We start from the raw sequence: 116,222 nt of genomic DNA, 5'->3' as shown, positions 1-116,222 counted from the left end.
CTTTCAGGAACACAGTTTTCTGTATCAGTCAGGAGTCTCCTTTGTGATCCCTGTTTAGTGGTACAGGAACATACAGAAGCTGGAGATTTCCAGGGGAAATACAGGGCTTGGTGTTCCTCATGGTGGGTGCAGGGAACTGGGAGGAAGAAAGAAATACATGGTCCCAAAGATCTCCCAGAACAGGGAGCTACCCTGGTTCTCATGCTCCTCTAGAAGAAAGATCCCTGGATGCTACAGAGGGAAGATACATGGCAGCAAGATGGCTGCTGCAGCATCTGAATGCTCTCTGTAGAAACCACCCAGGCAGCCTTAGTGACAAAATAGTAACTAGTCTTTCCCTGTACCACTGCAGCACAGACATGTAATTTCCAGTTCTCTCAACACTCATCCTCCCACAGTCCTTTAGGTTATCATCACAGCAATCAATCCACATGGCTCTCATTCTCCAAGCCTGCATTAGGGGCCAGGGTGAGGGGAGTCACATATGCCAATCATGCTTCTACATTCATTTTGCACACAGCTCTACACAATATACAGACACTTTTATATACATATATCTTTATATGCTATATTAATTTGTATCTTTCTTTACAGCAATATTAGTTTAGAACTTTCATACATAGGTACAAAAAGTCACATGAGAATGGCACGTGAAGAGTGCTCAAGTTTCCTTATTGTCTTCATGCTGGGGCAATTCTGAGCAGGGATCCAGCAGGTGCATTCCTAGGAGGGGCAGTAACATCTTGCGTGAGTGCAGGAACATGGACTCCTTTGCTTCTTCCCCAGGAATTGCATATGAAGGCTCTCTAAACCACATGGCAGGGAGTTAGAGCTGCTCTGGGTTGGGTCAAAAAGTCTTTTCTCCCTTAATGCAAAGGCTCTGAACTGTAAAGAGTCAGGAAAAATTAAAGTGTTCACTAGTAATTTCCCTGGTCTGACTTGCCTCAGCACTTATGCAAAAGTGTGAAAGAAGTAGGCAGTAGGCCTTTCCTGTGGACAGAGGCATTAATTTGTATCAAAGGAGAAGGAAGGGGAAGGAGAAAGGATAGAACTATACACAAATGTTTTGAATAACAATTATTTTCCAAAGCCTGTTCCAAATGTGAGGGTCGGAAGGCCCTGTTGAAACAAAACTGGTGTTCTGTAATACTGACTCGGTTGTCACTGCTCCACCGAAAGGGGCGTGCAATGAGAGGGAGCCAACAGATAGAGACAGTCGCCTGGGCACCTCCAATCTCCCAGCTGCACATGCACAGCAGCATTGCCTGGGAGGCCAGGCAGGCAGCTAGTGACAGGACACACCAGCAAACAGCCAAGCTCACTGAAAGGTCAGCAGAATCCCACTGCTGATGCCCAGCATTCTTAACATGCAGATGGTGCAGTGCATCTCACCACTGATAAGCCATATGCTTGGTTTTCTCTTCGCTGCTTAATAAAGCTTATCACCAGAATGGAGGCTTCAGGCTCTGATTTAGAGGGGACCTCTCCAGATTTAATAGCAACAGCATGGGATGGGGTCCAGACCTCCACAGTGCTTTGGCTGCAGATATCGCTTCTCCACAAGACAGTGGCCACCAGGAGGTGCCTCAGACATACTGCTGTGTCATTGCGGTCCATCAACCACATCTTAATGCAATCACTTTGCATGCACACCGCACACAAAGTGTACCTTATGATAGGACAGACCAGGCAGACAATTGCCAATAACCCTGTCTGAATGCTGAGAAACATGCATGCTACTTGAGAGATGGGAGATGCCCTTCTAATTCTACCCCACGTATGAGGTACCTCTCCTTTGGAGCATCAAAACTTCACACAGACCATGAGGGACAGCATTGCAGTGGAGTCCCAGTGTAAACTGATGGAGGATTTGTCTGCATTCCATTATATTTACTGTTGTGAAATCATTCGCGCTAGTGGCACAGTAACCATCTCCCTACCTCCTGGGTTCAGTGAGCAGGAGGACCTCTTACATAAGAAAAAGGCAAAATGAAGGAGGATGTGGTCATGTTAGCAGAGGATTCACACACAGTGGTAACAGCAGCAAAACTGTCCAACCCACCAACATCAGAGCCTGGCTTTGGAAGATCAGGGTTCCATAGCCATACTGAGTGCAGTTCATTACACCAGAAATACAATGGACAGTTTAGACACAGTGGGTTCCTTTAATCAATAATTCTTGCAGAACAGGGCCAGTGCTCAAACAGGGGCCATTTTGCTCATTATGATTCCTGCTGGTATTCAGCAGGTTGTTCAAGTATAGAACTGCAGTTAACTAGACATGGCACATGTTAAAGCGGTGTTACCTTCCTCTGGGGCATCAGGAACCTGCCCTTGCCCAGGACAAGATCACAAACTAGACAAATGAAGCAGAATGACTGACCTCATGGACACAAGGAGACCAGCTTCAGACAAGTCAGGCTTTGCCATTGGCACTTTAAGACAACCTGAGGGAGCATGGAACAGTGAAAACACCTGGCAAAGCCTAACAGGTTGGGAAACGGGGGACTACCAGTGGCAGCAAGAGTGGGGCAATCAGCACCCAATCCTTACACCTCTTTTTCTCCCCTTTCCAATATAGGAGCAATGTGTGGAAGTGAGGAAAAGAAACTTGGGGGCCTGGTGTCCTGTCCAAAACAGGGTCCTTGCACCTCAAACCAATGGGAAGCAAAGGCACCAAGTTTGTGCTACACGTAAACAAAAGAAACCAAGTTTGTGCTACATGTAAACAAACCCAAACAGGCAAGGAAAATGACATCAATGGAGACAACAAAGTGCTTAAAAACAACTGTGTACATTTCCTGATGTCTCCTGGTACTGCCATTTCCTCTGAAAAAGAATATAACTGGCAACTTAATTTGCTCTCTCCCCGGTTTTGTTCTGAATTTCCAGTGTATGATCTTCAGTGGCCACAGTTCATGCCCTCAGTACCCCCATCCCCTCCTCCTGCTCAGGGAACAAAGTGCAATGACTCCAAGAAAAGCAAGGGGCATGAATTCAATGGGGAGATGCTAAAGAGGAAACCCCCATAGTGGCATGTGGAGACAGGAGAGGTGGCAAGGCAGCAGGGTGCTTCCAGCACAACCACCTCATCACGAGAACCAACAACTCCACCATGAGCTACACGCTAAAAACAGTACTCTGCTGCAGACACTTAATAGGCTGTGGTTATACATTAAAAGGTCTCCTTTCTAGGGTACACATCAGAATTGCAGTCACATGGGATTTACAGAGATTGGTATTTGGGTTTCAGGCTTGCCCACTGCCCTGATATGGTTTCCTACCATTTTACATTGCAGCAAAGCCCTTCCTCTAAAAATGGGATCTAAAACACTAATCAAATCAAATAGAAACTGGCATCCCATGGGATGACCCCAACATGTCACCCCCCGCTCCCCTTATTCAGGACAGTATGTGCCAGTGGTAGCTTGGTAACCTAAGGGCACCTCGTGGATGGAAAGGAAACATAACTAGCATGTATAAGACTCAGTTCCTAGAGAGATACTGTCTTAGGGCTTGGAGATGGAGTAAAAGAAAGATTGAAATAATCCATTTCCCCAAGCATGTCTCTCTGAGAGCAGCATTATTTAGTGACTTGAATACAGGCTTGGGAGCCAGGAATTCCCAGATCCTAATGTGGACTGACTCTGTGACCTTAGGCAAGCCTCAGCATCTTTCTTGCTTTCCTCATGTGTCAAATCCTTGCCTACCTCACAGCAGGACAGTTAAAGATCAGTCAGTCACCACTTGAGTGATGAAATATAACTTGTCTCCCAGGGGACAACACAGAAGGGAACCCAAGGTCAAGATGTGGTCCTTTTGTCAGTTGAGTTCCGCAGCTGACTACAACGACAGTCTTTATCTGGACATAAATAAGAGGATACAAACTGCTCCAGCTCAGAAAAGCAACGATGAGATTTTTAATTCCAGGACTGCTGCTGAAAAAGGACGTACTGAGCTTCTAGTACAGGCTAGGCATTCTCACCAAAGGAGAGAGGCCTGTGAAAACAGTAACTGGATTTTTAGCCTTTACATGGGCTTAAGGTGAGCTGTCCATGCTACAGTGAAAAAAACTGTGTTGTATCTGGTGGGGGGGAGGGGAGGGTTAAATAACTATATCCAATTTCCTTATTTAATGATGTATGTACCTTACTGTACTATTGCATACTGTCTAGCATGTTAGTAGTGTTTATAATACAAAGTCTATTTTGCTTTGGGTTTTTCTTCTATGCTAGACCCTCAGGCTTAATGCTCTTCATCCGTCTTTTATTATTTTAAAACTTTGCTCTTGTAACTCTTGTTGTTAATGCCTTATAGAAAAGGAGCTTATAGAAAACAGTTATTTATTTCCACTATCACTGAGAAGTGGGGGGTCACTGTCCCTCTACTCTCAAAACTTACAGAAGTTGAGTTTGAAAGGCAAGAGTCATCTGCTGAAAAAGCAGTGCTGACCATGGAGATGAACCCAAGCTTGCTGGGCTGCCCTACCATGCAGCAGCAAGGTCAGGATTTAGCTATAGTAGGCAGCAGTCAAAGTATACAAGGTGCTTATATGTATGATATGTGCTGAGGATGTGGAAATATCACAGGGTACTCTTATTTCGGGCCAACCCTCAGAGCTACATCAGATTTCTGTACTTGTTTGTGCTACACGTAAAACCTGCAGAGGAAATCAGGTACATTTTGCTTAGGCAGGGTGCATTTTGTTATTTCTGTTTTGTTAATGGAAGGGTGTGAAGCATGCATTAGTGATCTAGAAAGGAGGGCAAGCAACCGGGGGCAATGGAGGCAGGTGACAAAAAACCCCATATTTTTTGGTCAATCTAAACTAGGGAAGCCTGGAAAGCAATTTAAAGTGGATTTAACCAAGAATGACTGGAAAGGACTAACATCTTGTATCAAAGCAGCAAAGTAACAGTTTTCGATTATCTTGAAATTAGCTTGGATTACTGCAAACTAATAGGCATTACAAGGAATATTCTGAACCTCTCATACACCTTACTGGGCTCTAAATTAAGATGTAAAATTCAGGAGGGACACTGGTATTATTGCAGGTTATTCAATGAAGACCCCTGCTCAGTGCCCACTGGCAGTAAGAACAGCACACAAAACAGTAGACTGCATAAAGAATGGGACAGGGAAAGGTACTGACATTATGGAATAACATTTTATAAGTCAGTGGGATACTTTCCAGGAATCCGGCATGCATTCATAGTTACCCTAACTCCCAGGATAGAGTAAGAAATTAATGATGTGGCAGGAATGACCAGAGGCATGAAGACACTTCCACACTGAAAGATTTCAATTAAAAAAAAAAAAAAATCAGGCTGCTTCAGTTTAAACATAAGGCAAATCAGAAGGGGACATGACATACCAAACTGTTAAAAGCTAGGAGAAGGCATTCCTGTTCGTCCCTTGTAACAAGTATAAGATGTTCATTAACACCGTCAGAGTGAACAAATTTAGAAGAATATAAATAAAATCCTTTTTTTATACAACATTAATTTAGCCTGAAGAACTTCTTGCTACAAGGTATGACAGGGTCCAAGAACTTCACAGAATTCAAAAGAAGAATGGGCATTTACTTGAATGAGAACATTTGGAGTTCTATTAGATGACAGAAAAAGTCCAAAAGGAGCAATAAGAGAAAAAGCTCTATGTTTCAGGATGAGTCAGACCTGAGAGGAGGGGATAAGCAAGTAACCTCCCAATATGTCAGTAAATGTCTGCTCTAGTCTTTCTTGCACACTCCTCTGAAGCAATTGCAGCCATCCAGTGCCCACTCCCAGTGTCAGAGATGGGGCACTAGGCTAGATGGAGCACTGGTCTGGCAAGGTAATTTCTTTGTTCTTGTGTATATTTTCCTTTGAAGGAGGTACTGATTGAAGGAAGGAAATAAGCCAGGTTGCTTGTGGGGAAAAAAACCCCCACAGCAGCATCTATTTCACATTCATTTTTTCATGTTTAGTGGTTTCCCTTCTCTCTCATGCTCCTTTGGTTATTGGTTACAATGCACACTCCTCTGTTCTTTCTGGATTAATTAAATATTTGTATGTAATGTCTAATTGCAGATTGGGACCTTAGATGCTATTATAATACAAATTAATGCTACTAATAGCTGTTGGGCTTAGAAATGGAAGCCTGTGGAATACATCATCATTTGTATTTCTACCCTCAGGCATGCTTTTGCAATTTAAATCATCATCTGGGGAGAACATCATATCTGATACAACTACCATTCTCTTCCAAATAAAGTTACAAGAGAAGGAAAAAGGAGTTGTGAATTTAAATAGGGTCCAAATCAGGAGCAGGCAGAAGCAACGGCTTAAATGTCAAATACTCAGAGCCAATGTTGCAAAGTTCTGGGCATTGAAAGCAAGACTTTTCAGGATGGGAATCTAACAAGGGGAGAGGGTGGGCAAGAGGTGTAGGAGTTAGGAATCCCAGACAGAGGTCAGATGGGTGGGATGGAGTCAGCACCAGGCATATGGGATGGCCCAAGAATGTGGATTGGGGCACTGGCACCTCATGATGAGATAACTTAAGCTTCTGGAAAGCCAAGAAAGAAAAGGAAAGCAAAGAGTGGCAAGAGAAAGAGATGGTCCCAAACTGAAAGTGCAGCACCCCAGAGAAGGAGGGGAGATGTAAAACCTTGGGGTAGGGACTGTCTTTTGGTTCTATGTTTGTATAGTACATAACACAGGAGGGAACTGATCTGCAACTGGGACACAGACAGTACCTGCCAAAAACCAAAGAACTATCACATTAAAAAAGCTATCACATGCTAAAAAGACAAGCTGCTGTAAGGGCTTGATCTAAATGCATTACTATAAAGAGTCCTTCCACTGAGTGCAATGGGCTTGGGATCAGGCCTCCAGCACAGTCTAACATTTGTGTGCATATGCAAAAGCAAGAACAAGACCTCTCTGCCAGCGTTTTCTAAGGCAAAGCCAGACCTTCTTTCTGACTCGAAAGAATTGAGTTAAAGCTGTGTTTCTACAACAGCTTAAAGCTTCCTGCATTGTTCTCAGTTGTTCCAGAGGTTGCATTCCATTAGTTTGCTGAGGGTTTGAAGATAAAATGTAGTGTGTGACGTCTCATTATAATTCAGCTAACTAGAAGGTGTCAAACCAAGGGCATTGCTTTGTGGGACTCTTTGGCAAAGCTGGGCTGATGTACAGAGTTTCACATAATCTATTTTAAGGAGCATGAAACCCAGTCTCTGAGCTCCAGTATCTAGCTACCCTCCACTCAAATCCTTCATCAGAAGGACACTGCAGTACCAGTTGCCCCATCTGGGATGGAGGCATGGGTATGGCAATGAACTGATTGGCACTATGAACTGCTTAGCTGCTGTTCAGTGAGTCAGGTACATCAGATTGCACCTCCTGTACTGCCCCACTCACAGTGTGACACCCTGCTGAGATTTCACTGGAATTTCCAAATGTTGAAAGGCACAAGAGTGCTGCACAGGAGTTGAAGGATAAGAACCAGCAGCCAAGCAATTAAGGAACCTGAAAAAGCGACACATTTCTGAGACAACTGCACATTGTGGTGGAAAAAGGGCAGAGAAAGGAAACTGCAGCGTGACATACACGTGGAGGAGGTAGCCAAGGGCTTGGCATTACATTCTAAAACTGATTAATCAGATACATTCTTTTAAGGTGCAAAGAGAGGCTAGGTTTTGCAAGTGCTTCCTATAAAGCCTAAGATGATGGGGGTGAAGATAAGGAAACATTTAAGCTGTGCATGGGTATCGTTCATTCAGAGAGTGTGGGATTACTTTGGGAGGACCAATGACTGCAAATAATCCTGGTTTCTCAAGAGGGGACGAAGAAAATAGTTACTCCTACTGTAGTATGCAGCTTTACTAACTGGCCTCTTTCTTACCTCTATTCCCCTTCTCCAGTGGTCAGTGGCAACCCTGGATCATCAGATATTGCCTATTCCTATGCAACTTAGAAGAAGCCAGCAGTCATGGAGCACAAAATGGGAAGCAAAACTGTATTTGTCTCCCTTTCAGATACAACTCTAATGGCTCTGACAATGGAGACTGTCAAATACACACCCACACACTCACCAAAGGAAACCATGGATCAGTGCCCACAACAGAGCCAATTCCCTAGTGCAATGCTGTGACCTCTTAGCCAAAAATCAGGTCACTATGGAAATCATAACACAATAACAAGACTTTCACTGACAGATGGCCTTGTCACATGGACACTTAGCATGTGTTTTATTTAGATCGTAGTGAGCGTTACTGTGCCATACTAAACATTAAAACGTGTTCTGAGCTGTCACGTGGTAATGCTTACTACGCTCTGCCAGCTCGCATGCTTTATAGGGAGCTCTCGTGAACTGTTTCTGCCGCTGGCAGGAAGTGGAGGACAGCATAGAAAAATCAAGCCCAGGGGAGGGCACCACCTCAGCACTGGATCCTACCAGTGCCTCAGGACCAGAATCGGTTTGAGATTCCAGTGCGGTCCCAGAGTTGGGACCAACAATCAACGGATTGTTGGTCTCAGCCCCAGGACTACACCAGAACTGGTTGGAGAATCTGGTGTGGTCCCAGGGCTGGGACCCAGTCAGCAGGATGACATGCTACTTAATATGACCTGGAGATACTTCTACAAAAAGTCCTAACATGCCTACAATATGAATGCACTTGGCAAGTTTTACTGCTTTAACATGAGGTGGATCATGGTTTAAGCACAGTTAACATGTCCTAAGTATAACGTTCGACAAGGCCCAGAGCGGCAATCCAAACCCCTAATTTATGAGAGCCTGGCTCCTAATTTCATGTAATCTCCCCATCTAGGGCACAGGCTCCCCCTAACAACAGCAGATTGATTGAGACAAGCAACAGCCCTGTATCCTAACACTGATCTAGCCAGCAGGGACTGAGGCAATTCCTTCACTGAAATTTGTAAAGTGCTTTGAAAATATAAAGCGCTAGATAAGTGCTAAGTGTTATCACTGCCTGCCCACCACTGTCTGAGCAAGACAGGAATGGACTTTCTTTCTCTTCAAGCTAGCACACTGCTCCAGCAATGTATCAGGCCCTTTCCACAATACAGGCCCAGCAGTAGCCAGTCTGTAGGAGTAAGCTTAGCTTGCTACTTTCCCATATCCCTAAATCTTGCACACACCCGTCTCTATTCTAACACTACACTTTATTGTAATGCCCTCCTGATATTAAATCTCTTACTCATTTATCTCTACCCATTCATTCTCACTCTGTGTTTGCAATGGAGGATGATATTAACACAACCGATCTTGTCTGGGTTCCAGAACCGTTCATGCTGTCAGCATAATGCTGGCTAACAGCTGCCTCAGAGTCAGCAAAGGGAACACAACGCACTGCTCTTTTTTGGAGGGCCTATATAAAGAAAGCAACTTTTTGTTGCTCAGCAAGAAATAAACTATTAAAAAAGAAAGTCGCTTTGAATCCAGAGGACATTCTTCCCCCTGACCCTAATAATTTTAAGGTCACATTTTGGTCTCAACTACTGGGCCAGTTAAAAATGTTTAGTGTTAATAAGTTAAAACTCCTGCATTTCCAAAAGCTAACTACTTCACAGTAGAGAAAGGGGAATTCATCCTATACAAAGTTGTAAGACTAGACACAAGCCTCTGGGACATACACAATTCAGCATTACCATACACCTTCTGAAATCTTACATTAAAGAAGAGCAGGTGTAAAAAAAACTAGTGTTCTGATTTGATAGCATTTTACACCGTCTCTTTGCTCTGTGTTTGTACAGCACCCAGCACACAGGGCCCTGGCCCCTATTCTTCTTTTCTTCAATGGGGATGACATTCTGGGAAACGTGGATTTCTCCTCACAGTGTAGGAATTCCACAGCTAAGAGTCTGTAATATGGGGGCATTTTATAGCGGCATCAAACAGAAGTCTGTTTCTGGTTTTAAAAAAAAAAAGGGCAAAGACCTAGACAATAGACTGATTCTGCTGAGTTTGGATATGAAGGTATTTTGTAAGTTAAAAGACTCTTGTAGACCATAGTAGATTTTAACTTTCTAAGAAGAAGTTTCTCTCCCACTTCCATCATCAACAAATTCCTGCCATTAAACAGAGCCACCAGGCTATCCTGGGTTCTGGAGTTCTGCACAGCAGGACTGGTTGCTTAGACACAGTTTTATTAATGACATTTCGGGGCTTTTTAATGAGTTATCGTGCAGTAGGGTGAAGCTGATGAACCCTTGTGGGAAGCCAGGATGAAGGATGCATGCAGTTTCCCCTTGGGCTTAGATCAAAAGGTTTCTCCTATCACCCTGTTTCCTCTTTAAAACAGGGGGTTTTAAAAAAGCACTTTCTGCCCACCTCACTCTCCCCCCAGCCCCCAAATAGAGGGAATGGTCCCGGAAAGGGAGTACGAACGTTTTTGTTGCTCAGAGAGAGCTTCCCTGTTTGGTCAATAAATACCTTCCAAATAGCTTTAGAAGCTCTGTAAACATACATGAGATTTCAACACTTAGTTAAGGTTCATCTTTTCCCTGAACTCCAATGGCGGACTGGCACTGACCTATGATGACCATACCGGTTGTTTGAGGACTGAGAAGGCTCCCAGGCACCACAGGGACCTGGTGAATAATGCTGGGTTCTGGAAGCCTCTGAAATACTGAAAGCTGGATTAACCTGACCCATCCGTGCACTATTGAGATGAGATCCTGTGAGTCTTGTGATGGGGATGTTGCCAGTTCAGAATGGTTTGGGGAGCTGTGAAGAGGTGATGGAGGGTCCTCCTGCTGGTAAAAGAGGGAATGCAGCAAAGGCCTGATGCTCTCTAATACCACAGGTTTTCTTTCTTCTCAGAAGAAGCCGAGTAGTCACTGAACACAGAGGTAATCAGGGGAGCGAAAACACACAGTGCCAGACCGAGTCTCGCTGCACCCAGTCAGGGAAGGGGTGGCTGCATTCCCCTGGAATAACAGCCCCAATGGCTTTAAAACAGGAGAGAGGGTCTTACAAAAGATAAACACCACGAAAGGGCAATGAATTGGTGTTTGGGTCTGACATGACGTGTTAGTGCAATAGGGCCCAAAGTCACAATCCACGCACTGCTGAAACCACTGAAATGGTAACAGCAAAGTGATCCAACCCCCTTGTTTCTGATCCGCTAGCTCCCCAGCGAATCCATCCCCTAACTTCAGCAGACTCCCTGGAACAGGAAATCTGACTCCCATACCTCAGCAGGTACCCCCCCTGATTTAATCAGATGGACTGAGGTAGGGAAACCAAACATCTAACTTCAGTGAATGAGACCCTCTTAGTGTAGCAGGCTTTGCCAGGCAGCACATCTTCTCCCAAACGTAAACGCATGACCAAGGCGTGGACTCCATCCTCCTGACAGCAGAGTGCCACTGGCCTAGCACCCCAAAGGAATGTTTCCAGGTGTCTCCCCTGATCCTGAACTGCCCAACGACCAGCTCCTCCAAGTGTTATCCCAGCATTCAGTTGACGGGATTGGCTCTCAGAGCCTCCCCCTCCTCTCCTGCACTAGAGGGCTGAGATCATGAGGTCCTCCTGCTTGGTGGGGCTCATCATGTGACCAGATGGGGTGGAAGTCCGGATTTTGTCAGTGGCCAGGCATTCCTGGCTGCTCATGCCTGTGGGAGTAATGTCCATAAGTTCTCCAGATGAACTCAGAGGGAAGGAGGGTGAGACTGAGATGCCTGAAGAGGGATCAGTTGAGCCTGCGAACAACCTAGGGGGCTTGGGGACCAGGTTGGGCTCATACTGTGCTCTTAGCAGGATCTCCTGATCACTGACAGACTTAGGCATCTCTGCAAAGTCACTGGAGCTGTCCGATACCATCATGCAATAGATGTCCTGGAAGGAGCTGCTTTTGCTGTCCAGATTGAAGAGGCTGTCTATAAACTCAGCAAACTCCAGCACTTGCGGACTGGGCACATCAGGAAGACGTCCATTCTGGAGAGACAGCTCCTCTTGGCCTGTAAAGGAAATTCTGTCCCCTTCGCTACCAGCCCCTTCCTCACTGCAGCGTCGCTGGGGGGTAGTGCCACCACTGTTATGCAAGGTCTCAGGGGGCTGCGTCTCCTGTGAATGTTTGGAGAGGCTGTCAGCAGCAAGCAGCTCTGTCCTCGAGCTGAGGGAGGGGTTCTCCTCAGGGATAACAGGGTCTATATAAAAACAGTGCGTCTCATCCTTCTCCATGACAACATGGAGACTGGGGGAGCCACGGATGCTCCGGAAGCCTGAGGAGCGCCGTGAATCAAAGCTGTAGATGGACTCATTATCAGACAGACTCTCCATGGTGGCCAGAGGAGCACGGCGGTCCTGCAGCTCCACGGACAGGCGCTCCTTGGTATCTAGGAGCAGAAGCTCTACAGGGTCCTTCTGCACAGAAGAAAGGGGCTTGGTCTCATAAAACCCTTCCAAGCTGATTTCAGATTGTGACTTGCTCCTGCAAAGACAAAATACAAATATAACACTGCCATATCCCTCTAAAAAGCAGCAAATCCTGGGTAAGCAAAGGATCAGACACCATCTCTCAGCACTGACATCTCCAGGCTTACTGAGAGTACTTGTGCACCTCCTCTCAGCCCAATCCTATCACATACACTTGCAGTCAATTTGTCACTCTCTAGTCCTGCTTCCTTCCAATCTGAAACTGTTGGTTACAGCTGTCTGCCACAAGTTTAGCCCTTTTCTCTTTCCCTTGTCTCTTGACTGGTGTCTGCCCTTTGAATGGCATTTTTGACGGAGGTACCACTGATGACAGAACTCTGTAATGCCTTTCATGATGACCATAGGATAGTTTGCAACCTGTAAGTAATTAAATCTCATGCACTTGTTATCCTTCTTTTGGGAATGAGGAGACAGACAAACGGGGAGGCTAAGTGAGTTGTCCAAAGCCTCTCTCCCTCTCCCCACACTTATTACCTTCTCCTACCCTGAACTTTCCCCACATCCCCAGGCTCATCTGCTTCCTTCTCTATTGTGAATCCCCAGCTTATTACCAGGACTGCTAAAAAACTACATCACAAGATGGGATGGCTTTTTCAGGGTGGTGGGCTTACTCTGGTAGTGACTAATGATGATAGGGTCTGAGAAATGTAAAAAAGGGATTGCACAATTTAGCTAAAGGACAGACGGAGAGAAGTTTGGAGGAATTCCTAAGGGTTCTCTCTTACTACTTTGAACGACTCTACTGTGACCTCTCTGCCTATGTTGGGCAGACATGCATGTGGCTTCACCTCAAGTTCCTCTATCATCTGAAATCGCAAGAACAGAAGTGCTTCTTGTGGACATAAGCTACCCCTCAGACACAACTCCATATCTTCTGTCTCTATCCTTGATTCCCATTTACTCCTACTGCTTAGGATCCTAGTGGCATGCCTGACTTGGACCTGATCTTCTTCTCTCATATCTATTACACCTACAAACTTGCATGTCATCAGTACAACACCATCCACAGAAGCCAATCTCAATTATGTCTTTTGAAATCAATATACAAGTCTTCACTTACTCTCCCACTGTCTACTCCAAATTTTCCTCTCTGTGGCCTCCCCAGATGCCAGCTCTCCAAATTCTAGCATGGGCAATGTGCCCCCAGCCTTCATATAGGGAAAAAGAAATATAAGCATGTTCACCTCCTCTCCTCTAGTGGTTTCCTTAGCTCTCCATGCATTGCTGATTCCAAATGAAAATTACCTTTTTTCATAAGTCCCTATAAATTTAATTCAGCTGTCCTCACAATCACTGCCTACTTCAGTCCTCACTCCCTCTGCTCATCTAGCAGTAGCTCCTTCCCTGTGCCTCCAAACATCTGACCACCCTCAGAATCAGATCCCTATTCTCCACAATTCCTGACAGAGGAACTCATAGTAACCTGCAGATCTCATTGAAGAATATATCCCTTCTGCCTCCCTTCCTGGCATCCATACTTTTTCTGTCTCTCTCTCCTCCTGAGGCTTCTGCAATTGCAACAACCCTATTTATGCTGTAGTGTAAATCATTTAGGCAGACACTTTACACCAAGTGCTATAAAAATGAGGGCCTTGTCCTCACCAAGAGAGTCTCACACCCCTCTTATTACTAATAAACACTATCGCATTTACTGGGTACATGAATATGGAGATTTAGATTGCAAGTTTTGCCACACCACTGAATCCCAGTCTTGGGGGAGGAATGCACAATTAGTCACAGGCTGGAAACAGACATCACCATTGTACCGCCATAAAAACTGTATAGCACCTCTTCAAATGGGGGAACCCCAGGTTCCCCACTTACAAACCTGTGCCCAACCAATCCCCCATAATTTGTGGAGGCATGCTCTGAGTCAGGTCACAGAAGCCCCATATGTATGCCCAGGGAATCCCCTACTTGGGAATTTTTAGGGGACACATCTGCAAGCAGGGAACTTGGGGTTTAGCCTACTTGCAGCTGTCCCACCAGATCTGGCCCATGAAACCCTAGAAGCAGCAGAGGCCCAACCCTGTGAGACAAGGACAATGTCTGTGTCACCCAGTGAAGTAGATCAGCTGTGCCAGGACACAACCCAACATACCTAATCCACTTCATTTTGTGGCATCTGTTTATAGCCAGAGAGTAAGATGAGCAGACACTGTCCATGTTCCCCTCCACCTTAAACAAATCAAAAACACTCCTTTCTTAACATGGCAGAGTCCTTTTTATCTCTTGGATCAGGGATGTGAAACTCACCTGGTGCTGCAGGCCGGATGGGTGTTGCTGGACCAGTCTGCAGGCTAAAATGGCCTCACCATGGCCAGTATGCAGGTCTGTTCAACGGAGTGCCATGGGCAGTGTGCTCCTCAGGCTGGCCCCTTGTGCAGCACACATCGGCCCCCCCCAGGGGTTTGTGCTGCAGGTGGTGCGTGGGCTGGAACCTGTGCTGCGAGTGCTCCACATAATGCAGGGGAACAACACAGGGTGGTTGCTGCATGCTGTGACCTGCCAGATTGACCCCAGAGTGCTAGCTCTGGGGCTGGTCAGGATCAGGCTGTGCCAGCACCAGTGTGCACAACTGGTCCAGTGGAGTACAACATGCAACCTGTGCTGGCCCTGTACACCACCTGCAGTGCAAGCCCCAGAGCAGGGCTGCCATGATCTGCAAGTGGTGTGTATGGCTGGACTGGTCCCATGCACTGGCTTCAGCACAGCCCAATCCAGACCAGCCCTAAAACCAGCACTCCAGCTTGTTCAGCAGGGCACAGCATGTTGGTTCATGTTGGCTTTCCTAGGCCATGCACAGCACCTGTGGTGCCAGTTCCAATTTGCACATCAGATACTGCATGTGGGGTGCAGAACCAGTCTGAGTCCCACGTCCCAGACCATATGGCCTGTGGACCATATGCTTGACACCTCTGTCCTAGATAAACTTCCCACTTGAAGAGCCACTGAATCTATTACTCACACACAGCTTACTTGAAGCATTCAAAGAGCAACTAAATACCCAGCTGGAGGCAATAACCCCTGCAAAGGCTCAGAGCAGATCTTTCAAAAAAATTAAAAGGCACATCCTTACTTGATGCTGCTGTTCCTTCTGTCTGCTAATATGGCTCCAGTTCCAACCTGTACTGCAGGCCCGCTGGGCAAGGGCTGATTCTGGAAGATCAACTCTGGGTTGAGATCCACTTCTGTGGGACTCACCATTACCTTGGCTGCAGAAAGTAAGGCAGTCTTGCCCTTGTTGTAATTCTCCAGGACCTATTCAAAGTGAACAATGGAATAGTAATGCCTTCACAGAGAAATCAGCCTTGCTCTGCTGAGCTCCCACCAGTGACAGTCACCCACCCCCACCCCCTTGATTTGCTTCTTATCTATAGGCTTTGCCTAGAAAAACAGCTCAAAAACAAAACCTTATGATCACAAGCAATTGTTAAAGAATTACTGATATGAAAGCTGCACTGCCAGTATGCCCTACTAGGAAGCTAGTAAGGAAGAGGTAATCCACGCGGCTGGCATTCATCAACCCCAAACTAGAAGGGCCCATGAGAACTGTAATACACAGGTAAGTTGTTGTTGTTGTTTTTATTTTTGTTTTTGTTTTTTTTACAGTGAACCCATTCTGGAACACTTTTCTACATGCACTAGTATTCATAGAATCACAGAAAATTAGGGACAGACAGGACCTCAGGAAGTCATTTAGTCCAACCCCCTGCTGAAAGTAGGACCATCCCCAAATGGATCATCCCAACCAAGGTTATCTAGCTAGGTCTTAAAAATCTCCAAGGATGGAGATTCCACAACGTGTCTAGGTAATCTGTTTCCTCCTAATGAGAAACCTTTTCATCATATCTAACCTAAACTTCCCTTGCTGCAACCTGAGACCACTGCTCCTTGTTCTGTCATCTGCCACCACTGAGAAAAGTCTAGCTGTATCATCTTTGGGACCACCCTTCAGGTAGTTGAAGGCTTTATTAAATCCCACCTCAGTCTTCTCTTCTCCAGACTAAGTAATCCCAGCTTCCCCAGCCTCACCTTAGAAGTCATGTGCCCCAGCCCCCTCACCAATTTTGTTGCCCTCTGCTGAACTCTCTCCAATTTATCCACATCCTTTCTGTAGTGGGGGGCCCAAAACTGGACAATACACCAGATGGCCTCACCAGTGCCAAATAGAGGAGAATAATGAATTCAATCTCATTGGCTCAAGCAGGGGCTGCAAGTTGGGGCATATGACTTCTGAAACACTTATGGCTGCCTGACATGCCAAGATACCCAATAGTGCCCCCATAATATGGTGTCAGGTATTCTCCCGTGGTTCCATACTGCTAGCCAGTGCTTGACAGCCTCACATAGCTTCAAGTTATTTACTGCTGACCCACAAAAGTTGTGGCTGATTAGATTTCACCCTGAACACAGGAGATAGGGTCTGGCACAGCCAGGTCCTGAAGACAGAAACCCAGGAGTGGACAAGGCTGGAGTTGCATGGTGTTGGTTTGGAAACGCAGCACGGTTTGGTGGCCAAAGTGCTGGACTGGTTCACAGAAAAATCAAGTTCTGTTTCTAGCTCTGACATGAATAAAATTGGAGAACATCTCTATTTCTCCTCCTTTTCTGACTCATCATCTGCTTAGACTGGAAACTCTCAGGACAGGAACCATACCATGTCTTACCATGTGTAAGTACAAGGCTTATTACAACAGCACACTGAATTGCATTAGGCCTCTATGTGTTACTGTAATACATGCCCGTGAATAGTTAATGAAACCATATGCCAACAAGTGACTTCTGGCTTCTCCAACAAGCAAGCAGCTTTTGCGTGGAGCTGAGTGGGAGCTCTACTAGCTTAGACCCTTGTTTCTCCCTCGTTCTTGCTCTTCCACAAGCATGAAATTCACACTGTCAGCATCATCCTAAATCTTCTATATGTATCTCTCATTACTCCAAAAATCTTAGACTGGGCACCTGCACACATGTGCTGAGTTGAGTCTCACCCAGCTGCTCAACATTACCTTGTTGAGTCCCTCCATGACCACATAGGGAAGGTGCTCATGCAGCATTGCTGGAGAGATGATCACTTCATTAAATGCTTTATTGTCACCCCAAATGGCAAAATATGTAGGATCCTCCTGGTCACAGCAACTGCAAGAGGAGTAATTATCAAGACAGACAGAGAGACATGGGATAGCAGGTGAGGCAGAGCAGTGGCCAAAGGGAAATAATGACAGAGGGAGGCAGAAAAACAGAACTGAGGAGGGACCTGGGGCAGGAGTAGGCAATTACTTGGCTTAGAGGGCCACTTAAGGAGTTTTGGTGAACTGTTGAGGACCGGTGGGGAGAGAGGGGGGAAGAGGGGGATGCCATTTGATCCTACATGGCCTGCCAACTGCCCCTGGGAGCCTGAGAAGGAAGGGCTACACCTTGTGCCGCTCCACTCTTCCATAGTTGGGGCCAGGCTGGGCCACTGCTCCACTCTACCACATCTATCCCCACATCCCCCCACCCAGCTTCCTGTTGGTGCTGCACAGTGCTGGCAGCACGGCTGCTGGGCCCACATGGAATGGGGAGCAATGTAGTGTGGAACAGCCAACCTGCTCACTCACTGCAATGAGCTGCTGCTGCCATGCTGCACCAGGAAAGTTGGGGGCAGCTATCCTGGGCCAAGCCCTCCCTGCAGTCAGCATGGACTAGCCTCCTAGCAGCGCAGCAGTGACAAAAGCTCATTGCGGTGGGAGGGCAGGATAGCTACTTGACACACTGCACTGCACCCCATCCTATGCAGGCCTGGCTGCTGGTGACCATGATGCCAAGACTTTACAGCACTAACAGGAAGCCAGGTGGGGGCAGAGATGGATGTGGGGGGGAGAAGTATACAAGTCTGCATGCTGCGCTGCACAGCCCAGCCCAGCCCCAGCTGCAGCAGAGAGGGGTGGTGCAGGGCACAGCTCTCCCTCCTTAGGCTCCCAGCAGCTGCTGGCAGGCTCAATAAGATCAGCTGATGGGCCAGGTATGGCCCATGGGCTGTATTTTGCCTACCCCCTGGCTGAGATGAGATAGTAATGCCACATTTGCTGGTGTCACAACTCCAAAGATCCAAAACTAGACAATAACGAAGCAAGATCCTCCTTCCCTCCTTCACAGGATGAACATAATCACCACACAGTAGTGCCAAACAACAGTACCTTACAGACAAGCCAAGGAATGCTGCCACTTTCTTGAAGGTTGTCCCCTGGAATTGTTTTCCAAAACCAAAGGTGCCACCCCACCACCCACCTGACAGTGACTTACACTCAGGAGGTGATTCTGACTCTACTTACCAACACTGCTCAACAGGATGATTGTGCACCACATGGATGATGCGGCCGGGTGGGTAGAGTGGTGTACTGGCAGATAGGGCAATGGTTAGGTCGCTGGGGTGGGCCCAGAGACGGTTACTGGTCACTGAATTCCCTTCCATCTCTTCAGGGAGCTCTGACTTAGGTATACATTTCGTGGCACCCACAATTATTCGCCACTGTCCAAAAAGAGAAAAAGAAGGGGACTGAGAAATGCCAGTGTGTGACGTAGAAACAGAGAAAGGGAAAGCATGCGTTTTTCAGGATCATCCCACAGCACACCATTGGGCTTCTTTAAGCAGCATGCCCAGAACTTCAAAAATGATCTGCAAAAGAAAATGTGGGGCTTGAGCCTGTTTGCTATACCAGGATGCATAAAAAGGTGTCCTCCCCGCAACCTGTTTTAACCATAAAAAAAAAAAAAATCTTGTCTTCCCTGTTTCTGCTGAAAGTTTCCTTCAAGGGGCTACAGACCTGCAGTGGGAGTGTTATTAACCCTCAGCTGAAGTGAAAGCAGGCTGAATCTTTTAAAAAAAAATCTTGTTTTATAATTTCTTATTAGGCATTTAAGTTTAAGAGCTATTGGCAAAAAAGGAAGGAAAACAAAATGTTAAAGATTCTGTACAGAAGCCTCTCCTCCCTCTCAGCTGACCAAGTCTCACTTTCCTGGTCCTTGTGAAAGCATACACCTAGCAGTTCCAAGAACCCACTGGACGTTCTAAGACAAGATCCAGATTTCTAATATAAAAAAGCAGAAGTGTAATTGATGCAAACAAAAGTCTGAAAAATTTATTACACACCAAGAAAAAGAGAGAAACTCTGGGCCTGGACAGATGTTTCCAGTGCTATTTACAGTTGGTTTTGTACACCAATGTACATAATGTACTAGGCAGCACGGGACCAGGAAATAGCCCATTTGTTTGAAGCCAATGGCTATCCCAGAATCAGCTACAGACTCTGAAATACCTATAAAAGCATAACTTACACTTAAGTACTTTTACTCCCAATTTTTATGGGGGAATTTGATGCCAGATTTGAGTAAGTCACACGGATGTAAGCTGTGTCCACCTTCTCTCCACATCTACACCAGTGTAAATGTGGAGTGTGTCTAGGCTCTGCATTTTCACCCTTTGTAGGTCACCTTTAAAATTCTTGGCATCAAAACTAAGGCTTCTGGTTTACCTAAGGCTACTGGCATTTCCCAGACTGCTGGAAATGAATGCTATGTAGCTCCTCCATTTCCAAAAGGAGAACATAATTTACTTTTAACCCACAACTGCTCAAAGTGGGAAGACACCCTGGAGTTGCATGCTTAAAAATTCACACCTACTCCACTACTTAGTCCATTCTGGCTGTTGCTTGTTATGGAACAGGAAAAATTAGAATTGGAGTACGAACTCGTAAATAGACTCAGCTGAGGACACTGCTGATTCATCTACTCTAGATATCTGCATGAGAACACGTGTTGAGACTCTTAACACCACATGGATTTAAATCTCCATACCTTAGGCTTGGTACTTCTCTGGAGAACATCAAGAAGCTGCCGGCGAAATCCTTCTAGCTGAGAGAGACCAATCCTGGGAGGAGAGAAGGAAGAACAACAGGTATCACCTAAAACCATGTGGTGACCACTAAGATGTAAGCATTGTGTCAAGTATAAACCAAGGGAAAGGACAAACAAAGAGAGGATACAACACTATAAGAGATCGTACAGAGGATTAACAGATGTCTCAATACAGATGTGCCAAGAAACATCAAACAGGTGACAGATCATCAAATACACATGGTTACAGACCACAGATAAACTGATAAGATAGTACACAGACATGAGATGTGACAATACGGATGACCAGAGAGGTGGGCAGAGAGACAAGAGGGGATGACAAGTGGATGACATACGAGCGTCACCTTACAACACAAGGTGCCAGGAAAAGGGTTCAGATGAGATGCTGCAAGGGTGTGAGACACCACTACATAGATCGCCAGGGAGATGATGCATAAGTCAAAACTCTTATCATACCAGTTACCTTTAGCACTGCACAGTGCTTTTCCTCCATAGACCTCCAAGTGCTTTACAAAAGCAGTTTGGTATCATTTATCCCCTTCTGTAAGATGGGGAAATAGACATGGACATGCAAAGCCACTTGTCCAAGATCAGACACTGACCTGGCAGCAAAGCTGGACATAGAATTCAGCTCTTTTGGCTCCTACTCAGATGCCCTATCAGTTAGCACACATCTTCCAGGAGATAAGAGTGTGAGGTTTCCAAATTCACATAAGCAGGGAAAGGGCACACAGGTATGAGATGACACAGCACAGATAACCAGGAAGTCAGTAAACAGGTATGAAATGACACAGCACAACACACCAGGGCAAGACAGCACACAAGTGTGAGATGACATGGCACAAGTAACCAGGGATATGGCACAGCTATGTCAGATGCCACAGTGAACATTATTTCAGTCAGGATATTCACCTTTTTCATTCATACGGGCAACTGAGAGCTAGGGAAGGGTTATGCCAATACACACAGGTGTGGGATACACCAATATAGGTGTCCAGGTAAAAGATACAGCAATACAGGTAACTAGGAAGAGAGGGACAAGGAAGAAGCACATGAGGACAGGTAAATGAGGAAACTGGAGACAGATATGATCTGGAGGGTTTTCAGAAACAGAAACAAGTGCCTTTGGTACAGGACAAGCAGATACTGAAGTGAGGAATTCTGAGATTTCTCCACTTGCCTGGGGACTAGATCTTTGCCAAGCACCACTGCAGTCACAAACTCTTTCGAGTACTCCATGGCATCCTCACTGGAAGAGAAACATGATCCAAGAAGAAGCAAGTGGGATTTCACTAGGAGACAAGTGCACTCCATGGCCAATTTGTTTTCAGCCTCTGAAGGGTTTGATTTCCAAAAGGCTAAATTTGAGCTGTGGTGCTGTGCAAGCCATAAGTTCTGTTACTGAGGGCTACCAGACTGTGCTCTTGCAACACAAGGTTGAAATACATGACCCATGCCCACACCTTGGAGACCCAGTTCCTGCTTTGCCCTGCCCCCTGAATAAGGCCCTGCTGCTTAAGTTTAGGAATGGAAGTGTTCCAACACAGAGAGACAGGAGGGACAGCGCACCCTACAGGATAAACACTACAGGTTGTTGAAGGACAAAGAGTGTCACCTTCTGTGGGACACCCCCACATCCCTTTCCACAGGCCCAGGGGAACAGGGAGTAGTTCTTGAAGTACAGTCACACTTTCTTTACTTCACCCTGACTTTCAGACTGTATCATAACAGCCAGAGGCCAACATAATTACCAGGATTGTTGGATGCCCTTGCACATCTTGGACAGAACAATAATGATCAAAAACAGGGCACAGAGGGCCCCTCCCAGAACTCTGGAATGCTTCACAGGTTCACAGAAAAGCCTGACTGTGGCTACTGTGTACCACAATCTAAGGGACCTCTGCCAGGAATAGATCCTCATAGTTAAACAATGGAAGTCCCTCAGGGATCACCGTGGTGAGCAATGTTTCCAACTGGCACTGCAGAGGACCCAGTCCTCCAGCTACTTGAGGGCTGCTATCAAGTAACAGGTGTTGAAGGTCAATGTCCAGGGTAATTACTATGATGGGTATGGCTCCAGGACATTGGAAGGGCACCCCTTCCTTCACTGTAGTGATTGTTATAGGAGTTGATTTCCCCCAGTTTACTATAAAGCCCATTCATAGTAACTGTTGTGACTGCTGTGGGGATATCTTTCTTCTCCAGGGCTAAAGATGGTTGATATTCCTTAGATGTCATTTAAGTTACATGACCAGATCTAGTGTTTGCATTTTGATAGACTACTGAAAATGCATCTGAAATGGATGGCAGACAGTGTCCAGACATCATGTGACATTGTGCAGTGGAGGATATGGGAAGAGAAGCACATCCTCAGTGCTTTCAGTCTCTTGGCTGTGGCTCATACCTGCCAAAGTTAACAGGATGAGACTACAGGATTGGACAGGAGACTGATCTGCCATGTGACTTCACGGATACTATGAATGTTCAGGACAGCATTCACCTGCCATCATAATTAAGGCCCCAAACCAGGACAGACTGAGCAAGGCTGCTGGCATTAACCACCAGCAATGCCATCTTTTATAAACCTAACATTCTTTGTGGCTCTATGTTTTTTGGGGTGGGAACTATCACTTACTATTTACCAATACAGCATCAAGCAAAACAGGGCCCTGACACTGATGCACCCCAGGGCAACTAAGACATAATAATGATCAGATGTCTCAGTTCACAGGTATCTACAATTCCCCAATTGCCCATTTAGGTCTCATCTCCCAATACATACCTCAGCAGCCCACCTGGGGGAGAATACGCAAAGCACTTCAGTGATGGGTACTGGGGACGCAGAAGGAAGGACAGAATGGCAGCTGTGCCAGCCCCTAGGGAATGTCCCACCACAATCAGGCCGTAGTGCTTTGTTCCTCTGCCCTGCAAAGCAAAGACCTGCTGAGACATTCCTGAAGAACACGGCCATCTTTCTTAACTGTTTCCTCTGCTTAGCAAAAGCTTACTCATCTCCATGCCCACATGCTCCAGACCCCCTTGTCTTCTACAAATGGAAGATAATTATGATCTACTAAAATGCCCCTTTCTGAAGTGGGACTGGCATGCAGATTCTACATAAAGGAACATATAGACATCTCCACCAACTGCACTCAATTCCTGCCCCCAGAAGGACACTCATTTCTGGATGCCCTGAAATTCACTCCTACATCACCAACTTAGGGGGCCCAACTTTTCTTTGGAGGGGAGGGAAAGGATAATTTTGCTGTTACCCATGAACCTGTCTCATCACTGAAGGGAATCCATCAGTTATAAACACAATACTGGGGAGCTGCATGCATTCACAGGGGCATCTCAAAATATACACATTTGTTTGAAAAGGAGGGACAGTTCAAAAAACTCGCCTAGTAGGAAAAATGGATAGAAATAGGTGGGGGTGAGAAAAACTACAGGGGCGTGACTAATAGACTGAAGAGCTCAGAGTGGGTTGCTTGCTTTTCTGCTGCTTTTGGCCACACCTAAGTATAAAACAACTATAACGTTCAGGCCAAATGACTGAGTCAGATTCTGTGCCCTTCAGGAATGAGAATTAAACAGACAACTTCTTCACTTCATCTTTAGGAATGAGGAACTCCACAGATCAAACTGTTTACCTTTCTGGATCTTTCTTATTTCAGGCAGTGCCTATCCAGAATAAAAACTTCACATATTTGAGACTTATTTCCCTACACAACTAGATAGCAATGAAAACAGCCTTTAGGTTTTCTCAAGAAAAGGAGAGTCAAGCATCACATCTTTAGGACTCCAGGTTTAATAAGTCTTCTATCCCAGGGAAGGTCTGATAAAAGTTTATTAAAGAGGCCATCCTCTTTAATAAACTGGCTGATGCCAACTTCCTGAGGGATACCCAGCACGGGTTTGTTGCAGGTAGGTCTTGCTTGACCAATCTCATTTCATTCTACGACCAGGTGACCTATCACCTGGACAAGGGAGAAGATTTCATAGATTTCATAGACATTAGGGCTGGAAGGGACCTCGGGAGATCATCGAGTCCAGCCCCCTGCCCAAAGGGCAGGAAGTCAGCTGGGGTCATAGGATCCCAGCAAGATAAGCATCCAATTTACTCTTGAAGGTGTTCAATGTAGGTGCTTGAACCACCTCCAATGGCAGACTGTTCCAGACCTTGGGGGCTCGGACAGTAAACAAATTCTTCCTTATGTCCAGCCTGAAACGGTCTTGCAGGAGTTTGTGACCGTTCGACCTTGTCATCCCTTGGGGCGCTCTGGTGAACAGACGTTCCCCCAGATCCTGGTGGTCACCCCTGATAAACTTATAGGTGGCCATCAGATCACCCCTGAGCCTGCGCTTTTCCAGGCTAAAGAGTCCCATGGCTCTCAGCCTGTCATTGTAAGATCTGTTTTCCTGACCTCTGATCATGCGCGTGGCTCTCCTCTGGACTCTCTCAAGCTTCTCCACGTCCTTTTTGAATTGTGGAGCCCAAAACTGGACGCAGTACTCCAGCTGCGGCCTCACCAAGGCCGAGTACAAGGGGAGAATGACGTCCCGGGATTTGCTGGAGAAGCATCTATGGATGCACGCCAGCATTTTGGTCGCTTTACTAGCCGCAGCATCGCATTGGAGGCTCATGTTCATCTTGTGGTCAATCATGACCCCCAAGTCTTTTTCTTCTGTAGTGCTAACCAACGTAGCACTGCCGAGCCTATAAGGGTGCTGCAGGTTTTTCCTCCCAAGGTGGAGAACCTTGCATTTTTCCGTGTTAAACACCATCAGGTTCTCGTCCGCCCATTTGCTGAGCTTGTCCAGGTCAGCCTGGATCACCCGCCTATCTTCTGGCGTGGATGCTTTGCCCCAAAGTTTGGTGTCATCAGCGAACTTGGCCAGTCCACTCCTGACTCCAATGTCCACATCGTTAATGAAGATGTTGAACAGTATGGGTCCCAGGACAGAGCCTTGAGGGACCCCACTGGTCACAGGGCACCATGATGAGTGACTGCCATCAATCACAACCCTCTGGGTCCGACCACGAAGCCAATTTCCCAGCCAGCGGATCGTGGTGGAGCCAAGGCCACAACTGGGCAGTTTGGCCAAGAGGTGATCATGGGATACCAGATCAAAAGCTTTTTTGAAGTCAAGATATATGACATCAATCTCTTCTCCCTTGTCCAGGTGATAGGTCACCTGGTCATAGAAGGAAATGAGATTAGTCAAACAAGACCTACCCGCAACAAACCCGTGCTGGCTATCCCTTAGGATGTTAGCCTGGGCCAGTCCATCAAGGATGGCCTCCTTAATAAACTTTTCTAAGATCTTCCCCAGGATAGAAGTCAGGCTAATGGGCCTGTAGTTAGCCGGACCCACTCTCCTCCCTTTCTTGAAGATCGGCACCACATTGGCCTTCTTCCAGTCTTCGGGCACTACACCAGGTTGATGTCATATGTCTTGACTTCAAAAAAGCCTTCGATCTGGTATCCCGTGATCACCTCTTGGTGAAACTGACCAATTGTGGCCTTGGGCCCACCACGATCCGCTGGCTGGGAAATTGGCTCCGTGGTCAGGCCCAGAGGGTAGTAATTGACAGAAGTCAATCGTCATGATGCCAGTACCATGGTACCAGTGGGGTCCCCGAAGGCTCTGTCCTCGGACCCATAGTGCTTAACATCTTCATTAATGATGTGGACATTGGAGTCAGAAGCGGACTGGCCAAGTTCACTGATGACACAAAACTCTGGGGCAAATCATCCACACCAGAAGACAGGAGGGCAATCCAGGCTGACCTGGACAGCCTCAGCAAATGGGCGGACGAGAACCTGATGGTGTTTAACACCGAAAAATGCAAGGTTCTCCACCTCGGAAGGCAAAACCTGCAGCACCCTTATAGGCTCGGCAGCGCTACACTGGCTAGCACTACGGAAGAAAGAGACTTGGGCGTCATCACTGACCACAAGATGAACATGAGCCTGCAATGAGATGCTGTGGCTAGTAAAGTGAGCAAAACACTGGCTTGCATCCATAGACACTTCTCAAGCAAATCCCAGGACATCATTCGCCCCTTGTACTCTGCCTTGGTGAGGCTGCAGCTGGAGTACTGCGTCTAGTTTTGGGCTCCACAATTCAAAAAGGATGTGGAGAAGCTTGAGAGAGTCCAGAAAAGAGGCACACGCATGAACAGAGATCAGGAAAGCAGACCTTACAATGACAGGCTGAGAGCCATGGGACTCTTTAGCCTGGAAAAGCGCAGGCTCAGGGGTGATCTGATGGCCACCTACAAGTTTATCAGGGGTGACCACCAGGATCTGGGGGAACGTCTGTTCACCAGAGCGTCCCAAGGGATGATGAGGTCGAACCGTTATAAACTCCTGCAAGACCATTTCAGGCTGGACATAAGGAAGAATTTCTTTACTGTCCAAGCCCCCAAGGTCTGAAACAGCCTGCCGTCAGAGGTGGTTAAAGCACCTACATTGAACACCTTCAAGAGTAAATTGGATGCTTATCTCGCTGGGATCCTATGACCCCAGCTGACTTCCTGCCCTTAGAGCAGGGGGCTGGCCTCGATAATCTTCCAAGGTCCCTTCCAGCCATAATGTCTATGGAATCTATGAAAGTCAATGACCAAACTTTGCCTCTCTCTTAAAAAGAGAATTAGGATGTAAACTGGAACTGTAAGAAATCATGTCTACTATTTTGTAATTCTGCTTACAGATCCAGGTGGTCATGATGTGTCCTAAGATCAGTGAAATGAATACTTTGCCTATCAAATAATTATTTCTTCCTCATAAATTAAATTTTAAACAGCACTTGAATGCTTATGCATTTCTCTCTCCATCTCAGATTAACTAAGACATCATCCTTTCATCTACGGGCTAAGCCCTTTGTAGGCTACATCACTTTACACTTACTAAAACCTGGACATATCACATAGAGCCATTTATCAGGAGGAAGTCCAATGAAATGCCCTGATGTGAGGCAGCTGATCAAATTACTGGACAAAACTATGACAACTGCTTTGTGTATACCACATACAAGAGAAAACCCAGCTATCACACTAGAATATCCTTTCAAGTCCAAATCCTGATTAATATGGTCTGTAAGAGAAAAGGTGGAATTCCTTCTCTCATGAGTAAAAGCTCACTTAAAAGGTCAATTCTCACTTTCTGGGCAGAAAGGAATAAATATGATATACAGAAATCTGCAGGCTGGTGGTCTATACATCCTTCCATCTGTTTGCCAAACACTATAAGGTGGACATTATAAGCTAACTAGACACTGGACTGTTAGGTTCTACAGTTTACCACCCCTCTTTTCTTATATTTCCTTTCTCCTGCTCCTTCATTGTTTTCTAGGTTGCTTCCTACTTCCTTCCCAGTTCCCGAAGGACAATCATCTTGCAGCAGGGAATCGGGCATTTCAGAGAAACTCTCCTCTGGAAAAGGGTTAATTATGTTGTGTTGGAGTGTAGTTTACATTTCCTTTGGCAGTTATCCACATAGGGATCAGCTGGTATTAACGCATAAATCTGAACAGTCCACATGAGTGCTATGGGGCAGGGTGATCCAAAACACTTTCTACAGAAAGACCCTATACACATAAGAATTCAATCTTCAGTTTTTCCTAGGCTCCTCTTTTCTAGGTCACCTAGAAATGGGGTGCATTTTGACATAGTCAGCCTGACATTCTGTTTTTCATTTTTTCGCCGAAGTGCTAACTCAGGGGCTTTACATGACTGAGGTGAAGAACATTTCAGAAACAGCAGCATGGAAGGAATATGCAAGAAGTCATCCCCCTGGTACCTAGGAGCAGCAAGAATTGGGAGGAAGCTTTGAGCAACCAAGAGTCATTCTAGTACAGTGGTTTCAGCAAAGTGTAGCTGGAGACAGAATGCCAGTGGCATAAGGGAATCCTGCCACCTAAATATCATGTGCAGGACACAAGAAAGCAAATACTCACTAAATCACGCCCAAAGGCTTGAGAAAGAACCATCTCCTGCTCCAGTTTCTTCTTGATGTATTCCGCAGACAACACCATTCCCTGATGGGAGATGCCAAGAAACAGAAACCAAACTGTGAGCATTAGTACACCTACCCAAGCCACCTCAACACAAAGAAACTCCCACTCTACTGACTAGTACTCCAGAGGCTGTCTAAGCTTTGGACTCACCCAGTAGGCAATGAGGGACTGGACAGCCAAGTATTCACTCTGTGTGTCATTACATTTTAAAAGAATAAATAGGGTAGGAGTAGGTACACCTAGTTATCATGACTGTGAATGGTTCGGTAGCAGCAGTAAATAATTATTTTACAAGTAATATGCCCAGGCCTCACTGTATCACAGTAGTTGAACGTCCTCCAACATCTGAAACAAAATCATCCATCTACCTGTACTGTTTTAGTTCTGGCATCTTACCTACAAGACTGTGCATTCCCATTTCAATTTGTAATGATGGCAATGCTAACTCCTCCCAAGTGCTAACAGGGAAATAATGAGAACATTAAAATACCATTACAAACAAAGTGGCAGGACAGCCTAAAAGCCTTGATGAGAAAGGGCCACTAGTGACTGAGGAAGGAAGTAACAACTGAATGGAATCAACTTACATTAGACACTGAAGATACTGGAGGGGCTAGGTAGTTGTAATCCATTAGAATGGCTTTATTTGTCAGAACCTAAAGACTTCTAGAAGGCGGGCATGTTAGATATCGTGCCTCTATATAAAGCTAACCAACTCTCATCTTATTTGTCAGCTTTCTATCTGCATAGTGTACATTTGCTAAGTTGTTGTCCCCTGTATGTGGAAGGGGCTGATTCACGCTGCAAATGGACCCCAGATGTTTAGTGACCACCTAACATTAGCGTACGATTTTCCTGTAATTCAACATGCCTAAAATTGAATTAAATTATAGGAAAAAATGGGATGGATGCAGCAAACAACTATAACAAGTTTCAAATAAAGAACCTTATCAGGTTTTGTTAAATATTAAACTACAAGTAATCCATACTCCTCTCAAATAGAACAGAAGCCAGTATTTTTTCAAGTTCTTCAAATCAAATGAACCATTAAATAAAACTGATTGCCGAATGGCAAAAACAGAACATAGATGATTTTGCTGAACCTGCAAATGGGACATCTGTAATGCTGTCACCATAATCAAAAAGTAGATACCATGGTATTTTAAGTCTCTGTTCCAGAACGTCCAGCAGCTCATCAACTTCAGCCTCATTCAAGAAGCAGAGTCTCTGTTAATTTTCTGCCTTCCATGAAATGGCTGGGTGCTTCAGCACTTCTGAAAGATCTGGCCACTTATTTAGATACCTACACACATACATTTAGGCTCCCAGTTTGGAAACTCTTGAGCTAAATCCATTATAATGTTATTAATAGGCTGTATTAGCCAGGATTGTTAATATAATATTGATACTGATAATATTCCATAGTCAAATAGCAATTTTAATGCTTTGACATCATAGTCATGTTGGTCACAGTTTATCATTTTAATTAAAGTTGCATTTACCTAGTATAAAACCCTAAGAAATCCTTGTCTCTTGCATTCTGCTTTGTAAATCTGAAGGAATATAGCCAGGCCTAATCTAAAATAGCACACAAAATGGAGATTTTGGAAGATGCAATGGAATAGTAATTAATTTTTCAGAGTTTTAAGTAATTAAAAAATTACTTCTCTTTGAAATTTGGAGAGTTCAGTGTTACTTTGGTTCTCTATGGTTCAAAACCCCTTCAGACCTTCCATACTAGCAGATCTCTGAAAATCCATATATAGGCTCTATTTGAAAATAAATAGTTTGCAGTTAACTGATTATGGCTAGCAGCTGTTGTATATACCAGCTAAGGTAGAAAGCTCATTTGTCAGTCATGACTTTTTGGTTTTCTTCTTACTTGTCATGATCTCTGTTACACTCACTAATCTGCCACCAGAAAAGCCTCCGTGACATTGTTGCTATTTTATTCTTTTCTTAGAAATTTGGTTTTATATATGTTTAGAGGAGGTTCATTTTTAAACAGACATTATTGGGGGGGAAAAGAACATTTTTCTCAAAACAATATGGTTGTCTTTTGCAATTATTTTTCCCCAGGAACATGCAACCTTAACATATTTTTACCATGATGATCAGCTAACCTTAGTAGTTATGGCTATATAAGTCTGCACTGGGGGCTTGACTGTAGTTCCTAACCAACACAACTGTGGCATCAGAGGTAACTTGGCCAATCATTACAACTGCAGAAAAATGTGTGCGAATCAGTGGGGGTGCTACATAAGTTAGCACATATTTGTCAAGAATTTTCATTTGTAGATTGTATGATCTGCTCTATATCAAACAGAACATTGGGTTAGATCAGAGAGTAGAGGTGGGATATTCCTGTTTGTTGCATGCTCACTACATGAAAAAAAAAACTCATCATCACCAAAAAAATCAAGAACTTAGAGGAAGTGCCAAAATTGCCACATACTATTTTCCAAATACATGAAATATCAGCAAAACACTTCATTTGTTTTCATAACAACTGATTATTGGACATTAAAATTACATTAAGGAAGATGCATCAACATTCTATTATCTTTGTTCATCTCCCTGAGAAGCTGATAGTACTTCGTTATGTAAGGGTAAATATTACTATTTTAACACAAGCCTGTATTTGTGAATTTAATATTATTAGCTAAAAACGAAGATGTGTGAAAACATATTATAATATTTAGATATAATAATTATGTTTTTATCAAACAAAATAAATTAAAAATCCAGGAAACTAAACCAATTTTAGTTAAATCAAAGAATTGAAAGGAATCTATTAATAAAAAGGCCAAGCAAAAAGAATATAGGGAATGATTTAAAAAAATTTCACATACTGACAGACATAATAATAAAATATTTTTAAAAGACTAATTAAAATATCTTACATCTAACATCTATTCTTAATTTGTACAATAGCTAATAGACAGCTGTTTAACAGACTCAGCTTCTTAAATGTCATTTTCATTTGGTTTAATTTTGCCTTTTTTACTTCATATTGGTTGTTTACAAGTGCTGTTGTGCTAAGCAATTTTGAATTAAATAAATTCATTCAGAAGCAAGAGACATGAAAAATATGCACGCTTTAAGAAATGAATCAAGCAGCGTAGATGTTAAACTTCTGAATGTCAATTATACGATAAAAACATTACTTCATTTATCAATTTTTGCATGCTCTCACTCAGAAATTGTTACACCAATTAATCTATTGTTTCAGAAGTATAAAACAGACTTCATGTTTGTGAGAACAAGAACACTGCCTTGCTTTCAACAAAGTGGCACTCTGAAAAGCCCATCCACATACAAAACTATTCAGGTAGACCTTGTACACCAGTGTTATATCCAGACAAATAAGACCTCTGGCATGAGCAAGGCTTCCAGGATCAGGATTTTACCCAACTTTAAACAAGGGATTAGTCCCACTGACACTATGAAGCACATGCATTAGTGCTTTGCTGGAATGGGGCCTAAATTGTTATCTATACTAAGCCAATTTAGTGACACCAAGCCTAGATCTCTAATATACTGCATCAGTTTTGTTGCACTGGTGTAAGCTCTCTCAATATAGACAACATTTTAGCATATCCCCTTTGTTTCTCTTTTTTATTTAGTTTCTCAGAACTTTCTCTTACTGTGTTTTATTTTACACCTTACTTTTTATTATGGTTTGTTTTGTTTAAATATATTTCTTTTCTTTAATGCCACAGTGACCTTAACTGAAATAAAGTAAAGTACTTGCTTTTATAACACCACCACCACGTTGCAATCATATAGTGCATTTCATCCAAAAGCCTCTATTAAAGGAATCCTACAACATTTTGGGGGAAGGAGGCTGGGACTATGTTGAAAAGTTAGTAGGGTAGAATGAGAAGGCTTTTCTCCATACCTTGTGTCCCAGCCAGGTTCCATGATGACCCTCAACTGGAAGGCGTTCTGCATCCCCAGTTAAGTCAGTCAGGGCATCCTGGAAGAAGAGAATCCAGTATACTTTAGAGCATGAGACAGGAAGTGTGTATAAAAAAAGGTCTCAACTTGTCCCCAAAGAGGTTCCCCAGCATCTGGGGCAAACATGAATGCCAATAAGGGAATCCATCACATGGTATGCATACCTTTGGAGAGAGAGTTCCTCGGATACTGATGACCACTTTCTTCTTATCATGGTCCACAGCCACATAGAAGGGAGTTTCATAGACCTGGAGAAAACACACTGCTCTGTTAAAAAGTTCAGTGCCATAAAGTTGGGACTTTCCCTTTACCTCCTGTCTTATGGGTAAGTGAACTGTCAGTATGATAGATCACCCCTTTCAGGGCATCATCATCTGGACTGTCCCTGACCAAGATCTGCAGTAACAATTGGATAACACAGGTCCAGGAGCAACATATTGTTTCTGGGGAGAAGGCTCAGTACATTTACAGTATGTCCCCAAGCTATACTAAAGAGTGCCAGGCTTTCAGGAGGAAGTGTCTTGGGAACATGTCCTGAGAAACTGGGAGTTGAAAATCTCCTTACAGCGTCATGACAAGAGGTGTAGACAATATCCACAGAGGTCATGTTTTCATCCAGAAAGTGGCGACGGATGGCAATAGCATTGCACCCACAGCAGTTATCCTCCTCAATGGTGACACCAGGTGCATAGCGAGGCCGTGAGGGACAGAGACAGCAACATCTGCAGAAAGAGCAAGCAGCAATTAGGAAACATGGGCTATAGTAAAAGGGTTGGAAGCAAGGGAGCCACAGACCTAGGGAAGAAAAACAAAGGAAGATACTTTGCAAGACCAGGAGACTGGATATGACTTTCTGGCCTCATCTCAATTCATTATTTTTCCACACTGACACTATTACTAGGAGAAGTTGTAGCACCTACAAGACAGAAGTACTGTGTACATCTCATCAGGATACAAGCAGAGGCATAAGACCAAAACGTAAAAATGCCTGTGCCCTATCTGTCACAGCTTCCGCTATTGATGACCTGGGTGGAGCTGCCCCAGTGCAGTGACATGTTCAGATTTCTTTCCCCAGAACACAGGAGGAAGAGTTGAGGGGGTTTTTTTGTCTGTCTTTTTGGTTGTTGGTTTTTTTGTTTGGGTTTTTGGGGGGGGGGTGAGGGGGGTATTTTTTATTGGACCAACTTGCACAGACATCCCTCCAGGGATAGGGGGATGTAATTTTACTTGTGGACACCAGAGGGAGCCACAACACAACTAATCCCTGAAGAATCTTTGACCTGTCTACACCTCAGAACACCTGAAAGGATGTTATATTTATTACTACATGCCCAGATGGAACAGCTAGTCCTTATTCAAGCCCATGTCCATAAAGCTCATAGAGTAGTTCTGGAGGCAGCTAAGCACCAAAAAAGCAATTAAAAAAAAGTTTAACCACTTCAAATTTTACCCCCATCACTCCTCATATACATGTAGTTCAAAAGGGAACAGATTTTTACTAAAAAACTTTCCTAGAATCCAAAGAGCTTTTGGGCTGAGACTAAGCACTAGAAGTTCAGCCTCACAGGGAATTTACTGATGAAGTTTTAAGTCACTGAAAATAAGAACAATGTTTAAAATGAAAATTTCACCTCAATTTTAACTATACTGTTGATACCAGGAAAGAGACACTTCATATCCAGTGTATTTAAAAAAAACCAAACCAAACAAACAAATTAAATCAATCAGTCCCAGAAAGCCCAGAGGACAGATCCTGGCCAAGTCTCACTGATGCCTCAATAAATACCCAAATGTCAGCTCCCTATAGTCCTGTGATAAATCTGACTTCTGAGCTCCAAAATGGTGATTTTGACTCTGAACAAATTTAGCCTTATGCCAAATTTGTTCCTTGTACTACCTGTTCAAAGCATAAAGGACTGGCGAGGTCCTTAGCTTGCCAGAAAGGGTGAGAGACACACAGTCTGGTTTATGTAATAGGTAGGGTAGATGATGAGAAACAGTGAGAACAGGAGTCCGAAAAGAAAGAAACAGAAAAGGACAGAGAAAGAAAATGAGTGGAAAAGAGGGGAAGACAGCTGAGAGGTGACAAAGAAATGTGGAGGAAACAGAAAAAAGAATGGAAGAAAGCAGGAGACAAGAATAGAAAGGAAAGGAGAATGATAAAATAAAATGGAGGACAGAAGGGAAAAGTAAAAAAGTGAGAAAGGAGGAAAAATTGGGTGAGAAAAAGCAAAAGGAAGGGGCCAGTAGAGGATGGTTACTCACGAGCAGGATCTAGCTAGACGACAAAGTCCACAGGTGGGTTTCCTCATCAGGTACATGGGCCAGCCATAGGCAGCCAAGGCAAAGAGCATGTAGTAACACACCTCTTTGTACCGCTGCATCTCTTGCTGAAAGACACAAGAGACACACTAAATGCTTTTTGCATCCTCTTGATGGTGATCTCCTTGCTCAACTCCCTTCTCCAAACTTTTCCCCACCTGACCAAAGTAGAAAACATGCTGCCTTGCTTTTCTTTGGCCTAGGCAAATGTAAGCCTTTCTCCTCCACTGCCAACACAGCTGCAAGTCCCAGACTTTTCCTCCAGCTGCCTTGTGCAGGGCACACTGGTTGTTGCTGGCCAGATCCTCTGCTGCAGTAAATCAGCACAGTGGTGAAACAAAACTAAGTATCACCAGCTGAGGAGTTCACTCTTAATGTTTAATAAAGTTAAGAATCGGATTTCTTCTCCTCCTTTACACAAAATGACAGCCCATTGTGAAGGAAGCCTCCCCACAGTAGGCTTTGCTACATGGCAGTTTTGTGGAGATAGTCCAATTTCCACTCCCAATGTCCAAGGATGCCAAGTGCTCTACAATGCCCAAACCAAAGATAGAAGAAAGTTACTTCTCAGGAACAGGATATCCCAAAATATATAATTTCCAGCTAGCCACAGTGAGGCACAGAGATGGAGTGGTAAAACCTTCCACCTAGCCTGCCTGGGTCCACCTGCCTCAACATGTGTGCAATCAGTATTAAGCTGGTTAATAATAGGAGACATGCCGGCACACCCCCTCCCCTGACCCGGGTAGAATGACTTGCTTGTCTGATGGCAAGCAGAATGCCAGCATTAAACAGTACAGAAGAAGAGGCCCACAGGCAGGTTAATCACAGAATCACTTAATCAGAAGAGACTTGGATTGGGTCACCTAGCCTCTCTTGCATGATTTATCCCCAAATCCAGAGAGATGAACAAAATTTGCTCAGACAAGAGCTGCAGTGGCAGCATGCCAGGAGACAAAAGCCAAGCTTAATTTGCACATAATGAAACAGATTGCAGCTGCCTTCTTCTTCAGTACAGAACTGCAACTTGCAGAGACAACTGGTGCCAGGAAGCAATGCTCCCTCCTGATCTAGGTGGCTTGCTGCTCAAACTGAAATGGAACCCCACACGCTGGGATCCAAAAACTATGCTGGCAGCACCCGCAAAACAGAGTCGGTATTACAGTTGTATCACTGAGTCCACATCTTTAGCCCTGGATAAGTCCCTAATTTCTGGTATTGCCACTCAGCTGAGAAAGAGCACTGAATGCATGGAGGGTCATAGGGAGCCTTAAGGCAGCATTTCTCAACCTGTAGGTCATGACCCAGAAGTGGGTCACAGGAATATATGAAAGGGTTGCGGACATACTTTAAAAATGGATCAACAAACTTTAAAAATGGATTCTCCTTTAAAAGAGAAAAATGTGGAAAATCATGGCTTTTCCCTAGCAGGCCGGCAGAGTTCCAAGCCTGTAAGGGACAGCTTTGGGCCCCTCATGCTCCAGAAATACACCCCCCTGCCCCATCCCACAAACCTACCCCCTGGCCCACACACTGTAGGGTTGGGGCCTGGAGGTGGGGTGCCAATTGGTCAAGAGTGAGGGCAACTGGGTCGGGACTGGCCATTGATGTTTACAAATGGGTCCTGGTGAAAAAAAAAAGGTTGAGAACCACAGCCTTAGGAAATGTAGAAGATGGAAAAGCCCACAAGTGCAAGCACTTTTTATGATCATCTAATAAGTCTTTTAATTTTTTTGCGATTATGCGAGACAAAAAGAGAAAGAAAAGAGCAAAAATTTGCTGAAATGGAGAAAAGGGAACAGGGCTGTGTGGAGAAACAAGGTGGGCTTGCTGTACTCTTAAAAGCTGCAGACAGAACAGGTGAGATCACTAACTGATGACTTACTGCATTTTTCAGATCCAGGTACTTGGTGTTCCTTGTCACTGGCATCCCAGACAGAAAGGCCAGAATGTCATTGTTCGCCTGTAAATCACATACATGCATAAGCAAGAGTCCTCTCCGAGTCACCAAGAAACACTGGCTGTGCAGAAGGGCAAGTGTCCTATGTCAACACAATTCACAGGCAGCAAGATGTTTTCCTACCACCTGGCCAGCTTTCTGAACCCATCACTGCTCCAACTTCTGTCCACTCTGATCTCAGTTCCCCTGGTTCAGCACCTCTACTGCCAACAGCAACACAGCCCTGGAAATGGAAACCCTTGACCATTTCATGCCCATCACTTTTTTTGGTAGGAGTAAATCAAATTCCAGGTTCGGTAACTTCCTGAGAGCTCAATAATCCCCCAAAGATTCCCTTTGCTCTTTCATCCCAGTGCAGGGAAGATGGATGACTCAGAGTCATGGTCCAAGCCTGGAAGCTGGGAGGCTCAGGTTCAATTCCCAGCCCTGTCACTAACCCCCAACGTGACTGTGAGCAGGTCACCTGGTTTCCTTCTATAGGAGGCATGGCATGTTTGTCATAGGGTCCACCAGATTATTTGTAATCTGCAATTCCTAGAACACCATAAGCACCAAAACTACATTGGTATGATGGATGCAAAATGAATCCTGATGCAGAAGTCTACTTTACATTCCTCTAAAGGACTGACTGGTTATTTTGCTGTGCAATGTGAAGTAATCAGCCTATTCAACCCTCAAGGTGACAGCACTTCTGGGATGTGGGGCTAAATCTGTATGCATCACCCCCTACAAAAGGAAAGTGGCTGCAATTTTTCACTCGCTGTCCCTAAAGCCCATTAGAAATCTCAGGTAAACAAATATTTTTACTTCACAGAGCAGTGACTATGAGTGACCCATCGGGCTACAGAAACAAGGTGGGTATGTTACATGTACTGAGACGTCAGGGGAACAGGTAAAATCAGAAGACAGGTGGAAATAAGTTAGGTAGCCATATCCTCAGGGTCCCTTATAGGCACAACAGGACCTGAAGGCACACCTAGCACTCACCTCATCCAGCACTGCACTGCGTTTTGCCCTCTGTCGCTGCCGCAGGAGGACCAGGCCTGCAATGATGTCAGATGGGACTATGTCAAGGTCTCGGAAAAACTCAGCAAATAGGTAGGCAATTTCAGAGTAGGCATCCTGCAAAATCCAGAAAGGGACGGGTTAAGGAAGAGAAATTTGGGAAGGATGGGGAAGGAAAGGAGCTAAAAGGGAAAGCAAATTAATGGAAATCAGTACACAACAATGGCCTCATTCCAAACCATCCCCCAGGGGACCTCATGGGAGACAGATCCAGTCTAATAATTATTAATACTGCTCATTTATATTTACAGTAGCAGCACCCAGCAGCCTCCTCCAAAAACAGAGCCACCTGAGAGCTGGGTGCTATACATATAGATAGGAAGAATGTCCCTGTGATAGAGAAGACAAAGAGAGAAAGAAAGGATTCTTGACTTGTTTTGAGGGTGATAAACAGAGGCACAAAGGCAGCTTGGAACTGAACCAAGGCTCCAGTCAGTTCCTTAGCCTCGAGACCAGCCTCCTTCTTTAATAGTGATTTGATTTGAACAATTCATTTTAGGAAGAGAGATAGCTGAATTACTTCTAAGAATATTATGTGTACCTCTCCTAAATTGATTATCATCATGCTGTTTGCTACATGGTTTCAGAGTCACCTCAGTCCTGGGTGGTATTATACATCTGCAGGAATATAAGCAATGGGTTAAGCTAACAATTACCTAGTATTTAAGGGGACAATATTGTCCCTGGAAGAGGCCTAGACCCACCCTCCGCTGACATAAGCAAAATGGGTCTCACGGGGATATGTGGAGCAAAAGGACTCTGGAACTATCCAAAGCTGAACCCCCAATAAACAGAGGGAGAAACTATCTACAGAAAAAGATGACTGAACTGGAGGGGTGAAATGTAGAAGGGTTTCGCACAAGAGGAAGGACACCAAGCAAGACCCAAAGTGCTCTAAAAATCCTTGAATGCTGGAGTAGGCATGTGACAGGAGAGGCTGGTTTAGAGGATGCAATCTCACTTCTACTCTGACCACTCATTTGGAATTCTTCATTTCCGGAAATAAATGAATTCCATCTTTAGCAAACTAGGCAAGGCAAGCAAGCAAATCCCTTTTCTCTTTGCAGAGATGAGGGCAAGACGGGGCTCATATCACTCTGCCTCAGGAAGACTCCTGCAGGGCAAGATTATTTACTTCCATATCTGGCTGCCTATACTACAAAACTGAATCATCAGTAATTGAAAGCATGGGACTTCAAAAGCCAGTGATGCACAATGCCACACTTAAGTGTGCTCTTTTAAGTAGCATTTTGTTCAGCATTAATCTTAGCCCATTCTGAAACATTACCCCTTAGCAGAGCCAACCCTAGGGATGTCCAGGGCCCGGGACATATCAGTTTGCGCGGGACTTGTGTGGCTCTGCCTCCTGGTACCTTGTGACAGGTTCAGGTCCCAGGAGCAGCCATGACACTTCCTGCTGGCCACACAAATCCTATCCCACTTCTAACTCTAGAGGCCCTCACTTCCTTTACTCGCCCACCATGCCTTTGTTAGAGGGAGGCTGTTATTACTTATTAATAATACATTAATATACTTATTATTTATTAGGAGGAAGGCTGCCTGAGGGACCCAAAGCAAGTCTGCTATTGTTTCAGTGTCAGGCTTAGACTGTCTCGGCCTCCACCCTTTTTTTGCTACTGCTGAGCCCTCTAGCTATAGTCCAATGACTAGACCATGCTTCATGGTCCCCAGCTTCTTGTCTGCCTTCCAAGACCTTATCTCCAACCTTTTCAGGCTGCTGAACCTCCCAGGACTGTCTGGGTCTTGGGCCCTAGGCCTATCTGTTCCAAGGCCTTATATCTCTGCCCTCTCTCAGGTGGCTGAGCCACTCCAGGCTGTCTGAAATGACCCCTCTGGGAGTGCACAGCATACCCCTCTCAGGCACTATGGGATTGCTGTGCCCCCTGCTACAGGTGCTATGGGACCTTCAAGCCACCCTTCATAGTTCCCCCCAGCCCACTGAGATCTTCACTCCATATACTAAAACCAAACATCTAACACAAGCGCTTCTGGCTATAACAAAACTACTACCCCAACGTGGGTCTAAATCCTCTGCTAGCCCTAAGCTTCCCTAGCAGTCTCAAGGCCTAGCACACACAGTTTGATTCGCAGTCACAGGCACCCCTATAAAGATCTTCCTTGCTCAGCCTCCATGGCCAGACTGCTTGCCCTAGCTCTGGCCCTGCCATCTCTCTCCCAGGGCCCTGGCCCCTTCCAGTCAGCAGACTTCCCTGCATTGCTTGCAGGTGCCTGTTAATTAATCTCCTTAGCTGGTCTCTATAGCAATCCAGTCCCAGCTGCACCCTGCCTGTCTGGCAAGGCCCTTCCTGGGCTGCTTCCCACTTAAAGTGACAGAGCACCCAAGCTCTCTGTCACATATCTATACTCCAGTTTCTAGCACAGTTCCCTGAACCAGGGCATGCAGGAAATGTGAACAAATGTAGGTGAGAAAAAAAACTCCCAGAAGTCAAAGGCAACAAACAATCTTTCCCAGTGGAAAAACCAGGGGGAAAGGTTAACTGTTACTCCTTGCTCAGCAAGAAAGCTTTCAAAAAGTAACTGCAAGACCTCGGAGATGAAGGTCTTGGCAGCAGAGGGTATTTGAACATGTATGACATTTATACACGTGCACCGGGGTGGGAATGGCATAGAGTGGCCCCAAGAGCTGCTCTAATTAAAGCACCTGGAGCATCTCGTGCATCAGCATCCCAGCACTTCAAAATGGCAGTTAGGACACTTTACCTAAACCTCATTGAATGAGCTTTAGATAAAGCACCTGCCACCAGTTTGAAGCATGGGGGTGCTGATATATGAGACACAGGAGGCTGCTGGAGTGTGGCAATCGCTGCACTCCAGTTGACTTGATTAACTGAGTCAGCTCTGAGATGCTGGAATTACACAAGTGTCCCATTGTGGGGTACCAGGCAAATGCACACTAGCCTGTCTTACTGTGCATTAACTAAAGAGCATGAACTTTAAGTGCTGCTGAAAATGCAATTGCCTATATTAACGCACACTAATTAAATAGCAGAGCTGACCCTAGGGATGTCCAGGGCCCAGGACATATCAGTTTGTGCGGGACTTGTATGGCTCTGCCTCCTGGTACCTTGTGACAGGTTCAGGTCCCAGGAGCAGCCGTGACACTTTAATGTGCATTAAAATGTGCTAATGTGCATTAAAGCGTACGTGTAGCTGCACCCATAGAGAGCACAGCTGACACTTAGACTCACTGGGTGCATCTACAGGTATAATTAATGCAAAGCAATAAACTTTGGAGCTGTTTGAGCTGGAGTAAACTGCTCCCGGGCACAGTTTTTACATGTGAGCCCAGGACAGCAGCAATTTGAGCCAGGGCAGAGCAAGCCTCCAGCTGGCTGGGCTGTCCAGGTGCAACTGACTCCTACAATCAGTCTTTACACCTGCGTCTCAGTGCAGTATATTACTACAGAGTTCATTAGTTTACTGTGTCCTAATACCAGCAGAGGTGCAGACAGTGACACTTTACTGTGGAGCTAATTAGTCTACTCCACAGTAAAGCACACATGTAGATGCACCCCTTGTTGCCCAGATTACACCCCAAACCCACAGGGCATTTATACATATACTTTTTGGTCTTCCGACATGCTGGAGATCCACCACTTCGCAGCGAGCTGACCTGCACTACACTGTTCTGCATGCAGTTGTATATGCCACAAAATGTGCATCAGCACACAGAAAATGGTGGCAGCGCACTTTTGAACTAAAGCACCTTGTATATGTTTTAGTTCAAAAAAGTGCACCACCGCCATGTTCTCAGTGCTGACATGCATTTTGCAGCCTATACTACTGCAAGCATCACAGCACTGGACACTTTTCAAAGCACCCAGCACTATGGCACTTGCATGTATAAAAATGCCCATCTCTGCTCAGTAGCTCATAATGATGTCCATCAGGCAAAGGTCTGTTTGCAAGTCCAGGCAATGACTACACTGACAGAGCCAACTTTTCCTAGAAGCCTGGGATAAGCAGCAATGTCTATGAACTTCAGTATGAAGACAGCAACTTTTCTCCCTGCACTGTAGGAAGGTGCCCCAACACTGCAACTCCAGACCACAAAAATGAAAGTTCCTATCTCCAAGAAGGAGAAAACAGTAATTCCTCAGCAGACTGAAAAACAAAACCTCCATCTCACAGGAAGTGCTATTCATTTTGATATTCATTTATATGCTGAACGAGGACAAAAGGTCAAAATACCAAAACTTACTGCAGAATGAAATTTAAATAATAGTAATAATTACTCTGAAATACAAAACGTTTTAATTTTCCAAATCAAATAATTTTATTGCTGAACACACAAATTCACATCCCTCTCAGAACCCTAACTATTCACTTCTCTTATTTCTCCTGCCTTTGAGACTAGGAGGCTAGAACATGCTGCATTTGGGGAGCATTTTTCTGTACCATTCTCTATCCCCGCTTAATGAAGCCAAACTTTTTTTTTTTTTTGATTTTTGGCCACTGCTGTGCATTGACATCTTTGCTGAGCTGTCCTTGATAACTCCTAGGTCTTTTCCTGAGAGGTTATAACTAATTCAAAGACCATCAGTGTGCTCAAGTAATTTAATTATTTTCTTCCAATGTGCATTACCTTGTTCTTATCTACAATGACTTTCATCTACCATTGGTATCAATTCCCTGGTTCTGTCTGGTCCTTCAGGAGTTTCTCTCAAATGCTGCCGTTAACCTAAATATTACCGAGTCATCAGTAAAATTTGCCACCTTACTATTTACCACTCTAGCAGGTCATTTATAAATATACTGAATATTTGCTCTACAGCATGAATCTGCTCCCTCTGAAGTCAATGGCAAAATAGCAGCTGACTGCAGTGGGAGCAAGATAAAGAGCTTAGGTTAGACCTGTGAAGCCTGCTTCTGCAGTATGAAGCTTCCCACACTGAGAACTGGTCACTGACTCCTACACTGGTGTCCTGCCACAATCAGTTTGTAAGCCATGAAAAGACTTCTAAGGACATTATTAATTTGAGTCTATGCAGTCAGTAGCAGTTTCAGGAACTCCACCTGTCCATAAGAGTTCTCCTGACAATACTGGTGTTTTTGCATCTTCCCATTTTAAGACACGTCTCTGTCTCTTTGTCCACTCCCCCTGTTGTTTGTGTAAGAAAAGTAAGTGAGAAAAAGGAAACTATGAAACTGACCACATAAAGTGCTGTGGTTGTGCTCATCCTCATGTCCTGTGCCCTGTTCTGAAGAGGTCAAGACCAGGGCAGATGATGCCTAGTGTTTGCTTCCTAATAGGGAAACGCTCAGTTACTTACTGACTGGGAATCCTTTGTTCTTGTGCAGCATAGAAAAACTTTGAGGCGGCGTGTCCAGCTGCTGGCCTGTCCCTCCTCCAGGCGGTGCCTGTGCCACAGAAGTTGAGAGTGAATATGCATATGAGGAAAACAGGTAATAGGACAGCAAAGAGGATATGCACAGAGAAAGCGCCAAGAGCCAGTATACACACCATGCACATTGCTGTCAGTGATATCATGTACACATGGCCAACTTCTCTTTTATTACAAGGCCTCTTTACACTGTTCTGGCAGCACTAAAGGGTCTTAGTGTAAAGAAGATTCTGGCTCAAGCTCTGTATGCCTACGCATATGCAGGACAAGTAAAATGATTTAGAAGGCAGTGTTCTGTACATGATAAATATTGTTAAAAGTACAGAGAAGGTGAATTTTCATGAAAGCTCCGATCCATCTGGCAAGACCTAAACATCAGTGTCCACAGACTTAGTCCCATCCCTGAGAAGAAAAGCTGTAATGAGGCTACTGCTTTGCCATGGTCTGAGAGAGGCAAAATGTTTGAAAATGTCTGGCTCTTTGGAGTGTAGAAGGGTGCCTAGGAGTAGCTGTTTGCAGGTGATGTAACATTTTCTGGATTGACTGTACCACCCAACAGACTTTTTTACCTCTACAGAAGAACGCCTGGGCTGCTACAAATTGGACTTTACAAATAGAACAGGGCAACATTTTTCAGCAAATAGTTTATGCAATAAAAATACAATTCTGGAGGAACCAAAATGATTTTCAAATTTTATGAAAAATTTTTGCTGAAAACAATTCTAAACATTTCTTTTAAAAAGATGTTTCAGTTTTTACTTCATTTTCTTTGGAAAATTGCCCCCCACATTTTTTTTAAAGGTTAAAAATCCTAAAAGCAAAATGTTTTGTTCAACCCAACACACAACACTTTTCAATGTTTTGGTGCAACCACTGAACTGATACGATCAAATATTTGCAAAGTTCTGCTGACAATTCATTGCAAAGGAGCTCAAACAAAGCCAGAGTGCCACTGGACAGTAGGATCTACACTTTGTAAACTAGTCCTTCTCTATTTTTGATTGAGATGTGTACAAAACACAGATTATCAGATCTACCAAATACACTTGCCTTTAAAAGATGTGGGGAATGGTATCCAATTTCTTCTGAAAAGCTATTCTATAGAGATATTCCCAAAACAGATTTTAATGCTGGTAGCAGTAGAATGAAAGACAGCTTAGATTGTTCAGAAACAGATCACCTCAATTCTGTTCTCCGAGCACAGGATCCTGCTGGGAAACGCCCATGCATACAGTGGGCTGCTTCATAAAAGATCTGGTAATAGAAGGCACTCCAACATGGATGAGGGAACAAGTGAGAAGATCCATCTGATCATGCCTGACAGGGATCTTCAGAGTTTTTAAAAACAACCCAGAATCTGGTAGTAAGACTCCAAAAGAAGGGCAAGAATATTGCTGTTTTAAGAAGCTAGCAACAATCAGTAGCTCCAGAAAACAAGAAAGCCCAGATGGCCATGTCAACGACTTCACAACCTCAAGCTGGCAGGCTGAAGAGCCTGTGATGAGCTGGTATTTTCATTCCCTCCAAGTTTTCCCAAATAGGATTTTTTTAAGCTAAAATTTCCTGTTTACTTGGCCCAAAGAAATTTGCTAGAACATAATTAGCATAATTAGCAGAACTCTTCTTTAGTTCTGTAGGTCTGTTAAACACACACATGCATACACATATATCTGACTGCCATTTGTACAGCCAAAACCACAATGCAACTAAAATGAGTTAAAGAACTATAGCAAAATACCACAAAAAGGAAGCCACTAAAATCTAAGGATCCTAAATGTGACAAATAAACCAAAAAGAAGCCTGTCATCTTAACACGTTCTGTTATGAGGCAAGGAAAATACAGCTCAGATTTTCAAGTGGATTACAAAGATCACTTTCACACATACAAGTCAAAAGACTGTAAACTAAAGATTTTATCCTGAAAGGTTCAGAATGTCCTCAACTCCCATTGAACTCAATGGGAATGGGCAGAACCTTGGTACCTTACACGATTAAGCTCCCAGACCACAGGAGGGTATAAAAATAAGCCCTTTGGGCAGTATTGCTTTAATAATAAAAGCCATCAGCACATTTGAGGTTTCCATATCACAGTATAACTCACTCAATCTCAAAACTGTCGATTTAAACAGTCATCAACATTGAAATGTAGCTGCTTCTGGGCACAGCACGGCAAACAACAGGTGCACAGCACACTGCACAAAATACTACGGGATGGCAGGGAAATTAAGTTCAGCACTGGGCAAACCCCTATGCTTGTATATGCCTCTTTAATATCCCCATTAAGCAGAGAAGAGTTTATTTTTAACATATCAGGCTACATGGCACTCAGTTTCCCTTTTAGGAAGGTGAAGGGCTGAGCCACGCCTGCTAGGATTGCAGCATGTGGTCCTAGGCCCACATGCTACTCATCCTGAACTTTCTATACATCTGGATTTTAAATGCAGCACTCTTGCATCATGTAAGTTTGATTAATGAGGTACAATGAGTCCTGAACACTCCTGGGACTGATGCAAGGAACATAATGAAATAACAAAGAAGGGTCTTGCCCTAATGAAATAAAAATGCACATTCCTTTAAGGGTGTATGAAAAGGCCTGGAAAAGGTCCAAGGTCCTTTCCAATACATGAGCACCATCTAAACGCTCCTTCATTGTCTCAAATGGATCGAAGATTTGGAGCACTCTGCTCCACTGCAGTGGATATTCTTGAGATGAAGTACGTGACCTGCAGGCTCTTCTCCAAAAGTCTGTAATTTTGCACATTTAAAAGAAAATGCCCACAACCCTGCAAAGCCACATTCCTGACCAAGGGCTATGCGTGTGTCAAGACTGCACGTAAAAACAAAGCCTGTTTGTGTTGTCCCAGCATTATAAGAAGAAAAAAAAAAGTCTGAAAAATTCTTGTTGGTGAAAAAAAGCTTTCATATTCCCATTTGAGTAAGCTCACACAGGCACAAGAGGTTCTTAATTACAATGTCTAAACACCAACACAAAAAAATTGCTTCTGGACTTACGCCAAACACAGGGCATTTCAGGCCAAAGGGTAATATTTTGAAAAAGATAAAAAATAAAGGAATAAAGGAGCTAGGAATGAAGATGGTGTCTCACTCTTAACTGCAGGATAAGTGTTACATCAGTGTAACAGGGGAAAAATCATGCCCAGGGTGAAGAACACTAGAAATTACTGATCAGAGCTCATCAGGGGCAGCAAATCCACTGGCTTACATGGGGTCTAGTCAGACCTCCTGCAGTGTCCGATTTTCTCTGGACACATACATACACTGATCTACACATAGCACACACCATGAATATGCAGGAGCATCAGAACTACAGTCTTTCCAAATGACCTTTCACAAAGGAAGGAAGTAATGCCTGCATGTGAGAGCTCCCCACGGCAGGAAAGGGAGTGCGCCAAGAGCTGGAGAGATCAACATGTAGTTCCAGACCTCCTCTTCCTGGACAGCTGTTCCATGCTCCCTTACCGCAGGTTGTATGTCCTCAGGTTGCGCTGCCTTCTCTTTGTGGCCCGAAGCTTGACGAAGGTTCGCCCTGTCGGGTCAAAGACGCACAGGACAGTGATGCAGACACTCAGAATGACGACCCAGTTGCACACTACCATTCCTGCAGAGAGAGCAGAGAGGAAATCAGGGGCTCTATCCTTGGGCCACAGTAAGAGCTCCTCCACCCTAGTCTCCTGTGTGCACACCACGCTCACCTCTCCACTGCTGCAGAGAGCAGAGGGATGATGCAACCCTGCTCACTCTTGCAGCCAACTGTGGTGAAGGGAAATCCTCTGAGAGGGTTCTCCAGCCTTGAGATTCTTGCTCGGAGGTTACCCATGCAGAAGACACCTAAATATCTGTTCAATACCTCAGGGATTCCAGGGCTGGTATCAGGACCCTGGTAAGACTGGCTGAGATCCTGAAAGGAATTCTGCATAAACAGTAAAGTCTTCTATGAAACAAACTGAAGGGGACCTGAGCCTTTTACACTGGCCTATGATAGGGTCTTGGATTCCTGTCTCACTGCAGGCAGCTCAAGTGTATGTACACAGTACCTGCTCTGTGTGACTGCATATTCAGATAAGAAGTACTGTCTTCACAGCTACTGTTTTTCGATCAATTTCCAGGGGGGCCCTCCCCATGTATGAGAATGGATTATGGGGCACCCCACTATCTACAAAGGAGTGTGTAGGATATGCACTACCCAAGCACCACATTCAGGACACTCAAGGACACCAAATACATACCCAAGGTGACACTCTTGGCAGTGAGGTCATTGCACGAGGTGTAGTACTGGGTTAGCCAAACAATGCCCACTATAGCGTACACAAACTCGATCACCAGGATGGCTGAAACAACAGAAACAGAGCACACAATAGCAGCATCTTTCTAAAGGTTAGCACTACCTCCCCCTTCACACAGGAGACCAGAAAAACAGCAGCCCACCAGCCTAGTCTCTGGCAGGTCCACCTGTGCCTCCTATCAACAGCTCCCAGGCTGAGAGAAAAATCCTGAACACCACATGACCTTTAGCCACCGGCTTGCTAATTACCCTGTTGGGCTCAGTTCTGTATTCTGTTTTCTAGCAGGACAGCAGCACAGAATAGATTACTGGGGTTTTAGCTACAAGACTTTGAAAGGTAATCTTTAAGAATGTGATGCAGAAAGCCGTTAGACCCTGTATGCCCCCTATCCCTACATAACACACTAACTATACTCACACCACTGCAACCCCTGGAGTTGCATCACAGGCAAAAGTAGGACATAGAAGGCTCCTACAGATAGGCAATGAGGCTGCTCCAATTTGCTGTAAATCCAACACAATTAATCAAGTCTGCTGGAGTGCAAAATTAATACACTCCAGCAGCCTCCAATGTCACCTGTATCAGTATCCCTGCACTGAAAAATGGTGGTGGGGTGCTTTAAACTAAAGATCATTCAATGAGTTTTAGTTCAAAGCACCCTGCCACCATTTTTTTTCAGTGCGGGGACACTGATACATGTGATGCTTGGGCACTTTTAACTAGTGCAGCTAGCTAACTAAAGCACCGCCCCCCCCCATACCCCACTCCCACCCCCCCAGAGCACATCTATAAATGCCCAGAGATCTCCAACCTCTCCCTCTTCCCCAATGCAATGCACATAAGATTCCCTTATATAACATGGGCTGCTAGGTCTCACCATGTTAAATGGCCTCCCTAACTAAGGCAGCCAATTTAGAAGGGTGTCAATGTGGGATGAATCCAACTCTGTACAATCTTGGGAAATTTAGAAATATATCCAGACCCTCTTATTCTAGTACCCAATCCCTGGGGAACTGAAGTGCAGTGAGACTAAGTCCGCTGCCCAAAGTCACACATGAAATCTGTGGTGGAACAGATAATTGCCTCAGGGCCTCCCAGGTTCTGGACTGGTTTCTTAGCCTCCTTCTTCTGAAAGTATATGCATATGAGGGGAAGAAATCAGTTCCCAGGCTTGTCCAGCTCAGACAGTTAATCCCTCTTGCTTCTTGTAGGATCAGAAGGGGTAGATGGGGAGCCTTTAATGACTGTTGGTTCCAACAGATTCAAGAGGATGCATGTGTAACCTGGGGATCAGTCCTACCTACTTTTACAAATTTAAAAGAATGTGGAGCATTTAACTACCCTAACTCTGACAGACCTCAGGTCATGGCTATCCCCTACCTATGGTAGGCAATGGAATGCTCTAGCTGATTTCACTTGTGCTCCAGGCACCTACTGCCATTTCTCCAAAGCCAAAACCTTATTTTTATTAAGCACTTCAAGTACCGCTTCTCTCATTAGTTGGTATATCCCAGTCACTGGACCGGTTTCCCCTCAGTAAAAATACAGACACATGCCCAATCCACTGGTCTTGTGTGTCAGTGATTAACAGCAGACCTGCCAAGCACCAAAACTTCTGTTACTTCTAAGGCCCCATCTATGTTGGTAAGCACTACTTATGAATGGTTCAGCAAATACAATTTCTAAGACTCTTTAGCCAGCCAACAGGGTTGGGGACAAATGCTTTTAAAGAATGCTTAAAAACTAGACTTGCTCTTACGATACTGGCTGCACATTCAAAAAATTCCCACAGTTGCTAGCACGAGGTTAGCCCCACCTGATGGGAGCACTAGAGTAGCCAAGACTCCCCTGGATTCCGAGCTCATCTAGATCGCACATGCTTAAAAATCTGGAAGTCCCAAGGGCCTAAACTGCATGGTGACAATACTCCCACTGCCATCGTCACTGTGGTAACCACAGTGAGAAACATGGAGCAGAAAGGGACAACGCCCTCATGCAAAAATGGTTTTAAACAGGGTTGACATCTTGGGCAGGGAAAGAGACTGCATTTTCATTTTCATTTGCTCCCCTTTCTTGGACCCCTCCACTCAGTCTGATTTTAATACATTATTTCTCAAACTGGCAGCCTCTGCTCCCTTCTCTAGGGAGATTCAGTCTGTCTGCCAGAAAGAAAGGAAAATTAGTTTGCTTTCCTCATTAATGGTTTGCACTTAGTACTCACAAGCGGAAATATCTCCCATACAGAGAGAGCTCTCAAGAGAGAATTCTGGGTCATTACTGAATCCTAAATGGGATCAAACCAGGCAAACAAGAACTGGCAACAGGTTGCTCTGCCCACATGTTTAAAATGGATTTGGCCCCATCTGGCCAAGCTTTCCACCATGTTCTGATGAAAACATTTCTCCCTGGGATAGATGTCTGGAGGACTAGTACATTTCTGTATCTTAGAGGATAAACCAGAGACATGAGGAACCCTGAAGAAAAGGGCTGCTGCCCTTTTTGGTATGATTCCTGAAAAATTTGGAGGGTAGGCAGTGGGAGAAAGGTCTTAGGAGGAAAAGACTGGTTACCCATGCATCTCAGGAAGAGAGGAGGCCTGTGGGCATCCAGTACATATATTTACCTACACAGTAAATGTGCAAACTGCTGATTGGGTAGATACAATCACAAATGTGGGTCAAAAGCTGGTCCGTATGTGCATAAAGTAGCTGGCTAGAGTGTACACATGCATCAGAGAGGGGCAGGTGCACACATCACGGTGGGCATATACATGGTTTATAGAGGCATATGCTTGTATTATGGCAAGGCTTGTGGAAAGGTGGAGTGAAGAGATAAATGTTTGACCAGTTGGACATGCTTTTTATTGCATAAGGGAAAGCAAATCTGCTTGTTGTAGGGAAAGTGGTGTAGGCTGGTGTTCTGGTGAATGGGGATGAAGGAAAGGTGTGTCAGGGAAGTATGCTGGGTGATGGATCAAGATATGTAAGCAGGAGTAGGGCACTCCATTCCTGTTCCAGAGGGACCGTATATTCAGTCAGAGGAGTGACCATCTGGATGTCTTCTAGGAGCTATGAGTTTGTCAGTGTATGTGAAGGAAGAGTCTTCTGAGAGTAACAGATGGCAGTGAGGAGGCTGAGTAGTTAGAAGGCCCCAGGCCACTGCCTCTTACCCAGTCTGACATACAGCACATACTGCATCGAATCCCGGGGCTCTGTGTACAGGATGCTGCCTCTCATGCTGAGCCAGATGATTGCCACTTCTGCTATCATGCAGCTGAGAAGGATGCCCAGGTAGCCTCTGCCGTGGTCCACCAGGTTAAGGGAACAGGTCTCGTTGGGATTGTACACTAGCCCAAAGAGCACCACAGAAAGGATCACAAACCTGCCAAGCACAAGCCAAGCAGTTATCAGTGGCAACATGAAGCAAAGCATCTCCCCATCTAGCCATATCCCCCACTACTACCACCACCTCATAGATCCAGCCTTTCCATCCTTCAGAATCACAGAAGGATCCTAGGTGTCCCACACATTTCCTGCCAGTTCTTCCACTCATCTTGGTTAACTTGGTCCTGAACACACCCCTCCCCAACTATCATTCTGGAGACATGCTGCCCAGGTTTGACCAACTTGGTAACCTGGGACTCATCTACTTGGTGTCTCTGAGCTATCCTTTGGAATCTGCTAAACACACTACACTCTTATCCTTTTCCCTTGAGCCCCTATCAGGAAGAGCTTCCCCTCCCCCTGCTAAAATTCAACATGATGGTTATAGGCACCAGGCTTCTAAAATACATTTTCCATGAAAAAAAAGTCAGAACAGCAGCTTTGAATTCCACTGATGAATAGAATGGCAAGAAGAGGCACCAGACATTCAGAACAGTCTGGCACAAGCTTCCAGTAGAAGCTGTCTGTGCTACACCAAGGAGCATAGGGAGAATTCCAGACCCAAGAGACAGGAGTTGCAAAAGAAAGCCGTGACTGGGCTCAGGGCAGCCCTCTCCTGAGTCTATGCACTTCTTACTTACCAGGTAGTATGAAGGAGGAAAAGGAAAATGGCTGGCAAAACGAGGTCATCGCTGCCTACAGACCAGCGACGGCGAAACACCACAATCCCTGGCATGGCTAGCAGGTCTGAAGAGGCTCAGCAGACACAACACTCACCTCCTGAAACAGAAGCACAGGAATGAACAATGTAGGTCATCTCCAGCCACCTCAAAAAGAGAGGGCCTGTGCTAGCACCCCTTCCATCCACCGCACATTAAGGGCCTGCCTGAGAGTCTTCCCTGTCCTACACAAATGATAGTATCATAGTTTCCTCTGCCCATCACCAGGGGGCATCCCAGACTCCAGAAAAAAGAGAGGGTGAGGGAAGAAGAGGAGCAGTATAATGAGGGGGAAGTGTTAGTTGAAACAGGTGCACAACAACTCTCACTGACTACAATGAACACACACCTGACTCCAGCTTACAAGATTACCTGGAATTGTGTTACAGAGCACAGTGTTTGTAAGTGATCCCTACAGGATGCCCCCGACAGGTTTTACAGGCACAAAGCTCTGTACAACCTCCTATTACCATGCTCTTGCCTACACATATCTGCCACCAGGCTCTTCAGTCCCAAGCTTCCTGATGATGCCTTCTGCTCACTTGGCTAGATGCACCAAAGTATCCACTAAGAGTTGGCCCTCACACCACCATGACACCATCACTACATCTCTCACCCCACTAGGGAGCTGCCCATCATCCCACAGGGAAGCATACCTTCCCACCTTCCCTTGAACACCACAAAAGAAAAGTAGTACTAGTTGTTAATTGTGTAACAGTCCCCATATCTCACTTTGTCTCCTGCGTGCATTAAAATTACAATCATAATCAGTTGGGGGATTACTTTTCTCTGTCCCTCCCACTTTTTTCCTAACTTTTCAACCCAATGACCTTAGGAAAAAAAAAGTACTGCCAGCCACATCAAAGACTATAGGACTATCCAGCTTCTACTCTTGCCAGGGTTCAGCCAAGGAATTTCAGTCCTGCTTTGCTGCACCCTATTATACTCCAATCGAACCCAGCCCTGTATGCTAAGAGTTCTGCCAAAGTATCACAAGCCTGCCATGGATATTTTATTTTGGACCTGAAGGCCTCATAGAGCTCTGATGATCATTTGCCTCTGCAGTGATCTACCACACAAGCTCTGGCATTTGCTCATGGCTCACGGCTTCATGGAGATATTTCTATCCTAGCATGCTACAGATCATGCTACTCCACTTCTGGCTTCCAATGTGCTCTGCCACGATACATAAATGGTGACCTTATAACAACATCCCCTGCAGTACAAGGCTTCTTTACCCTCAGCTCTGCCACAGCACTTCCTCTGTGACCTAGAGCATCCTATGCTGTTTCAGAGCTTTGGCTACCAGACAGCTTGGCCGGTGCATCTCAATTCTGAATCATCACCTTCTGCTCTTCTAGTTCCAGGCCTTCACATAAATTTGTCAATGCATCTCAGTCCTAACCTGCAGCAACCACGCTTTCCACAGTTGTGTCTCTGAAACACTAAGTATTACTTGGGCCAAACTACATAATCCAGGCAAAAACAAGAACCATTCGATACTCATTGTGATATAATCAGGATCAACAACAAGATATCAAAGGCTACAAACCACCAAGCCTTGTTTCTAGCACAAAACAAACAGTTCAATATTCTAACATTAAGTCTCACATTTCAGTCCTGTTGTCATATGATGCGAATGATGTGATGAGTGAAGTGGTTGCTTGTCATCTAAGCAGAATCTTCAAACGACCAAGTACTTTGGGTTCCTGATAGTCCAGGCAACCTGCATCCCTACATGCCAAACTGCGTTATTAGAGAGTCTGATATTATCACGTCACAGAAACCCTCATCTTGTACCCTCATCTTGTACCCAGCACTCATGCTTCTGCTCTTTCTTCCACCTACTGGGCCTGAAGATCTCCTCCTGGACAAGAACAGGATGGCAGTTCTTCTCTTACATCTACTCCTAATGGGGCCCTGCTGCCAACCTGGTCCAGTTGAATTTGATCTCCAGCACATCTCAGTCACAGTCACGCACCTCAGTCATACAGCAATAAATGCCTTCACACATCTTTAACACTTTTCAGGAGATTCCACAAATTAATATGCTGACACACTTCCAGAGTGTTACTCACTTCAGTAAAGGAAACGCTGTATTCCAAGATCAGTAGAACAAAAAAAAATGTGAAACTACACACCATTTGGATTCACACTTCCCTAGCACATACTCATCAGTGCACTTGGTACATTACAGCCCTACCCTTCAAACTGCTCACTCCATTGGCCAGATGGTGATACTTTCAAGCCTTACCATGAATAACCCTACCACCTGTCATGGCACATGGTGGTACTTTCTACCTTTCCTTGAATATTGCTATCGCCTATTAAAACACACAGAGATATTTTTCAGCCTGTTCTTTCTTACTTACTGTTGCCCTGGCCTGGGCATGCACTGGTCTCTCCTAGTAGTTCCTTGTGTATTGCTGATCCTTAACAGTACAGGTACTTTCATCAATACTTAGCTTACAACTGCTCCCCCCACCACATCATTCTACTTTCCAGCAGCCCCCTACCAATGCAAGCAGCTGTACAGTGCCTTGTTTCCTACTGACTGCCACCTTCTATCATGTCAAGGAGTGCTACTTCATGGGGAAAGAAAACCTTTAGGTGGATTCCTGACCTATAGCAACAGTTGGAGAGGGAACAGCGTCCCTTGTCTTTCATTACTCAATATGAAAAAGACAGAGATTGATATTGCTAGTCTTTTCCTTCCTGAACTCCCTGAACACAGCAATGTGGGAAGCAGGGATAGAACAAGTTCAGTAAATACCTAAAGATTGCCTTTAAGAAATCTAAACCAGGAGGTCTGGGGCCCTTGCCCTCGTTTAGACAGGAAAAAAGGTGTGAGAGAAGGCCTCTTAGTACAACCCTGGAGTCACACTGCAAGAAATAAATAGCTCTTTCCTTCTATGGAGTCCTAGGACCTGAAGCCCTGGGTCGTGGCCAAAGAACTACATCTGAGAAAAGGAGTGGGGAGGAAAAGTGAGGGAATTGAGCAAAAGGAGCCTTGAGGTTCTTAGGTTAGAAGATAGGTCCAACTGATAGGAAGCAAAGTCTCCACACCCCACATCCACTTACAAAAGAGCTTCAGATACAGTATGAATCTGAACCAGTAATGCAAGAAGCCCTGGGATGCTGAACCCCAATCTGGGGGGAGCACAAGCATGCACAAGCCTTGAGAGAAGGAACCCCCAGACTGACAACACTCAGGTCAGCATAAGATCTATAGGAATCAGCAATGCTTACATGCCAGGTGGTCCAGCAGCAGCTCATTCTTCTCTTCCGTGAGGGTGTTTCAGGGAAAGTGCGTGTCCAGGGAGACAGAAATCACAAGTGAAGGAAGAAACAGCAAACTCTAATGCAGCCATTGAAAATCCCAGTCAGAAGAGAGAAGGATGGCTCAGAGACTGGTTGCCGAAAAAGCAAGGCATCATCTTCAGAAAAATTCCCTCCCTCCAAGATAGCAATCTCATTTATTCAACTGGGGCTGCTCAGAACGAATGAGCCGGGGGTCGTGACTTCCCCCCTTCCACACCCCCGAAACACTCCAGAAGGAAGTGACATCATCCCTGTTCTGAGGAGACCGTGTGTGAATTGTGGGAAGAAGGACTGAGAGTGAGAGCACGCGATGCTGTCAGAGTCATGGGGAGAGGCACACACAGATGGAGAGAGAAGAGAGCACTCAGCCAGCAAGTGCAGCAGCAACGAAACCTCCCCTCTTCTGCCACCAGGAAACCGGAGCGATCGAGCGTGCTGCAGCAATGATTCAGGAAGGTCCTGGAGTCTCGCTGTGTGGGGGAACCCCCCCTGCCCCTGCAGTGGATGGCATCAGAGACCGCGCTGCCGGAGCAAAGATCAAAAATGCTCTGAGCTGCTGGTCTGTCCTGTGGCATTCACTGAATGGGGGGAGGGGAATTGGACAGGACACAAAGGGGCACTGAGGAGGGGCCACCCTCCTGGCCAGAGAGGAGGGACTGTTCTAAAGCAGCAGCCTCTCCAAGGCCTTTTCAGCCGTTTTAATTCCCTGTGACATGTTCTCTAGGGGATGGCAGGATGTGGGGGAAGGGTACAACTAGCTGTCTGTAGGGTGAAGTCTTAGAGAAAAGAACGAGAGAGAGAGAGAGATGCTTCAGCAAGACAAGATTCCAGCTAAACAGAAAGATTTTGTTTAATCCCACATCCTAACAGAACGGACATAAACCTCAAAAAAGGTATAGAAGGAAATGCAAGAGCTTCGGGGAGCTGTAACTGCAGCCGCAAATGCAGCGACAGCCTGAGGACAAGGGCACTACATAGTGACTCCTTACACAAGGGACACTCCCAAACCCTACAGCCCCTAACAGACTCATCCTGACTCCACTGCTCCCATCAAGTCAAATCTACAAACAAAATGAGCTTGAACTCACATAACCATGCTACAGTTCAAGACACGCTGTATGGACCCCAACAGCCTGTGGCACGCCAGACTGCAGCGTTCCCTCATGCCCCCATAATTCACAGAGGCATTGGGGTCCTAATACCTATGCCACTGCAATCTAGTCTCCACTTTGCTTCCTGCAGGTTAGACTGCATGCGAAACTGAAGCCACGGAGCCAACACAGATGGTTAAATTCTGGATCCTATGCAGTACCTCAGCCAGCCTACTGGAGACTAGAAGAATTAGCAGAGATGTCTAAGGGGAGGCTCTGCTGTCTCAATATATTCACCATCTTCACCCAAAGCATCAGTCAAAAGACCTTCCACCTCACTCCAAAACCATCCTTTAACTCAGGGGTAGGCAACCCCTGGCACAGGTGCCAAAGCATGGCATAAGAAGGCGTTTTGTTTGGTACACGCACCTCAGGGTGGGTGGCAAGGAAGGGGATGGGGCTGCATTGCCACAACAAGGATCAGGCTCCTCATGGCTTCCCTGGCACACCAACATCACAAGTCAAGGGTGTGGGTTTTTTTGGCTGTGTCCAAAAAAACTGCCGAACCCTGCCTTAACTTATCTATACATTGCACCTGCAGCACCCTTGCTGTCAGTCCACAGCCCCCGTCTTAACTCCACAAAGCATTTAAAATGATAGTGTTTCAACAGAAAACCCAAATGAGAGAACTATTGTGCCTTAAACCCGTCACACAAGCCTTTTCCTCTGCTGTCTGAAGCTACTGAAGCAGCCTCCCTTGTGGTCTCCTAAAGCATCAGCCCTATAAACCACAGCACGTGTAACATGCTACTGCCATCTCCTTTGACACACATGGAAAATAGTGACCATAGTCAACCAAAAACAACTTCCCATTCATTTCAAGGGGAGTTTCAAAATTCCCTCCATGTATTCAAAATTCTCAATACATCCACAGAGGTAAGCTTTGACCCCAGAGACAGTTTGGCCCACACCAGCCACGTGCAGCAATAAGGGAGGGCAGAGCATTGCACTGTAGGATGCCTAGAGGACCAACCAGATCTGTGTTGTTTGGCTTACACACTAAACACAGAGCAGTTCAAAATTCAACAGATCAGAGGAGTGGCTTTCCAGGTACACTTTAACTGTTCCAGCCAGTTTATACCAGTTCAATGAGGGTATATGGCCTGACCACTTCCGATTCAAACCCTGTTTGAACTGGCTCATTGTTATGTGCATCCACACCCTTGATCTCTGCCTCCTTTCCTCATCTAGCACTTTACCCTGCCGGGCAACCTGGCGCTGTAGAAGTAAGAATCTTGTGCTCTGCAGCAATGTGTATGCAGAATACCCTCCTTCTCACATCACCAGATGGAATCACATTTTATCCTTTGCCTGTACACTTGTATCATCTGTACCAGTAGAATTATCTAACGGGTTTAAGCTATTGAAGTTACTTACATCATACAAATGAAGTTTTCATTGTACTGAAGTCTATTACAAGCACAGTAGATAACAGCCACGTATATCAGTTTCTGGTACCCTTCTCCATCAGCACACTTCGCCACACTATTACTGTGTGGAAGGGCCACTGGATTATAGCATACACCCGCCTTCCCCAGCAGCCGCCCCCATTACTGGACAGGCTTCCACCAGAGTTCTCTGTGTGCCTCCAAACCTCCCCCCTCCCTCTACCGCCTGGTCAGACATGGGACACTCACCATAATTCATAGGCCATGTCTTCACAAGTGCAGCATACAGAGGCCCTCCCTGTTCCTACAACTACGCCACACTATATACACTTACTGTACTCCACTTCAGTACAGTAAATCGACAATTAGAACTTTTATTAGAAGTCATCGATCTTGAGCCAGCTATATTTAAACCCCCTAAATGGAACTCTTTCTGCCTGGGTCCTCACAATCTAAGAATTGTTCTTCTACTGGGGGATGTGATTTCATCTTTAGGAAATGTCCCAGGGTTGGCTGGGATGGGTTTTCTTGCCTATGGCTCCACATACAAAAATATATCTCCTCCTCTTGAATCTTGCATGAGGCTCACAGTGTACACTGAAGGGATGCCAGGGTGAAATGACCAGCAAGGCTGCATTCCCAGGTCACTCTCCAGCACAATTTGCCCCTGTCAAACATTTGCAGTACATCCAACAAGGACTGATAAAGCAGTGTGGGAATGTAACCCAGACCCAGGGAAAACAGAATTCTCCTCTTTCCCCAGGATGGAAGAGTTTCTCCATCATACAGAACCTAAGGTTGAAAACAGATCTCAGACTTCTCCCAGGACAAAGCCTTTTTTCCGGGGTTCCTACAGAGGGACAAGTTGCTCCACATTAAGTACCTGGAAGTATTTGAACTCTCCCTGGGACAACAGTGACTAATTCAATTTAAATGCTATCAAGATGCGTGTGTAAAGGACTGCCCCTGCCTGTTTTGCAGAATCACAGCCCTGACCACTCAGCCCCACCAATGTCTGTTTTTAGCCTAAGAAAACAATGTAAGAAAAAATCTCATGTTTAAATTAGCAGGAAGAATGAGGGCAGAAACAGACATTACCAAATGGAAGCAGATCACCTTTATTGGGCAGTGTGCTCCCTTTGCCTGGAGATTACTTGCATCCCTCACTGCCCTTCACCTCCTTGCAGGGAGGACCTATGCATCACAAAGAGGCATGAGTTGGCATGAGAGCCAGGGAATTCCTGGCATCTCATGTTTCTATGTTGGGATATGCACCAGGTCCTGCACTGACCTGTGCTCCAGGTAAAGGCACAGATTAGCACAGGTCATGGGTTGGAGTGGATGGAGTACTGTGGATTCTCTAGCTCTGCACCTCCACAGCAGCCAGCATCAGGCTCCACGCTGACCCCTGCCTTCAAGTGAAACATGTCAGCACAGGAGCCAGTGCAAGTCACAGCGTAGAGGCACAGGGCCATGTAGGCCCTAGCATGGAGACAAGGAGTGCCAGGCATTCCCCAGGGTCCGATGCCTCCACATAGGTACTCACATGGGCTTCCCCTGTTTATAGAGATTTGCCTTGGAAATCCTATAAGGTTTCCATAAGCAGGGAATATTGACTTTCCCTGCTTACAGAGGGGTGTCTCAAGATTCCCCAACCAGATAAAGCTGGGCAGGTGCTCCAGAGGCTCGAGGCCCAATTCTACCTAGGGTAAAGAGGATCAGTCACCTCAAGCCCCTGGAATACCTCCCTACAGTGACTGAAGAGTGGGGGCAGCTCAGGGATGTCCACACTCCCACTACAAAGCAAACACATGTCTGTTACAATAAAGTGGCATGATTTATTAAATTACTAAATTGCCCTTCAGGCCTGCAAAGGACAAGCTTTTACCGATAGGCCCAGCCCTGAGATAACCTGGGGGGTCTGGCAAGAATATACACTTTGAGGTGGAATGATGCCAGTTATGAGAACAAAAGGTACTGCTAGTAACAGGAAAAAGACAAGTCAGGTGGCCCAACATGCTGGCCCACCTCCAATGCATCTTATTCTTGCCTCCTTACTTTCTCACAAGGGCCCTAACCCAAACCTCTGACTAGTACAGAAACAAATCAAGGTATCTTTTGAGCACATCTGTGCTACTCTTATAAACCATCCCCTTGGTTACTTCCTCTAGCTACCTCTTCCCATTTGGGAGCTCTCTCTCTGCTGGGGCCCCTATTATCCTTGGACTTAGATGACATCTACTTCTACATTGTTGATTTCCCCAGCAATGCAATCTTTATTCTGACTTTATCAATTCCTTTTAGAATGTCAAAAACCCTTATCAAAATCTTCTACAGGGCTCCTTTTCCTCAGGAAAACAAACCCAATTCTCTAAACCTTTTCACTAATTCAGGAGACCTTATATATCATCCTTTCCAAGGTACTTATTTCTTTGGAAGACAATGCCCACACAACTGCACATAATATGCCATGTAAAGCCTAATACAATGACATCAACTTCTCTTAAACAGTAGAAGTACTGTTAACAACACGCAGACTAAGTCAGGAGTTCATTTCTGGGGTCTTTTTTTTACTTTTAAAAGAAAAATACATTTGAGGTTATTTTAGTTTGTCTTCTAGGTTTTGAACCTTTAGGGTTGTAATTTTCAAGCTTTATTCTGCAACCCTGAGAGCTGGACATTTACAGAATGTTGTTTTTTTTTAATGCAAGTTGGGATTCTCACTTAAATGGAGAAAAATTAAGAAATAATTAAGAAAAAAATGAATGATATAAAAGCACACATTACCTTCTTCTTGTGGAATAGAATCTGACAACATAGCATCCATTTAAAAATCAAATAAAAACCCTGTACACATCATATCCCCTTATCAACTTAATACCCAACAGACTTACATAGGACTGGCTACGCAGTGTTCAGGCATAGAGCTGTACTTTGCCAAGTTTACAACAGCTTTTGTTTTGTTTTGTTTCCTTTTTACTTCAGGCACAACATCTGAGCTGCTAAGGTGCTTGCTTGGCATCTATTCTGCAATCATTGCTTTGCTTTTGCAAAAATGCTTGGATTATTTTACAATCCACATTGTCTTCAGGACAGGGGTCAGTGCATGTCTTAAATGGAGACAACCAATACCCTAAATGAACTACAGTCTTGCTATCTTCCAAATTACTCTATCTTCTTATGACTTTATGTTTAGCAGTGAAATATAAGGTGGACACCCAACCAATTTAAGCGGAAGTTAGAGCCATATCATCTCTGAAGACACCCCCTTTTTCAGTACTGCTAAACTATCCCTACCAGGTCCCCAGGGACCGCATTTACATGAATTACATCAGGTGACACCATACACCAGACAGTCTCACACATGCCCTGCAATTTCTGCATCACCCTCCATTTCAAGTTCCACAAGCAGAAAAACTTGCTAGACTGGCAAACAGCCTAAGCATTTTTTTATGAACCAAAGCATAGACATTTCCAGCAAGTGCACTTAATAGGTTTGTTTGCCAATGGTGTTGCCTGTCTTCTCAGTTATGGTCAGAGGAAAGAATTTTTGTGTAAATGAGAAAAACAAATGAACAGATTCTTCAGTTCCCTTGCCCAACATTCATGAGCAGAATTATCTTGTTGCAGGGACTGAGTGCCAAGCAGTGGGGGGGAATACTTTGTTAGGAGTGAAACTATACTTCTAAAATATTAACAGCACTTCACTGGCCACAAGTGCCAGAAGTCAGAACACTATGCCAGTGATCACTGACAATGAAGAGAAAGACATTAAGATTTCTAAGACCTGTACTGGATCTCCCATGTCCAGAAAAAAAGTAAACGTTGTGAATTATGGAACTAGCTAATAGTCGGCCCCAGTCCTGGAACTTTGCCTTTGACTTCATGGGGGGCTGTACTGTACTGAGCTGAGTTTCATATTTCCTAGGGTAGTGGCAGAATGGTGTTGTAGCTGTAATGGTCCAAAATTTAGGCAAGGGTTAAGGATTTTTGGGGTGATATCTTCTGGACTAACTGTATGGCTAGTATAAAGGGATAGCAACGTTATAGTTTCATAGTTTCTAGGGTCAGAAGGGACCTGAGCAGATCATCTAGTCTGACCCCCTGCCATGGCAGGAAAGAGTACTGGGGTCAAATGACCCCAGCAAGATGTTCATCTAACCTGCTCTTAAACACCTCCAGGGTAGGAGCCAGCACCACTTCTCTTGGAAGCTGGTTCCAGATCCTAGCTGCCCTGACCGTGAAGTAGCGCCTCCTGATATCTAACCTAAACCTACCCTCTGCCAGCTTGTGACCATTATTCCTGGTCACTCCTGGCGGTGCTCGGGGGAACAGTGACTCCCCCAATTCCTGCTGATCCCCTCTGACTAGTTTATAACAGGCCACTAGATCGCCCCTCAGCCTTCTCTTTTGGAGGCTGAACAGGTTCTGGTCCCATAGCCTCTCCTCATAGGGCCTGCCCTGCTGTCCCCTGATCATGCGAGTGGCCCTCCTCTGGACCCTCTCCATGCTGTCCACATCCCTCTTGAAGTGTGGCGCCCAGAACTGGACGCAGTACTCCAGCTGCGGCCTGACCAGTGCCGCATAGAGGGGGAGGATCACCTCTTTGGACCTGCTCGAGATGCATCTGTGGATGCATGACAAGGTGCAGCTGGCCTTCCTAACTGCCTCTCCACACTGCCGGCCCATGTTCATCTTGGAGTCAGTGATGACCCCCAGATCCTTTTCCGCCTCCGTGCTGACAAGAGGGGAGTTCCCCAACCTGTAGGTATGGTGCCAGTTGTTCCTCCAGAGGTGCATCACCTTGCACTTGTCTGTGTTGAATCTCATCCTATTCTCGACTGCCCACCCCTGTAACCTGTCTAGGTCTGATTGTAGCCTGTTGCATCCTTCCAGTGTGCCCATGTCCCCCCACATCTTAGTGTCATCAGCAAATTTGAACACGGTGCTTTTTACCCCCTCGTCCAAATCACTGATGAAGATGTTGAACAGTGCGGGCCTGAGGACCGAGTCCTGTGGAACCCCACTGCCCACGTCCTTCCAGGTTGAGAACGACCCATCCACTACCACCCTCTGGGTGCGGCCCACCAGCCAGTTGGCGACCCATTTGACTGTGTACACCACAGCCCCCCAGTTTCTTAATGAGAATGGGGTCAGAGAAGTCCAGGAAGACTATATCCACTGCTACCCCTCCATCTAATGATCTGTTGATCTGATCGTAAAAGGCCACCAGGTTGGTCTGACAGGACCTGCCACTGATGAACCCGTGTTGGTGGCCCTAAGCATGCAGCCCCCTGCTGGCCCCTCATGGATGTGTGCCAGCATAATTTTCTCAAACAGCTTGCCTAGGATTGAGGTAAGACTAACCGGCCTATAGTTTCCCGGGTCCTCCTTCCTGCCTTTTTTGAAGATGGGGACCACGTTGGCCTTCTTCCAGTCCTCCAGTACCTCACCAGAACACCACGAGTGCTCGTAAAGCTGTGCCAGGGGACTTGCAATGACCTCGGCCAGTTCCTTTAGAACTCTAGGGTGGAGATCATCCGGACCGGCTGACTTGAATACGTCCAACCCCTCCAGAAGCTCCCTAACTAAATCCTCGCTAACCTGTGGCCCAGGCGTGCCTCCCCCAGGGTCCGAGGGGGGCCCAGCAGGGAGGTGGCTGTTCTGGTCCCTACTTAGGAAGACGGAGGCAAAGAAATCATTGAACATGTTAGCTTTGCCATCTGGTGTGACGACCAAGTTTCCCATTGCGTCCTGCAAGGGCCCCACATTACCCGGGATCTTCTTTTTACTCCCTATGTATTTAAAAAAGGACTTCTTATTGTCCTTAATCTGGGAAGCTAGTCCCAGTTCCATCTCTGTCTTGGCCTTCCTAACTACCCCCCTACATCCCCGAGCAACTACAGAATAGCCCTCCCTGGTGATGTCCCCTTCTTTCCATTGGGTGTACGTCTCCTTTTTAGCAAGGAGACATTCCCGGATGCTTCTGGTGAGCCACGGAGGCTTGTGTGCTCTCCTGCTCCCTTTGATCCTGGTTGGGATTACCTTCCTTTGGGCTTGGAGGATCATCTCGTTAAGGAGCGACCACTCTCCTTGGACACCTGGCTCCCCTCCCCTCCAGGACCTTAGCACTTCTCCAACTATCCTCCTTAGCTCGCTAAAGTTTGCCCTCCTAAAATCTAGGGCTGCTGCCTTACTGCATGCCTTTGCCACCTTGCGCTGGATGGTGAATTCCAGCAGGCAATGATCGCTGTCGCCCAGGTGGTCGAGCACTCGCAGCCCCCTCACCAGGTCATCACCCGTGGCCAGCACTAGGTCCAACAAGGTGTCCCCCCTGGTGGGGCTGTGCACCTCCTGGGTTAGATGGAGGTCCTGCACTCTGGCCAAGAACCTACGTGAGCATTCAGACCTGGCTGACTGTTCTTCCCAGCAGATGTCTAGGAAGCTCAGGTCCCCCATGCCTACCACATCCTTAGCCTTCACTGCCTCTGTGAGCTAACCCAAGAATTCCTGGTCAAGCTCTTCTCCCTGGTTGGGAGGCCTGTAGTAGACTCCCACCGTTAAGTCTCTTATGTTATGTTATGTCTCTTAATGTTATGACACACTATAATCTACCTGACTCCTGAAATTCTTCCTACACACATGATAATGGCCTTTCTCACTTTTGAAAGGTCTTGATCACCAAGTAACCAAGCTTCTTTTCTGCTAATTGTTCGTCTGCTACCCTTGGGAATTTCTCCTGGCTCCAGTTTCACAGCTTTACCCACTGTTCTTAACAATCACTGTGCTTGCTTCCCTTCTCAGACCTGATGAAGAATGTCTTGCATTGGAAAACTTGTCTGACATTATGGTCCAATGAAAGTTATCATGTACAAAAATCATCACCTTTCCCATGTTTGCTAGAGCAATTTCAAATAAAACATCTTTAGGAACAACTTTGATTAAATCAACAGATAATGCTGTCTTGGAGACTGTTAAAATTACTGTATGGGGGAGCGATCAAAGCGTGCTGACAATAATCTGGTTAAAAAACAGCATACAAGTGTTGTAAACCACCCACATTTTGATACTTCAAAGACCATAATCTGAGCTTGCTGAAGATTCCAAGCTTGAGCAAAAATGATGCTAGAGTAGCTGGAAACATTTGTGCTAAAAAGTGACACTTGATTAGACCATCCTGCTCCTTCAAAGCTCTTCTGCAGGGTCCTACAGCTTGCCACCATCTAGGAATTGGTATCTAGTGGCAGTGGACATCTGATCAAGTGCAAGTGAGCTAGGCAGATGGTGCTGAGCAGAGAAACAAGAGTGAGGATGGGCCATTTGTGCATGCAACCAGGACACAGCCAGCTTTCAAAAACATGGAGTACCCACAAGTCTGACAGAAATTGACGAAAGCCACCAATGCTTAGTTCCTCCAAAAAATTTTAAAAATTAAAAAAAAAAACAAATCAGCCTGCGTGAATGTTGTAAAGGTATCAGCCCAAAGGAACGACTGGAGATGAAGGATCTTTGTTTTTGTTGTAATATCCTTTGGTTGTATTCAAATGCACTCACTAATTCATGGTTGTAAACCATTCAACTTAACTTGTCTACAACAAGAAAAACAAGGGCTGGATGATGTCAGCCTGGGCTGGCTACAGCACAGAAAATGCATTTAACAAAAGGGAATGTTTTAGACATAGCTGAGCTGTGCCAATTTGACTATCTTGTTACTTGAAAATGAACTATTTTTATAATATTAGCAAATTCAAATAATGTGTCAATTTCACTCTGTCTTGAAATTGTCATTGGATCAGTCACCTTGTTAAAAAAAAAAAAAAAAGCACATTTGAAGGTAAAAGGGTAAAAGTAACTGAAAATGAGAGCACATCATGGCATAACCCTGCTATTCCTAACTCTCTTCGGGAAAGATCCTGCTATTATGGATGAAACCAGGCAATTTTATCCAGGCTCACAAACAGGACATGGCAACTAGCTCTCTTTTCTTCAAAAGACTGTGGTATAGGACTCATTGCTGAATGGTTTCTCAATGCTGAGGTTGGTCTCACATCAGAAACTCTCAGAGCAGCTGCTACAGGGTAAGCTCATAGGAAGTCAATGGAACTTTTTCTAACCATGATCTGTAACTGTGTTAGATGAGGATGCAAACTGTGTTAAACCTTGTTTGGCTCTATGTGGGAAATGGCTTCAGACACAGCTTCCATACCCTGCTGTTGATACTTTTATGCTCATTTACTGCAGCTGAACAATGGTTTGATAGTTCCCATGATTTCTCTTCAGTCCTGTTCCTGACACTGTACACTTGGCTGACAGTTCCATTTATAATTTAAGGTTTGGCACCTACACTGGTTCTTTGGTCTCCAAGTTGAAATGTAAACTAAACTAAGATGTATCAGTTGCTGATCTTCCAGATGGTCTTTCTCTGGTTAGTTTGAGGTTGGTCCCTTTGTTCCAAAGTATCTGCTTTGGAAAAAAAAAAAAAGAGGAACAGGTATGTAATCTTAGACTCATAGAAACTAGAGACGGAAAAGACCTATTAAGGTAATCAAGTTTATATATATGCTAGCCAGTTGCTAGTCAGGAATGACAGGGAGGGGCAGGGGGGGCAAGGATGGAGCATCACCACCCCACACCACCGCCACCTCCCAGGAGGAGGGGGCAGTGGGGAAGGGGGAGCAGCTTGCCCCGCCAACCCCTTCACCCCCTCAGCCAGCACCTTGTGACACCACCACCTTCAGGGAGTAGGGCCAGGGGCGGGTGAGGCCCCCCCCCACTCCATCCCTGCCATCATGGCAGTGCTCCGTCGCACCACCACCACCCTCTTTCTGTCTGGAATGCTCTTGGAGCACTATTGATTTTTTTGCTTCAGTCAGCATTGTGATTGGCTGTCAAGACAACCAAACAGAACACCAGTAAAGTGTTATGGACAGACAGACTAAGGCTTTTATTATATTAGAATATATCCCCAAAGGCCAATGCAACCTTGTTTCCTATTGCATATTTAAACCACTCAGATCACCATGAGGCCTGACCTTGAGAATGATAGGCTTAGTTTTAAATTACTATAACAAGTAAAAGCTTCCATTGCTACTTTGGTAAATTCTTCCAGGCTACTCCTGGCATCAGAAACTGTTTCTTACTACTATTTGTAACTTGTACTTTGCTAAATTTTATCCCATGATTTCTCTACTCTTCACAAACAGTCCTAAAACTTCCTCTCCCTCCTTGTTTTTATATCCTTCAGTTACCTGAAGACACTCATTACCCTCTTCTGGCCATCATCTTTCAGTCAATCTAATGCATCCTTCAGCTCTTGAACTCTATCAATCCTTCCACCTCCCCCCAATGATTTCGCTTTGAAAAACTTCCTGAAACTCTTCGCAGTTATATATATAAAAAAAGGTACCTACATGCAACTATAGAGGCCCATTTCCTTTTCCAACACCACTCCACTGAAAGAGAGGTATAATTTTACCCAAAATGCCATCTTATTCTTACCAGTCTCTGAAAGAGGAACTATCACTTAGTGCAGTGGTTGTCAACCGGGGGTACGCATACCCCTAGGGGTAGTTAAAAAGGTCATAGGGGGTACACAGAATGAATGTACAAGTATCAGCAGTCGGCTGTTTTTGGTTGATGTGGGTGATAAATCCCCATGCATGCACACAGCCACAGCATAGCACACAGGCAGCCAGAAGCACAGCCTGGCAACATGGAGAGCAGCCGGATCTGGCTGGTAAGTCTGCTATGAGAGAAGGGGTTAAGGGGGGCAGATCAAGGCCCCCAAAGTGAGGGAGGAAGTGGGGTTGGGTCAGGCGCTGCACAGTCAGGGCAGGGCACAGGACAGAGCCATTAGCAGATAGTCTGGGGGAGCATGCGCTCTCATCACTGCATACACCCTGGGAGGTGTGTGCCCCCGGATATGAGCACAGGGCAAGGGCAGGCTGCCGCTGCAGGCTGGGGCCTAGGTGGTGTTGGGCTCTTCCCGGCAGGGGGTTGGATTAAGGCTGCACTTGGGGCAGGTGGAAGCCAGGAACATAACCGGTAACATTAAAAACATGAAAAAAAATTATAAAGGGGTACATGAGCTGAAACTTTGAGAATGAAGGGGTACACTTATTAAAAAATATTAAAACGCCCCGAATTGGTGGGTCTGTCACATAAATCCTTTGCAAAATCCACTAGCTTTTTCTGTCACTATGCATTACAAATATTTCCAACTTGCTACTCCTTACCCCTATTACTCTTAACCTCTCTCAGTACTCTGCTCCTTCCCACTAACTTTTCCCAGAAGGAATTAACTTTTCCCAGAAGGAATCTTATTTTATTTGTAGTGCATATTTCTGGATTTTCTGGATCCTTCCATCACATTTCAACTGCCCTGCCTGCTATGTGTAATGTAGTCCGATACTTTCCAATGTATTCCAAACAGAACCCAAACTAGAAGTTACTGCACCCCTCTTAAAAGCCTTCCCCTCCTCCTCCCCCACTTATATACTGCCATCATTTCCCACATGAGTAGAACTCTTCAATTTTCAATCCACGTAACTGCTCTCTTATCTAAGCCTATACAAAATTATTTTTCCACTAAGATTTTGAGACACACCATATCAAATGATCATTTTTCATCCAGACTCTCTCTCTTTTATCCAGAGGAACAGTGATTTCCAAGGTAGGGCTTAAGTCCTGCAGTAATATAGGCTACACATAAATATCATGAGTATCCAGTTTCACTTTTAACATTTTCCCGAGGGCATTAAGGAAGCAGAGTTCAAGTGCCAAAGTAACAAGAACCCTAAGTAGCAAAGGACATGTGTATGTCAATGGGGATATGTGTGAGTGTGTATGCATGTCTGAGTGTGTGAGCATGCGAGTGGGACAGAGAGAAGGGTGGTAAATGTTGGGTATTCACACCTAGGTGAAAGGATCCATGCAGCAGCACGTACATACCTCAGATAGCACAAAACTACCCCACTGTCACCAAGGTCAGGTGGCAGAATGGCAGCCTGAACCCAAAGTTTTCCTACACTCTTATCTCTGACAATCTCTTCTTTTCAAATTGAAAGACCCTGCATCACCTAACAAGGTGCTGTTAGTATCTATCGTAGAAACAAACACATGCAATATGGGAATGCTAGAACCGTGCATTGTCCCTTTCCGTTTACAGATCTGTAATTTTTATTTGTGGAACTCAAACAGAAGCCCTTTCTGGTTCAGAAGAGGAAGCAAATTCTAGAGGTGAATAAGCACAGAATCATCTTACATCAGGGTTTTCCAACATCTGGGTCTCTCAAATAGCAAAAATGATCTGGCATAAATTTTGCTGTGACATTTAAATCGAAAGGGAATGTTTAGGGTCTGATCACAAGTCCTACAATCTGATTTTCTTGCTGAGCTTTCAGAAGCGGTCTATAATACTGCTTCTGCCTTCCTATGAATCCTACCACTCAGGCTTGGCTACCTCCAAAATAACCCTGAAGATTCAGCAGAGGCCAAAACTAAAGACTGCCATAGGCAGGGACACTTATCCCTGCATGGAGAATGCAGTCTTTCCAAGGGAGTCTGGCAGCCCTGACCTGCTCATGTAAAGCTCACTAATTACAGTGAAAAAAAATCAGAGAAAGCAAAAGGAGGAGGAGGCAGACTTGCTTTCCAGCTCACACAAATGACAGCTTGAGCAAACTTTCCCTGCCTCAGAGGCTGCTGCTATAAATAACGTTCTCCAGGGCTCACTGCTGCAGCAACCTAGAATCCCAGTCACCTCACAGAGACCCTCCAAAACCAAGGGTCCCCTCCACACTTAGCACCTCTCAGAAACACAAGCACCGAAACATCTAGAAGCACACATCCCTCTGTGCATCTCTCAGACACCCCCTGCAAAATCAGCTAACAGCTGTACGCCCTTCTGCACCAAACACACTTATTCTTACATGCAGACACACACCGTCTAAAGAGCTTCCCTTTTTCTCTTCACCCCATCCTGTGAATGCCATGCCTTTCTCTTCCACCCCCAACCCACACTCTTCCATTCCTGCTGATTCTCTTTCCTCCCCTCCTCCTCCTCCTCTCAGTCTCCACCTCTCCTTTTTGCTCTCTATTTGCATTGGTTTGCAATTCCCCACCCATTCCTTGCCTCTTACTATGTAGCTGCCCTAAAAACCCTCCTTCCATCTGCAGACAGCTGTTTCTGCAGCCTATCCATACTGTTCTTTTAATCAACTAAAAGGACTTACTGAAGGAAAATGCAGGGGGCTGCCTTTCTGCAGGAAAGCAGCCCACTGTCTCAGCAGCACAACCAACTCTCTGATGGCCTAGAAAACAAAGGCCCACATTCAGATCCAAGCTCCTATTCAAGCTGACTACACAACAGGTGCAGTTCCTGCCTTGATTCAGCAGGCTGCTCTGTACCACCCCACCCCAGACAGACTGTCGCTGCTACTGCTGAGGTTGCTACCTCCACAGCACTGCTGCTAGAACGGGTTCAAACCCTGCTATTTGATGTTCAGAGAGGCCTCTTATACACAGGAGCAACACATGCGCCGCCTCACTCTACAGTACTGTTGGCAGGGCAGAGGAACTAATTGCCTCTCCCTCTTCCAGGAGCTCCTGCCCACAGCACTCCCCCAGCTGCATAGAAAGAGAACATGATCCAGATCATTTTATGCTCCCAGTGGGAAGGCTAGAGAGGCAGAACTCTGCATGCATCTGCATTTGAGGCTAGGTGATGATGAAGGAGGAAAGGCAGAAGGCCAGTTGTTATCTCTCTCACGCTAGGAAGAGGTGAAACAAGCCCAGGATTCTTGTGATCCTGTGTCATACTTAAGTCTGATCCATACCCAGATTAAAAAGCCCTTCTCTTCAAACAGACCCTCTATTAGCTACACTTCCAGCACACACCCCTCCTCCACAACACCCACACACAGTACATTCTGCACACACTTACAGCACATCCTCTGCATGCATATCTCTTCTGCACAAACCTATGTAGCAGGCCTTTGTCCCTGTGCCTGCTTTCCATTGCACCAAACATGCTTTCCAAGCCCACCCCTGCTGATATCCCCTGGCTGATCCCCAAGGGAGCACTGACAGAAGCCAATGGGAAGCAGTTCCCAGATAACCCAATTTTAGCAGATCTACTATTTAAATCCTCTGATCCTCTGATTTTCTAGCTATGTGTCCTATGATTATCTCTGCCACATTTGAAGGGATATTCTCTCAAACCTCTTCATCTGTTGTCACAGACATGTCCTCCCCTCTTTTCCCTGATCCTTGGCTCAATCAATTTTCTTTACCCTGCTGATTACAATCATTATCCTGAACTCATCCTTCTATGCACATCTTCCTTTTTCCCCATATTTTGAAAGAAACCAAGAGATTGATGATCACACACACATGCACACACACCATTGTTCCATGCCTGCAAACCTATCCAGATCACTGCAGCTTTTTGGAGCTGGGCCATAAGCACCTCCCCAACTTTCTTTTCCCCCCCACCCAAGCACACCCTGGGGCAAGAGGAAAAATCCTACCACCTCAGGAAGATTTTCTGTGATGCCTCAGTCACAAGTTCCTCTCTCTCAGCCCAGGGTCCTTCAGTCTCCTACTCATAAGACCCCCAGGCTCCTCTGCTCTCTGGACTTCCCCTTCTTAGTTATGTCCCTAATTGGCCACCTGCAGCTCTCCCTTACCTTGCCACTGCTTGTTTTCTGGAAGCCTCAGCTGCCATGGTATCTTCTAGCTCCAACATCCCACGTTAAAGGGGCATCCCATCACAAGTTACTTAATGAGTTAACTAGTCTGACTGTACAATGGTCACATCAAATGGGTCACAGGAACCACAGTGTGCTCCTTTACACAAGCCAAGGGTTAAACGTTTCTCAGCAAATTGCACAGATCTGAACATAATCAACATGCTGTTGGAATGTCCCAGCTGGTCGCCTTAATGTTTTATGAAGGCAAAAATATTTTCCTCCTTGCTATCACTCCTCCCCTTCATTTCCAGACTTCTCCAGCAGCTGCAAGAAACAAAAAATAAGGAAACCCTCTGCACCCAAAATCGAGGGTCAGGATGGCTCATCACTGTGTGGATGGCATTGCTCTGGTCTTGGCCATCCAGGTCATGACTTACAGCCAGTTTAAAAAGATGGGTAAAAAAAAAAGGTTGAAGAGAAGCGAAGCAGAAGCAGATTTCTTGCATAACCCAAAGAGAGGAGAAAAGAGCTGAGGCCTTGATGATGGCAATACAAATACTTGGCAATGTAGCACTCTTATAGTTTCAAACAGTTGTGCAGTCATTAAACCGTGGGAGGAAAACAAGATAGAGTGGGGAAATTACTCACCCAAAAAAATCACAGTAGCAGAATGGGGATCAGAACACAAGGCTCTTGATTTGCAGCCCTGAGCACAGTTCACCAGATTACATTAATTCTCTCTGGTCAATAACTTTTTAACAAACTGTACAGCATGAGTTTCCAAGGGTCCGACCCCATGAACAACTTCCAGGGGAGGAAAAATAGACCAAGAATTCCAGCTCCTCAAGATAATGGAGCATAGGAAGCATGGACTCATCACACATAGCAGGAGTCTGCTAATCCAGTGCTACAGGCAGCAAAGATTATGGTGGGAAGTATGAAAAAAGCAGCATGAAATATTCAGAATAAAAATCAGGACCAAGGTTACTAAAATATAAAAAAGGGCATAAGAATGACAAAAGCAGCTGAGAGCACAAAAGAGAAGAAATGATATCTGAGAAACAGAAGTTCACCATCTCCTCCTGCCAGCCAGGCGTGGAAAGAGTTTAGTCAGGAGCTCCATCCGGATGACATCTCACAGTTTTGGGCTAGTGAACAGCAAAAGAAAAGGAAACAAGACTGGCTGTTTCATCTCAGCACAAGTAGGGGGTGAAGGAAAGACCTACTAGACCAGAACAGGTCAATAACATAACTCGTCTAGTATCCAACTGCAGATTCTTCAGATGAATGGCATAAAATCTCTCAAATGACCCTAAATGTCCTTCTACCTATGCCTTGATGAGCAAGCAGCTGTCTATTGCATTGGGATCTACTTAAGACCTCCACTGAATTCCACTTCAGCTACAGCCAAGTATGATCACCTACCTTATTCTTATGGTGAATGAGCAGGAGCATACACCTTCCTTCTGTGAATTGTGCCAACTTCTCATTAGGAAGAATGGAGTGTTGTAACCATGTGACCTGGCTACTTCAGATTCACAAGTGAGGCCATTTGTCTAGTCCTAATCCAACAAAATTGCTTATTGGAATAATTTCTACTTTATATCTTATACATGAGTAACTTTTTTATTGCCAGCTGAGGTGAAAGGAGCATAGAAAACAGCAAAAAGCACTACAGGTTACTGGGAGGCACTGTCCATTTTGTTCACCCTAATCGAGTTACTTGGAGAATAATTAGAGGACATACTGACCCACTGCCACATCACAAAAAAAAGAACCTCTACTTCCAACTGGTATTCAGACACAACTAAGTTTTTAAAAAGTTGACTTTCCATAATGGTAAACCAACCACCTTTGCCTTTATGTGGCAAATGAGGTAGTGCTAAATGCTGAATGAGTCCCCACACTTGAATTTACAACTCCAGTTGGGGCTATAAGAAAAAACTGTTTACTCAGAGAAATGCGGCAACATGTGACTAGGCTTTAAGCCAAAAAAACCAGAAAGACAGGTTTAAACTATTAGAGGGAAACATACTTTTTCTGCCACCATGTAGGTAAAGTCAATATCTTGCAATTAGATTCAGTACCAAAGTAGCAATGCTGTCCACAGGATTCACCTAGGTGTAGGGTTTTGCTTTGTTTTGTTTTTTCACAGTCTTTAATTATTGTACAATTAATGATACAATGTCTATTCACATACAGCAGTCTAAATTAGGGCTTAGATTTGACAGCTTCGATGAGCACCAAGCAGACGGAAGGTGCACTCAGAGCCAGCCCCAGGCAACAGCTTAAGCAGATCTCAGATCAGGTAGTGATTTCTTGTAAGGGAACTTTAAAGAATTTTGAACTTGCTAGATGCTTCTAGGTCTCAAGTTTTGCATAGTGCCTAGTTTAAGGCATTTTTACATGTCCCTGGGAGTGTGGAGGTGTGGCTCTTGGAGCCACTCTAATTAAAGTGCCCAGAGCATCTGGTGTATCAGCAGCCCACACTTCAAAATGGCGGCAGGGGTGTTTTATTTAATGCTCATTGGACAAGCTTTAGATAAAGTGCCCCTGCCACTATTTTGAAGCTTGGGGACACTGATACATGAGACAGAGAGGCTTGCAGGAGCGCACTAATTACCATGCTCTAGCAGACTTCATCAATCAGGTCTGCTCCAACACTGTAATTAATTACAGCACATCAGAGCAGCCTCTGGGCTTATGTAACAGTCAGGTACTGTTAACAGTGTTGACCCAGGACTGCAACTCTTCAGCACCACAGTTATGCAAACAAGATCCACATCCTGAAATATTAACCCAGATGTTTTAAAGCCAGGCCTAAGCTACTGGGTTAGTCTAGGCAGGAATAAGCTTTCCCACAGACAAACCCTACCTATGATAGTGTATCCTCACTGCTTCTGCACTTACCCACCCATGGCAGTAGCACTTCAGCAGAAAGAAGTCTGTGATATGTTCCAGGGTTCTTTCCCAGTCAGTTGTAGGGAAACTCCCCCATTCTTGAGGGGTGATTATGGGAGGGGCACCAGAGGACCACCAACATTCAATTTGGCTGCAATCTCATTTCAGTGGAGGCAAGTTTCAACCACAGTTAAAGCAGAACACACATTTCTCCCCTGCCCCACCTCTTGTCTCCATCGAGCCAGCAAGCCCAATTTTAAAACACCGCTAAGCCTGGGTCAAAGGGGTTTTTTTATATGGAGGACATGGTTAGTTTGAGGGTGGGAGTGGGAGAGGAGAAGGCTAAAACCCAGGAAGCAACTCAGGTTAACTATAGTGCTGACATCCTTTCAGCCGCAAAGGAGACTCCCTACTAAAGGTCACTGTGCTGAGAAAGGAGTTAAACCACATGAATGTCACAGCATTTCACACCATCCTGGTAGCCAAAGCATTCTTACTGACTGCCCATTTCAAGACCTCCAGAGTGCTCTGTGCAAACTCTGCAAACTCCCCTACTACAGAACTCCAGTCTTAGGAGTTTACCACAGATTAATCTTAACAACCTGCAAGACGATTAATATTTGGGCAAGCATTCACCTGCCTATGCCTTTTCCTATGAGCTTGGTGTGAGTGTTCTCTATTACACCACTTAATATCTGCTCTTGAAAATTTCCAGGGATGGACATTCCACAATTTCTCTAGGCAACTTGTTCCACTGCTTGACCACCCTCATACTCAGAAATTTCCTCCGAATCTCCAATTTACATTTATTTTGCTGCAGTTGGAGACATTCCTCCTAGTCCTGTCCCCTACATCCACAGAGAAAAGGCTACAAATGTCCCCATTATAATCACCCTTCAAGCATTTGAAAACTATTATCAAATTCCCCCCTCAAACATTCTCTTCTCCAGACTAAACAGTCATAGTTCTTTCAGATTTCTTCATAGGTCTTATTTCCCAGGCCTCATTCTTTGTTGGACTCTTTCCAAACTGTCCACATCCTTCTTGAAGCATGGGGCCCAAAACTGGACACAGGGCACACCTACATGTGCTATTAATACACTGTAAGCTTACTGTGCAGTAAGCTTTCCATGGGAGTGTGTCTACATGTGCTCCCATTGGGACCAAATTTGATCCCGATGTGAGACATTCAGTGCAGGGCCTACAGCAGCCAGGGAGAACTCCCACCTCCCCCCAGTGCCAGCCCCAAGCTGGCAGGGGGTCACAGTTCAGGCCTGGGCTCTGGGGAACAGGGGGAGCTGGCCCACCTCCAGGGCAGCTGTCTCCCAGCCCCACACCGCCATTGGCAGAACTGCAATGGCATCCAAGAGCAACCAGTCCAAGACTCTACCACATGCAGTGCCTGCTATGGGACACAGGCTTGATCTAGCATGCAGGGCAGTCTGTGGGCTCAATCCAGACCTCAGACCAGCCCCACTTCACTCATCTGCCCCATATGGCCAGATAACATTGACACCTCTGTGCTATAGTGTTCAACATTTTAAGCCCGGTGACTTGTCCAGCACTTCATGGGTTTGAGATTTTAAAAAGTGAAAATAGCAAGTGTCCTCAGTTTCCCTCCTTTCTCTAATGTGTCTTTTCTCTCAGTCACAGCTAGGATCACAGTGTTCAGCGGAAAAGCAGGCATTAGCACACAGGATACTGCTTTGCTTTAGAGAGTCATTCCAACAAGCCAAAATGATCATCAGAGAGAGAGCGAGAGAGAGGGAACAAGAATGCTAGCAGAATGATGCTATCAATAATTCATCAACGGTCCACCAGCCTCTCTCCAGGCATCATTAAAACTAGAAAAATGTTCCAGCTTCCAGGCAGAAAAGCATCTGGGAAAGGGAAAAAGGTATACATAGGATATATCAAGAATAACCTCACCTCCTTTCCATGAGTATCTCATGAATTGACAGGCCAGAGAGAAGACACAGAAGGGAGCAGGATATGCAAAATAAAAAGCCCTTTTCAGGGATGACAGGAGGTCTGGTCTGAAATGCATCACAAAGACATATCTTCCATCCCAATTAATGGAAAAGGAACTAGGATGGATACACTGGGTTGCAGCTAGAGTAAGGTGGCCCAGAAACAAAGTAACACAAAGACCAGGTAGAGAAAGGAGAAGTCAAAAATACTGAACCAGTACAGCGAAAATATGCCATCTTAACTTCCTCCCTTGCTCTTCCCTTCAGTTCACTATTTATTCCCCTTGTCCTGCCAGTAACAGGTAGCAAAGCAGAATTAACTTTACATTAATCGTCTTTGGAGAAAACAAAATAAATGTGTTGTTGTTATCTTTATTATTATTCAGATTTCTATCCCCCCACATCTAGAAAGACTCAGAGCGGACTGCAGTAACAAACAACCCACAAGATGGGAAACAACAATAAACCTCTGAAGTTCCCAATTTAAGAATTTTTATGAAGTACAAAGTCTATTACCTCAAAATTCTAAAAGTATATGAATTTGGAACTCGAAGTTAACCAGAAATAATGCCTAAAGAGATTCGTGGTTAAAAATACGGAATGATATACTGGAAGCACAGAAGTCAAGGCCAAGGTCTCCAACATGTCCACTAATGTGGCAAAATTTGGGGGCATGGAATCTAAGATGCCTTGTTGAGACCTCTAGGATCTGCTTTGCGAAAGGAGACACACAAAATATTGTGTCTTCTTGCATATAGCATGCCCCCAAATATAACACAAAATTTATTTTTGAAAGGCAGAAGGAAGGAAAAAAATATTTTTCCAGAGTTCTGGCTATATAGATCAGGAGCAGAGCCTAATTTTCAGCTGAGTTGCCATCCCTTTCCTACATAACTAAAGCTGAATCCCTAGCTGCTGCTGAAGACTAGTCTCCATTGGTGGATCTAAGATTTGGAAAAGAGCTAAAAAATCTCTACTAAGCAGCTAAAGAGGCTGTGAAATAGGGGAACCACGAGCAGCTAACAGACAGCAAGACTGTCCTAAGTAAGGTGATTAAAGGAATATCAAGACCCTTAAAAAAAAGAAAAAATGATCATTAATATCTGTAGAGTGAAGAACAATAAGCTATTAAATCAGCTGACTCCCTCAGATGCCTGAATGGTAATATTGCAACTGCTGCAGTAGACAGTGGGAATGAAACCAGGATGCCCAGGTAGAAAATCAGCTTCCGCAATTAAACACATGCACCCCAATTTTGGGGAGTTGATTTTGGGAGGAAAGGTGCATGTTGTATGTAAGAAAATACAGTAGGTGGACATTTTTTAAAGAGTGGGCTGAAATCTCATTCCCCACCGCTGTCCATCACTAAAGTCAGTGGTCTCCAAAGTGGGATGTGTGCACCGCAGGGGGCGCGCAAGATGATTCATTGGGGTGCAGGAAGAAAATATTAGAATTTCTATTATATTTATATAAATATACATATATTGGGGTGTGTGCTCAAAATTTTTTTGCTGATAGGGGTGCGCAAATATAAATATACATATATTTGGGGTGCATGCTCAAAAATTTTTTACTGATGGGGTGCATGACCAAAAAGGTTTGGAGACCACTGACTTAAGTAACTGCTTCACCCCACAGGCTGCAAAGAAGGAGTAAGACAAAGCAGACTATCTGCCTCTGCAGATCAAGGAACCCCTGAACTGACCAAGTCAGTGATACTCTAGCAGGGTACTGGGCCACCTGGGGGGTGGGCAGCAAGATCCTTTGAAGGGTGATGCAGCAAGTGTGAAGACACAAACAGCTAAGGGCAGGTTCAGGATCTCCCTGACTCACTGCTCCCTCCTCTGCAAGGAGGTAAGCACTTTAATAAATAAATTAGTTTTTGAAATGGGGTGCTGCTCCATTCACTAATGTTATGGAGGGGTGTCTTGAGTCTAAAATGGTTGAGAACCACTAAACTAGGATCTTAATGATTTCAAAGAAACCTTAAATGCTGCAGAAAATTTCAGGCCTTAGTAGGCAAGAAAATATTCCCAGCAACCACTAATGAGTAAAGCTTCCAAGTCCACAGCTAGCCATTAAATATAACACCTGTCAAGTAGCTTGGGCCCATTGTTTCTGGGAACATGGAGCTAACAGGTACTGATCTGGCAGCAGTTCCCCTCACAACAGAAGTTAGACACAGGACTTCATAGATGGGGATGCTCAAAATCTCTTAAGTGTCCCACCCACAAGCTCTGTCTACAATAACAGAAATGGAACCTGCAACTGCCAGTGGCCAATGCTCCACTGATGGTAACCCTGAGTTGGGACTGAACCCAGACATTTTTACTCCCATGCCAACTAAACCTATTCAAAGAATGATGGCACCATTCAAATGCTACAGCTTCCACTGCTTCTACACCCAGTTGCAATTTTCAGTTTTTCTAATATAAACAACGCCTCAATGCCCAGCACAAAGTCAACTCCCATTAAACAACATTGGCTAAAGAGCTTAGGCACACACACACACTACGTATGGGGTAAACTTTCTGCCAGGGTACACTCAAGAGAGATGAGTCACATGTATGCAGAAAAGAGGTCAAACTCACAAATTACTTTAATCTCAGATCAAGGTCCTATGTGAAGAAACATCTTTCCTTGAGCTCTTTATAAATGCCCCATTCCTCATTATTCCTCATTTCCTCCCCAAGTCAATCTGCCCAGTTTAGCAGTATCGCCTCTTCAGGAGAAAATGTGAATGCTTACTAGAAAAGTCACCTAATCTCTCTTGCCATTTCCTTTCCAGTTCTCATAAAGTGGACAGTGCAGGTGTGGAATACCAGTCACATAATTCAGTTGCTTTCCTGGAGATGCACACAAATATAACATCAAGCAAATCCTTAATGAAGCAAGACAGTCTGCTTGCACAAAATCATCTGATCACCTCCACAAGGAGTCAGGCATGCTAATTAGGACTACCAGTGGGTAAAGTCCAGAATCCTGGAACCCTTCCAAGGTGAGAGCAGCATTTTCTGGGCATCCATCTTGCCAACAAGCTCTGAGGCAGTGCAAAGGTAACAACAAATGGAAACTCTGGATTCAGTATGTACCCTTCTACAGCAGAGGCAGAGAAAAGCCCTTAAGATTCACTCAGGATGATTCATTCTGGAAAGGTGAAGGGAAGGTCAAAAGACAGAGTTAAGAGGGGGAATCCCAGCAGCCATACCTATCTTTGGTGCAGAGGTAAAAATACTGCCCCTTCCACCAGATCAGCTGTTCAGGGAAATAAAGAGTTGCCTGTGTTTTCTGTCTTGTAGACATGCATTGCCTTCCACTCCCCACTTCACACAATAGCAGCCATTGAACTATTGAGTCCATAAAACAGCAGCAGGCTGGTTGCCTGCACCTCATTGTCCACTGTGTGATTAACTTGCTATAGATTTCAGCAATGAGAGGAAGTGCTTCAGAGCCCTGAGGAAACTGCATCAAGAATTCTGTCTTCCTGGTCCCTGATCACAGAAAATGCAGCTCCCTTCATTCCCAACCCTTCAATTCCTGGTTTAAAGGAAAGTCCAGCTTTTCACCAGATTCTCTGAAAATTTCCCTTCAGGGAGGACATTCAAATCCCTGCATCTCTTATCAGTCCCAAGGAAATGCCAATGGGATCAGAACTGTTTCCAGCTTCTGAATCTCTTTCACAACAGCAGGGCTTTGGCAGCCATGTTCATGTCATTTCAGGTGCTGGTGCAAAGTGGTAGAAAGATTATTTTCCTGGCTCTTCCACCTCTGATCCCTAAAGAAGAGGAATTTGGAAATGGGACTCAAACGTTCCTGAAGGGATGTTAAGTCATAGATAAAAATCAAACCTACCTTCTCCCCCTACACCCATACATGCTCTGCCTCTCCAAAAATCTAGAGTTTAAACAAAAGCCTTCACTGTGAAATGCAAACTCAAGGAAAATCCTTCTGCAAACAGTCAGCAATCAGGTGTGAGGCAGCTGAGCAAACATGGCCAGGTTCATCCCAAGGCAAACAATACAAAAGCAAACAGACATAGCAATGGTTTTTCTGGGGGCAGGACCTTTTGCTTCTCCAGGATTAACCTGCCAGGTGTTTCAGACAGGGTTCAAATTACACTTTGACTCTTGAGGAGGGTTTGCAAAAAAAAGATTAAAGCAAGTCATTGATTAACAGGACCACCTAAGTGAAGGACTAATCCGATCAGAGCAGGTTATGATTTTTAAATTTTACATGAGGGCTCTCATCTCCTATGTGGGGTGGGGCATCCTCCTGAGCACCCCCTTAATTCTCACCCTGATTCCCAAATCCTGTTCTCTGGCACTACCCTCCTTACTGCAACAGATTCCCACATTTGGATGCAAGGAAGTAAAATCAATGTGGAACCCCCATTTCCAAAGCAGAAGCTCCACCCTAGCAATATCAGAAAGCCTGCGGTGGGAATACAGGGAGCACAAGGGGGTTCCTCACTCTCCCCACGCACTGAAACTATTTCCTCAAACATCAGCATTAAGTGAAACACCTTAGTGAAACTATGGCCATTAGGAAGGACTTATTTCAAACTGGGTACAGAATCATTTTTAAGCATGTTTAATCCTTGTGGTTCATACCAGAGGCTGAAGAGCTGTGGTTTCCCTTGCTTGTCAGAACATGAAGCACTGCATAATCTTACAGTTCAATAATTTGCAAAGCAAATCTATGTAAACTCAATATTAAATGTGATTTTAGTTTAATAAATTGAGCACCTCAGAGTGAAGCCCCATTTTGTTTGCCTTACCCCTGTTATTTTGTGCGTTTGCAGTCAAGAGGATATATGGGCAGCAATAAAAAAAGGCCTAATATTTGCATCTTCAACAAGAAGATGATGTGCAATTTCCAAGACCTTATTACTCATGAATACATTTAAGAAAGAAGTAGGACTACAGCCTTCTGTCTTTTGTCCTATGAAAAACTTAGACATTACATTGCTTTCTGGTCTTTGTTGAGTTTATGAATATAAATTTAGGAAAAAGGAGGGAAGAGAAGAGAAGAGAAACAGGGAGAAACTATTTGTTCCATCAGAACAAAATAGCTGCAGCAGCTTAAGGCACAAAAATTCTGACTTAACTATCACAAGGTTGTTAAAACCATTAAAGGAGTGATAAGTTCATTTCTAGACAGTACTTCAAAGAGGGAAAGCAATGGCAATGGATACTGTGTTGTAGAGATTTCCCCTTCCTGTTAAAATTCTCCTACCTACTAAGGAGATCCAAATATTACACATATAAAGGATCCGAATATTACACAAAGCAGTGTCTAGCTGATTATTTCCACACCTACAGTAATACTGTATTTTGATATGTATCAGCTAATAGCAGAAAAGTGGTCTAGCAGAATTTCCTCCAACTTTCCCCCTGCAAAAATGCACCTGCTCTGGGCTAAGGCCAACAATGTGTGTTTACAATGTGGAAGGTACTGAGAGAGTAATAAGACCCAAAAGGCTAAGGTTCAGAATGGAAATGCCTTCTCAACCTTCCCTCTGAGCTTCCAACATGACTAGTGTAGCCTCGCAGCACAGAATAGCATCTAATCCTCTTCAGCATCTCCTTCTGCCCATTGCTGTGGAAAAGCCTGATGATCATGTACCAAGAATTCAAGTCTTGCAAAGACTCCTTTCACCTCCATGTCTTTGCTGCTAGCAGTCTCCTCTACCAAGTCCTTCCAACAAGCTGCTAGCTGTACTAAATATTTCACTACCCTACAACATGCAGAAATACTTTTTAACCCTCCCTTACACTTGCAGAAAACTCCTCCTCAGTTCATGGGGTCAAAGGCAAACGTATGTGCAGCTAAGTGGTGAAAAGAAGTTTTATTCCAAAAGCAAAAGATAATATGACAGGCTGCATTCCTTCATTGCATACTACTAGCACTTACCTTCTGGGGAAATTGTGACAATATATGCCTTTGGGGGATGGTCAGGGGACTTTTATCAAAAGTAGGCACTGCCTGCCTCAAAGAATAAAGATCTAAGAGGTCACATGTCTTATTGCTCCAAAACAATAAAAAGCTAGGCAGGCTGGAAGCAATCTAAGAGCTCAGTATTCAAGGAATTCATGCAGGCATAAGCCAGCACAGACAAATGCCAATATACCCATATACTCAGCTGTACAAGGAACTGTGTTAGCTTCCCCTGCCTCCTCAGCATGCAGCAGCAGTTACTTGCAGGCACAGAAATGCATATACATGTGTGCAAATACACATATATACCTTCCCATGCAAATATGCATCAAGAACGCCTACAAAAAACTCTCATATTAACATGCTTACCCAAATTAGCATGTCATCAATACACAAACACATATCTACTAAGCCTCCCACGTCTTGAAAGCTATCACTCCCAGGCACATCCCTATACACAGAAATATCTACACACTTACTGAGATACGTGAATATTTACAATTCAAGCCCATGTAGATCTCCCCAGAAAACATGTAAGCTCTGTGACAATACAATAGTACATCCTTGGTTAACAGAACTGCACTTACCCAGATGCCAGCTTGATTCCACTACGCTGTAACTGTTGGTGTTGTGTAACACCGGTAAACTGTTCTCTTTTTAAGCTTTATTTAATAAAGTAATGTATCTCCACTCTTATGTTTGAACAGGAACTTGAACCTGTTGGTATTGCATAACAAACTGTTCTCTTTAAAAATTTACTGTATTTAATATCTGTGCTGTTACATCCTGCATCCTGTGTTAACATGTATCATTCTTCACCAGATGCTACACTTTCACTTGCCCAAACAAATTCAGCTCTCTGAATGGCTTTTCAGCAGGTGTTTTCCAAAAGGGTTTGGATACCCAAGGATGTAGTGGCATAAATTCCCTAGGGGAACACATGTCACAGGCAAATATACCACATTAGCACTTCACTACCACCCGTCCAAAGAGCACACACTTCTTTCCACAGCAATCTTCCTCACCTCCACAGCATGCCTGAATGGTTCTCTCTCATCCCTCCAAGTGGGAAAAGCTAAGCTCTAACCAGGCCTCAGACAGATCAACAAATTATCTTCACCAACAGCAAAGGGCTGGAGGCAGAGGAACAATTAACTAGCTGCACACAGAGGGGAAAGATTTCTGTCTAAAGAAAGGACTTGTTCTTCCAGGCCTGGAACTTTTGGAGACATTCAGGACAATGCTGTACTTGGTGAATGGCCCAGTTTTTCCCATTCAGCTAAATCAGGCTAAGGCTCCTGAGGTCTTCACAATGACTTACTCCTGTAAGAGTCAGGAAAAACATGTTCCTTTTTCCTTATGTCTCTTAAGAGACAGGGGGCATGAAAATGGGTTACAGAAAGTGAAACACTGACCCAGGAATAGGCACAAAATGCAGGGAGAAAGGACTGTGGGAGGGAAAAAAAAGTTTTCATTAGTATATGATGTACTCAATAACACATCTCTGCTCAACAATAACCTTCCCCTGACTCTTATTTCATGTTCCTGAACTCCTGATGAAATCTCACTATAATGATTTAAAAAATACATACGACAATATGTGTGTGCAATGCAGACAAAGGTAATTTGCTCTGCACACAAGATAAAATACCACTTTTTAAAATCTGACAGCTACACAGAATACAAACTAACCAGTTTATGGACATACTAAGAAATGTCAGCCATATCTTAAGCACAGTATCGAAGACAGGGAATGGAGGCTAGCAGGACAAGGAAGATAATAAGGGGACATACCAACTGTGAGGGCAGCAGTGATCACAGATATGCCAAGGGAGAACCCACTATTCTGAAGAGCTGCAATTCATTTCCACATGTTTTGTCTGAGTGGTGGGAAGAGAACTATCTCCAGAGTAACACCATCTTGCAGGAATTCTCAGTGTCCAACTGGATGTCCAAATTGTTCTTTCTTGATTTCTTTACAGAAGGGGCTTTACCAAGTGTTTAGCTGAGTCAACGGGAATCTCTTCATTTCCTTCAAGTAGAGGACTATGGGCATAAGGGAATTTATTTCCCTCTCTTTCACAAAAGGATGGAGGATGAGATCTTTCCAATTTCAAGAGGATGCTCCCATTTACTGTAATATGTTCAAATGCCACGGTGATAACAGTGTAAATAACTGAATATAACAGAACACAGTAATTGAAAAGGTCAGGTTTGACTAAGTGGTGCTGAAGTTGCAGGTTTTTGAGATCTGAGGACAGATCACAGAATCATAAAAAAATAGGGTTGGAAGGGACCTCAGGAGGTCATCTAGCTCATCCCAGCCAAAGCTTTGTCTACCCAGATCTTAAAAACCTCCAAGGATGGAGATTCCACCACCTCTCTGGGTAACCTGTTCCAGTGTTTTACTACCCTGCTAGTGAGAAAGTTTTCCATAATCCCCCACCTAAACTTCCCTTGCTACAACTTGAGTCCATTGCTCCTTATTCTGTCACCTGCCAGCACTGAGAACAGTCTAACTCCATCCTCTTTGGAACCACCCTTCAGTAGTTGAAGGCTGCTATTAAATCCCCCCTTCAGTCTTCTCTTCTCCAGACTAAAAAGCCCAGTTCCCTCAGCCTCTCCTCGTAAGTCATGTGCCCCAGACCCCTCACCATTTTCATTGCCTTCTGCTGAACTCTCTCCAATTTTTCCACATCCTTTCTGTAGTGGGGGGCATAAAACTGAATGCAGTACTCCAGATGTGACCATTGCCAAACAGAGGGGAATAATCACTTCCCTTGATCTACTGGCAACATTCATACTAATGCATCCCAGTATACCATTAGCCTTCTCTGCAACAAGGGCATACGGTTGGCCTATATTACCACCTCTCCAAAGGGGTGCAACTCCCAGTCCTTTTCTGCAGAGCTGCTACTTATCCATTTGGTCCCCAGCCCATAGCAGTGCATGGGATTGTTCCATCTTAAGTGCAGGATTTTGCACTTATCTTTCTTGAACCTCATGAGATTTCTTTTGGTCCAGTCCTCCAATTTGCTTCTCTGCATCCTAGCCCTACCCTCCAGCATATCTACTACTTCCTCCAAGTGGTATTAGAGCAAAGGAGGCATGATGAGATGCATGATGGATGAGCCTATGTCTCCAGCAAGTCTAAAACTAAGATACTTGGAGTCAGATTGGCACCCTCATTTCTGGGCATTTTTTGTTCTAAGGTTTTGTTTTGGGTCAGGCTGCAGATAGGTGATATTAAAAAAAATCCATCTGCCATTGTGCCAAACCTACTTAATTTTCCTTCACTATGCTTAGTTAATCTAATTCTTTTCATCTTGGAGTTTTCTATAATATTCATCCCCATACCATTTAAATGCTAGCTTTTGAGGCTGTGAAGGAATGGGGGAGGAACACATAACAGCATTAGACTGTGCATACAAAATGAGAAACACCAAAGTGCTAGAGTTGCTTAGTTTAGAAGATAAATCCCTCCAGCCAGGATGTGATGAATGAAGTTTTTCTATGATTCTAAGTGTCAACATAAGATCCTGCTTTAAGAAAAAAAACAGAGGTTGCATGGGAACTGAATGCCTTCAAATATTTTTATCCTCTCATGTAGGTCTCAGAGGTTGTGGCTTCTGTTCTTCAAATGTGGTTGCTCTGCAGCAGGGAGAGGAATGCAGGGTTCATTCCAGCCTCCTCTTCCTCCTCTTTACAGTTTTCACTCTCAACTGCTCTCTGTAATGGGGAGGATCTTGTGGTTTGAAGATTTTAATTTCCCCCATGCCTCTACCCACACACACATACCCCTCTGCAATTCTCAGATGACTGTACAGTGGAGAGGAGGAACAGGAAAGACAGCCTCTGTGGAAGAATAAGATGGAAAAGCTTTGAAACACCTCAGTTTAGCTCTATTCTTAGCCTTCTTCCACCTGGGCCATCTCTGCTGCTGAGATGGGGGGAGGAGCCCTATCCTCAAGCAGATCTCTAAGCAATCACTTGCTAAACAATCTGGAAATAATCCATCTTGATGAAGCCAACTTTTCAAATGCGGGGAAAATTTAAAGGGGCCAGCCCAGAAATTAATGCTGAATCAATATTACATAAAAAGGGAAGTCACTGACAGTGCTAGGCTGAATTTTGCTAAGGATGCCCCATAAGGGCTCTTTTGAGGTATGTTGACAAGGCCAACAAGGGGGTATTAGACTGAAAGACACAAAATGGCAGGGTTAGATAAACTTTCTTTTAGGAGAGCCAGAACTGGTTTTGTGCACTTTACACATCTCAGAACCATCTGGCTTCATTTTTTGTATCATAGAAGTTAGCGTAATTCATTTGCAGGCGACTGAGAAACTCAGCCCCCAGTTTTGCCAGGTTTTTTGATGACTGTGCAGAAAAAGCCAAGAATGACAAAGTTAAGACTGTGCTCCAGCCACTGTTAGAACCATCCCTGTGGTATATATAGCAACAGCAAACACAACGCACAAAGCCATGATGACAAGAGATACCAATGTATTATAGTCAGCTTGACCCTTCCTTCCAAAAGATACAGAACATATGAAGGTACACTGCCCCTCCTCCAGCAGGCATTGACAAGCACAGGAACCCAAACCTGTTTCTAAGCTCAGCTTAACCTTCTAAATAAAAACTAAAAGTGTGCTTCCATGATATTGTGCCTACTTTTACTATCCTTTCTATATCCAGACTATTACTATGGTATATCAACTCTATTAGTTTCTCCCATCATTATCTCTCTGTTCAACTCCAAACACTTTACTTGCCCTACCTGTACTTCCTCTATTCCACCAGAAAGCAAGACCTCACTTGGGGGTTCATCTGGGATTTGAACCCAAGACTACTCAGATTCAGTTTAAGAATCATACACCTAAACCAGGGATTTTCGAGCAGAGTGCCATGTTAGCACTGTTAGGTGTGCAAACATGATTCACAGGACAAGCCCACAGATTTTAAATAGGAATCCATGGTGCTAAAAATATTCTGACCTGTTGTGGTCTTTCTGAATTCTTTGCTACAGAAAACTGCTCTATAATTTCTCCACAATCAAAGAGCAGCTGAAAACTAAGAGCTGGCATTTTCCAAGGGGTACCTGGAGCTTACCAAGGTTGAGAACCACTGCCGTAGACCACTGAGCCCGACAGAGGGAAGATAGAGAAGGCACTTTCATACAGACCAAATAATACTCCTGTTTATTTAAAGTAGGCTCACATCACACTCACAAGTTAGCTATCTGCTCTCAGTAATCAAGAGGACTGGTTAAAAGCCACCTCACCATGTCTTCAAAGGAGGAAAAGTCTTTCTTATTCATCAAGTATTCATTTCAATGAGTCTTTCATACCATGAATCTCATATTTCAATTTGAGCTGTAAGAACAAGCCACTGAACCATAGGACAGAATTGCTGCTTATTCCTTCCAAGCAGTTTTCCCTGCCTTAAGTGTTGCAATTATTGAAATGCATCAAACATGCTCTCTCACAAGCAGGGAGGGGGGGCATAAACACTTATGAAAATAATCCTCATAGCAATGCTGATGTACTGACACAGTGTGCTAGAGGAGAACTTGCACAAGTAGATATCAGGAGGAGCAGCCCTCCTGCTTCTGGAAGCATTCACAGCTAGTACACTTATGAAGGTACAAGGCATCTTCAGTCCAGCAGAGCGTCTGAGAGAATGGCAGTGTATACAGCATTGGGTCCTGACAACAGGGTCTGGGAGAAGAGAAAACATCTATATTGGAACAGTACTGAGCTCTAAGTAGCACAAAACCCTTCATGGAACATGCACTCAAGGTCCCCACAGTAACCTTAACAATACCTGCACAGGCACTGCAAGAAGGTCTTTCATTACTCAGTTAAGGAACACTGCACATGTATGTGCAGTAAAAGATAACTATAAATAGGGTTACAGAAACAGGAACAGACTAAAGAAGAAAGTGTCTTATTAACATCCTATCAAAGTAGTATAGAAACCTGTACCCTTTTTCTTTACTGCTGTTTGCTGAATAGTTACCTAGTATTAGGTGATCATGAAAGTAAATAAGCAAGAGATATGAATGAGGCCTACTACCTAATTTCTTAAATACTAGTGCATGTTTGGCTCCACACAACACTCATTCTCTTCCTGCTCCCAGGAAGAAATTCCTAGTATGGCCAAAGAGAGAAGAGAAAAATCCACCTGCAAATTTAAGTGAATCATCACAGCAAAAGCTTAGAAGAAGCAACAAAAATCAGGCTGACTGTTGAATTAAGACACCAGCAGCACTACAATCTATTAAGTCAGAGAACCAACACCTGCAGTACCATAGACATCTGTGGCCAATTTAAGGGGGGCCAAGGCCACATCTCCCCATCAAAGCCCTCAGGAACTCCAGCAAAGATGTAGGAAAAGCATTCCCACCATACTGCTACAACAGACCCACAGTGAGCTGCAAAGGTGGGTGCACAGGAAGAAAAGGAGTGCCTTAATCACAGTCACCTAACTTCTAATCCTTGCTGCAGAGATGCTGGCAAGACTTAGCTCACCATGCTTTTTTTTTTTTCCTTTTGCTGAAAGGGGAGCAAGGAAGCAAAATAGAAACTTGACAACCTTTTTTGAATCCTGACAGCCTTACAAAGACATTCACCAAGGTAGCAGGGAAGGGAGAATAAGCCAAAACTCCTCTTTGAGGGAAAGAAGGAAAGGGGTGGAAAGAAATAAGCCACTGAAAACAGAATTTTGAAAAAGAAGTGCCATCTCAGCCCAAACTCTCTCTTTGCAGGAACACCTCCAGGAAATGATAATGATAAATGCTATGTTCACAACCTTAGCAGTGTCCTGGTATATGCTTTTTCATTGTAGTGGTCTACATAACCATATGCTGTTTCTCCAGTACAATACTATATAATTATCCACATGTACTAGAACAGTGGTTACCAACCAGTAGATCTTGATCCACCAGTAAATCTCTGAGCCTCTTGGTGCCTATCTGAGGGCTAGGATGGGAAGTTGAGTGCCTGTTGTTTGCACCTCAACCCAGCAGGTCAGTCTGTAGAGAAGAGGTGGGGGCTAGATCAAGGCCTCATGGTAAAGGACAGTGCCACAGAGGCAGGAACAGGGGTAAGTTGAGTGGCCCCCTGGCTGGGGGGGTGCACCCCCAAATAATGTTTTCTCCCTCTGCCTTGATCAGCCCCCTTCCCCACTTCCCACCCCACAGACTTAACTGCTAGGTGGTGGGGGCAGCACAGGGTAGGTCTTGGGTTGCTTTTAAATGCCAAATGTGATCTCCTACTTTGAAGGTTGGAGAGCACTGTACTAGAGTTAGTTTATTTAAAGTTTTTCATGCTTGCGTTATTTGAATTGTCATTACAACCCAGTTCAATTTTTGCCCCTTGAGGCAAAACTTTGGATTAAGCCAGTGGTTTTCAAACTTCATAAAGTCATGGCATCCATTCATATGACTTCTGCTGCAGAAACCGCACTCTTGGCTTCACAGGCCATGTGAGATGACATGGATCCAAGCAACCTGGCCTAGCAATGGCAGCACACTGCCATTATCCTTTGGCTTTCTGCAAAACCCCTGACCTATCGCAGAACTCCAAAGTCTGGCAAAACACAGTCTACAGACCAATGGCCTTAAGCAACAGATACCTACAGGTGTACTCCTAACTATACTAAGATTATGGAGAAACAAGCTCAGGATAAAGAAGACTGCTGCTATTTGACTCTTTTCTTGCATGATCATGTGCATAAGTTCACTGATAATAATTATTAAGAGGGCTGAGTATCCTGCACTACAGGTTCCTACATATCCCTACTATTGCTTGTAATACAATGAGGAAAAAATGCCATCACTTCAATCTGAGAAACAGAGACCCTATAATTACTGACTGTACAAGCACAGTACAGGGGGCACAATGGGGCAGGCTTCAATTTGCAACAGAACACTTGTAGACCCTTCACCTCAGAGAGTGCTATTTCCCTGCCCTAAGACTCACTTTTAACCGCCAGCTATTCTCAAGCATTTCAAGAAAGCAAGCAATTTTTTATAATGGGTAGTTATTTTTTACTTTCCACTTACCCCAAATCAGCAGAACCATTCTTGGTCAAAGTTTCTTAAGCAAAAGGAAACAAAGGATGAGCTATAGTTGAGCAGAGAGCATGCCTCGTAAGTTTTTACCCACGGAGAACAATTTCCGAAAGATATTAGCAACTGTAAAATTGGGTGGTAGAGATAAAAGCAAAGGCATGCAGTTAACTCTGGCCATGGTGGCCACACCCACTATCACAAAGGAGAGTCCACATAAAAGTATTCTGGCAGGAGTACATTAAAAATGGAAGGGCCTGGTGTGGATAGCACAGCAAGAAAAATGTATCTAGCTAATTCAATTTCAAATAGGAAGACTAGACTTGCTTAGGAAGAATTTATGCCAACAAGAAATGACATTCAAAAATTATCCACAGATCTAGAAGAAAATCCATGTTTCCTGCTTGTCATATTCTTGTCAGTGTAGATTCTGAGGCACAAGCCTTTCACCGATTCCTTCCCCCCCTTTAAGTTTTTCATCCCATAACTGACAAGTCCCTTAGCTTTGAAAGCAGATAAGAACAATTCCACCCTTTCAAGCATCCCAGCTGCTGTCTCTTTAAAAGAAACTTCCTAGAACTCCTGTACTCCTCCAACCAACTCAGGATGTACTTGTTCAAGATCATTACCAGAAACACTGAGCCCATTAGCTCTAATGAACTGCTACTTAAGTGGCAAGCTGAAAAGCTAAATGAGCTGATTTCCCAGAGAAAAAGAAAGGTGCAGTCAGACTTCCCAACAGGAAGGGTACCCATTCTAAAGGAAGTGTGGAATCTCCCTGCATGAGAAAAGCATCTATATAAAAGACTACTTAATTCTAAACCACAGCAGAATCACTCACTACTTCAACATAAAAAAGATCATGTAATCAAATGTGGCCCTGCAAGTGTACAACACAAAATAGCATTTTTAAACCTGTTTTATTTTGCGTGAGCTGTGTCTGAGGAGAGGGCTGAGAAGCATGGGTTATCAGAAACCAAGAAAATTATCAGAATTTTCTTTATAATTAATATAACATTTTTGCTCCAGCTCAAAAACAGCAGAATTGTTCTTCTTCTGCATTCCTTCCCAGAAGAATTTACTTCTAAACCAAGACCATCATGAAAAATTTCAGCTGACATATTTTATGATGTTAAAAGGCCACTAATTATTGACATTCTTGCCTTCTCAGGATCAACACTGGTATCACAAAATTCAGACACTACTGAAAACTTAGAGGGATTCAAGGAAATCTGTTATTATCTTATTCACATCCCACGGGGAATCACAGGCAGCTGTAAAGATATGAACACAAGCAGCTATAGGCCAAGAATCATACACGTAAATTGGACTTGTCACAAAGAGCAGCGGGGAGTTAAGAGTTTGCATCTTCAGCTTTCAGTGGGAGATGTATACAACCTCAGTGAACACTCCAGATGTTGTCAAACACCCCTTTGTTGCCATCTAAATGCACAAGTGCACAGATAAATAAGACTATGACATGAATATTCATACAAGCATTGACAAGGAATTGACTGCAATAAACCAAGTATCTAAGTAGGTCAATCTTTCTGAGTAGTTTCAAGGGGGGGGGAGGGTTATACCTGTGCCCACTTTTATCCATTTTTGATGCAATAACAGATGCATCTTGATCAGCCCTGCCTCTTATCTCCTAGTTATACACTTTTCTCAGCTTTTCCAATTTAAATTCTTATTTCCGATCATTTCAGCAAGGACTTCTCTTCAAGCTCTTACATATTCTACTCTCCCTGGATGAGAAAATTGCTCATGTCATACTGGTTGCACAACTGATCCCTTACAGAAATCCACTGTGCCCCTAAATTTCTAGTTCTAGTTTATGAGCAATGTTTCTATATTGATAAGAGCCTGCTCAAGTTGTGTGCATTCTGGTGTACTTTGGGTTGCTGCTAAGTGGAAACTTTTGTGTGGGGCACCAGAGTAATCCAGTTGTTATGACTTAATTGGTTCTTTCAAGCTGACAACCCTCTGGTGTTAGCGCAGTGTCATGAGTGGTACTTGAATTTTGATGGAGTAGCTTACTCCTTTGCTTCTAGAAATCAGTACCGTTGAGGCCTAGTAGAGATGCTCTATAGAAATAGGGCATGTACTGTCAAATTGTTGCTTTAAGTTTTTTCATACTTTGACACAAAGTAAGTATATGTTGTAATGATGCCAAAATATGGACCATTCATTTTTATTTTTTTTAATGCAGTTTAAAGAGGAGCTCTTATCCTAATTAGTTGTCTTCTGAGGCTTTTGGCACCTGAGTTCAGGGGCCCCCATGGTATTTACTCAGCTCTGCAGGAATGGGGCAAACTTCTCTAGGGGTTTCTCCACTGTTTGGTGCACTCTGCTGTTATAAATATACTACCACTCCTTTATGATGCATGAGAGTACCTAATAGTTTTAGCATTCAATGCAATTTTTGTGGGATAGAAAACCACCAATTAATAACATACCCCAAGAATAAGCTTTCCATTTTGAAAACCTTCCAGCATTGCCCAAGGGATGATCCCCTGCTCTCATTCACACAACAGCTAGCCTCCACAGAAGTGCAGCCACCTTCCCATCACATACTCTCCAGAAAAAGCCAATATCAGAAAACCAAGAGATTAAGTCTTTATCTTTACAAAAGCTGCATGCAGGGGAGCTGGAAGCCACATCCTGCCATTTCATTATCTCCAAGCCACGAGGATTTCAAAACACTTACTGCTTGACCCTGACCACATAAACCCTTACATTTCTCCCTGCCACCTAGAGGAAGTGCTACGCACCTTTCCTGACATGCCAGAAAGCATCAGATGAACTAAATCTGGCTTCACAAACACTTGTGCTATATATATGTATGTGGGTGTGTGTATACACACACACACACATATACATCTCTGATTTAGTTAATCCATAAAAGTGTGCCTCCACGTTGCCTTCTGCCTAACTTCAGACTACCACAGCTACCCAACTCTCAATACCAGCCAGTTACAGGCAGTGGCCTCTCAGTGGGATGTAGTTCACCATGTTAGTCTTAAGTCAAGTAGAAGCAGGGTAGATTTGTACCTTATAGACTAACGACAGCAGAGCAGGACAGACAGACAGATATAGCACAAGTTTTTATGAGCTGTAGCTCATTTCATCAGATGCTGTGCTGAAGTGAGCTACAGGTCCCAAAAGCTTGTGCCACACACATACACACGTGTGTATATATGTCTGTGTGCATATACACACATATAGGCATATATAGGCATTTGTATATATGTGTATATACACACACATCTCTAATATATATTATAGCTACATATATGTGTATATATATACATGTACATCTCATATATAGTAGTTATACACACATATATCTCCAATATGTATATATATACACACATATATGTATATATACAGATGCATATAAATAGATATTACAGCTATATATGTGTATGTATATATATTAGAACTATAATGTGTGTATATACATACACACATTATATATATGTGTGTGCTTATGTATATATATTGTAGCTACATATGTGTGTGTACATGTGTATATACATGTGTACACACACATAACTATAATATATATTAAAGCTATATGCATACCCACATATATTGTAACTATGTATGTATATATGTATCTAAATGCACATTATAGCAATATACATGTGTGCATATGTAGATGTAGCTACACACACACACACAGAGGTGCACTGTATCTGCACACACACACACACATCTGACGCACACATGATAGATACGTGCACATACACCGCCACCCCCGTAAACCTCCGGAGCTCGCACACGCACACACCAGCCATGTGTGCAGTGCATCACACCTACACGTACATGATGCCTGTGTGTGCCCGTGCCCGTGGCCCCACACACGCCGCCAGCCGTGGCAGCATCTGCCCCAGGGACCCTGCTCCTCACAAACCCACGCCCCGGCCAGTCCCTGGGCGCGGCGCGCGCTGCTCCGGGGGGCCCCGGCGCTCACCTCCTCGCGACCCCCGCCGCCGCCTCCGCCCCCGCCCCCGCCGCCGTCGCCGCCGCAGGGCCAGGACAGGGGCCGCCGCCGCCAGCGCCATCCCGGGGCTGCCAGCCCCCGGCTCCGCCGCCTCCGCCCGCGCCGGGGCCGCCCACTGCGTCAGCTCCGTAGGCCCAGCTACGCGCCCAGCGGTCACCATGGCGACGGGGCGGCGGAGGGGGGCGCAGCGCCACCTGCTGGGCAGCTCCGCCAGCTGCGCCGTGGGGGGCTGGCCTGAGGGACCCGGCCCCGGCCCCGCCCCGGGCACTGGGAGAGGGGGCGTGGGGCCAGGCCCTGCGTGTCCCTTTCCCCTCCTTTTTGTGGGGTGGGGCAGGGATTTTTCGTTTTCCAGGGCAAATTAGTCAAGCAGTTCCCGTGGCAGAGGCGATACTTCTCCTTTTGCCTCTACTAACACGGCTACAACCATATATCGGTGCCAAATCCTTTCGACTGAGCAACACGCAATCGTTCAAGCACCCTATGTGGCACTGCAAGCAGCGAGGATCCTGCACCCCAGACTTTTCATCCTTGGACTTCAGATGCTCCCAAATCCATCGGCAGGCATCCTGCAGATGCCCCCAAGTCTCCCATAGGTCACAGGAGTAAGCTGGAGAGGAGTCCCCCATTTCCATAAAGCAGGCATGTAGCCAAGATCCTCCTGCTGGAAGTTGGCCAGTGGGAAGCTAACGATAAGACTCTCATAGGGCATCCTGTCCCGCACTGGACAGGGATGAACCTCTACACAGTGCCATTCAAATCTACCCTGGACCTGAGAGTTATCATAGTTACCTGCAAGCCCCACAGCCCACTAGTGCCTCAGGGCTCCTCCAACCCAGTGCCCAAGGGAAGTGGGCAGGCCATGGTGGATGGCTCCATAGCTAGAACAGTAGCTGCCCTGCCCTCCAGACCAAACAAAAAAAGGGTGGGGTGCGGGTGGGGAGGGAAGGCTTAAAAAAAATTGCATGAGCCTTAGTCTGTGATCTTCAGCCAGGTTCCTCATCCTCCCCTGGGAATGCCCTGAAATCCTTCCAAAGGCGCTGCAGGGTACCACAGTGGTATTAGTCATGCCAGTGTGGTTCAACAATTAGCCCAGAGATTTCAAATAGGGATCCATAGTGTTCAGGTCTGTTGTGGGCTTTCTGAGATCACTGCAACAGAAGACTTGCTCTAGTATTTTTCTGTAGTAAAAAAAGAACAACCCATGAATGAAAACTGAGAGCTGGCATTTTCTCCAAGCCTATCCAGGGGTGCCTTAAGCCTCAAAAGGTTGAGGACCACTCGCCTAGGTGGCCCAGCAATCAGGCATGGTTGAAAGCCCGCTGTAGCCAGGGGTACACAAGGGAGTTATTTAGTCAATATCACATCCAACTAGCTGAGTGCAGGCTGCCTTCAGCCCAAACCTTGAGCCTGAGCTCATATTTTATCAAGAGCTGCAGGAAAAATGTCCTAAATCTCTCCAGCACCACAGGCCTCCAGTACCCCACAATCCCTTTGAGTGTTTGGATATTTTTATAGTCACAAGTGACCTCTCTGTTAGCAAAGGTAGCTTTTCTGGCATGTTTTAGTTTTTCAAAATACTGAATTAGACATTAAATAATCCTTCCCAGAGAAGGAAGTGAGCTCAAATTAAGCTCATTTGAAAGAACGAGGAAAGGAAGCTAAAAAAAGTGAAGTGACCTCCTTCAGGCACTGCACTGAGAACATTTCAGGGACCCAAATGAAAAGATGCATTTTTGCCCCAGCTTCCACTTTCCCTGCAGAAGCAGAAGTGCTGATGATCTCAGACAAAAGCCTGTTTGCAAAGAGCTGGGCTGAAAATAGTTTTTCCATCCCGGGAAAAATTTCCTTTTCCACATTAGGATGAAACTCAGATATTTCAAAGTTATTGTTATTTTTTTTTGGGGGGGGGGGGGGGAACCAAGAACATACAGAATACTCACCAACCCACTGGCTGGTGCAGTGCAGGTCAAACTTTTTGGCAGGCATGCCTCAAATTAGCCCTGCACCCTTCCTGTTACTCCACTTCCATAGTTCTATATGCTGCTCTACTTTCTGCTCCTGGTCCTGGGCCCACTGTCTGATCTACTGCTCTGCTTTCTTGCCTGTGCTCCCTGCCTGATCTGCTGCTCTATCTGCCATTCACTGTAGACAGAAGCTGCCTGTGCCACAGGTTGGCCACCCCTTGGCTAGGGCACTCACCTAGCTTCCAGGTCCTGTTTCAGTGAATTTCTAAATATGCGTAGCCCTTCTACCAGATAATGCTACCAGCAAAAAAAAAGAAAGGCTGTGTTCAGTTATCTATAGAGTCCTTCTGAAAATGAGCACTGTCTAGAACCACCATCCCACAGCCAGAAGGCTGGAAACAAAAAATAATTTAGAAGGGCTTCAACAAAAAGAATTTTAAGTGCAGGCAGGGTACAGAAAAAAAATGGGAAGCTGGTAATTAACAAATCATCATCTATTAGGCAAGACTGCCACTCAAATGTTATCTTGGCCATCATCTTAATCTCAGTCTTCCTCACAGTTGTTGGTGGCTAATGAGGCAATGAATCTGAGCATTAGCCACTTCCCTCCTTCCTTCCTGTACCGCACCCCTCCCACAGCTCTTTTTCATGGGTCTGGAGAATCTAAATTTCAGATCAGTCTCTCCTTCTTCTGAGCTTGTCCAGGGACTCCACTACTTGTCCCAGGTGATAGGAGCACAGGTCTAAACATGCATTGTGAAGTCCTTACCAGAGTATCTCAGGTAGTTGCTATTTTCTGCAGCTTTAGTTCAAGCAATATGTTGAGGTTGTCTCACAACTGCCTGATCTCTCCCCATCACTTCAGACCTCCTCAGCTCTATGCTGACTCTTAGACAGACACACACACACACCCACCCACCCACCCCAGCCTCTATCTCCCTTAAGGTATCCCTTACCACTAGAAAGGCACTCACACTAAATGTAAGAGCTCTCCATCCCTGTCTGCTGCCTTCTCCCTTTAATTCAGAGTCTACTACCCAACCTTGCCATGATGCTGTTTGTTGACCTGGGCTCCAAAAGTCCCCCTAGGCATGCCTGGGGTTGACCTGGTGCCTGGACTTGCTGCCCCCCGGTGCTTCACTCCCAAACAACCACCGGGAGTGCGGACGCAGGACCCACACAACCGCCAGGGGCTTAGGCCTCCATCAAGAGACCCTTCACTCCTCATACACTTCATGCAGTTCTTCTACCCTGTCAACACCCAACCAGGATAATAGTGGCATTAAGCCCAAACTCAATATTTAACTGTGTTTAACCCAAATGTCCCAAATGGTAGCATAACTGAAATGCAAATAAGCTCTGGCTCATTCAGTCTTTTCCCCTTGCTCACAAACAAATGGTAAAAGAGAGCAATCTTAAACTACTCTTTGTAGCAATCTGTGGTTCCTGCAGGTTGGGACACAAGTTGTAGTGTGGATGATTTTGAGGGTGATGCCAGGAAGCTCCATGTGTTTTGAGGATTTTGTAATACCTCCAAGCATACACTCATGGCTGCAAGTAGCAGCACAGAGCACACAGCACTTCTAACAAAGATTCAAGTTCTTGCAGTCCAAATAGAGTCCTTTTCTTATTGTAGCATTCTGTACATGAAACTTGCTTCTCTTCACTTACTAACAGAGGTCAATGGAAAACAAAACTGGACTAACTCCAGCCTATTTCTGAATAGCTCATAGTCTGGTGGTTAGGGGACTTGAATGGGAGATAGCAAATGGAGGTTCCATTCCCTAACCTGAATCAGCACACCAGAGACTTGAATGTGATTCTTCCCCATCCCAGGGGAGTGCCACAACCTCTGGACTACTGGCTACTCTGGTGTCTCTCATTTGTACCAGTAAATACATCCTGAACCAGCAATATCTCCCCCAGTAGACATTTTTTCAAAAATAGCATGTTCCAAGCATCAAACTTGACAATTTTTTCTAGGGGAAAAAAAGAACATTTTCCTGAAAAGTTCCTAAGTAGCTGTACTTTGTACCAAATTTCCATCCTTCACAGCCTCTGATAAATATATGTTCCAAGCCTGTGTGTGAGAGTTCCTGTTCATGCCAGGTCTTTTAATCCAGAAGTCTAGGAATGTTGTACTGAACCTAAACCACCCCCCCTTCTTTTGATATGAACAGGGTAGGGGGCTAACAAACAAATAATCTAATCCATTTAGAGGACTTCAATATATCCTCTGGTGTCTATTATATTAGGGGTGGTTGACTATATCCAAACATTCAATATATGCAAAGAATATGTTGCATAATTTGCATTTGTAATCAATTCTGTGGCTAGTGAGAACATGTCTTCAGGAAAATGCTATACTGATTTATGTTGGCACCATTTTGAACTACTCAGACAAGAACGTTACAGATGGCATAATTTAGATGCACTTTCCTTTTAATTTCCGTTACCTCGTCAGACAGGTGTAAATCCACATGGGCTTAAATAAATAGCTGGCACTAAATAAATAATTGAGACATATATTTATGCAGTAGGCATCATTATAATTTTTTTCCAGCAGCACAAAAATGTTATATGTGGACTGGCAAAGTTCTGGGCGGGAAAGCAGAAACATAAATAGAGGCGGGTGACTGTGGCACAAGCCCTGGATACTAATTTAGAGGGAGCACAAGAATGACAGCTATCCCCACTGCTGGGACAGCTGCCACTGCCACCAAGGGCACAGAATCTTTTTGTTACACCTCTGGGTAAAAGGACCAATACAGTTCAAGAATCAATGAGGAAAAATAAAGCTGCATATTTTACTAATAAAATGACAAATCAGCTGTTCTAGTGCAGCAGTAGTATACTCTTCTGCCAATTTATTAATGTGAGCCATCATCACATGCAATTAGTCCCACAGAACTCCTAAGCCATATTCAGGACGGTAGTCCTGTTGGCTCCCAATGGTCCAAATCTTCGACTGAACACAGTGAAACAACTCTAGCTTCAAGTACTTTAACATTTTAGAGCACACACAACTTAGCAAAAGGCACTGTTAGTGTTACATCTGTTTAAACTACGTTTTATTTCATAATATCTGAGAAATAGACATAGTTGGTTGGCAATTTAAAAAAAAGGGATTTAGCTCTTCTGTGGTTTTCTGGTTTTGCACAATCTTTTTTTCTTTGGTATACCCTGGAACCACCCTTCATCTTGTCATTGGCACAGAAGATGCTGGCCTCTCTTTTTTTGGTTAATCTATATGAGAGCAGCTGGTGGAGTGGCTGAGGTAATAATAACCAACCTGAGACAAAAATAATTTGTTGTATTAAGGGAAATTACTTCTTGCATGAATAAGACAAATGGAATGCCTTTTAAACCCCAGAGAGGAACACTTTGGACCAGTTCAACAGGATCCTTACGCATATCACCTAGAGCAAGAATATAAACTGACAAGCTTCAGAGCCCAAAAACAAGCAGATAAGGGTTCAGCCTTGGACTATCAGGTCAGACGAATGGCCATATGAATATATCAGTAAGCTCAGAAAGTGATGTTGTGATGGGGAGGAGGAAGACAGAGCTGTGGCAGGGAAGGAAAACAACTAGAAGATACAGTTTAATCTAGGGTATAGAGCAAATGCTTTATTTCACAACACCCTGTTTTACCTGTCCTTTTGTCTCTCACTTGCTAATGCTCCCCAGTTTAATTTATGTCACCAGTCAAGTCACCTGTGAATTTCATAGATTTCATAGGCATTTGGGCTGGAAGGGACCCTGGAGGATCATCAAGTCCAGCCCCCTGCCCAGGGGCAGGAAGTCAGCAGGGATCATAGGATTCCAGCAAGATAAGCATCCAAATGTGTTTTGAATGCGTTCAATGTAGGTGCTTGAACTGCCTCAGGTGGCAGTCTGTTCCAAACCTTGGGGGCTCAGACAGTGAAGAAGTTCTTTCTTATGTCCAGCCTGAACTGGTCACAGTGGAGTTTGTGACCGTTCAATCCTGTCATCCCTTGGGGCACTCTGGTGAACAGTTGTTCCCCCAGATCCTGATGAGCACCCCTGATAAACTTATAGATGGCCACCAGATCACCCCTGAGCCTGCGCTTTTCCAGGCTGAAGAGTACCATAGCTCTCAGCCTCTCATCATAAGGTCTGTTTTCCTGACCTCTGATCATGCGCGTGGCTCTCCTCTGGACTCTCTCAAGTTTCTCCACATCCTTTTTGAATCGCGGAACCCAAAACTGGATGCAGTACTCCAGCTGCGGCCTCACCAAGGCCAAGTACAGTGGGAGAATGACATCCTGGGATCTGCTTGAGAAGCATCTATGGATGCAAGCCAGCATTTTGCTTGCTTTACTAGCCGCAGCATCACACTGAAGGCTCATGTTCAACTTGTGGTCAACCATGACCCCCAAGTACCTTTCATCTGTAGTGCTAACCAGTGTAGCACTACCAAGCCTATAAGCATGGTGCAGGTTTTTCCTCCCAAGGTGGAGAACCTTGCATTTTTCAGTGTTGAGCACCATCAGGTTCTCATTCACTCATTTCACGAATCTGTCCAGATCTGCCTGGATCACCCTCCTGTCCTCAGGTGTGGATGCCTTACCCCAGAGTTTGGTGTCATCGGCGAACTTGGCCAGTCTGTTTCTAACACCAATGTCCACTTCATTGATGAAGATGTTAAACAGTATAGGCCCTAGGACAGAGCCTTGAGGGACCCCACTGGTCACAGTGCACCAAGATGGTTGACTCCCATCGACCACCACCCTCTGGGTCCTACCGCAGAGCCAGTTCCCCACCCAACAGCTTGTGGTGACGTCAAGGCCGCAGTTAGCCAGTTTAGCCAAGAGGTGATCGTGGGATACCAGATTGAAGACTTTTTTAAAGTCGAGGTATACGATGTCAATCTCTTCCTCCTTGTCCAGGTGATAAGTCACCTGGTCATAAAAGGAAATGGGATTGGTCAAGCAAGACCTACTCACAACAAACCCATGCTGGGTATCCCTCAGGATATTGCCTTCAGCTAGTCTGTTAAGGATGGCCTCCTTAATAATCTTTTCCAAGACCTTCCCCAGGATAGAGGTCAGGCTTATGGGCCTGTAGTTTGCCAGATCTACTTCCCTTTCTTTAGGCTAAGTTCAATAAAGCAAGGTTCAGATAGGCACTTGGGGCCATTTCAGTGTTCCAGCAATGCATAACTGGGTCTAATTTAGTAAAAAAGCAAAAATCTCAATGTCCATTAGGCCAAATACTGCTGGGCTTACTCACACAAATATCCTCACTGAAGCCAAAAGGTTTCGGGGGCTGGAGGAAGGAATCCACCTGGTGCAGGGAACCTTACAAAATAAAATCTATCAACAGTAAATTCAGGAAAGCAGAAACAATAAACTGAAATGTTTGAACTCATAAGCTGCAATAAGGCCATGAATTTGTACGGGTGAGGTACCTTTGCCATCTGGCTCAGAATAATCCCATTCCCCAGGGTGTGTACCTAGTCCCTGCCCCCTCAGGACTTCATACTGATACCACTCCTGTATTACAGTGCCCCAAAATTTGTTTGCCTCTTGATGTCGGTGTATACACACCTTTATTCCCTAGGGCTCTAACTGCAAGTTTCCCTAAATACCACAATGAACAGATGAAAGATTCAACCTATAAAGACAATCTGATATGGAGCTTCTCTCAAGCATGGGAGTCTGCTTGATAATAGTACACAGTACCCAGGTGTGGTCTATTCTGACCATGCTGTTTCACATGAGCACTTACATTATCATTTATGCCAAAACATAAAGCTTACATCTTCCCAGGGAGGTATTATCGGTTTGCGTCCTGTATCAGTGGAGATACTAAAGCTGGGGGAATACCAAGGTCCCTTTGTCCTCAAAATAGTAACCAGACTATGAGTACAGCCACAAACAACTTTGCTGACTCCTTGCCTGCCCATACCATACCCTGGAATGCACCCAAACGATATTCTTGGAAAGGGGTACTAAATCAACACTGTACCTGCTAAAAAAAGGAACTGATACCTACTTTGAGGTAATTTATGTTATACTGGCACAGGCAAGGAAAAGTGACTGAATTACCATCAGCTGACAAGCGATCATTCAGTGTCAGTGACTGTCAATGTCAGTGAATGTCAATGAAGGGCAGTGAATAGCCCTTTCTTAATGAGCTGGCTAGACTAAGGATCCCCTTTTGTTTCAATCTCTCAGCAGTGAGAGAAAACTGGGGACCCATCAGCTACTTACTACATTGGAAGAAAGAAAACTACATTTACCACTTACAAAAAATGGCCCTCAAGGCAACCTTTTTGTTGGACATTGCCAAATTTAAAAGGCCAGCTGACGAAAGACCTGCTGGCGTAAAGTTCCTATGACCTTAAAATAGAGAGAGCTATTAGGGAACTGTATGTCACCAAAAAGGTAAGAATATAATTTTTTCCCAACAGATCCCTCCTAAGGAAAGAAAGCTCTAAATATCTCAAGAGCCCATCTTCCCTCCCTATGTCATTCTTTCATAGTATTAGATGTGCAGGTTTCAGAGTAGAGAAATGTTGTATGGATTCTTCTTCAAAAGATACTGAAAACAATCAGGACCTCTTAAAGTTTGGAAGATGCTGGTGGTAAGTCAACAACTTCAGCTTGTCTGTAATGAAGGAATACTTGCTCCCCCTTGCCATTGCATTACTTAGATTGCTTATCTTCCCTTTCAACACTTTTCACAACCTCCCCCTCCTCCCCCTCCCTGTCACCTCATTCATTAGTAAGATGTTGAGTCCAACCTCCAATCAGCTATGAATTCCAGACTCCATCACTCACCTGTTAAATTTTCAAAGCATCTTTAAGGTTTCTCCTGTGCTGCCAACAAGCTTGGAATGAGCTCCCAAAAACATCCACAAAGCACCGTCATCATCCTCCTTTAAATCCTTCCTGGTGCCCACAAAACTGACAGCAGTTATGCCACTGGTGGGCTGAGATCACTCTCTGCCATGTTAACATTGTCCCATTGTTTCATTGTACTCCTCCAGCTCTCTTTATCTATATGTTGTCTCCTGTTAGATTGTAGGCTTTTAGGGACAGGGACTTGGTTTTTATTCCATGTATGTACAGCAACTGGCACAACAGGCTTCTGCTGCAGGATTGCAGCTACTAGATACTATGGTATAAAACAAAAGAATAATAATAGCATCACCTGGGTCTTAAGTTAGTTACCCTGATGCAAATATTGTCTGCACTCTCAATCCCTCCATGTGGTTTTTCTTTATCTTAAGCCAATGCACTATTTTGGTTTCTTCTGGCACCAGAATAGCTAAGTAACAATAGTGTACTATCAAAAACCTTTTTCCTCTAATGGCAGCTCTAAAATATATTGAACATTGATGCACAATGACATGATGTACCAAAACAGTTCTTTTACTTTATAAATATGTAAAGGTATATTTACAAATAAGCAAACAGCTAAAAATAAGCATGTTGAACACACAGGGAGTTCCACAAGTTTTAAGGTGTGGCATTTTAATATGAGAGTAAGAGCCAATAAACTGAAGCAGTGGTGTTCCCCACTAATGCTTGCATATAATAGTTTTATGTAAAAACAAAAGTCAGGAACACAATGCAGAATTGTAATAAAAACCACAATGCAGACTTATAATAAAAAGGAGACCTTTGGAGCACTATGGCAAAGTACAACTAGATTCATAACCATTTAAAGTTTTATCTGCAGGTGGGTATATGAATATTTGGTGCAGAACAGTTAGCATCAGGTGGGGGACAGAGTTCTTCATTCAGTTCTGAACCTGGTCAATGTTCCTTGGAAATAATCCAGGCTGCTTGACTTGGAGAGTTTTGTTGTTGGTCCTTTTGTATTACAAGCAGTTCTTCAGCAAAATGGCATAGTTCTTGTAGATGCATCAGTGCCAACATAATGTTCAGAGCACCACCTGCTGGTCTACCAGTGTAACTATAGTTATTCTTAGCCATGAAGACTACATAAAAGAAACCAACGAGACAGCTCTCTGACACCACCTACTATGAAAAACTAGAGGAAAATCCAGCTGCCCTTTTCACCTTAAAACTCAAAACCAGCATCACATCATTTCCATCTGAACTACAAAAGAAACTAAAAAACTGGATTCCACCACCACCTAATCCAGGGATGTTTTACATGCTCCCTAAAATCCAAAATCAAGGGAACCCAGGAAGACCTATACTATCCAACCCTGGAACGCTCACTGAGGAACTATCAAGTTTAATTGCATCCATCCTAAAACCTGTTGTCACCCAAAGACCGTGTTTTGTCCAAGACACAACAAACTTCCTACAAAAACTTAAAAACATAGACCACCTTCCCACCAATACCTTCCTAGCTACCATGGATGTGTACCAGCTTATATACCAACATCCCACACCAAGATGACATCCAAGCCTGCCTGCCTTACATACCTACAATGGCAAGATTACAACTCAGAGTGCAGACCAAAAGATATTACTGAACTTGCACAATTTATCTTCACCACAAAAAGTTCTGTTTTAACAACCAACACTTCCTCCAGACCAGCTACATTCACCAAAATGGCCCCACAATATGCCAAACTTTTTATGGCCCACCTGGAAGAAGAAAGCCTCAAGAACTGCACCATCAAACCCATGCTACATCTAAGTTATATAGATGACATCTTCATCATCTGGACTGAAAACCTGCAGTCTCTGATTGATTTCCATCAGAAATTCAATAACTATCACCTCTCCATCAGACTCTCTCTTGAATACTCCAGCACCGACATTTCCTTTTTAGACACTATGATCAATATCTAGAATGGTAAAATACAAACCACTATATACAAGAAACCCATGGACCAACATACATATACGTGTAGAACCAGCAATCACCCTTTACACACCAAGAAAGCTGTAATATACAGTCTAGTTGTCCAATACCCCTACATTTGCACTGAGCAGAATACCTGTGATCATCACCTCAAAAATCTCAAAAGGGCTTTCACCCAATAAGGATGCTCCTTCAGAGAGATAGATCATACTTTTGAAAGAGCCACCCAGATACCACATGAAGAATTGCTGCAGTATAAAGAGAAAGTCCCCACAAATTGCACACCCATTAGTTATCACATACCATCCTTCCCTGGAACCTAAGGAAAATCCTCAAACAATTACAACCCATACTAGAAGAAGACCCAATTCTTAAAGAAATCTTCCCAGAATCACCTATCCTAACCTTTAAACAAGCACTGAACCTCACCAAACTCATCATCATAAACAAAGTTCCTATGGCCCAAAGCACACCAAATAGATCCGGACCATGCTGGGACAAAAAATATAAAACCTGCCAAACATTGCCACCTCTACAATAACTACACCCCACAACAGAATCATCACCATTCCTGGATCTTATACCTGCACCCAGGGGTGACACGTAGGGGGTGCATGCAGGTGCACATGCACCCCCTGAGCGTGGCAGTGCACCCCCTACAAAAAGGCACCACTGACACTGTTGGTGGTGTCTGTGGGTGGTCCACAATCTCTGGTGGCCACCACTGATGCTGCTGGCAGCGTCTGTGGGTGGTTGCCTGGTTGGCGCTCACCACCCCCTTCCCCCCACGCTGCTGACAGTGCTGGCTACATCTGTGGGAGCTCCCCCGCTTATCGCCACCATGCTCCACCATGCCGCCATGCTCCCGCTGCTACCGTGCCCCCTCCAGCCACTGGGGGGACGTGTCGTGCATGCCTGCACCTCCAGAAATGTAATATACCTCATACAGTGCACTAAATGCCTGGATGGGAAATATGTAGGAGAAACCAAACAATAAATGCATACCAGAATGAATGCATGCTGAAAATCTATCAAAGACAAAAATATACATCTATACAAATATACATATATAACCCCTGTCACATGTACAAGCACTCCATCAGGGCTTATGCCTCCTGTGGGGGCACGCTTCTCACAAGACAACCACTCTTTCTCCGGTCTTTCAGTTCTAATCCTCAAAGGGCATTTACAAAACACCTTCTGTAGATGAGCCTACCAACTTCACTTCATAAATCTACTGAATCTAAAAAATCATGAACCAAATATAGACATTGGCATCATGGCACAGTATAATTTGCCTGCCACCTGAGAACCCCATGTAACCTGTCTGTATTTCACCAGCTCATTCTTCCCCCTTTCTCCCTGACACCTCCCAATTCTTACTTATTGTCCTTCCATACATTTATATTTTCACAGACCTTCATTTTACATACTGGCTTCCTTTCTACCCAGGAGAGGACACAAAGAAACAACAAACTCTCCCTGTTCCTGAAGAAAGGTGTTTGTACCCGAAAGTTTGCAAAGAATATTTTTTCCAACTATTTACTCGGTCTAATAAAAGACATCACATTTACCTAAAGAGCCTTCTCTACCTAAATTCAATTTGAAGAACATTTTTTCCTCCCATGAGTATTGAACAAACAAACAGAAGTGGGTTATTGACTTGCTTCCAGGCAAGGTGCATAGTCTCCACATGCTCACTACCAGGTGCAAACATTCCCCCTGGGTGGCCCTTTCTTACAAACACCAAGGGATATCGTCTCTTCAGTTTTTTTCTTCTTTTAAGAATATCTGAGTTGCTGGTTTGCAACAGTTTAGGAGGGAGACTTTGAGAGAGACTAAGTGAATTAGGCCTTGAATGCTTCTCTTGAAATTCACTCCTGTCTGGGCCTTTCAAAGTCTCCCTCTTGATGCGTAAGGTGCTAATGTAATTTGAGGGAATTTAGGGACTGTGGGTGGGATTCCTATATTTTCCATGCTTCTCCTCCACCCCTTTAAGCAAACCCATTCCTCATAGAAGTATGGAGGCACATTCAGAACAGGATTCTTCTCTGGGGTAAGCTATGTACCAATATAATGTTCATAGCAACATTACATTTGTCTCTGAGGAACATTACATTCTTCTCTGTGAACGTGGGAGACCAGTGGATGTGGTGTACCTTGATTTTAGCAAGGTTTTTGATAGGGTTGCCCACAACATTCTCACAGGCAAGCTCACGAAGTACAGGCTGGATGAATGGAGTATAAGGTGGATAGAAAACTGGCTGGAGCATTGGGTTCAAAGGGTAGTAATCAGTGGTTCAACATCTAGTTGGCAGCTGGTATCAAGTGGAGTGCCCCAGGGACAGGTTTTGTTCAATGTCTTGGAAGATGGCATAGAGTGCACCCTCAATAAGTTTGCAGGTGACACCAAGCTGGGGTATAGTAGTAGATATGCTGGAGGGTAGAACTAGTATTCAAAGTGACCTAGACACATTGGAGGATTGGACCAAAAGAAATCTCATGAGGTTCAGTAAGGACAAGTGCAAAGTCCTGCACTTAGGATGGAACAATCCCATGCACCAGTACAGGTTGGAGCCTGACTGGCTGGGCAGCAACCCTGCAGAAAAGGACTTAGGGGTTACAGTGGACAATAAGCTGAATATGATCCAGCAGTGTGCCTTTGTTGCACAGAAAGCTAACAGCATACTGGGATGAATTGGTAGGTGTGTTGCCAGCAGGTCAAGGGAAGTGATTATTCTCTTCTATTCAGCACTGGTGAGGCCACATCTGGAGTACTGTGTTCAGTTTTTGGCCCCCCACTACAGAAAGGATATGGACAAATTGGAAAAAGTCCAGCGGAGTGTAACAAAAATGGTGAGGGGTCTGGGGAACATGACTTATGAGGAGATGCTGAGGGAACTGAGCTTATTTAGTCTGGAGAAGAAAAGACTGAGGGGGGATTTAATAGCAGCTCTCAACTACCTGAAGGATGGTTCAAAAGAGGAGGGAGCTAAACTGTTCTCAGTGGTGGCAGATGACAGAACAAGGAGCGACTGTCTCAAGTTGCAGCAAGGGAAGTTTATGTTAGATATCAGGGGGAAAAAATTCACTAGGGGGGTAGTAAAACACTGGAACAGGTTACAGAGAGAGGTAGTAGAATCTCCATCCTTGGAAGTTTTTAAGACCTGGCTAGACAAAGCTTTGGTTGGGATGATGTAGTTGGGGATGGTCCTGCTTTGAGCAGGGGATTGGATTAGATGTGACCTCCTGAGGTCCCTTCCAACCCTAATTCTCTATGATTCTATCTGATCAAATCTTGACTAGTCTGAAGTTAGTGCTTCCGCACTGCACCATCTGGAGACAGTACATGAGGACTGGATTCAGATATTCATATCCGTAAGATTCTTGGCTGCTTCTGAGGCTGACACGGCACCGAGCATTAGAGAGGCTGTAGGGTGCTCTAATTTATGGCATTAGACTGCTTTTCCATCCAGAGGAGCAAAGAACCTCTCTAGTGTCATGCAGAAAACAAACAGTCCTCCTGCCTTCCTGAACACAACTTGCAAAAAGGGCAGGGTGTAGCTGTTTTTGTTGTTCAGTGCAGGCCATGTACTAAGCAAAGACTCAAGTTCCAGTCCACCAGGACTAAGGCTGACAATGGTACTCTGAGACAAACCCTAATTCCTGCAATCGCCTCTTGAGCCATCTACCAGCTTTAGTCAACACCAATCAGTTGTGTTTCCTTGTAGGATTCATACCGTTATGTTGTGTGTGCTGCACTCCAAGATGCAAAGCTCAGTTTTAATTTATTTCTTCAACATACTTTACTCCTTTAGGGACAATTTTGCCTCCTTTTTTCCATTCTGAGCACAGGGGGTGCCTATACACAGGTAGCAAAGCTGTTCTGATGTGCTGTAATTACAGTATGTCAGAGCAGGTTCGATTAATTGAGTCTGCTGGAGCATGGTAATTACTGTGCTCCAGAAGACTCCAGCATAATGTGCATCAGCATCCCCATGCTGAAAAATGGCAGTGGGGGTGCTTTAACTAAAGCTCATTCAACAAACTTTAGTTAAAGCACCCCCACCACCATTTTTCAGCTCAGGGACACTAATACATGTGACGCTCCAGGTGCTTTAATTAGACCGCTGTAATTAAAGCGCCCCTCCCCTGCCGCCGCTCCGCCCCCCACCCCCGGCGTACGTGTATAAAAGCCCATAAGCTTTACAAGTCCACAATGCCCCTTCACTACCAGAATCCTTATGTCTGAGGACCTTGTTTCTCAGGTGGCTAATAGAAAGCAATCTGGCCTATCAGTATACTGCTGCTAGCTGTACTGTCTTTTTAACATCTATGGGGCATAATGCTAGAGAACAATGTCTGGGTGAGGACTCTGCCAGTTTTCTTCTTTTTGAGCATATTCTTTATAAGTATCTACTATGAACAGATCTATTGCTGGAATTTCATATCTGAAAGCTTTGTAGTGAATACCTGATTTCCAGTCACAAAAGTATCTTTCCACTGGGACCGCAGGCTGACTCTTTATGTTGCTTTATGTGCAGTGATCTGCAGCTCATGAAAAGAATCCTCGGGGCTCCCTCACGGAAAGCAAAGAGTGAAGCTGCAATACTGTGTACAAAGCTTTTGACATTTTTTGCCACTTCCAGACTTTCTGTGCACGACCAGTTTTTCCCATAGGCTGCATCGGTAGCAGAACTTCCTGCTAATTATTCTGTACACAAGTTGGTCTCACTGCTGCTTTGTGCCAAACTCAAATAGGAAAGCCAAGCCTTGTAGATATACTATTAATTCAGGCAGCATTTTCCTGCAGGTGTTGGCCAGCATCACTGATGCTCTAACTTCTCAGCTGAGACATTCTTGCAGGTGAATGACGATTTCACTTTAATGAGAAGGTTAAACACAATCTCAATGACTTCTTTCAGTGCCAGCAAGTCCTTTTAGCAGAGTAAAGTGGATTTTGTCCAATGCTCAATGACAGTCTTTCTTCATTAGAGAAAGATTGGTCTTACAGTTTAAGGCACTGAACTGGACTTCAGCATATCTGCACTCAGCTTCTGGCTCTGCCACACAATCCCTGCTGACCCTTGGGCAAATCCCTTAATAGTACCATGCCTCACTTTCATGTCTACAGAAACATGGGTTATACTACTGCCTTTCTGTTTCCTTTATTCAGATGGTAAGGTAGAGACTCTGTTATGACATGTAGATAAAATGAGCCCTGTTTCATTTGGGGCATCTAGTTGCTATTGGATTACAAGCAATTACAGGGGCACTGTTCCTTTCCTGTAGTCTTGTGCAGTGCTGTGATAATTGGGACCCTATTAGTGCTCAAATTATGTTCTATCTGCTTCTAAATACCCATTTCATTGCCTCTTGTATGCACTAGCAACAATGTTGCCAACTCTAGCAATACATTTCCAAAAGCCCCAACTCCCCCTCCCTGAGTCAAATGATTGTATGAGAATTTCAGCTTTCATTTGGAGAAAAAAAAAGAAAGTACATTTCCAGCAGTCATGTTTGTAGAGAAATAAAAGAAAAAGAAAAGCGGAGTGGGGGGGGAGAGCTTGAAAATGTAAATCACAAAGGCTCAAAAGACAGAAGGGAATAAGCACCCAGGAATTCATGATTTTTAAGGCCTGACTTATGATTTTTTAATACTAGGTATTGGTGACACTGTAAAACCCTGTGGATTCATGAAGGCACCATCCAACCTGATTGCTGAAACATGCCATTTTATTTTTCTGCTGTATTCCTCTCAACTATTTACTGCATTTGTTTATTTCTCCTCACCACCCACCTTTAAAATTCCCTGGGTTTTATCTTCCTCACTAAAATGTTGTTTGGAATAATAGCTATAGTCCATAGCTACAGCCCAGAGATGAATCAGGACATTCAACAACTGTTTTATGAATGTAGGATGACTTCAACCCCATTCACAGGAAGAGATGACTTGTTCTCCAAGTTCCAGGTATCTTTTTCAGGTTACTTTCATAGCATTTTCACCCAGACTAACCCTAGCCAGGCCGAAACTGAAAGATTCCAGAATTTACTTCATCATAGCAACTGCTGGCTGATAAGGGATCCTGCGGGCATACCCTGTCATTTCTCCCAACTTCTGATTGCTCATTAACCTTTCAAATAGATGTTACCACATTAGGGGGATAAAGTTTGGAGGTCACTCCTGCCTTGTCTGTCTCAGTTCCTGCTTTGGGAAGTATAGATGATATCTGATGGCTCATGGAGCCAGCTGTTATATTTTCCCATACACAAAGGTCAAGCATACACTTTCAGTCTGAATTAATGTTACATCTGATGAAGGGAAACCAAAAAAAAGTGCCTGTTAGGAGAGCGCAGTGTGTTTGACTCTTCTCTTTGGTGCAGTATCAGCTATACTTCATACTTACTAGGAATATAAAAAGCACAGCCCACAAACAAAATTATAAACTACATACATGATTCATAGGACCACTTGTTGCACATGTTTGGTCAGCCTCTTACCAGCAGCTGAGTGCAATTTAGGAGCCCCAGCTTTAGCCAGTACAAGAAGGGAATTTATATATAGCATTGCCCTCCACTCCAGCTTTTTGTAGATGCTGCAAAGAGACGGCTCCATTTTATGCATTAAATTTCTGGAGATGATTTTTACAGCGCTTTAACAGTCACTATAAATCAAAGTGTTCTCAAATCAAGAATCACTAGACCCTAACTCTTGTACTAGGTTCCCTTCCCTAGGCTGCTAACACTCCACTCCAGGGCCATTAATCAGTTCTTCAGGACTGCAATGAGAGGAATTTTCAGAAGCGGTCAACACTACCGAGTTCCAGTTGCTCTTCCTGGGGCTTTTGGTTTCGTGCGTCTAACCCAGACAGGAGCCTCTTCTAAGAGAAGGCTTTTCAAAATAGGGGTCATTGAAAGGAGGTCAGGCAGTCACGATCATCCTGTCCTTCCCATAGTCCAAAGGGAGTGGAGATGTCAGCTGCAATAGGATGCTGATAGAGTTGTGCCCAATGGCCATGAATTGCCATAAGAAGGAATTATATGCCTTTGATTAAAATCCCAGAGGCTGGTTTAGATATTCAATAGAAAGGTTCCCAGTTTGCAGGCCTAGATGAAGCAATGAGATCACACAAGATTCTTCCTCCTCTATCTCCCAAATCACCTTTAGGGAGTATAGATAAGCTGCATACCTACCAAGGGTAAGGGCAAGTAATATTGCCACCTCTCCATGGATTCTTCAGATAGTCTCAGTTTTGCCGAGGGCAGACAACATCCTGGAAGTACCACCCTCAAGATGTGTCCTCAGGTCACTTCTGGGACTGAAGAAGCATCATGTGGCAATGCTGTATGATGCAATATCACCATCCTGTATAATGATGCAGCAGCAATGTTGCCATGGCCTTGTTTGTCTCCCTGGGCCAGGCTAACATGATTTATTGCTGTTTATAATAATGTAGCACTTAAGAGCCTGCATCATGGATCACAACACCACTGTGCTAGGTAGAGTACAACCAGGACAAAAAGGCAGTCATGTTTCCCAAGAGCTCACATTTAAGTGGCAACAAACCTGTCAGTGCTCACTGAAGCAGCCCTTTTGCGAAGAAGAGAGACAGCAAGATACACTCAACAGCAGGTATAATGAGTTTCACTTATCTGTGCTGGAAATCAGACTGCTTAGGGAGATCAGACAGGTGGTGGGAAAAGGAATGTTAGGATACGTCTACACCAGGGATGGGCAAAATATGGCCAACCTGGCCATTCTATCTGGCCCACGGGGCCCCTTTAAAATTTAAACAATAATTATCTGCCGGTGGCTCCCTATCCAAAAGCTAATGAGGCACCAGCAGCATGAGCCGCTGGCTCAAGTAGCAAGTAGCTAGGGCTCTGGTTGCAAGACTCAACCAACCCAACCCCAACCTGACTGGCCCTGCCCCACTCCACTCCATGCCCCAGAAGCTTCTGAAGATCAGGAGCTTCTGGCTAGCAGAGGCTTCTGCCCTGGCACCCCTGTGGCTGTTCCCCAGTCCTCCCCCATCCAACAGCTGACATTCAGGTAAGAATGGGTAGGGAATGGTGGGGACTGCTGGCAGTGTGTTTGGGGTCATGGTGGGAGAGTGTGGGACTGTGTGGGGGGGTTGTGCTAAGGAATGGAGGGTGGGAGTGTGGGGGGGGGCTGTTATAGGGTGTGGATGTGTGTTGGGGGTATGGGACATGGGGAGCCAGCCCTGCCCATCCCATCCTGTCCTGTACCAGCTGTAGCACACAGTTCCCAGTTGCAAGGCTGGGACCCATATGGCGCATCATTGGGCCAGCCCAGCCCAACCCAGCATGATGCAGTTCCAGCTGCAAGGCTGGGGTCTGCATGGCATGGCACAGAGCCAGCCCGGCCTAAGCTGTACCCTCCGTGCCATGCCACATGTATCCCAGCCTTGTAGAGGGGAACCGCATGCTGCCAGACTGGGATGGGACAGGCCGGGCTGGGCTGGCTCTGTGGTGCATCACACAGTTCCTGGCTACAAAGCTGGGACCCACATAGTGCAGCACAGAGTCACCCCAGCCTGGCTCATCCTGGCTGCGGTGCATGGTTCCCCACTCCAAGACTGGGATCCACACAGTGTGACACGGAGGGGATGGACCACACCAGGCTGGCTCCATGCTGTGCTGCGTGGGTCCCAGCCTTGCAGCCAGGAACTGCATGCTGTAGCCAGGATGGGATGAGCTGGGCTGGCTCACCACCTCCCACCATATCCCCATCACACACCCACCCCCTCTCACAGCCCCCACACACACTCTGCCCCCCCACCATACCCTCCCACACACTTCCCCACCACCATTTCCACACACACAGACTCCCATACATCCCACTCCCACCATACCCCCAAACACACCCACACCCTCCCACAGCCCTCAACACACTCCCACTCCCACACCCCACCCCACCCCTACCATACCCACACTCACATCCTCCCACACACCCCACCCCACCCCACCCACATACCCCACACCCACCACCACCATCCTCCACACACCCCACTCACCAGACCCACACCCCACATACACACAACCCAGACCTCACCACACTTTCACACCCTTTCCCCAACTACACATCCCCCACATACACCCCCTTACCACCCTCCACATAATATACAAGAGTAAGAGTGTATTTTGAGCTAGTATGCAATTGCCTCTGGATGCATGATGCAAGCATACATAAATCAGGACAATTTTTTAAAAAATAAAATTAAAATAAGTTATAGTAGATGTTTGAATTTTTTAGTATATGATATGTTTCTTTTCCAGTTTCAAGCTGGCAACCCCCCCTCCAAAAAGGAATACTTCTGGGGCAAGCGGAAGGTCTTCTGGTGGCAAAGATTAGGAGTTAGGGCAGGACAAGATGCCAAGATGGCAATGGGGGGGGAGGGGAAGGGGGAGAGAACTGTCAGGGTGTGGTGCTACCCTTGTGGCCCTTGACAGCTCACCAAAACTCATTAAGTGGCCCTGCAGCCAAAATAGTTGCCTGCCTCTGGTGTACACCTTACCATAGTTGGACAGTCCTCAGGAATACCACAACTAAAAACCCATCCCACCTGCTTCCAATCCACACACAAAGTGGGCTGAATGCATGTCACACAGCTGCTTTCTGGCATGTACTCAGGACCACTGTCAAGCTCATGGTCTCAGACATGCTTGTAAGAGCAGCAGTGGGCACACCAGTACCAATCACACAGTGGCCACCTAACATGTCTTTGCATTCCAGGAATGGGAGGAAGTGAACCAGATCTGCTTTCACAATGGCACTCTCAAGCACTCCCTGACAGTGGAATTTACTGAAAGCCATGCTCTTAGTGAAACTCATGGATGTGAGAGTTACAGACTCCCCCTGCCTCATCCCCCCAGTTCTATTCTCAACCCACACAGCATACAAGTCTCTTGCAGCCCCCAGTTGCAAAGCATTAGCTCTAGTTGAGGCCTCTCATGCTTCAGATGTGGAGTTCTTTGGCTTGATCTCCAGGCCATCATCTAAGATGGCAGCTATCATATTAATACATATATGTGCATACACTTATTTACATACAGACACACAAAATCCTGCCCCGAATATCCTAATATATTCACATTCTATCAAAATCTCATACCCAGCATTTTTAGTCAATATTAATCTTGCAGTAGCTCCTAGAAGAGAACCAGTGCAGAGGCCAATTACACTAAGTGCTGTAAAAGCAGGAGTCCTGGCCCCAAAGAGCTTACATCTAAAAGACCAAGCATAATAGGTAACTGAGATGCATCAACTGGATCAGGAAAGGGGAAACAAAGTAATAAAAATAGCACATATATAATTCACAGGCAATCAGGAAACCTAATTAATGTATAGGTGAGTATAGCCTGACTACATACTGATCACTCACCTAGAATGTTAGTATACACTCAGCCTATCCAAATCCCACCCCCAGAATGCTAACATATATGCATCACATCCAAAGGATGGAAGCAGAGAAGGGATATCACAATTCTATGAAGAGAATCCATGTGACAGTGACAAATGAGAGAGGTCCTGAGACAGCCAAGTCCAGGAGAGGGAAGAATGGTAGAGGGTCTGACAGTCAGACTCTGCTCTAGATGCTGAATCAAGGAGAAGAGAAGGACAAATTGTTGCTAGGGGAAATGGGACAGATGGTTGGAACAAACAACTTGCTGACTCTTGGGGACTTAAAACTCTCCAGATCCTGTTGGGGAAAAACAGGCAGCAGCCAAGCAAAAAATCCTGACCATGGGTTTTTTCATCCCATTCCTCCCCGTGCCCCCCCCCCCAACCCATTGTCACAACTGATGGCATCCTAAGGTGAAAGGTCAAGAAAGCAACAAGAGAGGAGACAGATGTAACCGTCCTGTTTACCAGGAGTCCTCACTCCAGCCATCATTTTTCCCCCTTTTCCCACCTTGCTTGCTTTCTCAGTTTAGTCCTCCTTCTCGTCCTCTCACTCTTCCATCACCACACACATCTCACCATTCTCTTTTGTCCCCTTTTCATGTAGACACCATGGATGATGCTGCTCTTCCAGGAGCCATGTAACCACTCCTGAGCTGCCATGGAGCATTTTCTATTACTCTTCCCCTAGCTTGCAAGTCACATTTGAGCTGTGTAATATCATAGCTCCAAGACAGAGAGGGGCTGGGTAATATCATGACTCCAGGGTACAGCAAGGCTGGGTGACGTGACTGGTTTGGAATCCTGAGTGGCTGTACAAATACCACGTCTCTTGACATACTGTCTCTTGGGGGCTCATTGACACCTCTTGCTGACATTTAAGACCATCTGATCTTTTTGGCTTCTGCTCTTCTCACTGCTGTGCCAGGCCTTCTCTGGCTCAGTAAATCTCAAACTGGAGAGAACTGTGATTGCAGCAAAACCAACAGGTCTCAGAAATCTCTGTGGCAAAGCAAAGGGAGAACAGAGAAAGAGAGGGCGGGAGACACGGCTACTGTGCAGTTTGCTGGGGGCGGGGAGCCTGCCAAGAATCTGTCAAACCCTC

General features: G+C 44.8%; 1 protein-coding gene across 6 annotated transcripts; it reads right to left on the bottom strand.

Annotated features, from left to right (window-relative positions):
• Positions 1-541: 541 nt before the first annotated feature.
• On the bottom strand, positions 542-115,832 carry DAGLA (diacylglycerol lipase alpha). Of its 6 annotated transcripts, none has more exons than XM_090032277.1 (20): positions 115,697-115,832; positions 51,394-51,532; positions 50,539-50,750; positions 47,313-47,414; positions 46,546-46,684; positions 42,994-43,081; positions 37,601-37,735; positions 36,539-36,616; positions 34,597-34,721; positions 32,897-33,053; positions 32,496-32,579; positions 32,273-32,350; positions 28,312-28,392; positions 23,129-23,271; positions 21,527-21,595; positions 20,287-20,359; positions 18,765-18,961; positions 17,460-17,589; positions 15,530-15,711; positions 542-12,445 (listed from the first exon to the last, which is right to left on the bottom strand). In XM_090032277.1, exons 2-20 carry the CDS (start codon positions 51,486-51,488, stop codon positions 11,518-11,520), a joined length of 3,096 nt encoding a protein of 1,031 aa, XP_089888403.1. In that variant the 5' UTR covers positions 51,489-51,532; positions 115,697-115,832; the 3' UTR covers positions 542-11,517. The 6 variants fall into 6 exon arrangements, with proteins under 6 accessions (XP_089888403.1, XP_089888401.1, XP_089888402.1 ...); XM_090032275.1 differs by lacking the exon at positions 115,697-115,832 and adding an exon at positions 93,881-94,016; XM_090032276.1 differs by lacking the exon at positions 115,697-115,832 and adding an exon at positions 83,625-84,063.
• Between the last annotated feature and the right edge of the window lie 390 nt (positions 115,833-116,222).

Source organism: Crocodylus siamensis, chromosome 2 (assembly GCF_052110815.1).
Source record: "Crocodylus siamensis isolate JL-2025a chromosome 2, ASM5211081v1, whole genome shotgun sequence".
NCBI lineage: Eukaryota > Metazoa > Chordata > Crocodylia > Crocodylidae > Crocodylus > Crocodylus siamensis.
Note: the sequence above shows the minus strand (reverse complement) of the source record. Positions and strands in the feature narration are given on the sequence as shown.

Bases quoted from the DNA above. Each gene is read 5' to 3' on its own strand.
- DAGLA (XM_090032277.1), bottom strand. From the start codon at position 51,488: ATGCCAGGGATTGTGGTGTTTCGCCGTCGCTGGTCTGTAGGCAGCGAT. The intron at 47,415-50,538 runs GTAAGAGGCAGT...CTGTTGTTTCAG, and splicing joins TGTGCTGTATGTCAGACTGG to CCATCCTGGTGATCGAGTTT. The intron at 37,736-42,993 runs GTAAGTAACTGA...TGGATTTTGCAG, and splicing joins GAACAAAGGATTCCCAGTCA to GATGCCTACTCTGAAATTGC.